The sequence below is a fragment of the Cololabis saira genome, chromosome 11, assembly GCF_033807715.1.
Source record: "Cololabis saira isolate AMF1-May2022 chromosome 11, fColSai1.1, whole genome shotgun sequence".
Lineage (NCBI taxonomy): Eukaryota > Metazoa > Chordata > Actinopteri > Beloniformes > Belonidae > Cololabis > Cololabis saira.
Window position 1 is genome coordinate 27,979,413 of NC_084597.1, and position 130,728 is coordinate 28,110,140.

Sequence of the window (130,728 nt, forward strand, 5' to 3'; positions counted from 1 at the left end):
TGAGATTTGAGGTTTTGTTAGTATCTTAACTGCTGGACATACAGTGGGGCAAAAAAGTCTTGAGTCAGACACCAGTTGTGCAAGTTCTCCTACTTAAACAGATAAGAGAGGCCTGTAATTTTCATCACAGGTATATCTCAACTATGAGAGACAAAATGAAAGAAAAAAATCCAGAAAATCACATTGCCTGATTTTTAAAGAATGTATTTGCAAATTATAGAGGAAAATAAGTATTTGGTCAATAACAAAAGTTCATCTCAATACTTATATTATATTATATTATATTATTATATATTATATACCCTTTGTTGGCAATGACAGAGGTCAAACGTTTTCTGTAAGTCTTCATAAGGTTTTCACACCATGCTGCTGGTATTTTGGCTCATTCCTCCATGCAGATCTCCTCTAGAGCAGTGATGTTTTGGGGCTGTCGTTGGACAACACAGACTTTCAACTCCCTCCAAAGATTTTCTATGGAGTTGAGATCTGGAGACTGGCTAGGCCACTCCAGGACCTTGAAATGTTTCTTACGAAGCCACAGTGTGACTGTTTGAGGTTGTGAACAGGTGTCTTTTATACTGATAACCAGTTAAAACAGGTGCCATTACAGTAATACGGGTAAGGAGTGGAGGACAGAGGAGCCTCTTAAAGAAGAAGTTACAGGTCTGTCAACGCCAGTAATCTTGCTTGTTTGTAGGTGACCAAATACTTATTTTACAGATGGAATTTACCAATTCATTCAGTTCTTTCCCCCCATTCTGTCTCTCATAGTTGAAGTGTACCTATGATGAAAATTACAGGCCTCTCTCATCTTTTTAAGTGGGAGAACTTGCACAATTAGTGGCTGACTAAATACTTGTTTGCCCCACTGAACTTATTGTTCACAACAAATCACATGCAACTGGAATGGCCACTTCTTAAAAAAAATATGGAGTCTTATTTTTTTCAACCTTGATCTTGTTCCAAACCAGTAAAAAAAACCTCCAGACTGAGACATAAAAGACATATTGTCACAACTTAAAAACACCACGTAATATTTAAATGCATCATGATCATAAAGATACCGATTCCTGTCAGTGCTTCATAACACTAGCTTCCATTTATTATCCTTGGACGACAGTCCTGTACTGTATCACTGAAACCCCAAACTAGAAGCGATATATTCCTTTTCCTCCATTCACTGAAACAACATAATTGATTTGACATGTTTCTGTCAAATTGTCATGTAGCACCTCTCTTGTTTCTGCTTCGTTGCTTATCTTTGCCATGCCATTGCAACTGGACTCTGCACACACAGTAACTCCCTCTCTCCAAATGACTGGAATAACACCATTACTCTTGCCATCATCATGTCAAAACGTTTCCAGTGTCAGTCTGTCTCACGTACCATGGATGACCAGACCTACAGCTGTCAAAATTCAGAAAATAAAATAAAAAGTAATACAGTTGGCCTGAAAAGACTCCCCACAACACAATGAAGGGGAAGGCAGGACTTTTTGAAAACTAAGGTGGATTCCAGAGAAGTCATTTGCTGGGAATTTAGGTTTGCCTGGTTAAAAACAACAAACTTTTCTCTCTTTTTTTGTCCGCCTCGAGAGGTGTGAGTAGTATGCCAACACCGTTGCGCTTCCATGGACGTCAAAAGAAAGAAAGTTTGTGTAGGCCTCAGCAACTACGACAATCTCAAGGCCCTGCCCACCGAGACACCTTGACACGCACCTGCCAGAGACAACAAACACTGTGCACGAGACACAGAAAAGGCTGATGGAGAAGGCAGAACAGAAGTGAGTAGAGTGCAGAGCAGCTCTGTGGGTGGCAAAGGAGAAGGATCACTGAATCTGACAGGAGCTATTTGACTAATCCAAAACAACAGCTGTAAGGTAGAGATGAGAAGAAAGGGGGAGGTACAGGCCTTTGGGGTGGAGGGTAGGTGGAGGTAGGAGGATTGTCAGTTGAGGAGAAATATGGGAGACGGGAAGTGGAATACTAAAATGAATTCCGCATGAAAGCCCTGCGGTGGGAGAGAACCTAAACTGCAAATAGAAAATGTTGGACATGACACAAGGAAAAGTGAGGGGCGAGCTAATGTGAGCTCTACTGACTCGGAGGGAAGGAGAAACAAAGGGGAGAGACAGGCAGAAATGGCTTGTTTGAACCCAACCCAGTTGGGTTGGATCCATTAACCTTCTTTCAGGGGGCCGTATCAGCACACACAGCAAAGGCAGGTGAGAATGATTACAGATACATACACACATGCACACACACCATCCCCATGCATACGCCGGCCTTCATTACACATCTGGTTGAATTTTGTTGGGGGAAGCGACAGTTGGGTGGTCCTCACTCCTCTAACACATCTGTCCTGTTAACACTGCAGGCCATCTCCCTTATGGGAAGCATCTCAACATCTTAACATCTTTCTCTCGTACGGTGGAGCAAAAATTCCAACTGTTACTGGCACAAGCATGAGCAGCTAAGAAAGCTGAAACTTTTGCTGCTGGGCATTTGAAAGCAAAAAATTTACCATGCAATATGAAATCTAGTCTCTGAAAAGTTATTTGGATTTTATTAAATGAAAGAAAGTTAGACAAAAATCTGCAGAGCTAAATATTTATCCATATAAAATTGGCTTAGTTGTACTAGCATTTTACCGCATATCTTACAGATACCATCTATCAATTAGCATTAACTATATACTGTATATACAGTAGTGCATTTGTTATTCTCAAGCTGATGTTACTCCCCAACATTTTCTTAATGTTGAAAAAAAATAACCAATAAATCAGTTTTATGAATTACGAGCAACAGCCATATGGTTGGGGATTTGAAAGAGTACTCGCTACAGTCTCAGAAAGATGAGACAGATGTATGTAACATTCAAAGTATTGGATTAATAAGCCCCAGGGCTGAAGAGCTCATTTATGAGCAACCAATTAAATAACAAACTAACAAATTATGAGGATGTTACCTCAAAAGCTAAGTGGATTAGCAGAATTTGAGGTGGCGGTTGTGCGTTTTGATCTTATTTATAAAAATGACCAATCTGACTTTTTCTGTTTATGGTTATGATAGCAGAAAGACTGTACGCTTTAGTTACCCAAATATGTTAAACTGCGGTCGAGGTAGATTTATTTTACTTGGAGATATCACCATGTCTGATCAAAGGTACAAGACAGTTCACAGGTCTGCAGTCGTTATGCTTTTGATGCTTTTAAATCTTGTCTAAAAACAGCTGCATGCATGTGCTTCTTTATCTCTTTCCCACTGTTATTCTTCATTCTTGGGTTGCTTGAATTGATACTAGAGCAGTGAGGCTGGCCATTGGCATGCCAAGGGTGAGCGTTTACTCTTCTGGCTACCAGCTTACCTTGACTGGTACCATGGCCATCCATGTACTGTAACTTCTTGGTTGAGGCTCATGTGGAACTAATATTTGTTGCATTTGTTGACTCCCGTGTTAAAATGTCCAAATTTAGAGCAGAAATAAACATATTTAAAGCCTAGTTCAAAAAAAACATTTAGTCTCAATCATCAGATTTCCCATCTATAACAACTCTGAAGGGGGCAAATTGAGAACATGAGAGTTTTTAGAAAGTAATGAATTTACTTCTAATATGATTGATTAACAGTTGGCTCAGCCAGTGGCAGGCCATTATCACATCCTCATCTGTTATCATGTTAACGAGCTTAGTGAAGCAATCAGCCAAGTCAGCAGTCATTTTTTTTATTTCACAGACAATAACATGTTAAATGCTATATTCGGCTGTAAAACTCTGCAGGCAGCTCTGGAGATATTTTGGCGGGAATCCGCTGAAGGAGATGGCAGCCAAAATGAACCATGATTGATTCACATAAGGGGGGCGTGTTTCTGGTGGCTTCTTGAGTAACATTCAAGCCCCATCGACCCCATACAAAGAAAAATGGGCTTCAAAACTGTTCTTCAGAAACCAATGTGTCATGTGACCTAATCCTTCCATTGATTTTTATAGTCAAATTGTTACTAACCAGCTTGACTGAATGTTGGTTGGCTAGTTTTTCTTGGTTTCTTTTTTTATTCAGTTCCTGATTGTTCGGTTCACTACAGCAACCAACTGTAATATTGGCTCTTACCCCTTGGTCCCACCAGGTACCATGCCAGGGGCCTGTACTACGAAGCAAGTTCAACATACCCAGGATATCTTTTCCTTATCCAGATTCACTAACCCGGACAATTGCAATCACGCTAAGCGGTCACACGACGGTGGTTATCAACTCGGTATATCAACCCAGGTTTCTCCAATCTGGATATGAGCGCGTGCACATAAAAGGGGCGGTGTTTTCAGCGCATGACCAATCGCAAGCATGGAGAAGTCCGCTGTCAGAGCCGCTTATTTCAGTAGCGAAGAGCAAACAATAATTTTACGGAAATATGATGAGTATAGGCATATAATACAGGCAAAAAGCAACACAGTTGCAGCTGCAAAATGCAGGAAAGACAGCTGGCAAAAGATCGCTGACTGTATAAATGCGTAAGTTCATAAGGATATAAACATATATTTGAATATTCTGGGAATCTTAATCTTAAACTGTAAACCATGATCAGCAATATTAAAATAATAAAAGGCTAGCAATATTTCAGTTGATTTGAAATTAATCCAGAATGTATGACATTTTTTTGTTTTTGTGTTTGCATTACAGAAAATCACAATATTCTAATTTTCTGAGACAGTCCTGTATATATTGGTTCTATAACTATTGTTGTTGACCGATAACTTGTGCTGATGCTGTACCAAAGAATTGGGTTTATTTATTTATTTTATTTAATTTTTTATTTTTTCAGGAGGGAGGTATTTAGTATTTTAAAGTGACTTCTCAGAATGTTCGAGGGACGAAATTGAAAATCCCTTTTTTGCTATCCCCTTACAAATGCATCTTCTTTTTGATTTCTTCTTGATTTATTTATTTAATTGGTATTAGTTTTGGATTGACTGTACATCGGATTTTGGGTGATGATTTGTTTTATTTATTCATTGATTGATTTATTTTTTATTTTCTCCTCCACCTCTTTTTTCTTTTTTTCCTTTTTTTTTGGATCGTTCAGTACTCATCAGGGAAAGCAAAGGGGTTTTGGCGGTCCCTGAATACGCGTTCTCTTCAGAGGGATCCTCTCAGGCTCCGCGCACCGAGCTCCACTGGATTCATTTTCCAAGAGAGCTGATTGGTCAGTGGGCGGTGCTTTTATACCCGGCGATCTGTATCTCGAACATAACCTGCTCCGGAGCAGGTTAGCTGTTCAGCATAAGTTACCATGGCGATAAGAAGTGAACCACCGTCGTAGTCCTGAAAACCCAGGGTTAAACCTGAAGTTACCTCGCTAACCCCAAATCCCGCTTCGTAGTACAGGCCCCAGGTGTTGTGAATCATGGGCATTCCAGTCTAGTCTAAGAGTGATCGCACCAGAAGCACCGCAGTACATTTCAGAAGCAACGATCCACTCTGCTGCAACAGAGATACATGCCAAGTTAGTTCTGTTGTTCTGCAACTCCTGAACCAGATAGCTTTACAGGAAGTCAGACCCAATATAAAACATTTCATAGAGGTTTATACTGACTTTCAAAACAAAAACACTGCGAGTGGACTCTGATCGTACACTGAAGTTATTTTTAGCAATAAGGCCCTGAGATTTCAACCTTATGCAAGGTGATGTTCAGTTTAGAAGTAAAAGCAAATTTTATTTGACACAACCCTTTCTATAAGGATACTGGCAGAAAGGAAATGACATTATGAGAAACAGCTACAGGTTCTGTGGGAGAAGATGAGTATCTCATGTCTCTAAAGAAATTCTTACTGTGTGATTCTCAAGTGATATAAATAATAAATAATAATCTCACACATACAGCTAAACAGGTACCATTTAGAACGGCTTTGCTTCTGAAAAACTCCCGTTGAGACCTGAGGTCACACTGAGGATGGGGAAAACCCGGGTACAGCCAGACTGTGGTGCTTTTGCTGTGGGTAAGACCCCAGGAGTTTATGGCTGCTACCGTATGTGGCATAGAGGCAGACAAATTCACATCTTCTCTGAATTTAGTTTAGAAATAAATGTCATTTTCAAATACTCTGCAGGTCTAGGCAGTACACAGACTTTAAACAATATATCTGTGTCTTTTCAGACAAACCAGATCAATTCCATTTATACAAATATAATCTAAAGCTATCCATTTCCCCTGTTAATTGGTGCCAGTTTGTGTCGTGATCTGTGGTTTATATTTTTGCCCTTGTGCCTGTTTGTTTTTCATCTTTTAGCTTTTGTTAGTTCTTTTCTTCCTATTAAGTCTCAGGTTTTAATACTTTTAGTTTTGGTTTTCATGGGCCCATTGTTTACTTGCTTACTTCTGTTCTGTGTTAAGTTAGTATTTGCTTATTTAGGTCATCACAGTTCCTCTGCATCAGTTGTAGTTTTGCTTTCTTGGTCTTCCTGCCCTCACTGGTTTCACCTGTGCGTTGTTTTCCAATTAGTTCCTGGCTGTGTGGGGATATTTTCTAATCTGTGCTCAGTCCATTTAATCATCCAGTCACTACCATTAGTTGTAGCGACGTGTTGGACAAGTCACAGTTATTTGTTCATATAAGCAAGATACTCATTCAGTAAATGTTCATGATGTTAGTAAATAAAATCATATGATAAACATCTTATTTCAAGTAAAAGGGAACTGGGGGAGTTAGCCAGACTAACTCCCCCAGATAATGTGGGTGATGTCGAGTTAATCCCTGCAGGTAAACGTTCGGACTGGACAGGAATTGTAAGAGGGTCCACATCAATAAGATGAAAATGTTTTCAAATGTGATGTTATTCAATTATATCAGTGACTGCTGATTAGCATTGGATTTTATACCAATCAGAACTTAGATTTTTTTTTAATAGTAATGCGCAACATTGTCCCACATCTAAAGAGAATAAGCCAGAGTTTTAGAATAGAATAGAATAGAAAGCCTTTATTATCATTATACTTGTACGATACTGGTACAATGAGATTAGGCAGCAGCTCCGTAAAGTGCACACATGCATGCAAAAAAAAAAAATATGTAAACAAGTCAAGACTGTAAACAGCATCTCCCCCCATATATATATATATATATATATATATATATATATATATATATATATATATATATATATATATATATATATATATATATATATATATATATACACACACACACTATAAGATGAGTGAGTGAGAGAATGATAATGTACATGAATAAGTGGAAGAATATTGCACTTGACTGGATGGGAGGAATATTGCACATGGATGAATTAAGAAATATTGCACATTATGCATGGGGAATATTGCACAGTATGAGGTAGTTTTTACAACCATTCTTTCTAAAAACACCAGCAAAAAAAGGACTTTGGTTACATGACCTGGCGTTTTTAATTTCTGGGCATTATGAAAATGAATTTTCCTACCAATTGGTCATGCCCGAGAAGAAATCTAACATAAAGGAGAAATCTCTAAGATTGTAGGTTAAATATCCTGAAATAACCTAGAAACAGCAAGAGAATGAGAAGAAATAAGTGCAGTAATGTCACAAAAATGGTGACTGTTTTGGCTGTTTTTGGCTGCTGGGATATCTACAGAGTTATTGTGCTAAATAACTAGGTTCCATTCAGGTTTCTGCCATGCGTGGCAGTAGCGAGCAACATAGTCGCCTTGGAACAACATGATGACACAAAGAAGTTGTGTGGCGGCTTGTGGGCGTATTTGAACTTGTTGCTAGTCATGTAGGTACAGCCTAAGCAAGCAGCAGTTTGTATCAACCCAGCTTCAGCTACATGCGACTGTCATCTTTTATTTCTCTGTCGAGTCGACATGTTAAACGGTATATTTTGCTGTAAATTCTGCAGGTATTTGGGCAGAGTTCGGCTGAAGGAGCTGGCAGCAAAACTAACTTTGACTGACATGCGGAGGACATGTTCCCGTCGACTTTTTGAACAACATGGCTGCAGCCGGCACAAAGAAAAACATGCTTCAGAAAACCAATGGGTCACGTGACCTAATGCGTCGTTCATTGTTTTTATAAAGTTATGGTACTGTCCCCAAGTCACCATTTTTGGATAGGTAAACAGAAACAGCGAGGATGGCTGAAGCTCTCAGGAAGAGAACTTTGTCACCACCACAACCAACCGGTACAGAAACACAAATGAATCAATCCCAACTTTGTCCTTCCTGCCCACAGTGGATTGATGCAGCACTGATTTGACTAATTTCAGAATTGTGACCACAAAAAGAAAAGGCATTTTTAAAAAGCTTAACTGGGAGAAATGGCTTGGAAACAGAGATGTTTTGAGAACTGATGGTGAGAAAAGAAGTGTAACTAAGAAAAATGATTGAACTTATCTTCTCATCATCTTATGATGCATTCTCTGCAAGAAATTTAGATTTCTTGGTCATAGATTTTGTGTTTTGATTCTCAGATTTTGGGTTTTGATTTGCAAATACATTTAGGGTTGAATAAATTAGTATGAACTGTATGTTTTGTCACTTCTTACAAGAGTGTAGACCAACTCACTTTGTGCAGTCTAACAGCCCACATCTTGATTGGAGTGTGAAGTATGAATTTAATCTTTGGCTTAACATTATTTATTGCTCCTTTAGGCGTTTTTGTACCAAAGTTATTTAAACTCCATTGAAGTATTTGTAAGCTCAAGAAGCAGACTACACCGCATGCGCGCACTTAGACTCACACACACGTGCACACACTCAGTTTAGTTCTCATACGTGTATCCCGCAAAAGAGTGAAATTTCCTGAAGGTTAAAGCGGCCTATAACAGGAGCTAAGCAGTAAATACTTCTACGATTCTCACCCACAGACTCAACACAAGAATCATCTGGTGTCAGCACGTCAAATACCATTGTCGGTCAAAGTCAAACCTATGCCAGAATGCAAATCCAACCATAATAGATTACATACTACTGAACAGATTATTGCAATCTAATAAGGTGACAGCATGGAGGGAAAAAAACCTTCCAATTCTCCAGTTATTTGGAAAAGTTTACGCTCTTCCTGTGATGACAGAGTTGCAGGATTGATCTTACAATGGATAAAGCAGTTTTGGATGTTTTAAACTCCACACAATACCCATCAACACGTTACATCACCAGATGACAAACTGAGTGGAAAGGTTATATTTACATGATACCTTTGTTTCATCACACAGAATTCTTTTTTTAACCTTTAAAATTTCAGTTTTGTCAGATTAATTTAATGAGCAAAAAAAATACTATTTAGTAATGCAGTGTTTCAGATTACATTTCTAAATGCCTCTGAAACTGTTTCTCATCCAAATTTAAGACAAAGTTCAGTTTAGCATTTTTCTTTGTGTTCAGATTCTTCATAAGAAAATGAAACATGATTTGTGGGTTGACACATTATTCCATCATTTTTTTAAACTTCACTGAAACCAACTGGTGTCAGGTTTATATACTGTGTAATGGGTGTTCTGCTGCAGTAGATCATCTTATTCCAGGCTATATGTTTGAGATGCTCTTCTGCATGAGTCTGGCAATTCTCCTCTGACCTAGACATAGATATTCACACATGTATATATACATATATATATATACACATATATGTACAAAGAAACTGCAGCTCACTGGATAGGCTCCCTTTTTAGATCATGTTTTGTAAACCCTAGAGATGGTTGAAAATCCCAGTAAATTAGCGGTCTATGAAACACTCAGAGCAGCCCATCTGGCATCAAAAACCGCGCCACATTCACTTAAATCCCATTTTCCTCCCCTTGATGGTCAGGTTGAGATTCAGCAGGTCCTTTTGACCATGTCTACATGATTAAATGCATTTAGCTCACGCCATGTAATTGGCTGATCAGATATTTCTGTTAAAGAGCAGTTACAGGGGTACTCAAAAGAAAGTTTGGCACTTGTAAGTTACAGTAAATTATCTCCCAAATCATTTTTCTTCATCCATTTGTTATACATTGTACATTAAATTTGTTTGGTGATTCAATTACCAAGTTAAAATTAATCACGTCAAATGTATGTTTTAAGCTTTACCTCTCATCCCAGCATAAATGTGGAAATCAAACACACGGCTTGACAGGAATCCAGATCCCTCTCCATGCAGAGACAGAGGTCTGTGATCTGCAGCTCTGGGTTCTATATAACCCACAGAGGTTATGTCGGTTCTGCTCAGGGATTTGGCTGTGAAGCCTGGTTCCTGTGGTTTCAGACCAAACCAAAACCAGAAATCTTTTTCCTTATAGAGATTTTTCTAGATGTCTGGCTTCTCTCATGTCACTACTCAGCGTCTTCTCTATCACATTCCAGGAATCACAGGAAAATGGGTATTTTTCTCTTCCTTCGCCGCCATGGCTCTGAAATAGCTGAAGCATCACTTTGATGGGATCAGGCCTTGTTTGGTCATGAATTTGGTTTGGAGCAAACAGACATAAAATGTAAGCTGACAGAGTTAAACCTGTGAAGGTGAGGAGCAGCACTAAAAAAATGAGAAATGTCCGCCATATTTTTTGGTGTCACGGCCAGAATCTTGAAAGTCACGTGACTTGGACGCAAAACGAATAGGCAGAAAAAATGTAACAATGTAACAATTCAAGGACTATTATTGTAACCCCTCTACGTTTTTGCACTTTGAACCAACGTAGGCAGGGTACGTTTTTATGTGAGACTGGGTTGTTATTTACACACATTTTGGAGAGTGCGATATTACCAATGAATGATATTACCATTTTACTAATTATTTTATGCACAAAGTTTGCTAAATGAATCGTGCACAGGCACACAAAGAGTCATCACAGTGGCATAGCTGTTGCCGTACACGTACACGTATGATGTACTCAAAGCAGAAACTTAGAAGTGTTTTTTTTTTTTTTTTTTAATATCTTTTTATTTCACAATCATTTTCACAATTCACATTTTCACATGCATGATTTCTATTATACCCACATTCCTACCCTCCCCATAATTACCCTAGGGAAAAAAAAAAAAAAAAAAAAAACATACATTAAGGGAGAACAAAATTAAATAAATATTTAAAAAAAAATAAATAAAAAACAAATAAAAAAATATATAATGGCAGCAACAGCGATATCAAACTATATATATATATATATATATATATATCCATATATACATACAAACATACATACCTATAAGGCACAAGTTCGAAAAAAAAATAAAGATACTCATTGGTCCCCTTTGGAAAAATTATCCAGTTTTGAGAGTAATGGGAACCAAAATTCTTGAAAAATATGAGCACGGTTGTATTTTTCTAAAGTTAATTTTTCCAATGGTAAAAAAACTGAAATTTGATCAAAAAAAAACTTGAACGTTGGAGGGGAATCATCTTTCCAAAGTAAGAGTATGCATTTCTTAGCGAAGTATGTGATCATAATTAATATCCTGCTTTTTTTCCGGTCTAACTGAAGATCCAGTGTGTCATTTAATAAATACAAATTGGAGCTTAAATCAAAATTAATTGAAGAAGTGGTTTTTGGTTAAAAAGAGGACGGCAGATAACAGCAACAGCTCAGCTCTAATTTCTCATAAGAATGGTCCAGACTGGCAGTTGAGGCCTGGCCTGAATACCCATCTGCGTACCCACATAACATCCCCAACATCAGAATGAGTAGATGGTCACATTAAATGCCATTCAGAACATAACCTGAGACTAAAACACCCAAATGCATCTTCAAGAATAAGGCAGTTACAGGTATTACAGGAAAGATAATGACAGGAACATTATTGTCATATATAAATTGCAGATAGATACCATGTATCTTTCCAGGACTACATTTTTAGAACTAGCAATATCAGGACTGCCGTCTCAAATAAACACGACGATGACCCTTTTTTGTTTTACTTCTCACACCTCACCACGGATGTGAAACCTTTACAGATCCATCTCTATTTTCATGGTCTTGCTCTGTTTTCTTGCTTAGTTTCTTTTTAATTTCAGCTCACTTGTGCTCATTAGTTTGATTAACTGCTTTACATTGGAAGTGCTTTCTCTCAGTGGATCGGTCTGCTCTGTTTCGATTATCTACACCGGCGTCTAACCAACTCTTATGTGTGCATTAATACATTAATACAATTTTACAGTTTTACAGTTTTTGTTAGAGAAAGGAATAACATTACTATTCCTTATAAAGCTCTTCCTGCATTTTTTATATATAGTATATCGTTTTGAGCCTTAAGGAGCACAATTGAACCGAATATTACCTCACAAAAAATCAAATTTTCATAATAATTGTAACTGAGAAGAGCAGTTATAATAATATACAGGTTATATAGTTCCCCCTCAGCAAATGTAGTTTGAATTTTGTGTATTAAAAAAAAAGAAAATAATAATAAATGTCATTAATTTGCATCATTGACCAAAGTACCAACAGATGCTGCTGTGACCTCAGAAACTCCCTGGAAACACAAATTAGTCAAAATAAAGCAGGAAAAGAGGAAACAGCAGCATAGGTAAATGTAGGATATAGGGGACAGACACACACATGCAGACTTACATGCAACTTACACACATGCATCCATATATGTATGTATCCATGTCATATACATTGATTTCTAAATACACTAATACAAGCATGCTAGATCTCATACAATTGTTACATTTACAGGACACACACTCACGGTAAACTGGGTTTTCCTGCAAAGATTCAAGTAAACAATAATTGCATGAAAATGCACAACATCAAAAAGACAAACATGCAATCATATGAGCTATTTGTGTGAAATTGTAATGCCCAAATTTCAATCAGAAAACAGAAACTTCTGATGGAAACAGTTTCAAAATGTCTTGAATGATATTACCTGTAAAGCTGAAGCTGTTTTCCAGTGCCAAGTTAGAAGATAATGGCCGGGTTTCCCAGATCAGTTAAGTAGTTCTTAACAGCGAAAGACTTCTTTCAAACCTTCTTAAGGAGCCTGTGAAAGAAAATCGCGTTTCCCAGAGTCACTCTTAGCTTAAGTATCTCTTTCATTAAGAAGGAAATGAAAGATGCTGCTGACCCAGTCTTTACAACCATCTTAGTGAACAAAGACTCACAGATCCAGCCGCGTCAGGCAAAACAATATTACACCAAGCAATGAGATATTAAAACAATGCACCCCGCACAAGTTTTGATCTATTTTATACTTTAGATTTATATTGTTTAGCATTTATTGGTGACAGCAGAGGGGGAAAAAAAAGAAAAATAAGGAATAACAAGTGTGTTCCTGTATATGCTTTATGCATTATACGCACAAATAAAACGATCATCATGAATATCATTTATTTGATGATTTGGCTGCTATACAGCATGTTCTCGCTGCAAATCAACCGCGTCACCGTGCGCGAAGCAGAACTGTTTTTATGAACGCATTCGTGCGTCAGCACTTCAGTCCCCTGGACGTGCAGTCGGACCGCGCTGTCCAGGCAGTCGGGACACCGATCCTCCTGCGCCGCGCCCGAGCGCATCTATGTGATGACAGGGAATCAGCAGCTGATCAACGGGATCCTTTGATGAATCGTTCCTTACAGTCTCAAATATAATCAATGGTGTCGGTTTATATTAAAGAATCTTTTTGCCCAGAAGAAAAAAGAGCGAAGACAACGACCCATAACTATTTTCTTCTCTTGAAAAAACCCACCTGCGGGATGCAGCAGCATCAGAAGAGCAGTGAAATACGTGCGTGGCGGGGATGATCTATTCTCTGCAATCTGAAGCCCTCTATAATTGTAAAAAGAATTTCACTTATCACGGGTTCTTTTTGGAACATAACCCCTGCGAAAAACCAGGGATTGCTGTAATTCCACGTTGCGATTTGCGAAACTCGCCTTCTCTTGGCTCATGTTTTTGAACGCACACATACGCCCACCACGTTTCCTCCCGGTTTCTGCGTGTGGGGAAAAAAAGCCTCACCGTAGCCAGAAATAACGGAGTAACGCACCGTTTGGATGAAAAAGGGTCATTGAATTATATTTATCATCTTAATTTTTCATTATAACGCACAGGCAGCAGGGAATTAGTGCGTTAGGTAGCAGTGCTGCGTGTGAAAATGCGCTGATAGTGATTGGTGATCGATTTGCCTGGCATCGATTATTTGGTTTCAGAACCGGACAGCTGCTCCAAAGAGCTTCTGAAAGAGCGAAACTAAAGAACGGTGTTAAGAAGTCATCTGGGAAACACCCATATCTTAGGGTTCTCTCTTAGTTCAAACCTTCTTTGAACCTCTCTTAAATCCTTAAGAGAGGTTGGATCTGGGAAACCCGGCCAATAGCTGTGTAGCTTATTACCCTGGAAATTACACAGTGTCAATCTTCAAAAAAAACTAAGGTTTTGAGTATTTCTCTAAAATATATTTGTGAACGCATTTGATGTCTTCACAATAAATGCAAATGCAAGTGTTGCTAATCCGAGCACTTTAAGCAACAGTCTCACCTTCTCTGCTGCAGGTTTGAATGACCTATTAGCCAAATGTGTTTATTCAGTGTTTAGTCACTATTACCCTCAGTATGATCCCTGCACTAAAGGGCTAATGGCTGAGAATTTCCCCCCTAGCCAGACCTTGGTGTAAAATAATTGGTCGCATGTGAGAGCAAGCAACACGCGCTCCATCTTGTTTTCCTAAAGAGGTGATATCATGCGGTCAAACTGCTTGTTCGTCACTGAGATAGCGTGATTGCTTCCGGTAATGAAGCAAGAAAAGGAGAGATGGATGAGAGGGCAAAGCAGTTCTCAGTGAGGAACTGTGGCACTGTATCATACATCAAATCATTTGGCATCATTGTTCAAAAGCCAGCGAGCTCAAATTTGCCCCTTGGAGTGAAGCCAGAGTCAGAACATGATTTGTTTAAAATGCTGTTTCAAGTGCTCTGTCATTACATCGGCCGGAAATTGTCCTTAATCAGAAGCTAAACTATTTAACTTTGCATAAAGTGTATATATCTCCAGTGTTTGTTTTTTCTCCCCCTAAAACATGACTACACTTTTAATTTCTTCTTGTCTTGTTGTTTGTTTGTTCGTTTTTTTTTTTCTTTGATTAATTTATTTCAATATGTTTTTATTATTATCTTTGATCTACAAATGTATTTCCTTCATTTCTACCTCTGAAAGTGTATGACCAGGCAGTTTTTCTGTTGCTTTTTTTCTGTAGGTTTCATATAGGCTGAATTAATTAAAAATTGATTTTAAAAAACAACTTCTTTTTTTACACTACGCGTGTGTGTTTACATGCGGCAGCCTACCTGATAGTCAGTAAATGATAGTTATCACACTAAAATCATGTTTATTTCTATTTATGAAATACCCAAACTTATGTATTCATTGCTGTCCATTCATTTAGAAAATAGCAAGAGAAATACAAGGAATGTTAAAAAAACACTTTCTAGAAAAAAAAATCTATAAAAGATATTTTCATAAACGCTGGAGAATAAATAAAATAAAATAAAATAAAATCTTCAACTGAATAAATGACTGTGGTTGTGTGTTAGCATCTTTGTGAGTTAAAGTGTGTGGGTCCATTTAGCCAGTGTGTACTGTATGTGTGGGCTCATGAATGTAATTATTAGGGTCATGTGACCCATCTATGTGCTAAAGAGTCCTGAAAGCCATTCCAACTCTTTCCTTCTGAGGGGGAATTTTTGCACCGGGAATGGCTGTAACATCTATTATAAATTGTATTTAAAATGTATCAAATACAGCAAAAGTAAATTCATCTATTTGGTACACGGATAGAGTACGTTCATGTATTTACATCATAAGATCATTGTTATTAAATCAGCAACAACCAAGTTCCTTAATGTAATTGCTCTACTTGCATCTATAAATAACTGCTTTACATTTTTACCTGGTTTATGTAAGATGTGCTTGTCTCTTATTTTGTAATTTGATCCATTTTTTCATGTACACCTTGATGTGAAGAAGACAAAAACTACTTCAAGCAGCATTTAAGTATGGTTGTAAGTGAGCTACCACCTGGATTAAAATATACACTTTCTTCTGCCATGTAGATGTAGATTTTATGTCGTTTTACTGTACCGAAGCTGCAGAAAATTTAGATTAAAGGGCTAATTCTTGAATAAATAAATAAAAAATTGAATAGCTTGGAATACAAACAGTCAGTTTTGGATCACTTTAAGCAAGCAATACACACACACACACACACACACACACACACACACACACACACACACACACGCACACACACACACACACACACACACACACACACACACACACACGTACACACACAGCTTCAGGCGATTTAAGTTCAAGGTGAAACATAATAAGTACTCACTTTATTAACGTCAGCTGAACGTCCCCCTCTAAATCCAGCACCTTTAACCTCAACCAAGAACTAGCTACTCACCAGTAGTGCCGAGGTGACTTCAGATTCACCTCAGCAGTACTAAACTATGATCTCTGTGCTCGATTTTTAGATTTTTCTGAGCTTTTCTATCTTGAGGCCAGAGTGAAAAACTGACTTTTTATTTCTTCAAATGTCCTTCCTCTGTTTTTATTAAAGTTTGTTTAACGTTGAAGTTGTGAGATTTCTACGGTGGCACGTCAACAACAGATCAATTGTACTTTTTTTAATGTATTTGTCTTTATCTGTAGTAATATATCCACGGGGTGAGTACCACAGTGGTCGCTCTCCTTCTCTTGCCATCAACCCGCACATTTTTCCCCGCCCTCTGTTTTCCCCTCCCTCTGTTTATCCTTCTGGTGGTGTAGAGGAGGCCCCAGAGCCCAGAGGCCAGTCCAGTTCTCAGGGAAACAGCAATTCTCCACAGCATTGATATCAAAATAGTTTAAAATATGAATTGTCTGATAATTCCCAGTGAGTCGGAGAGGCCCAAACACTTCCAGATTCCCGCTTCCAGCAGAATGTAAACAAAGACGGACAAGCAGAGAGACCGAGTGAACCTGTTGTGTTCTTGTTACCCAACACAGCTCGCTCCGTTCTTCTTGGTTTATTTGGCTCCAACCAAGGTTTCCAAAACACACATTTCTTTTTAACCACTATTTGTATTGCTGTAGCAAAAAAAAGTACACATTTTACAGAGCTAAATCATGATGGGGAAGTGTTTTGTCGGAGCTGGAATGGTGAGATGAAGCAGATATTTTGTCTGTTAGTTCTTCGTGTCTAAAACTGACAAGGTTCTGGGGTTGTATTTTCCTCAGAGACAATTAAAAAATACTTAGTCTTGGTATTCACTTGACCGTATAGGGCGGAAGATGCTGACCACATAATCTTCATGTCCGCATCTAAGTCAGTTGTGAAAATGAAAGCAGACAAATTCATTGACGGTATTTGTGAAGCTGTGTGATGCATCATAACCACACTCGTATCATGACATGTTTAAAGGTTTTATGCAGTCCTCAGATGTGTTTGAATTCAAGCATGATAACTCAGAACAACATTCAGCACAAAATACATGAAAAAGAAAAAAAAGTCTCATTCTAGAGAATCGTGAGAAGAATTGTTGTATCAGAGCAGCACCTGCAACAAAAAATGCATGTTTTACACAACCTGATCTCACAGAAACCTGATCTCACACGTGTATATATCACGACCACGGAACCCATTGACTTTGTATAGTACTATATCCATGGTGCTCCCATTAAAACTCAATAAAACACTGCTAAAACAGCGTTAAAAACGTGTTTTTACAAACTGATAGTAACAAACGGTACCTTGTGCGACAAAAACGCATAATTTAGCTACTATAACAATGAATAATATATAAATAATAATAATGTCATAATCCGTGTATATATCACGACCACGGATCCCATTGACTTTGCATGGTACAATATCCGTGATGCACACACGGAATTATACCACTTTCCGTGTTGGTACCACGGAAAATAGTGGTAAGAGGTCGTGGGCATTTCACGGATTTTTGTGAGATCAGGTTGGTTTTACACATTTCATTGATATTCAAAATTCTCACTTCCTACGTAGATTTATCCGACATGTTTTGGAGTTACAGTTAATTAATACTTTATTTAAGTTTTTAGTCATTTATTACTTGTTATTACATGTCTAATAAAACCTCGGTCAAACGTTTATACGCCAGAGGAAAGTCTATGTTTAAGTAAGGTCTTTCACCAGGGATATGTATTTTATGGGATTTATTAGGATTATCTATCCAACACGGAGTTGTGCATGTGATGTAAATGACCAGATGTTCTCTGTCCACCTCCCAAAGTTAAATATTAGAAAATTGCGGAACAACATCTGTGTTTTCAAACAGGTATTAAATCAGTTTTTTCTTTGTTTTCTTTTTTATAATAGATTTTGTATTTACAAGGTTTAAGTTAACTTGAGGTGTCTTGAGATTTGTTTTTTTCCTTTTCATCTACATCCACGTTGTCATTTGGAGCATATTAAAGTTATTAGAAAAGATTACTTCCTACAGGTCATAAAAGGTGCACAGAACAGCTTATGAACCAGAATGCTGGACTGAAAAATGTTGGGAAACACTTCAGTTTCCTTTCAAAGAAAAAAAAAGAGAAACAGCCAGAGAGTGAAGAAATGATCATGACACTTTAAAAGAAGGTATGTGTATGCTACATACAGTATATAAACTATATTTACAGTGTGTTTTCTAGGCCCTGGTTATTTGTGTGTTCTGGTATGTCCTAAAAGATTTATCATTACTGTGTATTTTTTTAAGCATCCCTGTCCCTGCATGATGCTTGATTTGCATTTAGTTTTTTTTACAAACATAGGACTTATCAGCATTTTGCATTCAGTATTACTGACATCACTGTGCCCTAAACAGTTATGAGGTAAGGAGGAAAAATACAGTTTATTCTAATCTACTCAATCACTGACTAAGCTTTTCATCTCCAAACCTTTGTTACTGATGTATTTTTTTATGCTCAAAGAGTTTTGTTTTATTGGCAAAGAAAGGTTTTCTCACGCTCACAATATATTTTTTTCTTCATTTGTACTATGTATACCTGCTATATTTGAAGCTGTAAGTCTGTCAAATGCATACATTCTCTAATATAAATGTACAGCAAGGTAGAATCAGTAATGTTTTTATTCTCAGTATGGCCAAATACAAATGAAAACTGAAAATAAAAGTTTCATGAGTATGTCTGCTTGTTGAACGTTCGTGGCCTTTGTCTGAATAAGCACTGGAACTTTCCAGAATTTTTTTTTCCTCCTTATTTATTTTTTGTCTGCGTTGTTTTCTCAGGATTGCAATGCATCACTTGACATTACCCAAGCAAGTTGGAGCTGCAGCGCATCAGCTGAAAGCAATTTGGTCCAGAGTGCAGCTGCCAGGCGGATAAGACTTTCCTTCTTTCGTTTACTTTGAAATGTTCCTTTTTTTTTCAACATCCAAAATACACAAGGCAGCCAAATTGCTGACATGTGTGCGAGGGGCGGTGGGACTCCTGCATTCTTTCATGCCCCACTATGCAAAACTCCACATTGTTTATTTAAAGAACACTGAACACTTTAGCACTATTAAGAAACATGTCATATAGTAAACTGAAGGTTTCCTCTCAGGAAAAATCCCTGTCAGTTTATTTTTCTTTTGCATAAAGTTATTTTAGTTTTGTACTCACAAACTGCCTGCATTCACAATTAAGCAACAGAGTAGTAACTGTGCTTGTTTAGCCGAGGATGCTAAAACGCTGAGATTATTCATGTATGAATGAATGAACTGGGAAGATGGGAGGATTTAATCGGCTCTCACCACCACACAGGGACTCAAAAAAAAGACAAGAATGCAAAAAAATGTGGGGTTTTTTGTTGTTGTTGTTTTTTTTATATAATTTCTTGTCTTAGTTGGGAAAACTTTGAACTCAACTAACAAGATGAACACAGTTCCAAAGGACATTACAATTAATTGTCTCAAAGACATGCTTGGGCAAAGGCCTTAGCGAGGATGATATTTCCAGTGGGGGGGGGGCATAAAACATGAATCAATGCAGCCTCAACACCAATGGCAATGAAATTTAGCTCTCCCTGTGGCTTATTACGGCTGCAGACGATTAGGGACCGGCAAGAGTATGCTTTAATGCAAATTGAATTAAAGATGACAAGTGAATACTCTATTATGACACACAATGATCTGAGCAGAAACCAGAGTGCAAGAGAGAGAGGGACACAGAAATGGGGAAAATGGGGCAAACCTGACATTTAAACCAGAGATGACGGCCATAAGATGGCCCATGTGTCACTGCAGACAAGGTGCTGTATGGGAGGAGGAGGACGGGAAGGAAATGAAAGAAGTGTGAGTGATAGCCCACCAGGGCCCCAGAGCGACCCGGCACTGGGAGCAGCTAACTTACCTTGACATGCGTAGGAAACCCAAAACTTTCCAAGCACTGTGTCGCCTCGGACCCACCCAGAAGAGCACTGCCACAAATGAGCAGCCCGAGCCGCTGTGTGTCCTTTTTAACTAGCTCTGTTTACATGAACACACTGTGGAGGAATGCTCCAGTATACCTTGCAGAAACCGCAAGCACAACAGAATTAGAGCAATGTCAACTTCCCAGGGAATTCCATGGGAATAAGATAAGTCTGGCTGCGAGCAGGATTATAACTGCTGCGCGTTGGCTGATGTGTATCTCTGCGTGTCTGAGTGCACACGCGGTGTCTCTCTGTAAGAGCCACTTTGATGCTATGATATTGTCTGCAAACAATCAATAACAAGAGCTGACGAGGGCAAAGTGACTCCAGGGTGGTTGTTGTGTTTTCAATGCAGCAATAGTCACAATGATGTTAAAAGAAAGAAAATTATGGTTTTCAGGAGCAATAATCGGATCATCTATTTTACTTTAAGATCCCATGCAAAACCTTTTTTGGATTTTTTGCTTTTAATGGACTGATGATTTGAATCATCGACTATATTAATGAATGTGTTTACACAGGACTTGATTATTTAATTTATTATTCATTTTTGTTCTAGTATTGATAGACATATGTTAAATGATTTTGAATGATGTAATCTATTGACCATATGAGGGAAGGAAGGGGAGAGGGTGTGCTGTTGTTTTTTATTTTTATTTACTTTTTTTTTTTTTAATTATTATTATTTATTTATTTTGGTGTAATTAATGTTATGAAAAGTTAAAAAGGGGGGGGAAATATTGATAATTATATTGTTATTGTAACTCTTATTTCTTTTTCTTTTAATGCCCTCAATAAAGACTATCTATCTATATCTATACAAAAAAAGATCCCATGCAAAGGAAGACAGACGTGAACAAAATGGTTGAGTCAAACACTCCACAGTCAGCAGAAAAAACTGAGACTTCAGCTTGAGTTGGATTTGACAGCCAGCAGACTTCATCTAACCTGACTCAACGAGTTATGACCAAATAAAATCCTAGAAGTGTAAAAAGTAAATATGACGGGCCATGCATGGCAACACAGCTGCAGCAGTGAGTTATAGGGCCTGCTCACTGAGCGGACGTGCAACATTAAAGTGCAATCTCAGCACAGTAAAACAATCAACTGCCATGAAGAAGTAAGCATTCACAAAGACCGTTAAATCAAGCAGTGCTGAAATTGATCAAATATGTCACAAAACTGCTAACAGTTTTAACCATAATCAACACCGGTAAACAACAGTGCAGGAATAACTGTGATACGACAGACATGACTGTCATAACTTACTGAGGCATGTAAATAAAGCCATCATAAATGTTATTAAAACCTCTTATGCTTCCAAACTGTATACTCTGACATGGAGTATACAGTAACTCCGGTACGAAATATAAAAAATAAAATCACACAAATATGTCAGCCGTACTGTTGTGTATTGGGTTTAAGACCGTCAAAATGGCATATTCACATTTTTTTCTCTCTGTCATGGAAACAGTGGTGTTGCATATTAAGTTGTTTGTCTTATTTTGTACAGTGAAGGGAAAATGAGTGTGCACCCTCTCAGAAAATGATGATAGTAAAACCACAGATGAAAAACCGTGACATATTACACTGTTATTGTTTGCTGGACAAAACAGAAGTCAGAGTGCCGGAAGTAGAGTGATGTACGATAAGTTCATCTTTTTCTGCTTTCATAGGAATTAAAATGGTAAACGGTAATCATCAACCATGTGCTGCGAGTCAAACTCTCTCGATTAACTGGTTGACTTCAACAACCACCTTTTGTAAAAGCAGACATTTTTTGAGTTTTGTGATCTGCAGCATTCAGATGTGTGTTTACACAATGCTAAGGAGCAAGGACATCAGTAATGATCAACATAAGCAATTTGGGAGGGGTTTTAAGCCCATTATCAAACAATTCTGTAGATTCAAGACAGTGATCTGTCTTTTCAGAATTAGGTGTCAACCCAAGAATTCTTTAGAAATATTGCAAAAAATAAAAACATCTGGATCTACATGGCAAACTCTACATGCCACAGTTAGCATCCTAAATGTTAATGTCAATGAAGGCACAGTTACTTTTGCTGCACTGTTTAAAACACAAAAAGTTGAGGCTTGAAGTCTTGGACGGCTTTGCCAAAGCTTCCTCTCTCAAAAAGACTTTGAGAGACTTTGGAATAATGTGCTTTGGACAAATGAGACCAAAGTGGGGATGTTTGGAGATGCTTGACCATAAAGCACAGTATCATGTTTGATGAAAATCAGAAGCTGGGTACCTTGCAGTCACTGAACATGAACTCCTCTGTATCCTAGGCCTCTAACACATTTGTGTCCTCTGCAGTTGATGAAACAGTTTTTTGAGATAAAACTGTATTTTTAAACTTTCACTTTGGTGGGTGTTGGGTGGCTGTAAGTATTTGAGAGGCAAATCTGAGGGCAACTGTCTGGCAGCTAAAGCTCAGATATAATGAGGTCATGCAATGATCCTGAGCACAGAGCAAGTTACAATGAGTGAAAATAAAGATTCACATAGTTGCAATGGTCCAGTCATCAATCCATACCTAACATTTCTTGGCAGGTCATTGAAAGAGCTGTGCAGAGTCAAGAGCCCACAAAACACAATGAAATATCCACTGTTTCATTCATTCATTCATGCATTCATTCATTCATTCATTCATTCATTCATTCATTCATTCATTCATTAATTCATTCATTCATTCATTCATTCATTCATTCATTCATTCATTCATTCATTAATTCATTCATTCATTCATTCATTCATTCATTCATTCATTCATTCATTCATTAATTCATTCATTCATTCATTCATTCATTCATTCATTCATTTAGGTGGCATTCTGGACGGAGACAGAAACAAACACAGTGCTTTTATTGCAATTAGATAGATAGATAGATAGATAGATAGATAGATAGATAGATAGATAGATAGATAGATAGATAGATAGATAGATAGATAGATAGATAGATAGATAGATAGATAGATAGATAGATAGATAGATAGATAGATAGATAGATAGATAGATAGATAGATAGATAGATAGATAGATAGATAGATAGATAGATAGATAGATAGAGTTTGGTCCAAATAGACCTAAGAAAAAGTTTGCTGTATGAATAATATGTTTGTGTCTACATGGGACAATGAGCATATAAACAATCAATAATACCAAGGAAAGAGTGAGTAAATGTGGATGTGGATATATGATTGGTGATGACTTAATTTGTTTAGCTGAGAGGAAGAGTGAGTCGGCGAAGGGTTTTCGGAAAGGAAAAAGGATTGGATGTTGGCACACAGAGAGAGGCAGTCTGAGGCAGACTTGTAAATAGCCGGAGGGACCAAGGGATGGAGGAATGGAGCTATCAGCGGAGAAGTGATGAAGGTCTGGGACCAGGCCAAGATAAACACACACCAGCCCAGAAGGAGCTGCAGAAACACACACACACAGACACTTAGGAACTTCACAGCACATACATTCAAATGCACAAACAGCATAAGGCTGCAAGCACTTTGTATCCATCATACACCCATATATCTATATATACTCCAACATACACACATGCACACACACACACACACACACACCTGCAGAAAAATAAACAGCCAGTTGTGTATGGCTCACTGACCACAACTTCTTGAGTGTTAAGCAGTGTGACAACAGGCCAGGCTATCATTTTGACATCTCTTTTCATCACGTACTACATTAGTCCATTTGCTCAGATACCACAGAATAAACATGAAGAGAAAAGAAATGGTTGGAGTTTTATTTTTAAACATGTGGAATAAACAGTCAAGAGATATCTGAGCCCTCAGGAAAGCCCTGTTGTACCTTGGCAGTTAAAAAAAATGTACTCCAGGAGATAGAAACCCCACCAAAGTGTTGTAATTATCAGAAATTCTTAGAGTCCGAAACGTCATCTGTGTTAAGTAGATTTATGATTGGTGAGAGGACTAGGGTTGCCACCCGTCCCGTAAAATACGGAATTGTCCTTTATTTGAGAAAAAAATGTTGCGTCCCGTATTGAACTAATACGGGACGCGATTTGTACCGTATTTTCATTAACTTTTACACCATATTCTAGTTGAATTATTGAAATAAATTAACCTTTACACCAAATTCTAGTTGAATTATTGAAATAAGTAACTTTTACACCATATTCTAGTTGAATTATTGAAATAAATTTACTTTTACACCATATTCTGGTTGAATTATTGAAATAAATTAACCTTTTACACCATATTCTAGTTGAAATTATTTAAATAAATTAACATTTACACCATATTCTAGTTGAATTATTGAAATAAATTAACTTTTACACCATATTCTAGTTGAATTATTGAAATAAATTAACTTTTACACCATATTCTAGTTGAATTATTGAAATAAATTAACTTTTACACCATATTCTTCACCTGTAGGCTATATTACATCTGGGCTGATGTGGACATACAGAGCATAGGAGGCTATTTCAGTTGCTAGTATGGTTGTCTGTCTGTACAGTCATGCAAGTTCAATGCTATTAAAGCACTTTAAACTTTAAATCAAAGCATTTTGTTTTTTCATATAAAATAAACACATTTTTATTCAGTTTAGAAGTTTAGGGGCTTTTTTTTGGCTCCTGCGCTGCTGAAATCAGGGCGTCCCTTATTTCTATTTCTGAAAGGTGGCAACCCTAGAGAGGACATTTGCGCCCGCTGTTAATGCGCCTGCTTGCCTTTTGCCGGTGCATTTATCCAAGACTGTTTACGCGCGAACAGTGAGTCCCTGCGTGGGTCTCGGCTTCATTAGTGTGCCGTGAGGCGAGGGCCGCCCTGCTCCGTCTTGTTTTCAGCCGCCAAGCACCTTGACCGAAACCTTTTAAATCTCTTAAATGTTATCTTAAGCGTGGCGTTCACGGGCAAAGCGGCAGCACAAAAAGAGCGGCTGTGAAGCGTGCCGGGCTGGAATGCAAAACACAAGTCACGGTCATCACTCCGTCACCACGCTGAACACGCTGTCAGGACCTCTGATCTCTATCTGTGCGTGTGCACAATGTTCAGTTGGGTTTCCTCTAAGTTTGGCACATCATCCCATTTGATGTTTGCATATGTTATTAGTCTGGAGGCAGAGTTACGGAGTAGAAAATTCATCTTGAACAAATAGAGGTTAATATGGACAGCATGTAAAGCGGCTGGTATAATAATAATAATAAAAGTGGTGCAAATTATGATGTGTGAATCACTCTGCTACCTGGACTAAGACGTAAATTAAAAGCGTATGTAATTTAACTTATGGAGCAGCAAACCAAAAAGTCATCCCAGCACCAAATAGCAGACAGTCTATGACCAAAGGGTATTATTCTATAGACTATGGAATACCCTTTGGTCATAAACTGCAATCTAATGGCTATCTAATAGAGCCATTAGATTGCTTTATTGTGAGATTTTCTTAACATCACAAGAGGAAAGTGCAAATATGCATTTTACATTTTATACAATGAGGAAATCACCCTATCTTGATGGAAGGGAAGCTATTCTGATACCACAGGGTGGCCCAAAACATAACTGAGACACTAAATGTTGATTTCCCCTCTTGATTTGTCACCTTTTTTGAGGATAAATCAGTGAAACATTTGGGGGAGGAAATAAGCTTATCCACTAGAAAATTTTAGCTTGATATTTGAACAACCAAAGTGCTCATCCTCTTACTAAAAAAGGGGGATATAACCAACACAGCACACAAAACAGTACAAGTTGTGTAGAAAACCTAAGTACCTGTCATATTCAAACCCGTAAAACCCTATTACATGCACCATTTATACATCTGGCTGCGGTTTCTGTTTGCTATTGAAGTTTCTGTTGTCATCATGTCGACATTTTAAAATCTTGTGGAAACAAGGTTGTGGATGGCTCTGGGTGAGGGGATTTAAAATTATTCAATTTTTGAAAGTTATCTGCAGTTGTGTAGATTTCTGGCTGGCTTTGCTTAAAAAACCCATTATTATTATTATTATTATTATTATTATTATTATTATATTAATTAATAATAATAATAATAACAATAATAATAATAATAATAATAATAATAATAATAATAATAATAATAATAATAATAATAAAATAATAATAATAATAATAATAATAATAATAATAATAATAATAATAATAATAATAATAATAATAACAATAATAACAATAATAATAATTTGTGCTTTAACAGGCATCTCAATTTTGAAAGGATGGAGCATGCAATGTTGCTCCAGGTCTGAAGAGGTGCATATACATCCAGTCTTAATTGGCTAAACTCCAGAGTCACATTAAAATGTTGAGGAAATAAGTATTAAGGAAAAAACCTTCAGTTTTCTTTGATAACTTTGATTCACATGTAAGAGTTCCCCCCATGAAAATTGACTCATCTTCAAATCAATTGAGTTTGACCCCACACACCTTTACCGCTGATATCATCTGTCTCATGTAAAGATGGCTGCAGGCCCTCTTCCAAAAAACACAAAGGTTAAAACCAACAATGTCTCCTGTACGAGTGCACACATGTGCAAGTGTGTGAGTGTTTCCTAAGAGGCTTAATCTTTTGAAGCTCTCAGATTAGTAACCTCCGTTGAGTGCTGGCGTTGGATGCAGTGGTGGTACTTGTGACTTGGTGGGCGTCTGTTTTATGCAGCAACCTGCATGTCACTTCAAAGTCAACCCGTGCAGCATGAGGGAGACGATGGGACACATGAAAGCAACACTTGACGACGTGTACTGTCTAAAAGATCAGAGCCCAATAGGCTGGAAGGACCGCCAGCATAAACAAATCAAATGCGCCCAGGTTTCTGAGTTTGTCCAGCGGAGTGCACCCACATGTTCTGATTCATCAGAGCTCAAGACACAGAAGTGAGGAATTAATAATGCATTAGAAATGTTACATTTTGAACAAACATGCTTACAAGAATAAACAGTTATCCACCGTTAACTTAAAAAAAAAAAAAAGTGATCTTGAACTCCATCTGCGATTTCAAACATGGAAAAGAAAAGTTTCTTCCAGCCATGACCGCTGGGGTTCAACACCACTTCAAACATTCTTTTTTTTATTTTGTCAAACTTGACACTGAACAATAGGAATATTGACAGTCATGTGTAATGAACAGGCCGGGCTGTTTGAGTATTTTAACGCACTGGTCTCCCAGGCGGGCTGTAGCTTTATGAAAGCCCTGTATTGTATTTCTTTCCTGTGCCAGAGCCCGTTTCCTGTGGAGGTGCTGTGTCAAACAACGATGACCCTCTGCTTCCTGCAAGTCGCATGGAGACGGGCCTGACACGAGCCCTGGGGCCTCACCGCCAGCCACCGAACCACCTCAGAGCCCTCGCTCCCATTTGTCCCCTTTCAAGTCCTCCTCCCACCTTGATCACTCCAGATCTCAGCGTATTTATACTTTTACAGTTTCCCCTTAATTTTATACCTTTTCTTTAAAAATGTATTCAATTTTCCTCTTCTTTAATTTCTCCATCTTCACCTCTCTGGCAGCTCTTTCCTTTCTTCCCTTTTTTTCTACCTCGCCGCCTCCCGCCTGTCGGCCCTTTCTCCTTCGTGTTTCCCGCTGTCCACACCTCCTTTCCTCCCTGCATCCCTTCTTCCCTACATCTCTTTGTCCCCCTGTCCAGGTCAGAAGGAGGTCTGTCAGATTTCCTGTGCAAACGACAGATTCAGACCACACCTCGTGAGGGGATTTCTGAAACTACTGTCAGTCACGCCCTGCAGAAAAATAAAAAATGTTTTCTGTCTAAATGCAGGTTTGCTTTTGAAAATCAGTTACAGCACTGCTCTCCTGAACTTAATGTTTATACGGTATATATTTTTTTTTAAATGTGGGAAAAATGTGGAGAACATGCAGCACAGAAAACATGCTCAGGCATTATATCAGTGCTCCATCTAGAATAAGCAAAATCATAACAAGCATGTGTATTTTTACATATTCTGAATAAAATCAAAGTAATAGCCAGCAGAGCTGTCAAACTTCACTCAAAGTAAATTCCTTGTCTTTTTGGGTCCTGAAAAAACAAAGACCCCAGGAGAAAGCAGTCGAGGGTTAAAGACTTGCCTCGTCAAACAATCTAACAGTAATCAAATAACGACTACTACTATTACTAGTATAAACCGTCATGTAAACAAATGATCTCCCTCATAATACTGAAGATCAACTCTGATGTTTGGTGGACTCCTGGTGATAGCATGGGTACGTGTGCATATGTGGCTCACTGGCACAGTCCACCTTGACTTGATTTCACATCTTCCATCCAAGGTCGTGAAAGCATGTCTGCACACAAACACACATGCCGGCAGCAATAACATACTTTGCCGTGAATCTACGCACACTCCCTCTCTGGTCTTCTTCCAGTGCAGGTCAGAGGCAGGAAGTGAGCTGAGAGAAAAGGAGGAAGCAGAAGCAGCTCTTGCTGGCTGCAGGTAGTGACCCTGGGCCTTGACCTCCAACCTCAACCTGCATCAGTCTGACAACACGAACTGACAAAACGCAGATGCACATTTATGGCTCTCAAGCCTCGACATTTGCAAGTTAGGATCTTTGATCCCATCATGAGGCATAATAATAACACAATTCCAGGATTATAATTTATATCTTTATTATCTGATAACATATCAGTGTGTTGCTTTTGTTCACTGTTAACATTTACAGAAGTGGACCGGAAACATGTATGGATTCATGGACTTTGTTCTGACAATCATCAACGTGTCTTTCTTTTAATCAAACTGTTAGACAAACTTGGAGGTACCGCTGTTCAGGCACCCTGAAAAAAACACTGTTCAGACATGAGTTCTGTCCAAATCCAACCAAAACGTGCCAAGGCCGGTGCTTTGAATGCTTACGTTTGCATAAGCATTCAAGATTTAAACTCTTGAGGTGTAGTCGATCTGTCAACACTCACGAGCAGTTTAGCTGTTTTTGGACAGAACCCATGACTTTGGAGGGTGACAATTGTATTTTTCCTTTAGTCAGGAACGGCTTCACCAGTTCCAGAAGAATAGCCTGCTGCCATGCTTGGCAGGCTCCAGTTTGCCCTCCATGATTGGGTTGGGCTCAGGACGAGGTCTAGAATGGTACGGGTTTATTGGGAGCGGCCGCGAAGTCGACACTTTGGTCACCTGTAGAGGGAAAAGAACACAGACTGTAACTTTTGATGTCGCCGTCAAACAAAGGCTCACTGGAAGAGATGTTCATTTCTGAAGTAACTGAGAAGTTTTCTCCAAGTGTGCCACGTTGGTGCCCAAGGTCATTAAATGATTGGTTTAAAAGTTATTTAAAATGTGTTAAAGTACAAGACCAAGATGAAGATTTAAAAACAAAAACTTAAAATATGATTTTTAGAAAATATTAACGGCAGGCACCCGCCAAACTGGGTGACACTCTCTTCTCCACTGAATTCATCATATATTTTCTTCCTATTATCTCAAGAAATGTATTGTATTTTTCATTTATTTTGTGAAATCAAATTGTAAAATGATGCCATAAGAGACTTTTCATGGGAAATCTAAGTCACAGAATAAGGTTTTTGCTTCCTTTGGAGGTTGATTATGACCAATAAAAGATTCTCAGGTGTGTCTTTTTAAATGCAGCATAAAATGTCCAAACCTCTCTTGTCTAGTTTGGAACATTGCTGCCTCAGCCTTCACAGCATTCAACTTTTATGTACCTCACCTGTGGAACAAACTCCCAGAATGCATCAGGGCTGCTGAAAGTCTCAGATGCTTTAAGCCAAGATTGAAAACATTTTTATTTACTGCTGCATTTCAGCAATCCACCATCATGCACTACAAACTTTATTTCTTTCATCTCATTATTTGTATTAATATTTGTATTCCCTGCTCCTACCTAAGTCAATCCTGGGCATTGCTCTCCCTCTGCCAACCCCAGGAGTGCCCTGCTCAAGTCTCCTTCTTAAAATTATTCTTAAATTCTTTTTAACTTATGTCTGTCTTTAATTACTACTTTTAAACTCTTTTACTTTTAATGCATTTTTTTTTAAATCGTATGTTAATGTTCTACACAAATAAACCTGCCTTGCCTTAAAATTAGCAGATAACACAAAGCACCATAAAATGTATCATTTACAAATAACGTTCAGACAAATAGATTGCCTGCATTTTGCACACTTTACATGTTTTTGGATACTAAAAGTGCTTTTACACTACAAGTTACACAGGTCTATACGGTACTTCCATTAGTGATTGTGTCCTCTGTCATACATATGCCCAGAGGATTGTGGGGTTCAGTATTTTGCCCAAGGACTGTGAAAGTCAGTGATCGAACTAACAACGGTCTGACATCTCTAACTCCTGAACTGCATCCCGCCCTCAACGCAATCAGTGCTACTATCAAAGTCCACAATCAGCAAGAATAGAGCTCATCAACAGAGCTGCTCTCATGTTATAAATGCAGGCAGCACCTCTAGAGTCTCACCTTAGATAGATCTCCCAGTTCAGGTCTCTCCCAGCCCAGTTTATCCAGGACGCAGCTGTCAAACCCTTGCTGCTGTTTACGGCAGTGACGCAGTTCTGCCAAGTTGGAATAGTCCAGACAGGTCCAATACTCAGTGAAGGACTCAGCGCAGTTCCCCTTGATTTGTCTGAAAGGCACAGTGCAGGCAGACATCTGAATCAGACTCAAATGTCCTAGAGGTGGCTGGCAGTTGTCAAAAAACACAAGAGAATCAAACCAGGCCCCTGGCGCAATTAAACTTTCTTAAGTCTGTTCTCATTAAAATAATTGCTGGTACTTTTGGTGTGTTTTTTTTTTTTTTCTTTCTAAAGGAACCAAAAACAAGACCTGTTTGATACACACTCACAAGAGCTCCTTATTTAATACGCGGGCATCAGGACAAAGCTTGGTCTTTAACTTTCAGTAAACACAGACGCAGCAGTTAGGAGTGACAAATGCCAGACCAACTCGCCAACGTTTCAACGACACAATGGCTTCACGGGCATCTCAGTCACACTCTAAACATCTTACATGGTCTGCTCTTATTTACAATTTATTATTTTTGTCCAAACAAAGATGTTTGACAAGTTCAGAGGACAGACTAATAACCACTAAAATAGTATGTAAGTCTGTTAAACATTTTCTATGAAAACAATAAAAGCATGAACAGCGTGAACAGCACTGATGATACAAGTAATGCAAGATTACTATTCTAATAAGAACATTTTAAGCAATATGAAATCTTAGTAAAGTTGGAATTATTAAAGTTTTGACCCGAAATCCAAAGTAGCTGTTTTTTCAGTCATAGAAATACAGCTTGAATAGATGAAGCAGAGACTCTGCATCAAAATAATCAAAATACACACACGGTTAGGCCCACATTGAAAAAGTGAGGCTAACCTGACCCACTCTTTTCATTTACTCTGGCCTTCCCTAACTAGTCTTATATATTAAAGTCATTTATTTAAATCTTTTTTTAACCAGAATTTCTTAATTATCTTGTATGCAACAATGTGGGTATATGGTTCAAGCAACTAAAAACTATAAAACTATTAGTAGTCATGTCTGAGCTATCCTGAATTTGGAAGGGGAAAAAAAAAAAAAAAAAAAAAAAAAAAAAACATTTCCTCTCAGTTGGACAAATCATGTTTAACCCCATTATTTTATTTCCTCATACACTCTAGTTCCTAACCTCGATCCCAGAATGTCACCAAGTACCACCAGCTTTTTCTCTTTTGCTCTGACGGCCCTAGTTTTAAATTACTAATCCTTCTACTTGGCCAGACAGTTTTCTGCATTATTCTAACTGGACTCTGCAGCTCGTTTTGAAGGCTTAATAGCAGGACAAAACACAGAGCAGGAAACTTCTGAAATCTTCTCTGTGTACTTAACAACTTCAAACTCTGAAAGAACAGCTGTCCAAAAAACTGTATTTGCAACCTCAGACCACATTTTTAACCCACATGTCCATCATTGAGTAATGTTTTTTTGTTTTTGTTGTTTTTAAAGAAGAAGAAGAAAGCAGCTCTTCACCACAGACCTCTTCTGACCAAAGTTTCAAATGGATTCTCAAAGTCTGCGCTCTGTAGGCTCCAGAGTTCAGCCACATCTTCAATCACTCACTAACCACAAGCACCCTGTTCAATTTAGCAAGGGACACCAGTGTAGCAACCTTCTACCTTCTGCAATAATTCTGTCGAACCAACTATCGCTTTTTAGCAAAATGTTGTGATATATTTTCTCTTCAAGCCAAAAACAAAGGGAGAGATGATATTCTTGTGTTTATGAGCGAGTGCTCATTATTTTACCGTGGCATACTACTCCACCCCATGACCTCAAACACGCAACATGGACTGAAGAAACACATCAGTCCACCGCTGTTTACAAGGGGAGTAGTCTTCTTAACTAATAAAAAACTTGACTGGATATGCAGGTAGATATTTGGGCTACTTCAAGGACAATACATTTTTAAATAGAAAAATCTGATATAGTCTGATCCATTTCTTAACATTTATTTAGTAACAGCCAGTCATTTTACAACATAAATTAAAATGGGCCTTTTCTAGATATGTGGTACTGATAACTAATGGCAAAATATATATTTAGTAATAATAATAATAATAAGTTGATATTTTATTCATCCCCCTGGGGGTTAAAGGCTCACCTCTGTTTCCAACCCTCTATAACCACAAAACCACAATAGAATGTATTTAAAATGTAATGAGGGTATTGGAGCACATGGAGCACAGAAAAAACACACACACATTTCCTATTTCTTCTTAGACTTTGTTTCCTACATATAAAGTCCAGATATAGAAATCAACATCCTGGTTGGTATACCCTACCAAAACTTTAAAAACAGTAAAACAGTCCCTCTTAACTTAACAGTAAGTCTTTAGCAGTAAATCAGGCCATACTTCACCGCTGTGGCTGTGTTTCAGTTAGAGAAACTCTTCAATATTTTCAGGAACCTGTCACACAGCACATTCAGAGTGGGATATTTTTACCAATATTGCACTCTGTTGTGAGTGTAAGCACAAGCCGGTATATTGGAAGATGCTAGTCTTACCGACCGCGCTTCTGTCACTTGGACGATTCTGGCCCACGTGTTGGTATTCAGACATTTAAATTCGTCTTCTCCTCACAAACAGCACTGATACACACCAATATCACTCCCGTTTCTCAGTGGGGCACCTGGCAGACTGGTGAGCTCATATGGTGTTGACGGGGTTTGCAGACTCCACCATCCACCTGCACAGGTGTTGTGATGCTGCAACAACTCTTTGGTCTTCCCCATATGAACGTTGTGTAATCTGCAGTAAAGTCTTACCTGACAAACTTCAAATTGCAAAATCTGGCCATCAACTTGTCTATGAAGCACTTTATTAAATCCATGAGTTCTCATGTTGACAAATTACATCTTTAACATTATAATTGGGTTAATATTTGTATTAAACATTTAAGAGACCTGCTGTTTATATATACTTAAAAGAAAAAATATACTTGTAATTAACACTATATTAGTGACAATGGTGTTGGACATTGTTCCTATTTATAAAAATGTTGAATGCAAAGATATGAATTACCTAAAGAAATTGAGTGCACACTCATTGATCTTCCTCCCTTGTTCCAGACACTTTCTGGGGTCCTTCTCTTCCCAGCGGCAGAGCATGAACTCTTTGTTGGCTTTGTCACATTGGGAGCCATAATGGTGGGCAGCAGCCTTCAGCACTGCAGATGACACATTTACCTGGAAAAAGGACCAGGCAGAAACATGAAAAACAGCTATATTAATAAATAAATTCATTACTATGAAGTAACGTTTCACATTTCAGACACATTCTGATTTATTTATTTTTTTAAGGACCGACTTGCTGATTTGGATTGTTTGAGATTTTTTTGCGAGTTGTTATAATCAACCGTTAATATATAAAAAAACAAATAGTCCTCCAAGCAATGTTTTGTTCACATCATGTAAATTACTGGTAAAATTCAGTACTAGTGTAATGAAACATATGAAGAATAGCACAAACTGCACAGACAGGATGTTCCTAATAGATAGATTATGTCAGAAACACAGAGTTCTGACTGTGCTGTAAATAAGTCAAGTGAAAGACTAAACTCTCACTCATTTCATCCAAGCAAATGTATATAAACTCTACAAGTGAACATTTGACTTAAATATCCTTCTATCCTTTGCACAGTTTTTTTTTTTACAGCAGAACTTTGTTAGATAAATTGATCAATATCAAGCCGAGTGTGTGATTGTTTTATGTGGTGGATCAGAACAAAAATCTGAGTTTTACAGCCAAAACCTTTAAACATAGAGGCTAATTCCTCCAATCTAAAAATAAGGAATATACTATAATTCCATTTCGTTCTGATTCAACGTGTAATTAAACCTGTTGAGTGAAACAAAGCACTTTAATTTTAGATTTCTAGTGACAGAAAATAAAACAACACTGGTTTCTGCTGCAGGTTTGAAAGAAAAGAAAAACACGTTATTTTATTGTATTTTTTTAAATATATATTTACAAACAAAGTTGATATTTCCAATAACATGCATGATTGCTTTCAATTTTCAAAATCATGCTTTTCATTTTCCGCTATGTGATGATGTTTAATGTCTCCTTACTTTTGAATTGTGCTATGTAAATAAACTGTAATTACACTACGAGTTGTCAATTTCCATTCAGAGAAAGAAAATTTCAATTGGACAGAAAATCTGAATAATCCTAGAAGATTAAAATGATAATATCAGAATGCTTTAAAATGTAAAGGTAAGAATACCAGCTCTCTTATCCATTATTTGCTTTATTGTTTTGTCATCTGTCAGTCGATGCCAATCAGGCACAAAGTTAGCGTTGGCTGTCCTCTACAGATCTACAGCCAAGGTTTGCAGGATGATACGGCAGCTGTCTCTCTTCTCTTCTTCTCTTCTCTTGCAGCCCCATTATTTTATGCATAAAGCCAATCTTCGGACTCAGAGTTTCCAGTTTCCAGGAGGCCTGCCATGACTGCCCTTCACCATCAGCCCCATTTGCACTGGTGTTGGCAACATATGCAACAACATGAGGAGGAACGTTATGTTCTGCGATGGGTCCAGATTCTGCCTACAGCAGTTGGATGATAGGGTCAAATTGTGGGGAAGATGCAGAGATAGATATGCGGATTGCTCCAACAATGGAGAGCCGCAGCAGCTCCGGCTCGGAAGCAGTATGGGGGTCCGTGGGGATGGAGGCGTCTCCATCCCGGCGAGAGCGGAGAGCGCCGGTGCGGCTGGCAGAGCGCTGCGGTGCCGTGCAGGCTCTGTTACCACGGCTACGCCGTAGGGTACGCCGTAGCCTACGGCGTAGCCGAGGCTCTAGAGCCTGCAGCGCACCACCAGCCGCTCTCCGCTCTCTACTCTCGCCGGGATGGAGACGCCGGTGGGCAGGATGCACGTCTGGGTGGGCACAGCTGAAATGTTCTCTGTCTGGTTGCGAGATTTGTCAGTAAATGTCTGAAACCCTGCAAAAACTCAAAATCTTAACAAGACTATTTGTCTTATATCCAGTCAATATGTTTTATTTCTAGTGCAAAAAAATCATTACATTTAAAATAAGACAGTCACCTAAAAAGTAACTTGTTCTACTTTTTATTTTTGGTATGATTGAGTTCTTATATTTGTATTTATATTTTTATGTTAATAAAATAATGCTTTAACATGATAATTGTCATATTTTTTTACATCTAATTTTCATTATTTGTAAATTGGTTTATTGGGAAAAAGGAGCAGATTAAATATTCTTCTTTCTGCTCCCTTTCATTCACAATTTAGGAATGTTTGTGTTTATATTAAATTGTTTGTTTTATTTTATCAATTAATGAAATAAAGAATAAATTAATACATTTTTAATCATATTAGAACTCCCAAAATGCTAAATATCTTGTAAAAAGTGTTTGCTTGAGCCAGTTGAAGGCACGGTTTACCTGCACGCGTGTGATCAGGATGGTGCCACCTCTGCCTCAATTAGAGCCAGGAAAAACACTGTATACACACATATATATATATATATATATATACATATTATACACACACACACACACACATTATATATATATATATATATATATATATATATATATATATATATATATATATATATATATATATATGTATATATATATATGTATATATATATATATATATATATGTATATATACACACATACACTGTATGTACATACACACGTGTATACATACATACAACCTGACAATAAATGTACATAAGGGAAATAATGTGCAATATCTTTCACTCACTGCAACGTGCAATTATGTAAATATCCATCTGTAAATATCCGTCTGTTATCTTTTGATATACTAGTATTTCTTATTATTTATCTTTCTTATTATTATTATTATTATTATTATTATTGTATACCAGTTTACTGTTTATAGTGTGTTATTATTATTACTGTGTTATTATTTTTCTATTGATGCCTCTTGTTTTTGCACTATCCCATTTGCTGCTGTAAACTGCAAATTTCCCCTCTGTGGGACTATTAAAGGTTTATCTTATCTTATCTTATGTATATATGTGACAAGGAAATGAAAAAGGACATTTTCTAAAGGAAATCTGCATTTTTTTTAACTTTTGTCTTTAGTTTTGTTGAGTAGTTTTTGTTGAGTTTTTTTTTGTGAGATTTTTCCAAATGTTATATTTAGCACCTTTGACAGAATAAAAAGTTTTTAGAGGTAAATACAACGTGAAATACACTCATATTAAACATCGACAGCTAAAACTAAGACCTTGTATCTCTGAATAGTTCTCTAAAGACACAGGCTGCTGTGGTGACAACGATCACCTGACTCCCAAGGACAAGTCCTGTGTGAGTGTCAACAACACTCCTGACAGTGCAGGCGAATATAAACCAGACAAACCATTCTCAGGAGATTCTTCCCTCTCAAAAGTGTGAAATGTGACAAATGAGGCCCACTCCTGGCCGGACAAAGCCAACTCTAACACAGTTATTGTCATTCATCTATCAGTCGTGAAGAGAGAATACTTGCACTAAGCGATAGATTCTGCGCATGCTTTATCTGAATCATGTAAATCTTGCAACTTTAACACCGAGCCAATTAGCAGGCTAGCCACCTAGCATGTCCTCTTTGAGACAAACGATAGCGACTCACCTCATCCACCTTCAGCTCCTGGGCCGTTGGGATTTCCACCTTCGTGGGCATCGCTGTTTGCTTGCACACTAATGCAAACGCAGAAGATCAAGTATAGCTGTCAAAAGAACATTGAAGGTCCTCGTCAGGTTGCGGACGGAGCGACAATACAGAGAAGGTCAGTGGGCCGGCGCAGGCTGATGACGCAATCACATTCACCGGTGTTGTGCCGCGTTCCATTTGTCCTCGGAAGTGGGGATTTCCTAGTTCCCAGTCGGATTTTTCAACTGGAACGCCCCACGAAGTGGGATTTCCCACTGGGAAAGTGGGAGAGCCTTCACCACCCCCGAGTTCACATTCCAAGATGGCTGCCCCGGTTGTAAACAGTAGAAGAGAGCTCTGTAATAATTCGTAGCACTTCATTCTAGTTTTGGTCACACTAAATCAGTCGTATACAAGTATTGTTCGGCATATATATGCTGCTATAGTGTAATTTACATTTTTCATGTGGTATATGCGAACTACAAACTTGTTTACCTACTTTGTAACTGGAACGCAGATAACTCGGCTGTGACGTCATTCCCAGTTCCGACTTCCGAGGTAAATGGAACGCAGCAACATTCACCGGCGCACCATAAAAAAAATAAAAACAAAAAAAAAAGAAGTTAAAAAGTGATTTAAGTACCCACCCCCTCTCCATTCTTGTTTTATCTTTGTGTTTCATGATCTTTTAATAAACTAATTTCGGTGAATATTATAATTCGCCATAGCTCCATTGCTTGTTATCGCGATGCCATGGCAACGATGCGTTGTCCTGGAGCGCTCTCTTGGGTTAAACCTGAATTATGGTTCCGCGTTAAATCCGCGCACTTTACGGCGTAGGCTCTGCGTTGGTGTAACGCGGAACCATAAATCAGCCTTTATACTCGACCTTAACTTGGACGTTTAGCTTTAGTAAAGACGGTAAGGTGTCACAAAGTCCAGATAATTAATGGCTTTCATTGGAAGCATGTTCAAGGGGAATACAAAACATGGCAGGTAAATGCATACAATTATTTATATTTTTACCATAAAATCAGGAATTGCATAACTAAATTAAGAAAATTGCATTCATTTATGAAGAGTAAAACAAACACACAAAAATAATTTGACCAAGATGAGTGCGACATATTTTCTTTATCCCTCAGGATGGATGGAGAAGTTGAGTACACTTTAGCCACAGGTACTAAGTATGTGGGAGAGATGAAAGACGGGATGTTTCATGGAGAAGGAGTGTTCCTCTTCCCTAATGGAAGCAAATATGAGGCTACCTGGGAAAACGGCACATCTAAACAGGTTAGGAGCCCTGTATGGGTGTCCACATGCATGTCAGTTTGTATGCATCCACATTCTTGACTGTGTGTTTCACATTGGTGACTACATCTGTTCCCTTTAGTAATCACTCACCATTATTGTTGTGGTAATCATGTTTCTCACATTTTCTTCCTCCCTGTAGCAGCTTTGTTCTTTTCTGGTCTGATGTGAGCTATCGCCGGGTTTGTCAGAAAAAAATAAAAACAAAAATAAAACCCATCATCATTCCAGTTATTATAATCATTGCAGTTGTGCTTCATTTTAAATGATAGCAGCTCTGAACCATGACAAACTTGGCTCAGGCTGCTCTGCACCTGCAATCTGTGCCTGCCCAAGAAAAGATCTCTTTTTTAGTTGTAGCACTTTGTATAAAAGGGGGAAAAAAGTCCCACTTTCCTAATTTGGTCTTTAAAATTCAGTATATAAAACAACACGTCACATTTCGCCATGCTGGTATAAAAAAACGATTTTGATTCATTTGTTTTTTACGTAATTGTTTTGTTTTTTTTTGTTTTGTTTTGTTGCGTTTGTGTATGCACAGCGCTCTTAAGGCATTTAAATCAGGCAGGGGCCTGAACTTTGACCGGACCATTACAATACCTTGATTCTTTACTTTTCTAGCTATTCTGTTTTGTTTGTTTCTTGAGGGTTTCTTTTGTGGTTGGTCATCATCATTCTTTTACAGCCAACCTTCAGCTGTCAGAAAGATTACCTCACATTTGACTTTAGAATATTATATTATACTGAGAAATGCATGTATTGTTGAGTCAATGACTGATAGGTTCCTGGGCGCTGCGGCTGAAAAACAAGCTTGAATCATCACAAATTGAAAAAATTGTACCAATACAGTCTATTATATGGTCATAAATCTATGCTCTTGTCTGTTGAAGAAATATGTGGGTTTTTTTTTAAAATCCACTTCTCCAAACCAAAGCAATGCTGCCATGTTCGTTTGAAGGCCGGTATACACTGCATGATATTGGAGAAAATCGTGGCAATATATTTTACCGTAACTTAAAATCGCCCCACACCATTAAACATGGTTCGATGACAGCCACCTCAAGGGGTCTTGCAACCAAAGATTGCTAGATGTAAACTTCTGACATCGTAGGAAGTCTTGTGACTTTGTTTACTGAGTAGCCAATTAAAATGCAAAATTAAATAATGTATTAATCAATGCAGCTAGCCACTTCTGGACACACATAAAAGCTGTGGTTCATTTTCTTGTGTTGCTTATTGTTTATTGTCAGCTCATGCTGATGAATATTCTAAATCTGTCATAGCCTATGATTCAGGAGGTTATATCGTCATATAGTCTGACCATACTGTTCTTGACATCGTACACAAGATTAATAAGATGCAAGTCGTATATTGGGAGATGTAATGTTTGCTGTATAAATTGAGTAGTTTAAAGGAGTCATTAGGGAGAAGAAGCTTTCTTCTGGAAACCCTTCCAGCCTAGGCATAGTTGTGCAGTATTTTCTAACTTTACAGTCATTAACTGTAACATTGAGTTTACTAACCGAGGCCTATCATCGCTAAGTTCTTTGATTTTAAGCATTTGCCTGAGCATTGCAGTGTTTGACATTGGATCAAACTTGCTGGGAAGTTTTTAACTATTATTCCCACTGAAGACCGGCAATTGTCTGAAAAGGTTTTCCAGTCGTTATTCCTTTTTGGTCATTTTTGAACCATGCCAACTTGTTTGGAAATTACACACCAGACTGAAGGGCAGCAACAACTATTTTTGTAAAGATCGTTGCTGATGCCTTTTCTCCACTATATTATTTTAACACGCATTAGGAATGGTCCAGACCAGCAGAATGCCAAAACCTCTGCAATTATAGAGGTGCTCACACTTGCTGGTCATCGGTGAATTTGAATAGCAGCAACGGACTACTGTCAGTTATTTTTGTGTTATGAATGTTAGAAGTAACATTACACCTCTCCTTGTCTGCCAGGTCTGAAGAAGACGAGTAGTGTAATCTGAATCTAGCACACCAACAACATTATTTGTCCTATTAAAGAAAGAAATCACTTTAAGCATTCATCTTCTCTTCTCTATGTAAATTTAACCCCTTAAATATGCACCCTTTAAAATTCATAGATATAAAATCTGATGTGCTGCCGTTACCATGACAGCAAAGTGTATCATTACCACAGAATGAAAGCATTATTATTACAAGTAGAGCCAAAGACAGCCAAAGATAAAGACAATAGAAGGAAATATACATTCTTTTGTGATGGTTGATGCAGTGGAAACTGACATTTGAAAAGCTCAGCAGCAACTTATCTCTCCAGAAACCGTGTCTGAGGTATGCAGGATAACCTCCAGACCTCACGTGCAACAGTCTGGGCTGGAGCTACTATTCTTCAACTGAGTACTCATTTGGAAATGTTGTCCACTATTGAGGTCCAAGCATTATCTTAAATGAAAAGGGAATTGATTTTGATCTAAACTATTTTGAATGGGGTTTATTTTTATTTATTTATTTATTTTTATTTATTTTTTGTTTTGTTTAAATGCTTTGAACAATCATTACAAAGTATCAAAGTTGGAGATATTGGTGACTGAATAAGCTCTGTCTTTTCATTGTGCTTCCTTACAAGGGGTTATTTACCTTTGCTGATGGTCTGCAGTACCAGGAGAAGAACTGGGACTACTGCAACAATAATGATAGGCGCTTCTACAGTGAGAGATGCAATGGACTCCGACCTGCAGGTTTGAATTCATTGGATGAGTTTACAGTCTCCCATCAAACTCCCATACAAACACATATACTAATTATCTGGGTAAAGGAGCCCGCTTTCGCATCCAGACTCTTATACTATGTAACCATGCTGCTGTAATATGCAGAATATGGCTGGCATTGTCTTGCTGAAATAAGACATGTGGATTGCAGACATACAGTGCATCCATGATTCAACTTTTGATATATCAGAGCACAAGACAGATTCGCCCACTTTAAATGGCCCTGTGTCCAAAGAAGGCTGCACCATTTCTGGATACCATTTTACTTGGCATGATAAAACCTCCATATTGGATGCAAAGTGTCTGAAAGAATGGATCTTATTAATTGAGACGTATCCCACCAGCTGTTTATATTCATATTAATCTTGTAATAGTGCCACTTGAGTCAGGGTCTATTCTCATCACGGGCCTGACAAATAACCAGGTGGAAACCATTGAAATTAGCTGATCTGTCTTTTACTACATTACGAACACTGAAGCCATTCTGCTGTTGCAGGAGAATCTCAAATGACTGATCTACATCCACCGCCAATCATTCCTAAAGGGTGTTACGATTGTGCAGACGGTTTCTACAACCCCACTACCAGAGGCGTCACTACCTACAGTGGAAGATTCCTCAGGAGTGTAGGTGAGACAGAAAACGTGTGTTTTATCACCATTGTAGTCCTGTCCACTAAAGATCAAGGGTTGGTTTGTAGAAGAAGAATCTTCATTCATGCATTATTCTCTCTTTTCTTTTTATCTACATGTTGAGGTGAACAAATTTAGGTATTTATTTACAGCCACACAAAGTAAGGTGATTGCACTTTTAAATCAGAATAACAATATGCTTTCATTCTTTCAGCTTGTACATTTTTCATCCTCTAACTTGATACCAAATTGGCTCCATCTGAGTGTTGAGTAATATCCAGGCACTGGGGCCTGTTGTGCCAAGGTAAATTAGAAAGATAAAAGTAAAGAGCAAACACAATTTTCTATTTCATTATATGCACACAAAGGGGTATGTCCAGTGAAACACCTTTCAGGGATGGATTGGTTTACTGAATGTTAAATGCATTTATTTAGTAACTTAATAAAGCAGTGAAATCTGTTTCTATAATTGAACGTAACTAGAAACATTGACAATTCCAGCAATAAATTTGCAGATGATTTAACCTCTGTTTTGAATTTGCAGCACATGCCAGCTTTAATATGTCTGCAGAGACATATTAGAGCATACATTTTTTCACCTCTGGTTGAGATAAAATTAGTTTTTACATGACATTTGCACAAAAAAAGTGAAAGAAATAGACAAAGAAGAAATCGAACCCAGTTGTATAATTTCATTGGGAACATCATGGTGTCATGAGATGAGCTGTCGCGAGATGGTTTTATATTAATAGTTTTATCTGCTCATGTTCTTGCCTACAAATTGGATGAATGAATGGTGCCCTGAGATATATGAAGTCTAGATTCCGGTGATGGAAGAGCAGGGGTGAGCAGGGGTGTTTACAGACTTTGGGGAATGGCAATGGTCCTGATCAAAACTGGGGGTGAACACACACACAACATTAGGAGAGATATGGGATTTAGTTCAAAAACAGAATTTACATCAGGCTTTACAGAACCTTGTTTACATAAATGTGGCAATGAATGTGGCTCAGGCAGAACCTTTCTTTTTTTAATTACTTTGAAAACATTCAAAATATGTGGCCAAATGGGAAGGTTTTAAAACTAAAGCTGTGAAATGACTATTTTTTGTTGGAGATGGCTGTTGGAAGTCATCTTACAGTTTTGCTTCTCTAGGCATTTTGTTTTTACTTGTCAAAAATGAACAATGGGAAGCACATTTTGAATGAGAGTCCATTATAGCACTCTTTATTTGAAGTGAATGCAGTCTGCCAGGTGTCCAGAAAGATATCCCCAAATTATGACATACCCTGCTCACCAATTCTCCAACCAATGCTCGAAGATGTTAGAGAATATCTGGGACCATGACCTGATAGGGCAGTGGTTCCCTGGCTTTTTTCCCTCCAGCCCCTCACTTGTATTTACACAAAGGCTACGCAATCTTCATCACGCATGCATATCTTTTGTGGAAATGGAATGAGATATTGGGTGCTATGGTTGTCACAACCTGTTCTGGGGTTTTGTTTTTTAATTTTTCAACAGTGCTGAAGTCTCCAACAGCTACCCAGTGTTGAATGGGAGAATATTTATTAAAACTGCATATTTGATCAGCCACCATATCCTTTTACCATCTATTTTTTATTTGATATTGAGTCAGCGTGAAGATGTGCAAACATCTGAGGTGTTCCACGTCCTTGAGGCTGGAAGTGAATAGGTCATTTAATAAGTATTAAAACAAGGCTTAACTTTTTCCCAAATCATGTCAATGTCCCTAAAATTTGTACACAAATTGGTGCTGCCATATCCTGCCAGTGGACTGTTTGTGGAGGTTGTTGAGGTTTCCTACTGATATTTTTCCAGCAATTTTACAATACTGAGGTGTCACCAGGTAATGTTAATGGTTCCAACACTTTAGTCCAGATTGTAAAACATACAGTCTGGAACTTGGCTCCAGACTGTAGACTCTGTGGTCCTGATGTCTTTTTACTAGACGTGCACTTATCTTAACTACATGCAAGGAAATGTGCAATCTTGTAGAATTCATGAAACAATCATTTTAAGTGCAGGAAGAATTTGACCAATACCCTTCTGGTCCTTTTTCCATTGTCAGTTCCAACAAAGTTCACCCTCAGTGTCTTGATTCTCATCTAATGATTCTATATTTGGATTTATTTTTCAATGCAAGCTTGACTTTTTTTTTTTTTTTTGTACTTCTTGAGTGTTTTCCTATTTATGTTGCAAATGCAAACATACGTCAAGATATGATTCCTGGCAAAGGTTTATCTGTGACTCACAAGCTGCCTAAGGTAAAAGCTTTCTTTTGGGCAGGATGGTTGTATTCAGATGAAGTATTTGCAATATGAAGCAGATTAGTTCCACAAGCACACAAATCCCGTTTACATATGTGTAAAGACAAAAGGAAATAGAGAAGATCCTCATCCTTTCCAAATTACATCAGTATGTTTAAGAACACTAAAATATCTTGTTTCCTTCCTTGATGGGAGCCGTTCATCACCATTATAGCTCTGGTAGTGATCACTGGAGCGATGGAGAGATAGACATGCAGGAATAAAGCAAAAGAAGGCCAGAACATTTTTTTATTTATTTTGAAAGTTGAAAAAAAAAGGAAAAGTGTGTACTTTCCAACAATACTCAGACAATCTGTTTTCTTTTGGAGAAATATGGATTTAAACAGGAAGTGTCTAATTGATATATGCCTTTTTCCTTTGGCAGTGCTCATGTGCAGGGATGTGCTCTGTATGTGGCCAGTGCTACACATCACACACATTTACCCTTGTGCGTGCTCCCTTTTGTGTTGGAATATAGTTCTCTAAAGAAATGCTCCTGTATCCTGTACGGATTTATTTTTCTACCCTGGGAGCTGAAGGCATATTTGTCAGAGTGGGTGTGAAGACTGAATTTATTGCTTGGTGGCTTCCGTCCAGGAAGAAGTCTGCAATGATCATGGGACACAGGGAAGACCCACCCTCCCAGTGCGGACGTTTGCTGCAGCAAGAAAAAGGAAGGAGATCCCCATGTAGCTGTGGGACAAAAGAAAAAAAATGAGCCGGTTAGGTTTGCATTTACAAAAGCTAGGCACGTTCTGTAAAGCACAAATGTCTTACAGTTCACCCCCTAAAAATCCACGATGTGGATTGAAAATCAGTTTTTGGCTGTAATAGACCTCTTGCAAAGTCCTGCCCTGCTTAGTTACTGTTGCTAACCTGCTAACAAACAGCCCATTTGGAAATGGTGCCAAGAAGCAAAACAATAGAATCTGTTGCTGATATCCCCCAAGTGGTTATAGATTATTTTGGGAGTAGAAGTGATTTCTTGTCAACACCTGGGAGTAAGGCAGGGTTGTCAAGAATACTGCACAATGTAGAGATGTGGCATCATATCTGAAATGGAAAGTGCTGTGAGTGGATTCAAAGCACTTCCAAGGTTTCAAAAGTAAGTCATGACAACTGAAATCATTCTGTCTGCACTCGCTCTCACTCACACACCAGTCCAGGCATTTCATTTGTTTATGGCAGATCTGATTTTGATCAAAGAAAAAAAGAAGGGTTATGTCAAAGGCACAAGCTCTGAGAGTAAATCAAATTTGCAAAAAGAATGCTCAGATATTATGACTTTATACACCCGGAAAACTATATACAAAGCAACTCTAAGGGAGATGATGACTGAAAGAAACATGGATGTATGACAATAAGTAACTGAAGCCAGTCTGAAACAGGGAGAGGAAGTAAAACTACACAGGTAATAAAGAAATAAAACCTTTGGAAATAAAATATTAAGTTACTAAATAAGGTGCATGATGTAAACATTTTAAAAGAAAAAAAGGGAAATACAGAGCATTGAAAAATAAAGTAAGGTCTACACAGAGATAAAGACACAAATAACTGCCAACATAGATTCCCTGTGTGTCAAAAATGCGAGGCACACAGAGAGAGAGCTTAACTAGGGTAACAATATGGCATTATATCTTCATTGCAAAATATTATGTACTGCTGTATTAGGGATGAAAATGTGGTTTATTAAAACGTTGAAGTTTCCTAAACAAAATAAATTTTTCAACTTCAACATATATTTCATAAAACCCTTACAGTTAATCTGTCAGATAAGAATCCTTTACCAAGGAAATTAAATACATATATTTTAACCCAACATAGCAGAGTCAATTCCAATCTAAATGACAGTAGCATGTAAGAATAAAAATGTTTTAATATAAAACACATAAGTTACTAAGATTGCTTTTTAGTGTCAGGACAAAACTAGCTTGTAATAAATGGAGTCTGAGACCAGACTAATTAAGAAAGATGAGGAAATGTCTGAAACACCAACAGTCGATTATATTTCAAAAAGTGTAATCTTCTGTTATGAACTGCTAAGTCAAGTCAGTTATTATTTATGTCTGTCCAGTGAAGTTTAAAGTATCACTCAAGAGCTCTGCCCTCTTGTCCAAATATGACACCTTTCAGCTTCAAAAAGATAAGATGTTAAAGGCCAAATGCTGAATTTGAGACTTCAAAATGAAAGTTCACAAAACAAGGAAGGCCATCACATCAAAAAGCACGATCAGCAGCAACGATCTGTATCATATGGTCACCTCCTGAAATACACTGAGGATGAAGAGACATGAAAGTGTGTCACTAAAAAGGTGTGTTTAAACAATGAAGTATTGCAAGACACACCTTCAAGTATTCTGTCATTAAATTGACTTTTTTTCTTGATTCTCTTTTTAATCACAGCAATATATCATAAGATATTGATTGTGAGTCTTACATCTCTTCATCTTATCTCTTACCAGTTAGTTTGAAAGGATGAAAACATGATGCAATCCTTTTCAAGCAGGAAGTTAGCCTCCTCGGGGATAGAAGTAATAGAAGCACAGGTGAAAAAGTCTGACGAATATGCTTGTTTTGCTGATGATGAAGGGAAGATAAGTAAAATCCAAAGTATTTTGCATGATCTGAATACAGCAGCGCTAGATTATACATTTTTTCTCTTGGAAAACGCACAGTAACTGGAGTTGTGATCTAGCTTTGTTTATAACAAATGCGGTTGCATCTTGCCCCGGCACAATCATCCCAGTTTAATTAAAGTCGACTCTACAACATGAGGAAATTACAATCTTTTAATCGGAAATACAAATCACATAATCAGCAAACCAACGGAAAAAAACAAGCTCAAGCAGCTATTTTTATACACTTTCCCGTTATCTTCTACAGACGTATAATCTTGCTGTTGCTGATAAAGATTGTTAATTTAAATTTGCAGCTTCACCATGGAAGATTTTTAAAAGATTAATTAAACAAGAATGAGGGAAAATATGCATAATTCAAATCTGTACGATCAATCTACCAGAACTGACAGCCTGAACATGTTCTGCGATGGCAAACAAACATCTCCCCAGTGAGACGGCTCTGTAGCCGTGCTTGGCAACCGGCAGCTCCAGAAGGGGCCGTGTGTTGCCAGATTATTTGTAGCGCTTTCCTGTTTCTGGAATAGCCACGTCCAATTGAAACTGTGCTCAGAAAGGGCTCCGCACTGAAAACATTCCACTGCCAAGGAAAACACCTCTGGTGACCGGGCCACGGCCCGTTTCCTTTGTCCCCATCCACTCGGGGTGTTTCACAGACAGATACAATCAGGTTGGCCTCTGGGGAAGGGAACATAGATTCCTCAGGCTGGCGTTAATGAAACTCTCCCCTCTTAAACATCTTTGAGACTAATTTTCACAGTGAAACAAGATCCAAGTGTTAATCCCGTGATCTGTGGCCGATGCATTCATAAGTTGAAAGATCTGAATCAGATATGCAAAACCACAGGCCGATGTGTTGACAGTGAGTCGGACACAGATGACTTATACATGTATGTCTGAATGTTGACATTTTGTTCAGATCCACCACACTGCCTCCACTTTGAAACCACAAAATGTGCATATTTTCGCACATAATGGCCCAGATTATGTCAACGAAAGCTAAAACTCACTGTCAATGGAGCAGTTTCAGGGTAGCATCTCAGAGTCAAAAGGTTCCATCTATTTCACCAACACATTCAACATAACTCCAACATCACTCATGCAAATTCTTTTTCCCCTTTTGTTAATTGAGCCAGTGTTTGTGTCTTTGTGTATGTATGTGTGTGTGTGTTAAATCACTGCCATCAAGCTGGAAGGAAACACTTTTGCCTGTGAGTGTATTTTGAGGATGAAGATAAACACACTTTAACAAGGTGCCATTATCGCTTCCACACACTCTCACTCCTGTGAGCACTGAGCTGAGATCGTAAATGTTGTTAGTGCAGATAGATTTCAACCTGAAAACTGTAAACACAGTGCTCTGTGTGTATTCTACGCTACACATTTAACCTAAGAGAGCCAAAGGCTGAGTGTGATTTTACTGTTTAGTTAACACCACGATATATCAGTCCTAATACCGTGTTAATTATATGACTCACTGAAACTGGTACACCTAAATCCTACAAAAAAATGCCTGCTCTCCTCACACTGCTGGACAAAACCTAAATAAACTAGCCACCTGTGCCCTGGGATAACTTAAGGTGTAATTATATGTGACTTAAGAGATAAATGCAGCTATACAATCTGAAGAGGGCAGAATTACAGCAAATATGAAAATGTCTTATCATTAAACTGCGGGCTGTGGTTAATTGAGGTCAGTCTCTGTGCACCAAGACGATACGTGGCCTTTGGTAATTACCTGTCCCACTTACAGTAGCTGGTGAAAATGTTGCCATGGCAGCTGACGCGTGCGGCCGATACCACGTTCATTTGACCCCCAGTCAGTGCAGGTAAGAGAGGACAGACAGACAGAAGAAGAGAGGAAGGGGGGTGTTGCACACTTGAAGTGGCTGTTAGTGTGGGACGCTGGCAATTACACACAATCAGTGGCAGAGCCTCAGACCTGCTCCTCTGTACAATGGGGCCCCGCGTGCATGGCAGGACCTGGAGGGTGAACCCCACGAGCCGCTCAAGTGTGTGCAGCTGCGCGCGCTCCAGAGAAAGCTCACTTCCCCTGCAATTAGCTAGTCATTTCAGTTTTTTAACAAGAAAAAACTGGTTTATTATCAGCTCCTCTAGCGGTCGTTTCGGTTTTAAAAGAGATTGCCGTCCATTTTTAGCGGTCATTATTTGTTGGTGTGAAGTGGCTCTGGGAAGCTTGTTTTTCTACTAATTGTCAGGCTTGTCTTGCTTTAACAAATTTACCAGTCTTGAATGGCACTTAAGTCATGCAGCCCCACACACAAAATGACCTGTTGTCTAATTATGCAGCCTATACTGGTTATTTGACATTTTATTTAAACGTCTTAAGTGACTTCAACAAAATGAGCGCAGACTCTTTGTGCAGCTTTTACACTTGAAACCACGGTCTGCTTGCAGTCAGGGTTTTGTCTCTAACCCTGTTACTAAAACATCTACATTTCCCTTCAAATGTTTCTGACAGATGACTCCCAACATGAGTGGATTGTACAGACTTGTCGGAAGGCTTGGGATGAGGTTCCTGGCGTTGATCCAGAGAAATACCCTGCAACCACATCTGAGGAGAGCAGCAACATCCACAGATAAGAGCTTGAGTGGAACTTAACTTGGAACTGCGCTTTTGAACGATTTGTGTATAATACAATAATAAAAGTGAGCTAAATGAACTGTCTGGTTTCTCTATGGTTTAGTGTAAGGCATCAACCTAAACCAAATTAACAAATTTGGTTATTTTAAAAATTATTCTTGAAGCCCATTTTCACATTTTGTGTGTGTGTGTGTGTGTGTGTGTGTGTGTGTGTGTGTGTGTGTGTGTGTGTGTGTGTGTGTGTGTGTGTGTGTGTGTGTGTGTGTGTGTGTGTGCATGCGTGAGGTTTTTAAGTTGGGGGTGTTAAAACATTTGAACCAGTTCATTTTTGGTTGAAATAGTGAAAAACATCCTAACTTACAATATTACAGATCTGTGTCAATCATTGAGGTTAATTTGTCTGTGATTGAACAGACAACCAGAACCAACTCTGCTTTCTTTTCCTTTTTTTTAAGCTTTGTCAGACCACAAACATGCATTTGCTATAACAAAATATAACTGATTGAAATACATAAATCTGCAATGCAAAACACACCAATTCTGTTTGTTCTTACAGACATTTAGTGGTTGCTCTGACAGATTTCTTGCAGTTTTTATTCCAGCTAAGACGATGTTTTCCTTTGCTTACACACTATGACATTCAACATTATTAAAGATATTAACCCGCAGAAATATGAATTGCAGCACTCAAGTACATGCTATATTTATGCAGCAGCAGGTCATCAATAAGGAGCTCGGTGTGTGTTTTTTTTCTATATATACATAGCCTACTGCATGATATTTCTGACGTGCAGGTTGCAGCGATAGGATCCTGCACTCTTTATTGTATTTTTCATAACCTCTTTTTTTGTTTTTTCCTTTCAATCACTAACTTTGAACTAAAATTTTAACATAAATAAAAAACTTAACCTATTAAAAAAGAAACACACACACACACAGAATTATGCATCCAGTTAACCACCAGAAAACTAAAGTGCACTCACTAAAGAACGAAATATGTGCCAAACCAAGACACAAGAAGTTACGATACAAAATAAAGGAATTACAGACGGCTTTGCAGTAACTTAATATTCATGGATTTTATTTTGTATTTTTACATTTGAAATTTCTTAAAATTTAAGCCTGATTTAAACATCACACCAATTTTTTCCTATGCAGTTTATGCCTCATTGTGATTTAAATTAAAGCTTAATCTATGCTTTGAGAATCATCACCAGAAATTAGCCCAAAACATGATTCATCATCCCCAGAAATGCCTAAACAACAAATTAAAAAACAGACAAAAATATCACACTCAGTTTTATTCCATTTTATGACACAAAACATTAATGATGTACATTCTATCAAATAAACCTTTTGTTTCTTTTTGTTTGTTTGTTTGTTTCTTGTCAAAACAAAATCATTTCAGAGGGAAAAGTGCTTTACAGGGATTTACCATCTCAATAAATACAAGGACATTGAGGTCTTTTTGGATCCTGTTCTTCACACAATGGCCATGGCACAAAATACAGACACACATTCGCTACTCCTGGCAATACACACTCACGTACACACAGTCACACACATCTTACTATGTACAAACTCAGCCTTTTTATTGTCCATATTGTACCAATGCCCCCTTTCCCTCGTTGTGTGAACACACACACACACACACACACACACACACACACACACACACACACACACACACACACACACACACACACACACACACACACACACACACACAGAGGCTGAACAAGCAACTGTATAAATTATAAGTTAGTGACAATATGAAAAAATAAGTCAAATATCCAATTTTGCAGGAATATGTAATATGATTTTTTGCTCGTCAGATCTGCCTCTGAAAGATTGTAACTCGTGCCTCTAACGACAAAGCCACAAAGCCACAATTCAGCAAAACAAAGGTCACAATCTGGCTGATTTTACTTCGGTATAAAAACAAAAGTCCAACTTCTAAAGCAGAGTCTGAGGCCCTGATCTGTGATATTCTACCAAGATTTATGAAGATTTCATATCCCTACAATTTCTTTAACACCTTCAATTTTAAGAACATTCAAATAATTGTTTAAAGATCTTAGTATTCTCTACTAATGAAAAAGGTAAGGCACGATGTATATTACACCTCATTTGAGTGAAAAAAAGACCAAAAATGTAATTGGAATATTTTGTGTTTAGTTTTTTTTAGCCAATAGTCATTCGGCATTTTGTTAACATCTGGATTTCCTTCATGGTTGCTTACAAAGAGAAGTAAGAGGAGTCTTACCTCTAATGTGGTCTACTGTGTGTGCCTTGTCCTTCAGGCCACAATGACATTCCCCCCCCATAAATTTATCTTCAGCGGTTATGAAGTTTCAGTCCTACTTCCTTTATCAGGTTCATCCCTTGAAAAGGTTTCTCATCTTCAGATAGACAGGGGCTGAATGCAATGGAGTATGCTGTACAAAATGGATCCCTCAGTTGGTGTATAATAAAGTCTGTCACTTTCTGCCAATGATAAAGGTCCGACAGTCACGTTTGGCAGACGGGCTGCAGGTGGGATATTCCTGTCCTCGGAAAGAAGAGAACATCGGGACAGAGGTGTCTTAGTTTTTTTCTTCTTTCAGTTTCTTTTTCTTTTTACGAGTGGGCATGGCTCCTGTAAAATTAGTCTTTTGTCCATTCTGACTCCTGCAAGATCTTTCAACGAGATGTCCGTTGATGGTGGTAAAGATCCGGAGGTTACAGGTCATGGTGGAGAGCTAACGGCTGAGTGGGAGCTGCGGCAGCGTCATGGCTTGGTGGGGGAGACTCTGAGAGGTCAAGACGGAAAAGGGATGACCTAGGAAACATTAAAAAAAAGGAACATTTTGTCTTAGAAAAATCATAAATATTAAAGAGGTTGAAACTTTTTCATTACACAAGAGTAAAACATAACTCACTGTCAATGTAACCATGAAGGGCCACCATACGCGCTCTCTCAGGACTGCCGAAGGGGGCGTAATGCAGTTCATCAGGCAGTGATGAGGGTATCCTGGACTGAGGGTGACCCTGTGGAGCCCCACTGTGCTGGGGGGTGTGCTTTTTATGTCTTGCTCTGCAGTTTTGAAACCATACCTGTGAAGATGCAACGTTACCAAACATCATGCAGCTAGACTCAGGACACAGAATCTGGTTAAAGAAAACGTTAATCAGGAAATGTAAACATCTACTTAACACTTCCCACGGGTCTAAAACTGGGAAGCTGCACCGACCTGTATAACTCTCCTGCTGAGGCCCGTCATGTCGGCTAGCTTCTGTAGCGTTTGGGCGTCTGGATTGTTGTCTTGAGCAAACTGCGCCTGCATGATCTGCATATTGAGGCAACAATGCCAAAAATCAGTCACTGTCAAAGACAATCGATTGATGAAAGCACAAGTGTACTGGGTCAAGTTTAAACTATGCAGGAATGATATTAGAGTGAGACAGATGTGTCTCACCTGTAGCTGCTCTGCAGTGAAAGATGTCCGCGCCCTTTTGGCTGGTTTGGGTTGACCGTCCTGTTCTGTTGGAACAGCTCCTTCCAACGTGATGCCGTTGCCTAAAAAACACAGATGTGGTTGATGCAAATCAGACAATTGTCATTAAACTACAGTGCTTTTTATTATTGTACTTCTTTTCTTATCATCTTATTCTTAATTTTTTCAATCTTATTTGTTATTTACTGTCTAATTATGTCTTGCTGCTTTTAATGTCAATGTAAAGCACTTTGAATTACCTTGTGTTGAATTGTGCTATATTAATAAATTTGCCTTGCCTTGCCTTATAATGTACATTCACTTTATACTGGACTGCGGTTTAGAGGCACTTAGCTTGATGAATTTATGAATTTATGGAAAAAGTTTATATTTTTGAAGTAGCCTACTAAGCAGTTTGTACAATTACTAAGTAAATATTGGAATCCACTGAAAAAAAAACTGTTGTTGGCTAATATGCTGATGATAATTAAAGCCCTTGTGATGGTGTTTATTATTACATTTTCAAACAACCCAAATATTAAGTGCAATAAATGAAGACACACAGAGCTGATTAAGTAAGAGCTGCAGCTCCAGAACAAAATGAGCTACAACAGTAAAAACCTACTTTTGCATCAGTAACCTTAATATTAACCTAATGATAAAAATATAAGCCACAATAACACAATGCTTGAGCAAAAACATCTGACCTTCTGCCACTCACCGCTCTCGGCTGCCCGTTTGAGGTTCTCCACCATGGTGTCGTAGTGGATCCGACACAAGACTTTGTCCTCCACCAGACCGAACTCCTCTCCTGTGGACAGCTGCCTCTTACACGAGTAGCACGCAAAGCAGGCCAAGTGGTACGCATTTCCCCTTGCGCGTCGCACCCAGTCGCTGGCGTAAATCTGCCGTCCGCAGCGGGCACACTTAGTACCAAACCTACTGTGAGGGAGAGAAGAGGAGAATACCAGGGGCCGAGGAGGAGAAGTGGAACAGAATGAGAAGCGTGAGATGGAAGCAACAAATGCAGAAGATTTATTTTATCTCTTTCTTTACAAGACAGTTAGTACAGTTGTAATTTTTTTTTTTTTTTTAAAGTAACTTCTCACTGATATAGTGAGATGAGGATGGTAGTGTGTGTTTTTGAACTTCTGGCATATCTCAAAGGCTTTAAGGAAGAAACCTTGGAAGAGGATTTGGTATTCAGAAAAGACCCCAGATTGCGGCTGCAAGCTGAGCCTTGAATGCAAACAAACCAACACCTGCAATTTCCTAGCTGATCCATGAAGGCCCCCCCCCACCCCTCTCCCCCTACACACACACACACACACACACACACACACGTACGTTCACACGCAGGGAATAGACCTATGCTCACACAATTCAGGGAGGTTCTATACACGGTGGAAGACGAGGAAAGACTCAGATGACATAATTCTAGATCGCCACGCTGTAACTGATAGCAACAATGAGGTCATCTGCATATAAACCCAAACCTCCTGACTTACTGTTCGGGGTGGGTTGTTGGCGGGGTTGCGGGGAGAGTTGATGAGATATAAATGGCCTGCAAAGTTACAGAAAGAGAAAGGCTGCAGAGGTGAGGTAGTGAACACTAACTTACTACGTTGACAAATGAAGAAATCTGAATGTACAAATGTTTTAAAATGCTGGGATACTATGAGGTAAAACACATTGCTGTAGATTTAAATGCAACATGTTCCTCAGAAAGTGTAAATGTACTGAGTCTTGTGAAACAACTTAAAACTGAATATCATAACGATGTTAGTCAAACAGAAGTAAAGTAGACGTGTGGTGCTTTATGATCTATTTGAAGTTTTCCAGAGTATCAGAGGTTAAAACATGATGGATTGACTTAGAGAAGCTGCAGCGACTGTGTCATTAATACGTTTGGACGACAGCTGAGCTCCCTGACGCAGGCAAATAAGCTTGCAACAGGCTTGGACGCCGAATACGAGTGGGATCAACTAATTGTTGCATCTGAGCTTTTTATTGGATTTGTTAAAATGAGGATAAATGCTGAATATTACTGCATGTATCCTTTAATTGCGATACTGAGCAGCAGGCATTGTACAATATCCAAATAAACCGCCACGTCTTTACAACTGCAATATAATACAAATTACTGGTTTTACACAAGAATGAAAAGAGATTAAGCTCCACATTTAAAGAGCACATTACAGGTTTTAATGGGTGTTAAATACTGGTGTGAGATGGTTAGAGTCAGGTTAAGAGCCATTGTCGGGGTCAGCAGCTGCCAAGTCTGTGGAAGGAGCAAAGATCTTTAAGCAGCTTGAAAGAAAGTGCTGGGGGAAGGGGCGTAAAAAGGCACCTTATAATGGGCTCTCGGGCCAGATTCATGCTTTATTTTACCTCAAATTGAAGACATATTCACCAGCAGGCACTTGGGCCAACACACCATGCATCTTGCTCTTTGTTTCTATTACTCCGCCTTAGTTAAGACGAAGCACAAACACAGGCCATAGTGAATGAGATGTCAGTGGGACTGGTGACGGGGAGGGAGCAGCAACGTAGACACCGACAGAGGAGGAAAGTGCCTGAGGCAGAGGGCTGGAGTGCTGAGGGAAGCAGCAATGTGAAGAACATCAGCGACAGAAAGAGAGAGAGGGAGCAGGAGGACGGGGGTGCATTGCCAAGTGAGTGGGTTTGGCAGCGTATCAGTGCACTCAAGTCCACTCTGTCTAGGATGAAAGCATACTACAATCCGGGATTCTCACAAGCTCATAACCCTCATCATGTGTCCCACCAGTATTCTACTGAGGATCCTGTCTGATTCCTGCATGTTCCTACCTTGTTTTCTATCAAAACAGTTCAAGAAACTAAATATAAAGCCACAACAAACATAAGAAGATTTTAAACTAGCCGGATTGGAAGAACTTTAGCCGGCCCAGCACCTACTCATGTGCCAATAAAGCTGCACCAGAGATGACCCTGCGGTTTACTGTACAGCATGTAACAACCCTTTCATATCGTTACAGAGGACTCCAGCCCGTTTTTCTACAGTAAAGAGGGAAACATTGTGGAACATTGCGACTAATCCGGCATGACAGGCTGTCAGTTTCAAGCTCCAAGACAGAACCCAGAAAAGCTGCAAATCATCCCATGTTTTAACCTCCTCCTCCTCTATCTGCACATCCTCCCTCCTTCTTGCCTTTTGTCTGTATGTACCAAAAACCTGATGTTTATGTTGGAACCACGTCAATCCTCACAGTCCTTGTATCAGCCCTCCACCACAAAACTCGCTTTTCCCTCAGAACTCAGAATTTTCTTCCCGTCTTCGGCTTAATTTTTTTCTTCTTTTTTTTTTTTCAAGAGTAATTCACCTGCTGCAGAAAGAGGGCCTTGAGGGGGCACATGTTTTTTGTATTATTTCTGATGTGCCACGAGGATTCATTAATCTCTATTAGATTTGTCCTAAGAGAGGCCTTGCCTGTCTGTGTGGTTTTACTGCACAAGGCTCACGATAGGCCTGTAGTACAGGAATCTAATGTGGGGAATGGAGGAGAAAAGACCTATGTACTTTGCAGATTTTAACCGATTAATAGTATTTACCAGGTTTGCTCAGATTAACTGTGTAAACAAAGAATGGTTCACATATTCATTCAGTGATTCGAGACAGCATGCAGTGTGCTTTGTTTTTATGCGTAAATGCACAAACTCTTTTTCACTTGCTTCTTAATCAAGCTTAAACCACTCTGTCTGTGCCTGCTGCTTGCCTTTGTTGCTATGGAAACCCAATTAGATCAGCAAGGGTGGGAGGTAGGTTGATGAATAATTATGATTTAAAAAACAACAAAATCCAACATGCATAAAGAGCCGCGTGCACATGTACACACACGCCTCGCCCACAGAGTTCAGTACCTACATGGACTCTGGTTACAGTGTCAGTATACCAGGGAGCCCCTGATTAGTGCACCAGTACAACTTCCTGTGTGGCCCGGCGCTCGCGGACATGGATGAGGTTTCCGAGGAGCAAGGCGAAGGGGGCGAGGGGGGAGGAGGCTGATAAAGAAATGGCTTGCGTGTGTGTGTGTGTTTGTGAGATCAAACCCCTGAGGCCTGACATGGCTTTGAGAGGCACAGCGGGGGCTCAATCCTGACCCCCCCCCTTTCCTCCCTACACACACGCACATATACGCGCACCACCACCCCGACTGCTGACATGCTCCCCGCCCCACTCCTGCACACACATACACATGTACACGGAGGGAAACCCACTCTGATTTCCTGCTATTACGCCCCATTAAAGCAGCTGTCAGTCCAAAGCCAGATGAGAGGCTGACACAGATGAGGAAATATCTCCAGAGGTCTGAAAGCGGCCCAAAGGCTCTGGACTCGCAGCGGTGTTTAGCCTAGTTTAAATCTGGTTGAAACCCAGAGAGCAGTTTATATTTACAGAACTGTGCAAGCAGCAGTCCTGGAGCCAAGCTTCACCGTTATTGCAACATTTTTATATCATTTCCCACTCTCATAAAGCCACAAATCAAACCCTTTCAAATCTCTTCATGAACATGTATCTATCTATTAATTTATTTTAAAGTGATTGAATCCATATTAGTTAAAGGGTACACCTCTCAATTTTCATTATTTCAATCCACAGTACCGGTAGGTTACTTCAGTTTTCCTTTAGCTTTGAATTGAATCTAACTCTGCTTATCATATTCACCAATAGAGACAAAACTGAAGTTGATGACAATCCATGTTGTAATAATATTCTGCATTATGATACTTGCTAAAGCTTTTAAACTAATACATTTGAGCCTTTGCATCTAACCAAAGTACATGATAATTAAAGCCATTCCTTCCATCAGAAAGTCAGAAATACAACTAGAGCAAAAATGATCAAACTAGTTAACCAGTAGAATTTGTCTGGCCATGTAGCAGCTTAATTCACAGTTATTTAAAAACAAACTGCACTCTCAGCTCTATTGTCGATGTAGAGAAATACATTTATTACTACAAGTTTAAATGCCTCAGAGCTACATCTATGGCTGAATTAACCTTCTCGAGGCTCCTCTCAAGTTTGACTGCACTGCAAACAACCATGTAGTTATTTCATCAGGCACAAGAAAACAGTCAGAATAAAAACTAATCGTGTTTACTCTGATAATCTTTTGGTCTTTTCCCAAGTACATTCTCTCATCTCTGTCATCGGCCTGTCACAGGTGAATGTTTCTATTTTCTGTTACACTGATTGTTGATCATACAGCAAAAGTTGTTTTGATTATGATAAGTGTGGTCTTTGGGGAACAGTGGCAAGCATTCTGACCCGTTAAATACAAAAAAATTAAGTGCAAAAAAAATGAAGTCTCAGAGTTACCTAGTGACGGAGCAAAGCAACATTATACAGTTGAACGTCACGACAAACTGCAGAATTCTGAACCAAAACAGCTGAATTTAACCACTGAATGACAGCCTCCTCCTTTTCATAATCATTTTTTAACTATAATGCTCTGACAGACATTAAGTCCACTGTGTGTGTGAGTCCATGTTTCCCAATCCTGACTGCAATTTTTGGCAAAAGAGGTGAATTCTGAGCGAACAATTAAATGGAGAATGGGTCAAGAAGAATATTATCGTGATCTGGCGAAGGTAAACACAAGTCTCCATTTGGTGAAAAAAAATATAACGAAATGACTGGCAGCTGCTAGACATGCATAAATAAATAAAGTTTCAGTGTGCGGCTGTGTCTGTATGAGTGGGTGTGTGTTGAGAACAATTTCATGTTTGTATAGTCATGCTACTGTGCATTTAAATATTTCATATTCATTTTTTTGGAAGGGTTATGTTTCACATTATATGTGATTTTAAATAAATAGTGCCCTTATATGTCTTGCAAGAGTTTGAGAGTTTTTCTTTTCTTTTGTTTTTATTTTGGGGTTCAGTTTAGATAGGAGTCACATTCAGATCAGAAGCTCATTGACCAGGCTTTCGGGGCGGTCTAATTGCTGGTCTGGAGGCCTGAGGGTGTGGGGTGGAGAACAACTAATTGCAGGTGATTATAAACCTCAGAGCAGTGGCATGGTGTCAGGTTTTGATCAGACAAACACCAAAGTTACCTCACAGTTCCATTCGCGCGTGTACACATATACACACACACACACACACACACACACACACACACACACACACACACACTGTTAAACTCAAATGGGCACGTGTGTCCATACACCACCCTTAAGCTACTGGATGTAATTTCCTTATGCTGATGTGAACCCTATTTAACCTCAGGTACTACAAACATAAATACATTCACAGTTTCATATCTTCTAATCACTTTTTATGCTTCACAGATATTGGCATTGAATGCACAATTAAGTACAAAAGACTTGGCCTTGTGTGTGCTTTCAATGTGTGCAAAATAAAAGAAAATGAGAGTAAAAGCATCACATAGGCTAAATCTTGTAGGTGAATATGATTTATTTTTAGTGTATATGAAATCAAGAAAGATTAAACTTGTCCAGAATAACAATAATAATAGTATTATTAATGGGACCCTAGTTTTGCAATGACATCTTTAGTTATCATCATTACTGCATTACTATTTTATGATGAATGCAATTACGTTTGAGTCTGTGAAAATAAACATAAAATACAATAGAAAAGAATAGAACAGAACAGTGGATTTTTCCTAACACATAACTCTTTATTTCCCTTTAGGAACCGTCTAAACTAAGGGATAACTACACACTCAAACTGGCATTTTGAGTAATTTCCGTGTGTCTCACTTGTCCCTCTCGAGGTGATAAAACGGTTTCCTCTGTGGCACGTGGAGCTTTAACGGTGAGTTAATGAGTTAAAGACTATAAGTACTGAGTCTACAGCGCCGGGAAACGCCTTACTTATTGTGTCTAAACAGGAACAAGTCCAGATGGCTGACATGGTGCACGGACATTTAGATGTGAGACTAACTTTAACGTGTATTTAAAAAAAAAGTGTATAGATGGTCCACAAAAGTGCAAAACAGAAAGCAGAAAGCCCCTTTCCCCTCCCCTCTAAAGGCGGTTCACGCAGCGCTTTTCCTTTAGAAGCCTCTGGAAATGTTGTGTTTTGGATAGCCATAACAAAACTGCGAGTCTTTCAGCTCTTCAGGCTTTTATTTTGACACACACTTTCAGCTTTTGAAAAGGCTTTCAGTAAAACATCAAGTTACCCACATCCCTCTCAAAGGGTATAGCTGTGCGCTTTTGGTGCACTTGTGTGCGTAAGAGAAAAAAAACACATAGAGGAAGAAAAGAGGGTGGACGTTGTACGTTGAAAACACGACCATAAACTTACCCTACCTGAAATAATCCATTTTACAGAAGATCTCTTTGTTTTTGATGTAGCAGCTGCTGTGCTGACGCAGTGACGTCCTGCACACCGAGCACTCCAGACAGCGCACGTGCCAGATCAGGTTGTTCACCTGCAGAGAGACGTCAGCCGTGTCAAACACATAATACAACACTACCTTAAAGACTTACGGGCTCTACTGTAAGTCATTACCGTGCCTACTACGCCTAGTAACAACTACCATACTGTGAAATTAATCATCAGTTAATTCCACTTAAAAACTAGATAAATCTTGAATTATCGCGAGAACAATCAATGTAACAGAGTCTAACGGATTTGTTTTATTTGTTTGTTCGTTTCACTTGAGGTACGCTCAAGATGTCCTTTGAACATGATTCAAAATATAATACAATTAATGAAGCGTTTGGAGGCATTTAGGTATATTAGCATTGACCTTCCAGATCATTACATGCATAGTCTAATCTAGTGAATGCTACATTATTTTGTATTTCCACAAATCATTTTCCCCCTTACAGCTAAAATAATTTTAGTAATAAGAAGATGTTTTTTTATTAATACCATGGATCTTAATCATTTTATAATGTAATTAAAGGAAGCATAAAAAGCCTTTTTCTTTTATGCTTATTACGAACCTGCATTAAAAACGGCCCATCAATATCATAGCATATTGCCTGCGCCATAATTAACATTTTATGATATATAGCAAAAAGGATTTAATTTCTTAAATTGTATTTTTTGTTTTGTTTTATTTCAATAACAATAAGGATGATAAGTTGATTATATATAAATTATTTTTTTCAGGCACATAAAATGTATTAATTTAGCTTGATTTACAGATTAAAACATAAAATATTTAATAAAATATAACGAGCCTCCACCAATAGCTCCCTTTATACAAATATACAGAGATTTATTAAATTGTATTTATTTAGATCACTTAGTCTTATGATTTAAGATATATGTAATAGGTCTTTATTCATATTTCTTTTACCATTTTTTAATATTGTTTACTGTAACTATAGGACTAATAATAGTAGTAATTTAATTACAGTATGTACGGGGGAGAAAGATGGCTAACTGCGTCTCTAACACGTTAATTTCAAAAAACGTGAAAGTCCTGAGATATAAGATATATCAGTATGGGACATCTCTTTTTTATTTTTACTTTTTAAAAATGCTTATCAAATACGTATAATTTGTGTGTAAATTATTTGAATATGAGTTCAGAGCAATATATGCTCTCATAAATACAATTATTTAAATACTGACCTAATTGTACTTCCCAATTTAATCTAAAAAATAGAATAAAAAAATATTTTCTTCAGGCAAAAACATCTCCCTGGATATAGAAATATGGAGTCGCAGTTTTTCATGTTCTAAGAACTTAAATAGCCTTATCTGTGTTGCAGCCTGATAACAAAGTGTGGTCAGATAATGGAGCGGTGATCTTCACACTTCCTGAAAAACAGACACATTTGCGCGCGGGTAAAGAGTGTTTTGATTGGAAGCACGCGAGCGCACGCGACAGGACAGGGCATTCGGCAGCAAATCTGGAAAAGCGTAAAAAACAAAACAACCCTGATGAGTCTGCGGACTTCTCCCAAAGTCACAGACACATTTTGTTGCACTTTTTAAAATATCCCATGGAGATAACGAGATTTGCACACGAGTCGCTTTTTTAGTTTACAACTAGATTATAATAACTATAGATAATAATATAATTGGATATTTTATTTAACTTGTTTTTTTTTTGTCTTTGGAGTATTGTTGTGATTTTCTTATTTTTGTTTTTAAAGAAATATGTATTAACATCTCATCGTTCATAATGGTGTATTAAGTCGTGCAGACTTTCTTTGATTCCAGCACCTCTGAGTAAACATGCAGCAGGCCTTTCTAATCCGACTGAAGACCGTATAGTCAACACCGCGTCCTGATCCTGTTCACTATGCAGACAAGCTGCTGCCTAACGATCTCAGATAAAACATAAAACATAAAAATGTTAACACCTGTGATGAAGAAAGTTAGTTCTTCTCCAGCCATTTGGCCTCTCACCTTGAGCAAGTATCTGTCCAGGATCTCCAGCCCGCAGCTGGCGCACACGTTCTTCCCCGTGGACGGCACCGAGCTGGAGGTGGAGGTGGGCGAGCACACGGACGGGGTGGACGGGGTGCTGGGGGACGAGTGGGTGTCCTCCCGCTCCATGTTGGACCGCTGGGACTCTCCGTCGGAGTGAGACTGCAAGAGGGCACCAGCACAGCTCAGCACAGAGACCAACCCCATTTTATCACCATGCCATTACGCACGGGATTCTCGCATTTAAAATCATCTTTGACACTAAAACCGCACTGCACGGTTGCCCACGGGCCACTAATGTGTGCAGGATGGATATAGGATGAAGGGGCAGAAAAAGCTCTCACCATCGGTGTGTGTTTAGAGTCCAGGGCGCAGCGCGGGGCTCCCGGTGGGCTCTGATGCTCGGCACAGGTCACCTACAAGAAAAAACGATCTGTAAACTACAGGTCTTCATTAGTTTCCGAAGGATCCTCGGGAGACATTTGCAGAATGCTGTTCTAGGTTTCTCCTGGGCTATATAAAGTCCTCATGAGAATAAACCCCACTTAAAACTATGTAAAGGGCCCCTGCAACAAAAGGCACATTTTAATTGAGCTATTTCAATCTGGATTGATTTTTCTCTGCCCTTAACCCGTGCTTTTCAGAATAACAGTATTTTCTTCGCAATCCAGGACACCAGCGTGGAGGTGTGTGTGTATGTGTCAGTGTGTGTGTGTGTGTGTGTGTGTGTGTGTGTGTGGAAGGGGGAGAGAAAAACTACCTGCAATTACAAATAGCTTGAAACGCTACGGATAAGAGGGACGCAGAGTGTCAATTTCAACCGTCAATCAGAGAAAGGCAAGGGGTCACCCAAAGAATTGCAAATTTGATTTTTAATGGCTGTAATTAAAATCTAATTCTCTTCAGGCGAATTGGCAGAGTCGGTGAGAGCCTGGTGGACCGCAAATCACGCCATTCAGAACACGCTCTTCACCGCGGCTGCAGCGCGCAGTTGATCTCAGTAACAAGCCCTGATTCCTGTCACATCACAGGGACAACACAACACTCACACACGGTGCTGTAGGTCGCAAATAAAAATGAGGAAAATGTATTGTTTGAATGCATATCAATAAAGCTTTGTAATAGCTTCACAGTTTTAAATGAAAATAGATGAATTAAATAAAAAATAAAAAAACAAAGGCCTAAAACAGTGCGCAATTCCAGTCCGAACATTTTACGCACTAAAGACAACGATTTCCGTACCTGCTTGGTGGCAATTCCTTCGGACAGAATCTTATTTCCCTCTGAAAGAGGGGACAAAACTTCATTTTTCCAGTACATGAACCCCCAGGAGTTTCACGGCGTGCTGGATCTTCGGACTCGGTGCCTGGAATCAGGGGACGAGTCTGCGCTGCATGGGCGTCAAATCTTTTACCATCCGTACCATGTATGGTCTCAGGTGTAGCCTAACTGGTACACAGTTTGGGGATTTTTTTTTTTAACACCCAGAAGAGGCTTCTCTCCTTTAAATGCTGCAGGGCGCGACGATCTGTGGAGCAAAACAGAAATGAAGTCGGTTGCTGCGCTTCAGAGAGCTCTATTTGAACGAGAAAAACTTCTTCCTTTCCCCCCTCTTCCTTCTCAAGTTTTGACTAAGAGTCTGAATGCAGGAAGTTAATCAAACTGAGGGGTTGGCACTTTTGTCTTTCTTTTAAATACTCCAAGGCTTCGGGAGAGAGTGCCGGGCTGCAGGAGCGACCAGAGCGCAACACGCACAGAAGCGGAGTGTCTCTGCAGAGATGGAGGTAGTGAAAGTTTCCGCGGCGCTCTGGCCTGCCTTAATAGTTAAAGAAGGGGGAGGGCGAGTAAAGAGTTTTGCGTGAGAAGGGTGGACGCAGTTTGGAAGAGTTAGACAGAAACTTACTCAAGCTCTGCAGCTGCATGTTTGATATGCGAGACATTTACACCAGAAGCCAGAGGATACAAGAGAAAGTAAACAATTGTTGCCTTGATTACTGGCAATTGTTTGCTACCTGAAATATAAAGTCAGTCTTCGTTTTTGCGCGCATGTATACCGTACATTTTTTTTATATATATATATATATATATATATATATATATATATATATATATATATATATATATATAGGCCTACATATGTTTATGTGTGTAAAATATGTATATTTTACATTGACGTTCAAAAGGATAAACGAATATGAAAAATAAGGATAAAAAACGAATACAAATTATTTGTCCGCTTTCATTTAAATAGAAAATGTAATCCAATCAATTTCAAATGTGATTGTACCACCACAATCTTGCTTAATGAATAATTATAATTAACATTTTTAACGTTTCGAAATCCCTTGCGACCTGTAGAAATTGATGTAGGATATTCCGAATTGGTAGGGGAAAAAAACATACAAGTTAACTTTTTTTTAACATTATTATTTTTAAATTAGGGATAATTTGCTAACCCATATTGATTTATATAAAATTGGTGTTTCAAATAGCCTGCCCCCAGAACCATTGAGCATAAGTAGTTGAATAGATGGGAATGCGCAGATGTCTTTAGAGAAAGTCAAGCCAGATAATTAGATAAGGAATATTATGCTGATAAATGCATATATAATCACAGAAAACATTCCACAATTAAGTGTAAATCTATACTTCAGAAATCATTCAACTAAAATAGTTCAAAATCTATTTCCATCTCCCAAAAACAGTCATGATATTGGATGCCTTTTATTGAAATCAAATAAATACAAACATTGACATGGAAAGCTTTTGCAGATATAAAGACCTCTGAACTCATGTGGATGACTTTGCAACAAATAAAAGCGACGAAGAGCAGACTGAAATCAAGAGGTAGGATTTGGTTTTATCAGTGCTCTTATCCATCCTTAATAAATCAACTGGTGTCCATCCCTGCAAAGGAGGTCTAAGTTAAAGCTGCTGGGTGCTTGGGGGTGGGGGTGAGCTACACTGAAATCAATAACCCAGAAAACGCTACAGGAACACAGATAAAAAAGGAAATACTGCAATATTTTTTTTTTACAGGATTTTTAATACACTTCACGCAATTTTGAATTTAATATTTGTGTCAAGAGAGAAGCAGTTGAAAATTGAGCATCAGTGTGTCATTTCTAAAACATGTGTTTTTTGTAAAAAATACACACACACACACACACACACACACACACACACACACACACACACACACACACACACACACACACACACACACACACACACACACACACACACACACACACACACACACACACACACACACACACACACACACACACACACACACACACACACACACACACACACACACACACACCTTTTATGTGCATTAGTAGTCTAATGGCCTAAATTATTGTCTCTCATGAGTAACAAGGTTTATTTTTTAACTCAGAGTGAATCTGTTCATTTTAACCAGAACACAGACAATTGAAAGTCATGAAACACAATGAAGAAGTTATTATTCCATTTTAATGAACACATTTTTAAAAACAAAAATATATATACACATATATATATATATTTTTATTTTTATTACATAAAAAATGGACTGGAGGAAAAAAATAATTCAACCAGTAAAAGACCCTCTCATTTTCGCTCTCACAGGCGCACACACACACACACACACACGCACACGCACACGTGCGCACGCACGCACGCACACACACACGGCTCATTACTTTAATTCTACTAATACACCCTGAAAGTAAGCCGATCTGAAAATGAGCAAGCAGGTCAAAAACAACACAATCCGCATTTACACTTCTGAACAACCTGCAGTTGTGTTAATAATGATTTATATCTGCATCAATAACCTGTACAAGTTACAAAGACAACTGACAAGTGAACCAACCTTGAAAACAGTCAGGTGCGAGTCATATATCCAACTCATTAACTCATATTATACCACGGTCTGTGTGAAGACTCAATTCTGATTGGCTGGCAGGTGTAGGTTAAAAGTGATAACCTACACCTAGAAAACAAGTTTGGTCAAATTGCCTGATAACGGAGATTCAGAGAAGAAGAGCCGGCTACCGCAGGACGGTAAAGAGCAGAAGTCCGGCAAATCTTAATATATATATATATCATATATGTAGCTTAATAAAACGATTTAGGAAACTATCTGTGGACTTTGATTCTTTGAAACAAATATAGTTACTGTTTGTTACTGTACCATAGGCGAGCGGAGCTGAGCGGACTAGAATATCTCCCGTTACTAAGTCGTATCTCTGGTCCGTCCTAGTTACTGGAGAAGTCAACACTGTGTCCATTGCATAAGGACCTTATGGGACGGTAGTGATTGTTCCAGGTATTAGTCAGACCCTCAGGTGTTACCAAGGAAACTGAGTTATGGCTTGTTAAAAAACTTTGTAACTTACCAGGTTACAACGGCTGCAGACGAGAGATTAAATAGTCCACTCAGCCGCTCAGCTGTGGCTTGTTATAAAACTAATGATTTCTTGTTATTGTTATTGTTATGAATCTTTATTTCGGCTTGTACACACTACTTCAACTGAAAACACATTAAAGCATGAATAACTGATTTAATATTTATTTTTTGGTAAGTGACTGTGGTTTAAACGGGATAATGCCCCTTCGAGGTGTAGATTATCATAAATATATGGACTTCGCCGAGGCAAACTGTTCACGCCCCTCGTCGTCCATATATTTATGATAATGTACACCTCGTCGGGCATTACCCCTTACATAATGTAGCCTGAAATAAAAATAAAAAAAACCTTCAGCACTTTTCTAGGAACACCATTTCAGTCCTGGTGTTGTTCACATGTGTCAACTTCGCAACAGTCTTTTCATTGACAGGGTGTGTATAGTCTAAGGTCAGAGTAAAGAACATCCACGTGTTGGGCTGCTGGGTGGCACAGTGCTTTAAGCAAGCGGCCCATGTACTGAGGCTACAGTCCTTCTGCAGCGGTCGCAGGTTCCAGTCCCTGCCTGCGGCCCGTTGCTGCATGTCACGCCCATTCTCTCTCCCTCACCCCTTGAATAAAAGGCCACTAGAGCCACAAAAAAATCTAAAAAAAAGAAAAAAAGAAGAAGTTCCACGTGGAGGTGGGGGCTGAGGGGTAGCAGATGGAGGCAGGGACAACTCCAGAACAGGACGGAGGATGGGTCATCTCCTAAACCTGCGGAAGGGCCTGCTCTGGTTACTGTGGTGTGATTTAGAGTAGGGTTCCCAGCGCTTCCTCTCGGGTGGTTTGTTGTAAACGTAGGCCGACGGGCCCGAGTAGCTGTCTTCTGGATTCTCATCCATCATCTGGAGCTTCGCCTCGATTGCGCGGATCTTTGCACTTGTGCTGAAGGTTAAAAAAAAACAAAAACAGATAGGATAAGGGACAAACTGAGTGAAGAGGGGGAAAAGTGAGGTTTTAACAGTTCTACAGGTGAAATAGGTGACAACAATCCTGAAACAGAAGCAAGAAATGGATGTTTGTGCTGCATGAAAAGAGGAAGTGTCTAAATGTGTGTCTTTTAATTTTGTTGTACATAGTTATAATGACAATAAAGATCTATCTATCTATCTATCTATCTATCTATCTATCTATCTATCTATCTATCTATCTATCTATCTATCTATAAAGCACGAGAGAATCAGAATCAGAAAAAGCTTTATTGCCAGGTCAGACATAAATCAGACGAGAGAACTTGACTCCGGTTTACACCGATGGCACCATTAATACGGACGCCATGAAAGAGGGAAAGAAGAGTAGCGCCAGAGAGTCAAAAAAGGGGCCTTCTCTCTTGTGATGTGTAGAGAAGATGAGATAACAACAGACAAAGTGCAACTGTGGCTAATATACTTGCTGTCTGACCCTGCGTTTGGGTCCGTTCGCATTCACAACCAACTGCAACCTCGCTACGTACGCGAGGAGAGTGTGTCATACTCAAGATAACCGGTTTGGGGCAGTATGCAGAGCAAGAGTTGGAAAAGTAATAAAATATTTAGTGGTAGCAGCAGTAGTAGCACATTATAACAACGAAAAATAAACAAGTAAACAACATGACAACGTTGGACTCATGATAAACTGAATGGGTGGTGGTGGTGGTGGGGGGTAAAACACCACCATCTCCTCTGTAGTAACTTTAGGACCAGGCGTGAGGACAGTATGATGTGCTTTCAAGTGTTTGCAGGGCTGCAGTCAACAGGTGTAAGCAACAGCCAAACCTGAAGGCAGTATTAATAACCTGGAAAGTTTCTCACTGGACACGCTGATCTCCATGAAAACATGCAGTCTCCACTGCAGAAGCTTTTATAGATAATTTTACAAACAACTGATACCTTAACTGCTCTTGTATTTAAAAGATTAAAGACATCTAGTTCACACCTTCACTATGATTTCAGTGGCCTTTTTTTTTTTTTTTGGTTGGGGAAAAAAAATAAGACGCATGATGCAGTGTAGTTTTTTTTTTTTTACATAAAAAATGGACTGGAGGAAAAAAATAATTCAACCAGTAAAAGACCCCCTCCTTTTCGCTCTCTCAGGCAGGCACACACACACACACACGTTTTTTTTTTAATTGAATTAAAAGGACACTGGGAGTCCAGTCAAAATAGGTTTACCGTCTGACATACAACAAAACCAACAGAAAGTTCCCATGCTGATCTACATTAATGACAAAAATGTGCTATTTACATTTTAAATCAATTACATTAAGTAATGCTAATGTTTTCAGGCAGAGTGGATGTAAAAACTTCAAGTCAAATATCATAGTTTACTGTTTATTTTAACCTGTTAACCCCTAGGGATTTTGAAGGTGAATTTCGCCTGAACAAGCCTATCAAAATTAAATCAACAATATCTCCACAATTCTAAGGACAATATCCATAATCTTGGTCTCAATGGATAGCTAAGACCTCACAGCATACATTTCCAGTGTCAGAAAAAGTGTGAATGTTCACATGCCTGAGCAAATTGTGATAAACCAATGAAAAGAAATAGACACTTTTATCCTTGTCTGATTTTTTTTAGTTTGCACAGTGGAAAACACCATGATAGCAATGCATATAATTTTAAAGACACCACTGCCTGGATTTAGCAACTCCTTGACAACAACTGTACCAAGTTACATGAGAATAGCTTAAATCACATAGATTTTATAAAGGTTTTAGTGTGAATAGTACCAGGCGGACTCTCTATTTGGGCACTTGGAAACCTCTACTGTGCCAAAATGTGCCAAATGTGTTTTTACCTCTTTGAAGGGCATATGGGTATAAAATACTTTGATGATTTGATGATACATGATTTCGTTAATGTAAAATCTCCATCCAAACATCACTGCACTCTGTGCGGGTCTCTCTGTGCGTCTCTCCCCATGCCCTGTGCAACTGTGCGTCACTGATCCAAGATGGCTGCTGCGCTCCAGCGTTTACCCTCAACGGTAGAGGCCTGATGGATGAAGTCTCGTTCAAGTGTAATATCTGGTTTGAAAGCTGGCGACATGTTAAATGTCAACAAAGTTTACGTAAATTCCCAAAAGCCACGAAAAGTCAACAAAATGGCCGCGAGCGGCAGGATATGAAATGACGGCAGATAAAGCGGTTTCACTACTATGAAGGATTAAACCATGAACTTTGGTCAAAGAATGATGTGGATAGACTGAAAATGACAACGAAATGGTAAGGAAATAAAATATACTGCTTTTGGTGGGAATATATTTGGGATTTGCTGATGTACTGTGTGACGAACACGCAATCTGATGTGCGGGCTGTGAAATGTGAATTTTGGCTTTCGGTTTGTTTTGAGATCGGCATGAAGTGGTCGGCCCAGAAAAAGTGATATTGATCTTGCGTTCTGTAGCGTTTTGTTGCGGGTGTTGCTCGTGTTGGGGCGCCATCATTGTTGCATATGTATTTTGAAGTTGTTATAAATCAAATACTTTCTTGACAAAATGTATTTGGAGTTTTGACATATTGGCTTCAGGGCTATTTGTTTGAGAAAAAGTTGAAAGAAAATAACCTGACAACTCTTGAGTAACTTCTTCACACATGAACTGGTGCATGCAGCTGCTGGACCCGGTACCGGGTCTGTCGGGCGGAAAGAGACAAGGGTGTACGTGCTCTGACTTAAGTCTCCGGTGTAAAGACTTTTGGCACAACTTCGTGCACGGAAAGAAGAAACGTCTCACCCTCAAGATTTAGAGCTCGTATAGCTTTATCACCTTGTGAATTAAATATATGACAATCAAATTAGTGGATTTGTAGCAAAGGTTTATATTTGTTAGACAGAAAGTTAAAAACAGTGTAAAACACATAAAGTCTCCACAGTGTGTTAGTCTGAGGTCAAGGTTTGGGCTGATCATCTCAGAGCAACTGGGATGACGACAACTCAACCAGGGCTGACTGTTTTGGTGCCTTCAGCTCCGTTACAGTTAATACATTTTGACATTGTAAAAACAAAAAAGGCAACACGTTATCCATGAATCAGTGACTTTACTTTAAAAGCACTCCCCTGGTATATGTCCTTCAAAGAGCCGGGGCAAAGTTAAATGCATCAAAAACTAAGATTGATTGGACTTTCTTTTTTTTTTTTTTTAAACAAATAAAAACCTTTTCTACACAGACACAAACCTGAACCTCACAAGTTGACATAGCTTAATTTACAACTACAATTTCTCCAAGTAGTTGTAGACTTTAATTTTCAAGCTCAAAATCTTATTGACTCTAGTGAGAGTCCATCAGGGTCTGCAGTAGTTGCATCAAATATTACAAGAATTTGTGCTTTTCTAAACTGTAGACTGTGGTCCATTACAGTACATTTATGGCGCTTATTCACTAGTACCTACTCAGCGCGCCCTGACTCGCCACGCCTCGTACCGCCTCCACCCGCTTTGTCCTCGTTTGTTTTTCGACACCCAGGTGAGAAGTGGGCGGGTTGGGGTGAAGCTGCTGTGACCCCTTTGTTTGTGTCGGCGCTGATGAGAAATCAGCTGGAGCTGCGAGCGGCTGAGAGTAAAACAGAGCGCCTGTGGATCTGATCGTTCCTTATCGCCCGTCTACATCCCTTTTTTAATTCTCTTTTATGAACATCTGCACCTCAGAGTTGGATCACCAAACAGACGTTTGCGCTGTATAATAAAATCGCCTGCGAGCCGTGAGTCGTTCTCGCGCTGACTCCTCGCTTCCTGATTCAAACGTCTGACGGCCCCGCCCCCCGACCAATCGATGGCGTGGAGGGTGATGACGTCAGATCCAGGGCCGACTCAGCACGCTCAGAACCTCGGCAGAATAGGTACAGAAAAAGTACCTACTCGGCCAGCCTCTACCCGTCTCGGCCCGTAGTGGAGAAGCGCAAGACGGGGGCGTGGCGAGTAGAAGCGCGCAGAGTAGCTACTAGTGGAAAAGGGCCATTAGAGCCATTTAGCCTCTTACCACTTGTTAACATCCGTAACTCCGTGCGGCTAAGCGTTTTTAGGTATATTGTATGTCATTTAGAGACCAATTTTAAGAAGCTTAGGGTTTTGAAAAGGAAGATGGAGGTTTTGCTGATGATGGAGTTACAGGCCACAAAGCAAAACGTATTTTTCTCAGATTTAGTTGTTGCAGGGTGGACAAACTTGAGAGAATGCTAAAATAAGAAAGACGATGTCATGTTGTGTGTGTCTGTGTGTATGATGCCAACCTGAGGTGGTTGGTTGTTATGGGCCCTGCCTCTGCTGAACCGCTGCACGATGGTTCCAGGCTCGGAGGCATCGTCTTGTCATTACGGAAACCTTCAAACCTCTGTAAACAAAATACAGTGGGCAGGAAAAAAAAAAAAAAAAAAAAAAAGAAGAGGCACAGATGGAGGAAGACAAACAAAAGGAGTAAAATGACAACCATGGCAAGAAACAACAGAGACATGAGGACAGTAACAAAAGACACATGATAAAAAGAAGTAGGCATAGTTAGAATCTGTCCTGTTTATAATTTAAAACCACAGAACCACAATGAAGCAAATGATTAAAAATAAGAAGGAATCATATGAGCCTACAAGATTTAAACTCCAGCCCCCTTTTACTAATGTAAACTTCATAAAACTGCTGTATTGATCTTGTCTGTTTGGTCTAACAGATAGCAACCAAGCAGGACTGTGTGTCTAGCTCATGATCACACCCCCTGGCATGAGGAAGGATAAAGTGGGAACAGCTGACGAGCAACAAGCAACATCTGCTCTCATTCCTTTCAAAACCACCTTCCAAACATCTCCACCAGCCAACACTGAATTCTTGTAACCTGTGGAGAAAAAAGAATAAAAGAAAACAAAAAAACAAAAATAAAGCAGAGGTCATATGACAAATAATATAAACTCCACTGGTTGGTACAGCAGCTTCCAATACCAGAAATACAATTCTTGAAAATGACCTGACAAAGTTGTAATGAGCACAACAGGATCATTATAAGTTACCAAAATAAACACACATGTTTTTAAATATCGTCTCATGACATAAATAACACGTATAGCCAAGAATAAGTGTTAAACAATGACCACTGCACTGGCCAGGACCCTTCCCTTCCACCTATTCCTAACGGCATGTGGCAGGAATGCATCGGGATCTGCACAGAGCCAGTAAGGCCATACACATTCTGTAAACAATCCGAAGCCTGGGTAATGGGAAAGTTGAGACAAAATGCTTCGACTTGTTTGGTTAAACCCCTCAGTTATAACAATCTTTCATCAATTATTTATTATTATACAGGAGAAAAGTCAACCCAATAAATTAGTGCCGTAAATATACCATCTTTACGCTTCCATTAGTGCAATCTGACAGATGTGCAAGAAATGTTTTTTTGAGTGTAAGTAGAAGTTGGAAAAGAAATAAAATGAAATAAACTGGAATGAGGATTAGTTTTAGACAAATAATATATTTGAGCAATTTTTTTTTTTTTTTTGCTTCAAAGAGGAAAAAAATATTTTCAATAAAAAAAAAGTCACTTCAATAAAAAAAAGTGTGTGAATGCAAAAAAAATATTTGAGACCCAAAAAAATTACATTTGAACACTTTTTTTTAGATTGAAAATATTCTGTTCGATTTTTTTTTTTTTCTATTTGAGCAATTTTAAAATCTGCATCTAATCAATTTGATGCCTAAAAGGTCTAAATTATTTCACAGCAAATCATGCTGGTTTAATAGTGGCATGTAGGTCATTTTATAGGTTTTTCTTCAAGATAATGGGAACATTTTAGGAGCAGATGATTCAGAGTTCATGCTTAGTGGTGGAAGTGATGAATCACACCAGTCTGACCGTTTCCGAGAAAAAACATTACTCGTTTTTACATGTAAATATATATATAGAACTAGGAAGTATGTAATTACAATTTAATATGGATGCAATTTGTTTTATCATGACAATTATTTGTTTAATATGATCATTTGAGTGTTAACTATTGTCTCATATACTGACTACATGTATTTGAAACAATTTAGAGGAATGATCAAAGAAGATCTATAAATGCGGGTTGAACAATAAACTACACAATAAACTCAGCCAATTATCAGATTATCACGCACAGCAGTCTCCTTGTTATTGGGAAAACAAGTGAAACATGCGACACTGCTCCTTATGTCAATTACATGAGCAGTTTGCCGTCAGACCGGTGTTGAATGTTTACACAGACTAACCTTTCGAAGAACGTCTAACTTTCCAGCAGAACAGTACAGTTCTGCTTCTAACCCTCAAACCCGAAGATATTTAATTTGTTAGGTGGGAAATGAGGGGAAAAAAAGCAAAGCGAGGGGAAGCTGAAAAAAAAACCCCAAGCTATTTTGGTCACAGTATAGTTTGGGTTATAGATTAGACAGAAAATAGTGCATTCGGCTTCGTGCAGTTTGTTTGACACCTTAAAACATGACTCTATGCTATATGGGCCCTAAACAAAGTTGCGGCCTCTAAGATGTCATCACTAGTGGCTTGTGGAGTCTTCAGCATGGTGCATTTGGACAGCAGTGTGTAGTACAAATAAACAAAAATGTTATTGGCCTTTTTTTTCCTCCATTACTTGGCATCAATGACAAAATTGGTCATTGTGCTAGTTTGGGCTCCAGAAAAGGTTGTGGCAGTGTTTTATTTTCTCATTCCCGCTCTGTACTTGCTACTATTACCTATATCACTAATATTGATTACCGTGTTCTCCACTTGAATCATTCAACCACATTCTCTCTGTTTCTTTTTGTTATTTATGCATTTATTTTTTCCCCTCAGTCTGCATAACATGTCCATATATGGCTACTCTGATGTATGAAGATCAGTATTTGGCCTTCACAAAAAAAAAACCATCATATCAAAATACCCTTCCCTACTACCCCTTGCAATATAGGGAATATGTAAGCATTCAGTGGTGCTTGCCACTTTGTGTAACTTATTGGTGATGGATGTTGAAAGATGTTTCAGAGATTACAGAATAAAAACATGTTCACACAGGTTCCCGGGTTAGCCCAGTTAAGTTCAGTATCAGGTGATTTAGCCCTTCAGTGAGGCCTCGGCTCTTACGTGGCTCATATTTGGCCAATTATTGGATCACGAGCCTGCAGGTTGATCTGGAACTAAACGACTGGAGACATTAGATGAGAATGGAGAAATGATTCAGATGGTGCAGCGATGTATAGTGCAATTATGATCATGATCACGCAGTTTGTCAAAGAGCATTTTAAGAAAAACTGCACTAATCATGCCAAGATAAGTTTCAAATAAAGATCAAAATGCAGGAACTCAGAATGCAGAATTCCTATCACTATTGTTTAAATCCATTGTCAGTGTCTCACTGCCACCAGCAAGAAACGCACCAAAAAGAAGCCAGAGAAAACTTTTCTCATGCTTCAAGGGATGCAGATGACGTAATGTGTTTACAAAGACTCGCAGAGAAAGAAAGATGCGTCTAGAGTTAATTCAGGGCTTCTGTGTCCGCTTGTGCGTGGAGCTTGCGTAATGTAAACTTCAACATTCACACTAGTCTGCCGGGTCCCTCTGCAGCAAACCGTATTCAGCTACAAAATTTGGTATTGCACAGACAGAGCACACTGATCATGCACCGTTATCAAGACAATAATAGAAACACCTCACAAAGAAAACAAGGTGCCTCAACAACAACAAAAGACATGATGCTTGTTTTTGAATCAATCTGTTATTCACACCTCTTTGTACAGAACACACGTCCATGCACGGGAAGTGTCAGACCAGCTGATTTAAAAAGGTAATATGAATAAAACGGCACTCATGCCTGTAAAGTCCCAATTAGCCTTTTTCTGATACAGATACCAGATGGAGGGTGTGGGGGGGGGGGGGGGGGGGGTTATTGTGTGCTGTGTGGGTGTCAATACGAGGATGTTCGTTAAAATGACCTGATGTGTTTTTAACCATGAGGGTGAGTTTTTATATGTTGGTGTTGATTTTATAATGTAAAGCATTTTGCGCTACTGTGTATGAAAAGTGCTATATAAATAAAGTTTGATTTCATTTAATTCCTGGATTTCTATATTTATTCTTTACTTTATTCATGTTAATTTAAAAACATTTTTAGTTTGTTAATAAAAAAAAATTTTAAAAGAAAAAAAAAAAAAAGGTATATATATATATATATATATATATATATATATATATATATATATATATATATATATATATATACCTTTAAAAAAAAAACTAGTATTGGGTCAGTACTCGGTATCGGCTGATGACACCCAGAGCCAAAGTATCGGAATCAGTTTGGGAATTTTTTTTTTCCCCCCCAAAGGTGGATTAAATATAAATAATTAAATCTACCGGTATATCTTGTTGTTCCTCAGACCTCAATTTAAACAACAGACCATTGTCCAGCTGGTTGTATCCACAAATGTTTTGATAAACAGCAAACCAGTACATATTTCAACTAACTTTGAGTGGAAATGCTGTCGTCACATATACTTCTTGAACATTATGCGTTTTACCACCTTGTACAGTATGAAACCCTCCATGTTGTCACACTTCTTGAGCATTTTTTTTTTTTTTTTTAATTTTGGTTCCAGGTGGGAACCAATTGTTTTTGTTCCCATCCAACTCTTTGTTGAAAAGAAGTGTATATTTATCAATATTTGTGAGAGTATCAGCTGCTTTTTTGGTTGGGATGATAAATTGAGCACCATTCCAGAGAATCTGTGAGCAGATTTATCTAACAGTGTTGTCGAAGAGGCTCCTGCATTGACCTTCACCTCCCTCTACTATTTCTTTTGTGTGCAGGGCGTGATTCATCTCTATACAGGATATCCCTTCACTGTTGGTCAGTAGGCTGTCTATTGTTAAGAGAGAAGCATAAGCTGTGCTGGGATCTCTATGCTCTCTGTAACCATCTTCTGCAGCAGTGATGTCAAATTAAGAAAACTGATGGAAACACACAATTACCATCTTTTACCAGATGAACCTCATTAAAACTTTACCTTCATAACTGTCCTCTGACATACATTTTATTGTTTGTTATTTTTTTGCTTTTTCTCTCTAAACCCCTCAGTCATTTATTCATTTTAAATGAGCATTTGCATATGCAGTTCAGGCATCTTCTCCATGTTCTGACCGTGAGCTTTTAACTTTTAATTGTTTGCTCCTTTGGGATTGAGGTTGACACTTACCCTCACCTGAGCGTGTGCCCAGCGCACGACGAGTTTCTTGGATAAAGCTAGCTTCCCATTCAAGCACTGGATCGCCCTCTCCGCCTCCTGCAGACAGTTGCACAAACACAGAGATTATACCAGGAAGATGCAAAGAGAAAAAAACAAAGGCGCATATTTTTTTAAATTATGACAAAAAAATGTAAAAAAAAACAATAATTCAGCCTGAGTGATTGCATCCGAGTCATTAAATCATTAGTCCCTCACAACGGAGATGACGAGTTGGCAGTCTGCTCGGAAAGGACCGTATCTTAGGCGTTCGTGTCTCTGTGGGAAAATGTAGTTTTGTCTAATCAAATATGTAAGTGGCTTTTATGCTAAATTATAATAATGAAAGTTCTTTATCTAACTGCGTCTGCATTCAAATGTGTGCGAGTGTGTAAGATAAACACTCACTTCCTCTGTATAATCCTGTTGGGAGGGCTCCATATCCCACTGATAGACACTAGCTGTGAAACTAGATGCTTATCATGATGCTCAGGCACACTTCAAAATAAATAGTGCCTGCTGAACCTGTGAAGCTTGGTGCACTGCTTTTAAGTCCATTTTTTCTTTTAAAGAAATGTGGTCTACTTCAGTCGAACACAATGAGCTCCTGACTGGGTGTGGATGTCCCATAAATCGACTTCATTTGATAAAATATACAACATCTGACAGCAATAATGTATGAAAGGAACACTTTTTCATGCTGCACAAACTTTCAAAGGTTGCTTTCACACCTTAGTTCATTTGCTCTGGTCCAAATAACTTGATGAGATTGTAAACTTTGCCTCTGGTTCTGTTTTTTTTCACACGGAGAGGACCGGGACGACCGCACCGGAGTTTGCCAGATCATTCAGAACGACAACACCACTTTTTTTTTTTTTTTTTTTTGGGGTGGGGGTGGCCTGGTTATTTGTGATTATCGTCTTCACACCAGTCAAAATGAACTGTAGCAGTTGTGAAAATAAACTCAGGTTAGTTTTAAATGGATTAAACCTTTTAGATGGATAAAAGTACAATTCTTACATTAACTCACATTAACTGCACGGCCACTGAATGAGGACGGTTTAGAGTTTGTATTATCAACAACAACAAAAAGTGTTTGGATGTATTTTCTACGTTTAAGGTTTAACTCAGAGTACACCGAAGGGGAAAAAAGGCATGTGTGTATTTTCATGTACCTCTCTGGTGCTGAAGTTAACGAAGCAGTAGCCCCGTGGTTGTCCTTCCAGAGGCCCAGACTTATGAAACAGGAAGTCAAACTGTTTAACTTTGCCAAACTTTTCCAACAACTTTATCAAATGAAACCTGTCGAGAGAAATCACATAAAGACCAAAACGTTATAATTCAAAGACAAAGAAGAAAAAAAAAAGACTTTTTTTGTTCCACATGTAGTTCCCTCAGCAGGTTAAATCTTATTATTAATTTCCTTGATCGTAGATAAGTACTATTATCGAACAACCCTGGGAAGTGAGCACATAGATCAGCTCCACAGACACTTTGCCTCCGCTCAGTGTGTGAGATTGTCAGGTGGGGCTAATGAGAATGACAGCTTTCTCTCCTTGACACCTTTTTAGCAGCAGGCCAGCTGCTGTGGCAGGCCACTGACAGTAAATCTCTTATTGAGACAATGCTGAGGATACAGTAGCAGGACAATGAGGGAATAAAACAGAGGAAGCCTTAAATCCCCCCTGAGCGACGAGCTCTGCACAAACAACCTCCATCGACTATGTTGAACTGCTGGGGACTGTTGCAATACAAATGACGATAGCTATGTGGTCACTGAAGAGCTATGTAGAGTGTGTGTGTGTGTGTGTGTGTGTGTGTGTGTGTGTGTGTGTGTGTGTGTGAGAGAGAGAGAGAGAATGACCGTTAGCAGTCATGGGAAAAATATGTTTCACTGATGGTCCAGAAAAAAGCAATGAGTTCAGGGTCACTTGGACGTAATATTCCCTGCTATGTTTCTGTGAATGGCCTGGGGGCTGGCTGAGACAAAAAGAAAGGTACACATACTTCTTTTGTCTGATATTTATATTTTTAGAAAATACCTCAGTTCTTACAACAAGCAGGTCTGGTTTGCTGGGAATGCTCCTCAATAAAAGGTGGTGCTGCAATATGTGCAACTTTGGAGTTGCTGGTGAATTCACAAAGATGGTACAATTACATCAAGGTGTGAGAATAAAAAAGTAGACTGCTTGTTTAAGTGAAACTTTAAGATGATCAGGGAAAGTTTGACCTTGTTTGGGTACTAAAAGGTATAACATATTTAATCAAGTTCTTCTTCAGGGTTTATACAGCAATCCTTATGTTAAATTTAATACAAATTTAATACCTTTTTCACTACCTTCAGATTTAAAAAAAAAACTGTCACAACATTAAGTGTTAATCACGGCTCTTTTAACATTAATACAGATTTTGAACTACAGAACACTATACAGAACAGATTTATAGACTCATTGATGTTGACCAGATGTTTCACATTTATTTCACTTTGTGAATGACATAAAATAGACTGATTAAAATGTAAAAAGTAAAAAATAATACCAATTTAAAAAAAATAATACCTCTGACAGTGAATTTAACACTTTTAATGGCCTTAAATTTGGCAATTTTCGTTTATCACTTTTTAATACTTTTTAAAACCCCGCGGAAACCATGTTCTTATTCCCTCAGACAGTCATACATATAAGGTGAGGGGGTTCTGGGTAGTTTTTCTGGAGATACATTTGGCAGATGTTTCCATTACCAGGAACAAATCTTCAAAAGTTTCCCTTTATGGGGCAAAATTGTTCCTGTATTAGGAGAGGTACTCAGATTGGCCTACAGGAACTACATGGCAGGGGACTGATCAGGATTTCTACATTACTTTCAGCACTTTCACGAAAACATAAATCATGTGACCACAATGAATTTGAACAATTTGGACCCAATTTGGCTGTGAGTCCATTTGATGAGGTTAAACATTATAAAAAAAACAAAGCTATAGAAGAATCGATGACCGGCTCAGGCCTTGTTGGTGCATTAAGCCAGTGAAGAGGTCCAGTAGGGGTTATGCTTTTAATTTCAATCGCTACCACCCCAGTGATTATTAAAATAAAGTAAACAAAACCACAAGTAGCCTCCCTTATGTTTAATAATGTCTTCTTCTCTTTCTTCATTCGCTGCATTCAGCTTTTTTGTCTGCTTTTGTGCAGCCGTCTGTTTGTTAAAAGCTAAAAAAGCCCATCAAGTGTTCAACTGTATAGTTTGTTCAGTCTATGGTTCTCGTGTGGCACTTCAATAATAGAGACAGGTCAGCTGTAGTTGTTAAAGAGGGGGTCTGGCCTGTTAGAGGTTCCTGTCTGCCGGTTTTACACTGAACCCCTGCTAATGGCAACACACCTATACTTTATATACATATTGTGGAAAATATTCTGGAGCAAAAATAAAAATTTGATGTCACGAGAGATTCAAGTATGAACCCACAATCCTACGATTGGGACACAATTTCCAGAGCCACCGAAGGAGTCTGCAAATGTTGGTAGGCATCATCTCATCAAGTTCTACCCATCATGAACTGCTGCAAGTGCATCCTACTTTAAAGTATTGCTAAGGAAATTATGTACTTCTTAGCTTAGCGGATCTCTCTAAGTCACTTTTAGGACGCTGTTCAAGATTTACTCGTTTGGTCTCTCTCTAGTTTCTCTTCTGTCATAATTTTTCTTTAGTATGTTACTTGCCTTTGCCATGGCTTTAACAGTAGCTCTGATAGAGCCTTATCCTTGCTGATGTGTGACGTAGTGCTGTAAAACAATCCAAAGTTTATCACAAGAGATAACCAGGACAATCCAAAGTTACTATGGATGTTTTTTTTGCCAGCAGGAGGATGAGTCCTAAAATAAAAAAATATTTCTTCAAATGTAACTAAAGGAAACTGTACACATATTTAGACAATCATAAGACTCACTAATAACATTAACTACACATTCATATGAGGGGATTAACCAGTTAATGACATAACCTTTATGGGCCGCACAGATTTTGGCAAACATATGGCTTTTATGTTGTGATAAGTCCAATTTATTTCCATCAAAAATAGCATTTTAACCCATAAAAGAGAGAGAACAAAACAATATTAAAAATGGACGAACAGAACAGAACCAACAGGCACTTTCTGTGTTTTTGTTTCACTGGTGTAACTTCAGACCTCACAGTGATGCCAAATTTGTTTTATTGTATAACTGTTCAAGGGGGATGTATGCTAGAGTCTTTTATTGTTTAGACTCTTGTTATTTTTAAAGCCTCAGGCGGTTTGTGTCACAATAAAAATGACGTGACTGGGCAAACGTGTGCAAACGTGTGAATGGGATCCAGCGCTGGACACTCGGGCTGCAGCAGAGATTTAAGCAACAGGTTTCACAAATGTCTTCCACCTCGCTACGACTCCCCAGAGGGAGAGCAGGCGAGAATTTCTGCCTTTCCCAGACAACACCCATCGAGCCTCCCCTGAGGAAGTGACTCATCCTGGAGTAGCCTCGCACTTGAAAAGCCTCTAAATAGTCAATCAAATTAATTTCAATAAATGATTTTCTCTTGCTCATGAAATTTGAGGAAAATGTTTGCATTGGATTTTGGTGTGGCAGAGTAAACTTGGGCTGAATGTTTCTCAGTGCTTTAAATATCATCTCTGGTTTTGCTACACAACTACCTACTTTTGCATATGTGTATTTTTTAGGCAGATTAAATGGCAGACACTCCAAGAACATTTATGGACCACAATGGGCTGCTTCTCCTGGGGGCTATAAAAACCACCGGAGGAAGAGAGGGGGTAGGAGAGTGAGGAAAAGGGAGGGAAAGGTGGGCAAAGGGAGAGTAAAGTTCAGAGAGGGGATGTTGACAGCACGGTGAAAGGTGGATGAGGATGAGGAGGAGGATAAGCTAGAGAGAAAAGAGGAGGTGAGAAGCCAGGTGAGACAGATACAAGAGCTTGGAAGCAGAGAAGAGGAAGGAAGGAAGCAAAACGAGGGGATGCGTGAGTCCAGTCTTAGAACAGATAAGACAAGAGGTTCGGTCGGGAAAAGTGCAGGTCAGAAGCAAAGGAATTTTGAAGAGGAGGGGTTAAGTTCTGACTTTCTGGCAATGCAGCTATCTGTTGTGTCTTCATATTTTCACGAAACCCAAGGACAGCAGTGTGAGTAAGTTCATGGTTGACATCAGATTTAAACTCGTTAATACGGTCCACGACAAACTCCAGGTCCACAACTTTACAGCGAGATCCAGAGAGGGAACAAAGAGGTGGAAGGTGATGGATTACTACCAAACAGACAAACGTATAAAAACATGTATGTGTGCTGAAAGCACGAGTTACACCTGCTTTGCTTCTGCTCCGTGAGATGTGCCAGGAAAGATGAAAAAAAAAAAAAAACCTGACCAGACACTGTATTCAACTCAGCTCCAAGAAATGCATTGCAATAATAAAAAGAAATCATGTGGGACTGATTGTTGAGCCTTTGTAAGGACTTATATCATATTTTCCTGCAAACTTGAAGGAAGTAAAGTATTTTTTCCTCAAGAAGTTGCTACCTGTACAAAATAAGAAACAAAAAAAAAATCATTTTCTGATTACCTTTTTTGTGTTTTTTTTTTTTATTCAAGCCCATCCTTGAAGGAAACAAAAAAAGGCCTGAACAGCAGCATTTTATCTTTCTTCCAGCAACAAAGCTTGTAATTAATCATTACTATGCACAAGCCAAAAATAATACGTCTGACAGACACCACATTACACAAACTGGAAGTGCCTCATTCTTACATCATCACATCTTAATCGATCTGATAATTCGCCCAGACCAACCAAAGCAGAGCCTGACCTCTCCGAAATATCTGACATTTTATGAAATGTAGCTATTTCATACAAGACCACAACATTGGAAACATCTGCCCACAACCGTCCTGCCAGAACAAGAGGGGACGATTACAGGCCTCTGTGGATTGCGCTTGATTTGCTGCATTCGAACAGATTTACAAATGGGGAGATTGGCGGTTGGGTCAACTTCTTGGGTTCTCAGCTGTGTACCATAATAAGCAGTTATTGCACTGTGATCCAGCATATTGCTCTGCATGGGGGTGGGCACAATAATGTTTTTGGTCTTGTAGTGGAGTGTACTTGGTCTGCAAAAAGGTTTAGGTGGGGTTGTACATGTCAAAGTAAACTCTGCATTGATGCTAGGACCAAGTTTTCCCAGTGGAAGATCATTACCCTTGAAACTGTACAAATTGGAACGGGGAATTGAAAATATGCCTGGTCAGATAAGATTTTCACAAAAACCCTCACATATCACAAAAACTGTTTTCATACTTGCATTCGTTGAATGTTCTGGCTAATTGAAAAAGAAATATTTTGCCAAACTGCAATGGGAACATCTTCATCACGTGTAAATATCACATGAAGGACCAAAAAGAGTCCCTTTTGTTTTTCTGTAGTAACTGGATGTGGCAAATAGAACAAGAGGAGCTCTTACCTCACATAACTCGTCAGAAGTTGTGTGAGTCATCATCAAGGTTAAAATCCCATGAAATCCCATGAGACCATGGACAGAAATCCCTCAGAGGTGTCAGGCTTCACATAAAAGAGACTTGGCTCGCAAAAGTTTATTGCAGATCTCCAAGTCTTTTTTTTTTTTAATGAGTAAAAATGATGTTTGCAGTGAATTCCAAATGAAAAAGGTTCTGGACATACTTTACCATTATTCTTAGACTTCTTACTAGCAAATAAAAACAACTTTATTGCATAACAAGCATGTTCATGTAAAATGTAAGTTTAATTTATTTATATCCGAGTCAGGTTTCATTATGTAAATTTCAATAGACATAAAATAGAACATGATTTCTGTTATTAAAATAAAACCTAAAAAGAAGATTTATTCACTACTGATTTCATATTTTAAAATCGAAGTAGGGCTTTAGTTATTTGCCTTTAGTTAATCAGATTTTTTGCGTTTCAGGTGCACGTTCCTCCTCAGCTTAGGGTTTGGCTCAGCAGGACAAACAGAGAGTCCTGCATGGGCTATTCTGGAGCTAATTAATCTTCCCAATCAGCAACAGAGGCCACGGGCATTTCTCTTGTTTTCTCTCCATACTGTGAGGTGGTGGACTATTTAAGGAAAAGCAGAGCAGGGTAAGGGGAAGGAAACTCCTGTCTAGACGCCCACCAGAACTGTGGTCCGTACATTCTCCAGCAGCCCCTACAGGCGGACAAACACACCCCCTCCAACCTGGAACCCCCCGCCAAAAAAGATTCTCCCACAACATACATAGGGATGATCTTATCAATCAGATGGTCAACACCACAACAGAAAGGTGTTTGACACACACACACACACACACACACACACACACACACACACACACACACACACACACACACACACACACACACACACACACACACACACACACACACACACACACACACACACACACACACACACACACACACACACACACACACACACACACACACACACACACACACAGGTTGACATACGGAGAGTAAACAGGGCAGGTGAGTGAGGAATGATGGCTGCTCCTTACCAGAGCAGGTCTCCGCGCCTCACTGCCTCTCTTTCACACACCCTGCCCTGTCTGCTCTATCTCAGCCGATGTCACACGCACACACGGTTAATTAATCATATATGCACACACAATATGTTGCTGTGTGGTAGAACCAAGTTCCAGACAAAAGCATGGGGTTTATAACACGGACTAAATTGTAGCATCTGGAAAAATCAGTACTGAATGATGCTTTTCATTTATTTTGTTTTTAAATCACCTGTTATGTTTAATATCTCACGTGTGTTGAGTAACCTTTGCAGTTGAGTAATTATATTTTTTCACCTCTGCTTTGTTATTTAAGATGTATTTCTGTAAAAATGTAAAAATCCCGGGCCGCTGGGTGGCACAGTGCTTTAAGCAAGCAGCCCATGTACTGAGGCTACAGTCCTCCTGCAGCGGTCGCAGGTTCCAGTCTCAGCCTCCGGCCTTTTGCTGCATGTCATCCCCATTCTCTCTCTCTACCCCCTTCCTGTCTGCAACTTGAATAAAGGCCACTAGAGCCACAAAATATCTTAAAAAATAATAATAACAAAGTTACAATCTGGCAAGAAATCCAGAGTTATTGTTAAGATGTTAAAGCAATCAAGACTTGTTCTGAACTCTGTTCAAAAGTTGAAGAGAAAAGACAAACCCGGCAGACGCCTGGGGTGGATTTACTCACTCTGTGATTTTGGGATCGATGTTGCCGATCCACAAGCGGTTTCCGTCATGTGCCACGCTCTCTGAAATAATGGAGGCATTTTCCACAGTCTCTGCTGCAGATGTCATGTGTACTCTGTGGAAAGCAGGATGAAATTACTTTAGTAGAAGTTAGTAGGTTGCCTTTATGTCAATGCACACAAATTTGCTGGAAGTTAGTGAACACATAGATGATGTATGTCATGATGATGTATGTCCTTTTTGAGCCTTGTGGCCCATAGAGCCGGTGTTTATCTCCGGTTTCTGTAGCGCAAACGAACAGGTGGTAACCACCCCAGGATAGGACGCTAGTCTATCGCTGGATACTTCCCCTAGCAAAGCTAGGAACTCATTCACACACCTGGGTGAAGTGAGGGAAGCCGAGAGTAAAGCATCTTTCCCAAGGATGCACAAAGTGACGCCAGTGCCAGGGTTCGAACTCACGACATTCGGATCATGAACCTGAAGCCCCAACCACTTGGTAGTAATATGTTGACTGAGTGGAAAATAATGCAGCATTACAGAGTACTACAAATGTCCTCCATCTGAGGACTGTGTCGTCATTGACCAATCAGAAACTCAGAAACGGAGGGAACTGAGCAGAGATTTGGCTACCAGTCTCACCATCAACATTCAATGCTCCCATTATCCTGAATTTGTCAGAATGACTTTTCAAACCATGAAATGGTTCAACAGTGCAGCTCAGCAGCAACAGGTAGTGCTTGTAACACATAGGCAGTTGTCATAACAACTTGCCACAAAAGTGCACTGGCTGATCCTAAATTCTTCAATAAAATGCATGTAAAATATGATGTAGAGCACTGGAAAAATCAACTGTAATTTCAAAGTCTATTTAAATTAGACAGAATATTAATCCTTATCTGCAATTCATATTGATTGATTTTAAGTGCCTGAACAAATGTGATTGTGTGATCGTAGGTCAAAAACATTTGTTATAGTAAGCAAATGTCCAATACATATTTAATTCAATATACTACTTGAATAAATGGCTTCTGTAGTATGTCTGCACATTGTACAGCAATAACATGTACAATAAGTCTACAATGAGTGACAGTGAAGTGTGCCCAATAAAGACAAATATTTTCCTTTCTTTTTTCCCACAGAGATTTCCACTGTAATATTAAAACTGTGTAATGCCAGGTTATGTCCAGTACCATCTTTGCAGTATTGTTAAATTAAACCAAAAGATCCACTGCCTCAGCTCTACACGTGCATTTGTTTTCTTTAAATATCACACACTGTTTGTCAGACTGAGTGAGTGAGTGATTGGGAACACCTGGGCCCTGTATCATGTTTATTCAACTCCTGCGTACCTCCATCTTTGTTTGCCATGGCTTTTGAGCTGGGTCATGACGTGTGTTTTTCGCTTTTTGGATTTGTGCGTCTTTGGTTTAGTGGATGACGTTTCCTTTGTGCTTGGAGATGCGTTTGTGCTGGTGGTGGTGCACAGTTCTATTGTCTGTTTTTTTTAAATGTTTTGGGTGTGCTGGTGGGTTTTTGCCTGCTGTGTGCGGGCCAATCTGTGATGTTGATGTCTGTCCTGTGCGCACTCTTTGTGCACCCACCCTTTGTTGCCTCTGTCCGGCTAAGTGACGTTACCCCTTTGGGTTTCGTTTCGTCAGGTTTTTTGTTTTGATAGTGTTGCGGTGACTTGGTTAGAGCGCCTTGGCTTGGGAGCACATCCGTGACTCGGGTGGAGACGCCAGTTCCTGGTTGCTTTGCATCGCCATCGGGCTTTGCCGCTTAAAATTCCCACCGCTGTCACTGCGTGAAGACTAGGCTGAGTTTAGTTAGTTAGGGAGTGTTGGTGTTAGTTAGTGGGGCATATATCATTTGTTTGGTTTGTGCACAGCGATCAGCGCTACACTTCTCTTTGTGTTTTGTGCATTGCATTATGCCAGGTTTGGAGGAGTTTGTCTCGTCAGCTCTCCATCGGAGATCTGTTGGATCTCGGTACGAAAGATCAACTGCTCAGAATAGCGGAGCATTATGAGACTGACATTGGTGATAAACGCCTGAAGGATATGGTGAAGGCTAATTTGTTTGAGAATCGTGTCTTGATTGAGAATCCTCCCGCTCCTTCTGGTGTTTTGTTGCCTCCTTCGCTGGTCCCAGGTTTGTCTTTCGAGCAGCAGCAGGAGTTACCTTTACTGCAGTTTGAACATGATGAATTCAGATTACAGGTGGAAGTGGAGAAGCAGTTGGCTGCTGAGAGGATGCATCAGCAGACGGAGCAGGCCTGTTTGGACCTGGAGCAGAGTCGGCTGATGGGGCTGTGTCTCCCGTTTCTGATCAGTCTGTCGATACTTTTGATGTGTTGGGTAACTTGAGGATGTTGCCTGAGGAGAATTCAGAGTAATTTTTGTGCTGTTTGAACATGTGGCTTTGACGGGTTGGGCTTGGGAGGTTTTTTCTGCATTGACAGTGAGGACTACTTAATGGTTAAATCAGTGGTTTTGAGGGCTTATGAATTGGTTCCGGAGGCCAGGTTTAGGACCTGGAGGAAAAGTGAGAAGCAGAGTCATCTCGAGTCATTTCTCAGTGGCGTACGCCCTCGGGAGTGAGGGACTTTCATGGACTGTGTTCTCCTTTCCAAACAAACTTTTCTGGGCCATTCACTGTTGTGAAGCGGGTGTCTGACCAGAATTATATTGTTTCTAGGCCAGAGCGCAAGAAAAAGATGCAACTTTGTCATGTTAATTTGTTAAAACTATATTATGGGCGCGGATACCAGGCCTGCTCACAGTAGCAACATGTGCAATATCTGTCTACCTCATAAACATCCTACCTTTTTTGCACTGTTTTTCTTTCCTTCTTTCCTGTAGTGCACTACTTTTTATTTTTCATTCCAATGTATATGCTGTTTTTTGTAATTATATATTTTTGTGTGTGTTGAGTGTACTGCTGCTGCACGAAGCGAATTTCCCCATTGAGGGAGAAATAAAGGACAATCTGATCTGATCTGATCGTTGCCATCCTGTACAGCTGATTTTACCTATTTATTTTTGTACCCGCTTTTAAACATATTTTTAAAATCATTGTATTTATTACGCACTTAATGGGGGACTTAATTTTTATCTCTTTGTTCTCTCGTATTTTATCTATGCTATGGTTTACAGCATCTAAGTCCAGCAGTACCTGTGATTGCCCAATGTATGTTGCTTTATATGGATTGTTTGGTTTGTTTCTGTACTGTCCTGTTGTATATGTTACCTGTACACGCACTGATGCTGATGCTTTTACACAAATGAAGTTCCTAAAGGATAAATAAAGCTATTTATTATTACTGTAGTCTGAGACCAGACGGCATGATCACATCGTTTGCCATTTCATTAAATCTGAAGTGATAAAAGGGGGAATTTCCTCTGAACTTCTTCCATAAAGTTAAAGCACACAAATGTGATTAAAACAGCATAGATGAAGCAAGCGATGGGAAATTAGGTTGAAAGTGCACATTTTCCATGTGTATTCAGTTTATGTATAAAGTTTACAATTTTCAATTGAGTTAGATATTAAATTACACTAAGCTGTTTTAGAACTTTTTTGACACTTTAAAACGGTGTCATTAATACTCTTTCCTGCTAAAACCTTTAAAACACAAGAACACTAAGAGAATGGTGCAGGGTTTTTCTCGTGTGACTGCTTATTTCAGACTGTGTAATGTTAAACCAGCCTTTGTCCAGGCAGTAACATGTTTAAACTGTGTATTTTAAACCAGCAGTGGATCTTAGCATATAGCTGTCTGCTGTTTCTTTACCTCGTTATATCAAACTTCGTCTTCAAGCGACTCCCACGACGTAACGCGGACTGGATCCCAACTCCCAGGAAGAATCAGTCAAAAAATCATTGTAATGACTTCGTAGGGAAGCTTTTCTGTTGTAAAAACCCGATGATTTGTCGAGTTTGAGGGAGGAATCGCCTCGCTTTCCGTTCACAACAAAGACGCAGAATGATGTTGTGGCCTGTGTGACCGTCTTGCGGATGTACCCGGTTTTGCTGTCCGGCGCCTCCCGCCGGGGTTTCCTCTCAAACACCTCAACCGACCTCAACCCGTTTAGGCGCCTAACCCCGCTCACCTCGCGCAGCCTGTGCCATATTTCAAGCCTACACCGCCGTAGAATCGGGCGCCCGCTTATGACGGCATCGTGTGGATTTCCGACGTTAACATGCATTGATCATCTGAGCTTTAGTAAGTTTGGCCTTTTTTAACATTTTGGCGAAATGTACAGTTGTGTGTTGCATTTGTTCAGGTATTTACGGTAAAAGACAAAAAAACAACAGTTAAACTACGACTTTGTTGACATGTTGGGGAAGCGTGGAGGTGTCCGTGAACGCCCCTTTAAGGCTCCGACCTTCACGTTGTTTTAGTTTTACGCCATAAATTCATATGTAATAACTGTTTTTATTCCGATACAATACGTCAGTATCCTCTAACATGTATTTTAAAATACACAAGTGCACGCTTGAATAACAAAAAATAACAATAACGAATTGTGATGACAAAAATACTGTTTTTATATAACTAATTTCGCTCAAATGAATGCACCGAGGTCCAGTAAGTAAGTGCGTTTATAGTCCTGTGACCAGGAGTGCAGATCCGATGTCAGGATTGGGGGGGGCACCAACGTGATTTTAATTTTTTGCCAATATGCAACTCATACCACCCAATTGGTAAAGGCTCGCCAAAGAATACTGCACATGGAATCATTTATTGTGCTTACCTTTCTTGTTTATTTGTCCTAAACAGCCAACAGTGTGTGTCACTGCTTACTTAACTGTTATATTCGTAAATCATAATTTTAAGGGTTTTGGGCATGTAGTGTCTACTAGGGATGGGCGGTATGGACTAAAAAATGTATCACGATAATTTCTGGCATTTATCCCGATAACGATAAAAATGACGATAAAAAAATACCAATTCAACTCCACCTTTGTAACTATAAATCTATCGCCACATTCAGTCTTTGGAGCCCCAAAAACACTGCTCTAAAAGAATACTAAATGCTACTAAACTACACCAATTAAATGGAATTGATAAAAACTAATTAAATGAGTTACACCTGTACTGCAAAACTGTAATGACTCAGATCTGCCATGTTTGTTACACAAACACGTATCAACGGGAATTTATCCTTCTTTCTTTCTTTCTTTCTTTCTTTCTTTCTTTCTTTCTTTCTTTCTTTCTTTCTTTCTTTCTTGCTCATATCCTTCCTTCCTTCCTTCCTTCCTTCCTTCCTTCCTTCCTTCCTTCCTTCCTTCCTTCCTTCCTTCCTTCCTTCCTTCCTTCCTTCCTTCCTGTACGTTGTGCGTCGATTTAACGCTGTCTTCGATTTACACAAAAACGTCATCAACGGGAATTTATCATTTTTACCGCGAGATGACAAATTCTTACCGTGGGGAATTTTTTTGACGGTATATCGTGAACAGTAAAATATCGCCCATTCCTAGTGTCTACTCATCTCAAATTCTTCTCACCATCTTCCTTTTTTCCTATGGGACTACTTTATGCACGATCAATTGATATATGGAGCTTAAACAAGTTGTTAAACTAACTGATCATGTTTTAACACAGTTATGGTGGTAAACAGTTCTAAAAAAAAAAGGACCCATTGCTTTCATTCTGTACACCTCAAAACGCACTGTGGATGTATTATTTTTTTAGAAATATATTTTTAATAAATATTCTACATATTCAACCTTTAACTCTGAAAATACATTTGTTCAATTTTGAATAATTTAGGGTATTTTTATTGGGGGGGACAAATCATGTTTTTCAGAAATTGGGGGGGACCTGTCCCCGCCGTCCCCCCCGGGATCTGCACCCATGCCTGTGACTCTTGTAATTGGTGGAGCTTAGAATGTCAAATATTCTGCTATGATGTAACTTGAGCTTCACAACGTGGAAACATTTGATTATTCACTGTTGTTTGTGGAGGCAGAGCCATGCAGAACATGATCAGATACTGCTGCTGCTGCTGCTGGTGGAAGCAACAGAGGTGTGTCTGCAGCTGCTGTGAAGTCTGCAGGATATGAGTCCACAGTATCCCACCGAACACCTGGGCTTCATTTGTTATGCATCACTTCTTCTTTTCTTATTTTTTTTAAGGTTTCAGTGGCACTAGTGGCCTTTATTGAGAAAGTAGGTAGACAGGAAACGGGTGTGGTGGGGGGCATTGCAGTACAGAGCGACAGGCCGGGACTCGAACCTGCCCTGCCTGCACGAGGACTACAGCCTCTACCTGCTTGACTTCCTCTTTAAAGAAATCTTTCACCATCCCACATCTCTGCCTATGTGGACTGCCACAGTGGTGTATCGAAGTGGCTTGTCAGGAAACCTGCCAGCTGTGAATATCTGTCATGGTTTTGTTTTGGAGGCGGTGGCCCAAAGCCTGGCCAAAAAGCTGTAAATAAAACATGTTTCAATTCTGGTAAAATATTTGAATGAATTAATAAAATAATGTGCTATACTTCAGGGCTCTCAGATCCTCAGTATTTCGTACAACATGCTGTACTAGTTTTAATGATATGAGGACTTTACACTCCACAGATTGACATGTATTACACATAATGGCTACTAATACTACTGCTGTCATTTAGCAGACGCTTTTATCTAAAGCGAGTTACATCTGAGAGAACAACACAAGCAAGAAATCACATAGGAGGGTCCAGCTGGATCAGTGCTGGTCTGACTGCTGAGAGTCCAGTTGGACACAGGTGCTGCCATGCTAGTGCTAGAATTCATTTATTTTTTATTCCCATCCCGCCCAACACAACAGTCCCTTTATACAAGAAAGCTACATCTTAAAAGACGCCATCATGCGATCATCTTGTCATAAGTGCATGTATCTTGCTCAGTGCTGAGTCCTGCAAAGAGCTGGATATTCTAACCAATTCTGATGAGCAGATAAGTTTAGCACTTTTTTGGGATCTGAATGCATTTTGGACAAAAAATGCATCAGTACTAGGGCTGTTCGATTTTGCCCAAAAATAAAATCTCGATTTTTTTTTCTCTCAAAATCCGATTTTCGATTACGATTACGATTATTTTGTGAATTGACAAAAGGCAAAGAAATGATTTCAAATATGCTGTTTTTTTATTGAACATTTGCCCCATTGGGCTTTAAGTGCAAACTTTGCTCTTATTAAACCAAAAATGACTGAATAAAGTGCAAAACTCTGTAAAATAAGTTGAAAAAAAGTTTTAAAAAATATAATAAAATATAAAGTTTTATCTCCTCTGAAAAAAAAAATCAGCAAATCAGCACTTGCAAACATACAGTTAGTTATATTTCCAATTAAATAAAACAAGACATTTTCTAATTAAACTAAACTGGGTCTTTGCATGCTAAATAATAATGCAACCCATGAAGGAGGTAGAGGTGTGTAATGGGGCACTTGTCGCAGGTATTGAGAGGTATTTCCATCAATCATTAATATGGTATCAATCATTAATATGTGTGCAGACAAGGTTAAAAAAATTTTTAATCGATTTTTACGATTTTCATGTTTTAACATCGTTCTAATTACATAATCGCGATTACGATTTAAAATCGATTAATCGAACAGCCCTAATCAGTACATATGTTTATATTTAAATAAAAAGAGCATTTATCCACTTTCTACACCCACTTCATTTTGTTCCAAGATGCGCAGACAGTGGAGGCAACTCCAGCTGTCATGAGGTGAAAGGCAGGTTACGCCCTGGACTGGTTACTGGTCCATTACGGACACAAACAAGACAAGCAACCATGCACACTCAATTAACTTGTTAACCTGCATGTTTTTTGACCAAGGGAGAAAGTGGGAGTAAGGAAAACAAAAAAAAACACAGGCACGAGCAGAACAAGCAAATTCGACACAGAAAGGCGTTTAGCTTTGATTCAAACCTGGAACCTTCCTGCTGTGAGTCAACAGTAATAATTGCCACTTCACAGTGTTATACCCTTATTTTCTTTCATTATATGAAAGGTTTCCTCTTGACATACAACATTTCTGGAGAAATGTGTTTTTACTTGGAGAGTTTAGACTATTATTCATAAATTTAAAGGAGACTTTAAGACTGATGCATATGAGCAACTTGTTTGAAACGTTGCCCACAATTTTGACTTCAAATCTTCGTGTTTTCAAACTGTGTACCTGTGAGAAATAGCTTTTGATTTGGGAAATGGCTGAAGTAAGCTTTGCAATTTGTTAACTTAAAGCTGAAAGTTGTGGTATGTTCCTCCTCACAGGTAATGGCTGTAAATATTTGTCTGACAAAAGAGGACATCAGGCAGGCAGCAGCGTACCACTGTTGATCAGTGCTGTTCAAAGCTACCGCCTGAGTGCGTATTTGCGTCTGTGTGGGATTAAATATCTCACAGTTTGCCTTTGCTTGTGTATGTGTGCACAGTAAGGGTCAGTCTTCATACTCGAGCCATTTTCAAGGTGGGGGGCATTGTAGACAGGACGGGACTCGAACCTGCGCTGTCCGCACGAGGACTGTAGCCTTTACAAATGGCGCCTGCTCAACCCACTGAGCTATCCAGGGCCCCATGATTGTGGGGCTTTAATTGATATTTAATTGTTTTAACAGATAAGTGGGTATTGCAACTTTGCCCCAAACGAATACAGCCTCAAAATATGCTGTGGTACCGGTTGTGTTTGGCTTTGAAACGTAATTTGTGATGTTAAAATGGTACAAAGGGACTCAGAGCTGAGCAATTAATAATCAAAACATTCTGAATCAGTAACTGAGATAATCTTGCACATACAGTATATAGTTTTTCTTTTTCTTTTTTTCCTATCTCTAATTCTCATATGTCTTTCCCCACTCTGTGTTCCTAACAGGTGCTTTAAGAACATGCTGGATTTACACTGAAAATTAAATGTAATTTGCAATTAAAACATGAGAAGTTTTAATTGCAAGTGGTATGTGTTTTGGTCTCAATTGTTACAACATTTTAAATAATTTTGGCCAACATTAAAGTCATCTTTATTTAAAACAATAATCCAATCAGTTGGAAAATGTTTTATTTATCAAACTTCAAATAAAAATGTAGAAATTTCCTTAAAGGAGCTGTATGTAAGAGCAATAATAAAACGAATCATAAAATGACCCCGATTTGATCAATTGGAAAGGCCATTGATTTGAGTATCATTTGTTCTGTGGTTTTTCTGTTCCAGAACAACGTCTTCTCCTCATCAATAGCTAACACCTGAAAGCCAGAGGCTTTTCTTGTTTGTTTTGGGGTGAAAACTAGAAATCAGTCTTCACCCATCTTAACAACTCAAAAAACTCGTCAGGATATTCTAACCACTTCCTGTTAGCCTTTTGGTTGCCTAGCAACTAGCACCCTACAGGCATGTTGTGCCTGTGCGCCAATCTCATGCAAGCATAGTGCATGCTGTGTCCTATCTGAAACGCCTGTTTGCAGACTGTTTGAGAGTGTGAAAATACAGTCTGAAATCAGTGACAACCCAAGTGCTTCTGGTGCGCCACAAGCACTCTTCTCTGTGGTGATGTCATCAGGTCTCAAAAGAAGTTAATGATGGAAAAAAAAACAAGAAACTAGATGCTAGCACTGAAATCATGTGCCTCCTCCTTTCTGAGTAAAAAAAAAAAAAAAAAAGGGATGGCGCTGAGTTTCTGTGTCCCCTGTAAGTTTTTATTATTGAATCAGAAATGCAAAATGACCAAAATGTTGGTCTTAGAAAAGATAAACAAAAAACGTTGCAGCTGATTTATTATTATTATTATTATTATTATTATTATTATTATTATTATTATTATTATTATTATTATTATTATTATTATTATTATTATTATTATTTAATTTATTTTAACCTGAAAAGAAAATGCTAAGATCGAACAAGCTAATTTTATCATTACTGATTGTGACTCAAGAGTCGACCAGGATGGGACCCCAAAGCATTTAGGTGGTTTTTGTCATTATCAGAGCTGGGAGACCTCAAGATTGGAACAAAACCCTCTAAAAGTAATCAATGACTGCTTCAAAATTGAAATTGGCATTTTAATATGGATAATAGAAATATAGTTGGTTGAATATTAAAGTTTAAACACAAGGGAGAAAAACACTTATTACCATCAAACCCAAGACTGGGGGACAAAAGACTGTGAAAAGTGTAAAGCTGTGGACTGTGGAACCTACGTGGAGGAAAAATAGTGACCTACGAAGTCAGGGAGTTGATAGAAACAGTGTAAAAATAAACAAGAACAGGGATACATATTTATGAGAAAACCTTTGTAGGGTACTGCTTCATATCTGATCCAACACTTTCATCAGTCCCAGTTTAATCTAACCAATGTTACCTTTCTGTCTTTATTTGCTTCTTGTACAAATTGCGTTGTTGCTATCAAATTTTATATATGTTTAAATTGTCTAAATTTACTGAAGATGGACCACAATGACACTGAATAAATGTCTTTATACATGTATCTGTTAAATAAATGTTAAGCAGTTTATCAAAATATAATTTTAACTTTAGTTTTGTTCATTTTTATTGTATCGTATAAATCTTCCCAAGTTGTCTGGAAATGAGCGTTGCACAGCATACAGAACCAATCAGAATTTATTCAGAGGGAAGAACTCATGGCTCTCCAGTCATTTAATAGCAGATGTAGGCCTACCTCCTACTGGCTGATGTGAGGTACTACCTTATTTTCGTTAATATTACCAGTGTAGCTGCAGACTGATTCTGGATGGTTTAAATTTGTGCACCAAACTTTTGGCATTTCCCCAATTATTTTCATTCACAGTTACAAAGATATGAACAAAAAGTACAACCTCTTTCAGTTCTGAGCGTATAAATTTGAGACATAGTAGAAAAAAGTAACCCTTACCAGTAATACATACCTTATACCTTATCCAAACCATCTATAATAACATTTGAAGTCATAATTTTCCGTATAATCTTTTCAGGCTCTCACGTCATCATGGAGGACTTCTACTTCTTCTTTACAACGTTGCTTCATATGAATTAAGTTTGCAGGCATTTGTTTGTGCATGACTCTCAGCCCCATCATAGCGGTTCAGTTGGGTTGGGTGACCTATTAATCAAGTGCATCTGATTTGCGGCATCTCATTGCTCCCAAGCCTCTTGATTTCTACAGAAGCAGTAGGATGTACTTAGTTTTTCCATTCAGTTTGTGGATTTAAAAAAGAAAAGTTTTTTTTTTTTTTTAAATAATATGGTGCAGGATGCTACGTGTCACTTTTTATCTGAGGTTATGTTTGAAATCATTTTGAAATCATTTTAAAACCTAGTTAAGACTAAATTATTCTTTGTATGTCAAATACCTTTCTTTTTCACATGACTGTGGTATTCCTTTTTGCTCTGTAGACAATAATGGCGTTGAATCGTCTGAGCCTGCTGCGACCTCTTCTGTGTCAATTCCCGGTGCGATGTTTCTGGACCCCTCTCATGGTTACCCCCAGGGTCGGTGTTGGACCACATCTGGTCCCTGGCACCACACAGTACCCTGCTCCCTCTGCGGCTGCTGCTTGTACCAGACTCTACGCCACCAAGAAGGCAAAAGGTCAGAGAGGAAAGTACATGGAACTGTTATGACTCCAGAGATCTGAGATGGTGGAGTACATGTTATTTCTCTAAGATATGAAACTCATTTTTTCCCTTTTCTCCTTCTCTTGCTCTTCCAAGCCAAGGCAAAAGGCCAGTCAGCTAAGGTGAATATTAATTCAGCTCTGGTGGAAGACATCATCAGTCTGGATGAAGTGAAGGAGGACATGACCGCTGTTCTCACTGCACTTAAAGATGACTTCACACGCAGCCTCAGCATCCGAACCTCGGCAGGTAGTCAGGCTTCTGTCACTTTCTTGGACTAATATTCTGTCTGTCTGTGTCTCCTTTCTTTTATTCTCCAATGAAGAGGTAAGTTTGCAAATGGTGACATGGAAGATCAACAACGGCCTATTCTGAAAGAAGTGAAAAGTGTTTGGTTTGCCAGAATCAGCCCCTGGATGCTGTCCAAGTATAATGTTAGAGAGGCAAAAACCACCAACGAGCTTTTAAGAGTGAAAGTGATGAACAGGCTGAAGGCAGAGACGTCATATCAACAAACGCTGTGGAGGTGCAGTGACATTCTTTGGAAAATATCTCCAGGAAAGATGTAAACGTTTCATCAAAATATGAAATGTTTTGAGTTAGCTTGACTAGTTCACCAGTTGCTAGGACTAGTTCACTGTCCATTGAGCAGCAGTCTCCAAAGAGTTGAGAGGGACAATAAGACTGAAATAAGTAATCTAACTAGTGCAGGGGTCAGCAACCCGCGGCTCTAGAGCCGCATGCGGCTCTTTAGCGCTGCCCTAGTGGCTCCTGGGGCTTTTTCAAAAATGTTTGACCTTTTTTTTCCTTTTTTTCCTTTTTTTTTCTCTTTTTTTCCTTTTTTCTCTTCTTTTTTCTTTTTTATTCTTTTTTTCCTTTTTTTTCTTTTTTCTTCCTTTTTCTTTTTCTTTTTAATCTCGACATTTCGACTTTCATCTCGATATTTCGACTTTTTTCTCAACTTTTCGACTTTTTTCCCGACATTTTGACTTTTTTCTTGAAATTTTGACAACAGCTGGAGCTTTTTCAAAAATGTTTTACCTTTTTTTCATTCTTTTTTTTCTTTTTTTCCTTTTTTTCTCTTCTTTTTTCTTTTTTTATTCTTTTTTTCCTTTTTTTCTCTTTTTTCTTCCTTTTTCTTTTCCTTTTTTAATCTCGACATTTCGACTTTTATCTCGATATTTCGACTTTTTTCTTGACATTTCGCCTTTCGCCATTTGCCTTCATTCTAAGGCTTATACAAGAATTTTCATTTTTTGCGGCTCCAGACATATTAGTTTTTTGTGTTTTTGGTCCAATATGGCTCTTTCAACATTTTGGGTTGCGGACCCCTGAACTAGTGCATCATCTCCTTGCTAGTTAGTTTGATTAGCAACATGAATGAGTATTTTTTTTAAAATACAAAACAAAAAAAACATTCCTTCAGAACTGAAAACAGTGAGAGGTTCTCATCTCTGTGAAAGTTAAGCTCAGGATTTGGGGAACTCATTGCCTGCTTTAACTAATATCATTAAAACAATTCAGATAAATATCTTTGAACAGATGGAAATGCTCAAAAACGTCATTGATTAGGCATTCTTCGAGCTGTCAGGTAGGACTACATAAAAATGTTTTAAAAGATTTCAGAAACGGGTCTGCTCACTTCCCAAACACCCACAGAGTGTTTGTATCTTTAGAAACTGAATCTGCTGGATCACATAGCCTGAAGAACAAAACTGGACATCAGCTACACCGTTTATGCTAAAGTCCAACTCTGAACAGATTGCTCTGTTATTCATGGGCACTTACTACATTCATGAGTCTTTTTTTCATATCAGCAACTTTGTGATAAACACCTTTTCTCTATTTTCACCCACCCCACCAATTGCTTGAAGGCTCAACATGAGGAGATCCCCATGTGACATTACCTTGACCCAGCTTTGACCTCTGCTTCCCCGACTACATCCAGGCCGTAACCCTTTGTCTCTGGGTTCTAACAAATTGGAGAAGGGCTAAGGGAGTCAGAGGTGGGGAGCGTAATAGAAGCTCCCAAAGGAGGAGGCTGCTGCCAGAATAAGACTTCAAACTGAAATAGTTTTTCAGGTTTTTTCCTCGCTAGATATGAGAACACTTTCTGATCAGCATTCTTTGCAGCCATTTCCCATTTCTAACAAAAATGCAGACGATAGCAGGACCTCAAACTTTTTTTTTTTTTTTAATGATTACACCTCCACTGCTCTAGCTTTCTTTTTAGACTTCAAATCTTTTCCCCTCTCTCTTCATCAATCATACAGTTTGAGCCATTCTATTTTCAGCCTTTCCCTCCATGGCATTGTCTCAAAATTTGCTTAATCTTACAATTCCCTGCACTACAGGGTTACATTTGTACACAGGGCATTCCCTTTTTAAATGTCTCCATCTCTGCATTCCCCCATACCCATCTCTTTCATCCTCTGTTCATTCATCCATCCATCCCTCCAGTCTGAAATCTGCCCTGTCTTCTCCTTCAATCGGTCTATCACTGATCTTCCTCTCATCTTTTTAGCTCTGCAGTAATCCATGGAATCAGCAGGACTTTGAGTTTGCAGCAGTGGAGATAGTGGAATTAAATTACCTCAGTTGTGTGTGTGTGTGTGTGTGTGTGTGTTTCTGTTTCATGCCAATGTATGTGTTTGTTCCATGAACTTCTCATCTGGCTGTTATTAAACCCATGAGATATTGTCTGCCTGGATATGACTATGTGTTGCAATTAAAACATAGTCATGTTTGCATGTGTTTTGGTGCGTCAGCAGTCAAACATGGAAGAAGAAGTTGGACAGATAGATGCAGGAGGGTGGGGAAGCAGTGAAGTGTCCACCATACTGTGCTCACACAGGGATAATATGGTTTGGAAACTAGCTCTGCTTCCAACTAAACAACCATTGTTTGATTGAAAAGTTGGGACCGTGTCCCCTGTTCTCATGTCTGGAGCCAACATCGCCAGACACTTGGCTTGGGAAACTGGGAAACAACCAGTGTACACAGGTTAAAATATGGCTGCTTCTGAAGATCTTTCAGTTATTTATTCCTTATTTTTCCCTTTATGTCACACTGGGCAAGAAATGTTGGCTTGTGAGGTCATTTTGGCTCTGATACAACATCATACTCACAGATTTCTGGACGGTACCTCTGCAGCCTGTCTCTGACAGATCTGACATGTGGCAGGGAACATGCACGATCTATAACTGCTCAGTGAAAGACTAGGTAGATAAAAATGAAAACTACAGTGGGGAGAACAAGTATTTGATACACTGCCGATTTTGCAGGTTTTCCCACTTGAAAAGCATGTAGAAGTCTGTATTTCAAGGTCCTGGAGTGGCCTAGCCAGTCTCCAGACCTGAACCCAATAAAAAATCTTTGGAGGGAGCTGAAAGTCCGTATTGACCAGCGACAGCCCCGAAACCTGAAGGATCTGGAGAAGATCTGTATGGAGGAGTGGGCCAAAATCCCTGCTGCAGTGTGTGCAAACCTGGTCAAGAACTACAGGAAACGTCTGATCTCTGTAATTGCAAACAAAGGTTTCTGTACCAAATATTAAGTTCTGTTTTTCTGATGTATCAAATACTTATGTCATGCAATAAAATGCAAATTAATTACTTAAAAATCATACAATGTGATTTTCTGGATTTTTTTTTTAGATTCTGTCACTCACAGTTGAAGAGTACCTATGATAAAAAATTACAGACTTCTACATGCTTTTCAAGTGGGAAAACCTGCAAAATCAGCAGTGTATCAAATACTTGTTCTCCCCACTGTATATATTTGCTGAACTGTTTAACATTTAATTGACGGACACATGTAGAAAGGAAAATATTTTCAGTATCTTTGCGGTGCGTCTTCATTATGTTTAGACAATTTAAACATATCTAGAATTTGATGGCAACAACACAATTTTGTACGAGAAGCAAATAATGACGGAAACAAAACAAGATTCATTTGCGGTTCAGTTTTTAGTATGCCACACAGTTTTAGCCTATTTATTCATGCTTGAAGCTGTTGAGGGTACTTAAAAATCTGTTTCAATTTGAACTATTACGATATGTTCAACTGACTGAATGTACTGAGAGAAAAAAAATGTTAATTAAAAACATTGACAGTGTTTAACAGTGCAGCTGATGAATAAACGTGGGGGACAGATGTTCCCCAAAACTGTGGACTGTGGAACCTACATGGGGGAAGAATAGTCACTTACAGAGTATAGTAATAAAAGAGGCTTAAATCCACAACTACTAAGCTGTTGCACATATCCTGTTGCAGAATGCGCATTATTGTGTTCAGTGAGAGATGTGAGCACTTTACCAAAGAGACTGATCACAAAACATAATCCCTTCATAATCTACATGTAATGTGTTATTATATGTGTCAGTTAGCATTTGGAAATTTACTCTTCTCATTTTTTACCTTTTTTAGGAAAAACGTTTAGAATCTAGAAAGCCAGTTTTCAAACTTAAGACCTTTTAACATGTCAAGATTATTTTTTTCTTTACCTCTTTCTTTATCTCAGATTTTACTCAAGAGTTTGTAGTACAGTATATGTAACAAGATATAAACAGTCAGCATTTTAAGGTAATGCTATTCAGTTCCATTAATCTGAGGAAATGAGGAAAAAATGGTACAGAATGAAGGTTTCCAGCATAGCACCCTAAAGTCTGTGTCCAAAGTGCGTCAACGTCCAGGTATAGTGTATAAATTGTGACCGTAGGTGAAACCACACATATATTTAAAGTAAATCTCATAAATACTAAACTCTAGGCAACGTTCCAATACGTGATAAATGTTTCCTCAGTTACTCTCATCTGCCCATCTTTGCAGATGCCCTAAGCTGCTTCCTCAGCTCATTTTTTACGCTCAGGTAATGCACCGTCACAAATAAAGGTATGGATGGCCAGCGTGCAGGCTGAAAGTTGTAAAAATGGACCTCTAAACCCAAAGCAGGGATGATTAGATAGTATGGGGCGCTTGTGTCTGTGTTATTACATCAATCTTTTTATTTCTAATGCCTTGCATCTGCATTTAATCTCTGATTGGTGCGTCTTTTCTTACCCTTGAAATCGGATGATAGATTGATCTCAAAGAGAAAATTACACCACTGGCTCACCTCCCCTTCACCTCGCTTTTCCACACAAAGCACCAAGCACAGCCCCCACGGGGGTAGGAGACGGGAGGGAGTGATGTAAGGCAGAGGTGGAGAAGAAGGAAACAACTGCGTCTGAGGTTAGCCAGATGGAGGAAAAGGATGGATTGATGGAGCGAGGGAGGTAAAGATGAGGAGAGGAGAGAGAGGGACAGAAGTCAGCTTGTGTTGGCAAACTTGCTTTTGTTTCTCTCACTGTTGACACTGAGGAGATACAATAGCTCATGGAAACTTTTAACAGTCTGACAGTGTTTTCTCCATTTTTTTTTTTTTCATTTCAACATCTGTAATTTGTGGCCGCTGCTGCACATTCCTCCATTTGCTAGTCTGAGTGACTAAATGATTGACTCTCTTTTCATTCTGCATGAAAACAGTTTTATCAGACCAGTGATGCTACTGTATTCATTAAATTAGGAGCACATACAATCAATAAATGTCTAATTGTCAAACATGAATTGTGAAAAACTGTGCATGCAAATTGTGGATGAATTTTATTGAAAACCTAATGACAAGAGGCAGAAGACGACAAACATTGCTCAATGCTACAAATGTTTAGTGAAATATTCATAAAAATGCAGGGGAAAAAGCCGTTATACTATATACGTCCTGGTAGCTGAGTATATCAGCGCTACCAGGAGGTACATAAAGAAATAATCACATCCGCTGATCTGTTTTTGTTTAGGGGCTCTGGATCACATTGTGGTGACGACTCAAGATGGGAAATTCCCCCTCAACCAGCTGGGTCAAATCTCCATGAAGTCACCTCAGCTCATTATGGTCAACATGAGCAGCTTCCCTGAAGTAAGACTTATCGCATACACTCCCACATACACACACTACAACATGCAAACGAACACACCAGGACAGTTTTTTCTACTGGTATCTGTTTGTCTCATATGAACAAGCAGGGGATAGCTTAGCTTTGTAAAAATAATCCAAAGCACAGGCAGACAGATGATCCATGCAGGAGGAGAAGTGAGCCAGAGGAGAACTGCAATCCCACATCACTCTGACTGAAAGAAACCTGACCTGCTTTGCTCTGTACCCTGCGACTCAGATACTAATTGATTGATCACTCAAGGAGTCCTTTGTTCTGGGGTGAAAGATGGCCACGATGTGAATGTGTGCACAGCCGTGTGGTCATGTCTACATGTGAGTTGTCACAGATAGGAAATGACCTCATTTTACCCCTAGGTTAGAAAGAAATTGATTATTTTTCTTTTACTTTTTTCTTTGTTTGTTTTTAATCCATTTTCTGCCCCTCGTTTTCTTCTTAAAAGTGTTTGAGGCCGCAGTGGTGGCCAGACTTTCTGGTGGTCTGGAAAATCTAAATCTGCTCCTTTTATGCATTTAAGACAATATTATGCAATCATATATCCAGAGAGTATGAGAATATTGATTTTCTTTTGTGTCTGTTCTCTTTGAAGTCATTTGCTATTGAGCCCAAAAATGAGCAGCACATTGATTTCACAATGTTTTTCATATCTGCTCCGCTTTCCATCAGCAGCCGTTTGCCAAGTTCAAGTTCAAATGTTTCATATCCACGATCTTTGTTGCACTGCACACTTGAAACAAAACCACTTAAGATTAAGGCTCATTTGACAGTGAAAAATCTTTCATCTGAAAGGATTTTAAGTTAATCGTAAATAGCGAGAGGTCAGTGCTCTTACAAACGCCAAAATCACATCCATTTAACATGCATGTATCAAGTTTGGACTCCTAGTTTAATCATATTTCAAAAATGTTTACACATAATCATGAAGTTAACTTAGATCTAAGATACTGAAACATGCTGTAGACTTCAACTTGATCCGAATTCTGAAGAAAAAGAACTGTGAAAGAAGCCACCTGACTGCTCGTTGACAATGAATATAGATTGTGTCTCAGACCTGCTATTTTTTATGTGGCACTGCAACATGGGACAGAATACAACAAACCTTCAGAAAACATAACAATAAAACTGAAGCTCAATGAGATTACAGAAAATGTAACAACAGCAAAAACCCATTTGTTGAAAAAAATGTTACTTTTCAAAATGTAATGTTTTCTGGTTTTTAATGTTTGTTTTCCTCCCGTTTAGCTCCTCAGGGCTTCTCTTTCTTGAAGTGATGACTGGGAACTCTAAAACAGTTGTTTCCAAAGAGCACTTTTGTTCATTGCGTTCAGTAGCCAAGCAGTATTACTAGAAGTAGACGATGCCTCTAATTATACATACAGTTGGTGCTTTAATATAATTTTATCTGACGTTGTACAAAATAAATTCACCCCTCGTACAGTTGTCATGGTTGTGAAAGGCCTCCCATCAGACAGGTTTTGCTTTGAATTCAAACCCAAACAGACCTTATATTTATGACATCACTGGTATATGTGTACAATTTAGCGCAAACATATGCCTTTCTTGTCCATTCATGTCTACATTTGGCCCCACACCTGTATGTCTTCTGCAACCAAATTCATTATCTGACGCCCATCCCTGTCTATTACGCTCCAATACTTTCCCTGTCTCACACCGCTAGACACACGTCTTGATCAGATAGTGTTTTTTCAAATTCCCTTCCTCCGGCTCCACATCTCAATGGTCGCATAGTCCAAAGCTGCTACACCTTCTTCTCCTCACACTGCGCCTCATAGTCATACATTTGCGCTCATCTTTATCAGCGATAGCTGTTTTTGGTACCTCTTTGTGTGTGTGTGTGTGTGTGTGTGTGTGTGTGTGTGTGTGTGTGTGTGTGTGTGTGTGTGTGTGTGTGTGTGTGTGTGTGTGTGTGTGTGTGTGTGTGTGTGTGTGTGTGTGTGTGTGTGTGTGTGTGTGTGTGTGTGTGTGTGCCCCTCTGGGGCCATCTGCCTCGTGAGAAAAACACACACACACTCTGTCGTTTTCTCTCCCTCAGCTTAAAGTTCTATACAGATCATTCTGAAGTAGAAAGGTTTCCAATGTTAGATTCCAACCAAATGATTATATATATATAAAAACACCAATACCTCTACATGTCCCACAACCACATTTAGTCCATTCACTGCAGTTACTGAATTGTCTTGGAGACGTTATGGCTTGGGTGGTCGCTGTTTTTTTGTTTGTTTGTTGTTGTAATTCAAGAAAAAACAAGCCCTTTTCCACCAATCCAGTTCCAGGGCTGGTTCTGGGCCAGTGCTGAGTTTGGTACTGGGCTTTCTGTTTCCACTGACAAAGAACTGGGCCAGAAAAAGCGGTTCCAAGGAGCACCAACTCTTTGCTGGTCTAGAGGAAAGAACCACTTACGTAAACAGAGGGGGTGGAGTTATTAACACCAATGGCAATAGCAAGACATTTTCAAATAAGCAACAAATTAATATGGATGCAGCAAAGCAGCAGTGGTCTGTGGAAGAGACATCCTGTCTTTTAATCAATATGGTCCACGGAGGGTGCTATGCGGATCAAGTCCGTATTAGAGCAAATACGTTGTTGTTTCAACTTTCCTGCCAATGCAAATGCAGCGATGTAACTGACGTTTGCAGTGACATAATGATGCGGCTCCTCTTAGCACCTGAACTATGAAAAAACAAACAGATTCTCAGCTGGTTAGCAAATTGAACGAGTTGTGAACCAGAACCAGCACCAGCACTGGCTCAAATCCAGTCCTGGAAACAGTTTGGTGGAAAAGGGGCATTGGAGACTCACTGTCTGACCAAAGTTACAGTGGATGGCGTGAACTTGGCTTCCAGCATTAATTATTGAACCTCTAACCAGGATTTGTCTGTGAATTCACTTAATAAACATGTCTCAGCGCTTTCTTCTTCATCAACTTAACATCACCAAAAAGAGGAGCTTTCATGAAGCAGTTCCATTTCATCCAGATGCCCAAACAATTACCTGAATATCTTTGAAATTCCACCGAGGTTCTGCAGCTGGAGTACTGACGGGTACCATCCGTGGAGATGACCCCCCTGTTGTCCACCATAGTGGCTCCCCATGAAATTCAAAATCCTTCTTTATCACATGCAAAGCAATCAGTGGCCAAGTTTTTGTCTTATCGAAGAGAGATTGTTCCCTTTAACCTCCCAAGTAGCGTTTGCTCTCAGACTGCAGGCCTGTTTTTTAAACTTTTAAACCTCCAGAACTGGAATTGGAGGCAGAGCTTTTAGTTTTCAGGCTCGTCTCCAGTGGAGCCAGCTGCCAGTTTGGTTACAGGACACAGACACCCTCTTTGGTTTTAAGACTGAGTTAAAACCATGTGTCAGTGAAAGAGCTTATACTTAACTTGCTGATCGTTTAGTGCAGCACTTGCTTTTAATATATGTTACGGCCCCCAAGATGGGGACCGTTCCCCCCAAGATGGGGGGGCGTGTTGACAAATATGTTACGTGTAAAAGCAGGTGAAATGCGAACTACTCAAGACGCGATGCGTCTTCGTTTTCCTCCAGATTGCGTCTGCGGTAGCAGCGGGAGGCAGGTCTCCTTCACCGCTCCTTCATGGTATTTTTTGTTTTGTTTTTTTTGAGGAACTGAAAAACATTTTTTCAAGCGTGTTAATACACCTTCCTCTTTCCGATGTTATTGCGTCCCGTGAGGGCTGTGGTTGTCCCCGTTTGTTCACCAAGTGGAGCCCATCCATCCATCCATTTTCTATGCCCATTTAATCGTGTGCACGGTCACAGGGGTCTGCTGAAGCCTTTCCCAGCTCAGTATAGACGAGAGGCAGTACACCCTGGACCAGGCCCGGTTCTACGAGGGTGCATAAGCATGCATTGCACCCTCAGTTCATGTGTTTGCATGCTCAGTTGAAAAGACGAAAAAAAAACTGACAAGTGCGCGCGCGTTAAGCCTGATTTATGGTTCTGCGTTAAATCGGCGCAGAGCCTACGGCGTAGGCTGCGGCGTAGGCTCTGCGTCGATTTAACGCGGAACCATAAATCAGCCTTCAGTGTACGTCACTCATCTGCAATTTTCACCTGTTTCAAGTAAATTTTCACTTGAAATAAGTAGAAAAATCTGCCAGTAGGACAAGATTTATCTTCTCATTACAAGCAAAAAAAATCTTGTTCCACTGGCAGATTTTTCTACTTATTGTAAGTGAAAATCTACTTGAAACAGGTGAAAATTGTTGTTTTTTTCCAGTGATGAGTCTTGTTTTAAGTGTAATGAGATTTTTTTTGACTAAAAATGATCCATTTTAACTAGAAATAAGACAAATGTTCTTGTTGAGATTTTGAATTTTTGCAGTGTAGATTGTCTGATGGGTGAGGTAGCCCAGACTAAATGTAGCATTTTCTTTGTTCTGCAGCAATATTGCTGCAATAAAGCATTTGAAATACACTTTAAATATTCTTGTTTTGCTAGTATCATTCCGCTTGAAATTATGGGAAAATGCATAATTTAGTGTTGAATAACGCGCCAGGCATGTGCACCCCCTCTGATCTGAGATGCAGCCCTAGTCATCATTTTCTAGAACCGGCCCTGCCCTGGACAGGTCGCCAGTCTATCGTAGGGCTCAAGTCGAGCCACGTCATGCAAATCTAAGTATTTATCAATACCTTCAATCTAGAAATCTACTTTTCTGTCTGAATTGGATGAAATCGCTGTCCATTGAGTCATTTTTTTCCTCCTTTTCTAACCACCACAGACCACACACACACGCACACACACTGTGACAGATATACCGTTGCTCACACGCGCTACTCTGTCAGGTCCACAGCTACCCATGTTCCTCACAGCAGTCCTCGGTACCAAGCGCTAATAGGCTTATAATGATGCCTATCCATTATCAGGCAATGCAGAGCCTCTGCAAATGTTTTCTTTTTTGTTCTTTTCATTCATTAACACGAGGCTGGGAAGACCATGTGGAGCTAAATACATCTTGAATCTTCGGGACCATTTGAAGTTGTGTGTTTTTTTTTTTTCTCTAAAGAATAAGAGTGTGCATGCATTTCTTTCTTTCTTTTTTTTAAGCATCCAAACACAGTTTAAGTCGGGTCATCTTAAATGCATGAAGCAACTCTTTCTGCATTCCCCTCTGTTGGCCTGTTAGCTTTGAACCAGGCTGTGAGCGTTTGATGTGAAACTTCAGTGTAATTCCTCTTCCTCTCCAGCATATTAACCAGAACCTGCGCAGCCTTTTCAGAGAAATTCCACTCGGGCCTTTGTAACCACTGCAATGGTCATCGGAGAGAGGAAATGGTGATGAATTTGATGCTGAGAACAATCAAACATAGGTATTGGATGAATCTATCACTCTGCTCTCAAAGAGAGCAACTAGAGGCCTGCTTTCCGGATGATTTTAACAAAGGAAAAGAAACCTCAGGAATTAATTTAATGCATACAAATAAATTCCTTTAATCTTGCTGCCATTTCTTCCTCCCAGTGGAAAAGGCCAGAAGGAGCTGTCGAGAAAGAGCAGGATATAAAAGGAGGACGTTTTTCCGGCTTTTCTTTCTTTGCATTAGACTTTTGCGCACTCCGTAGAGCCTCTAAGGGAATTGTCATGTCATGGTGGAAAAATTAGTTTGACGAGTGTGACTTTGGTTTAAGATATTCAAAGGTTTTGGCCTCTTTTTATGATCTGTGTGCATGGCCCAACTGTAGCTGCCTGGTTCTCCTGCAGCATTTGCTTCACTTTCACACATGCAAATCCCATTTTTATAGTTACCACTGAGTTTCAAGCACTCTTCTATTCTTGCTGCTTATTAACCTTTTTTACTTTTTACAATACTTCAAATGCTTTTACATTCTTGTTTACTGAGCTTGGGCTTTCTGTTGTTCTTTCCTGTGTTGTGTTACATAAATGCACCACAGCTGCCTCCTCTGCCAACATCCACACCAGTCCTCTTCCATAACTCCCAATACTCATCTGATCATCTCCACCTGATTATTTCACTCCTTTGTCAATATTTATGATTGACTGAGGAGAGCCGACACTTTTCAAGTACATATTTTGACTGATGTCTCGGTAGGGGGGGGGGGGGGGGGGGTTAACCAATCAGAAAGAAAAATAAACCAACGCGACAAGTAAGGAGTTGCATTACAGACAAATCAGAATACATATGTGATCATTGCGAAACGGCTTTGAGTTTATAAAGTAATTCATAAAATACAAGCCACCTGTTCATCTTTGCATCATTGCATCACTAAAGCATGTATTTATTAATAAAAGATTGACAAGGTTTCTTTCCAGCCCTTAAAAAAAAAAGGTTCAGCAACATTTTTTTTTCTTTTAATGATAAGAATGGATTCGGTCACTACTCTAACACCACTCCGCCCACACACACACACATTATGATAATAAATCTTTTTAATTATTGATTTTGAAGCCCACAGGGCAGTGGAGATGGCATCAACTGCATACAAGTGTTCACGCTTTAATACCATTACATAACCATCAACCTGGTGGCTTGAATCATCTAAAGTTGCCAAGTCCCGTCTGCCTCTCCTGAAGCCTGAAGCTCACAATCAATGTTATCATATACGAATTAGGATAATAATAACAATATTATTAAAGTAATTACCATTCCCTATCTTTATATTTTTCTTTAGATTAACACAAACACTTTGAAACACGTTTGTGTGTGTGTTCGTTCATGTATCAAACACAAGGACAAATGCACTCTGCTGCAGAGTTGTCGGGGTCGGCACTCTGCCCTGCAACCTCTCAGTCCGGTCCCACGAGGCCTCGCGCTGACAGTGGCCCAGGGCATTTCCATGTTACATGGAATTCCCCTGACACACACACACACACACACACACACACACACACACACGCACACGCACACACCTTAATGATTTCCAGCTGGATCTTAGGCACTACCTGCAGTTATGGTGGTGCTTTTCAACTCACACTGTGTGTGTGTGTGTGTGTGTGTGTGTGTGTGTGTGTGTGTGTGTGTGTGTGTGTGTGTGTGTGTGTGTGTGTGTGTGTGTGTGTGTGTGTGTGTGTGTGTGTGTGTGTGTGTGTGTGTGTGTGTGTGTGTGTGTGTGTGTGTGTGTGTGTGTGTGTGTGTGTGTGTGCGCGCCCCCCCAGGCTACAGCAGCGGCCACCCGTGCCCTGAGAGAGAGCAGTATGAACTTAAACCCAGAGGTGAACGGGACGATCATCAAGGTGCCTGTTCCCAAGTGAGTCTCTTTCTGACACAAAAATACGCCCAAGGTCAAAAATGCTTTCCTCCGTTTAGCACTTTCCCCTTTTTCCATCTTTCTTTTTAATTGTGTTTTCCTTCTGTCATTCCTCTGTTTTTCCCACTCCCTCTATTTCAAATGGATATAAACTTTTGTGGGAACGAAGGCGTTTTAGTAAATGTATTCTTTTTTCTAAATTAAAGTACAGCATTTTAATACGTCACCGATAAATCAATAAAATAATCAACTAATAATGAAAATGACCGTGGCAAAACATCACTGGAAGACTCGCCTGCCTTTGATGGTTTTATGTTTCAGCGCATTAATAAATTGACTGGTCTGTATGCTCTTGCAGTAACTGACAGGTTTATTGACTTTTCCTTGTAGATGTATAGAGACCCTCAGTGTGTTGATGTGGGGGTCGGGTCAGCCTCTCTTTTTCTCCATTCTGGCCAGACCTCTCTCGCCCTGTCTCTTTCTCCTTCAGCCAAATCAAACAATCTCACACAAAACAATCTGTCACTCTCTCAACATGCTGCTCCATGTATATAAAAAGTAGGTTTTTACATATACACCAAGTGCATATGAGTCTACATGCTCGTATGCCATCTCGCGTGAGTCCCTGTATGTCTGTGTGCGCACGTGTTGAGCAGCAGGTGTTAGTCTGGCAGAGGAGGGACATAAAAGTCAGACTGCTTTTCCCCTGCAATCAGTCTCGGCACACTCCGAGCTTCATTTGCATTTCCAAAGAGAAGGCGCTCCTTGATTGGCACCGGAGTCAGTAATTAGGCTTTATTGTTTGCAGTAAATAGAAGTTGCACTTGGATTGTTTGCAAATAGTCCTTACGGAAAAAAACAAGGCAAAAAAAAAAAGTCAATTAAGGGCAAAAAGGAGAGTGAACTAGGGAGTAGGACTTTCCTGAGTGATTAACCAACCCAAAGTTGTTGGGATGATGGAGGGTTTCATTTTTGTTTTAGGCTTCAAGTGATTGATGTGTTGTGTGAGTTGGGAGCTAAAATGATTAAATTCAATGCTATCAAGCACTCTGCATCCTCATTTGCACAACTTAGGGCATCATTTTGTTTTTCTATATCTATGTGATTCTGTTTCAGGTGTGTTTTCAATTACCTGACTTCCTGCATTCAGTGAACTTACAAAGTAGATGGTATTTTAAAAGTGCATTTGATATAAATATTATCATAATATTTACCAGCTAGTATTCATCATATAATAGTTATTATCTTGAGCCTTAATACAACAACACTTGGACCTCACAAGATGACCTTAGGATGCTTCCCACCACTTGAATTCACAGATAAGGCTATTTTTATTTTCTTCTTGGAGGAGGTGCATGTTTTCTGCTGCCCCTGTAAGACTTCTTAATAAGATGTGACAACTAGTTCATCTCATGTCTGATTCAGTTTTTTCTTTTTGGAGTCTTGTTTAGTATAATCCTCTCACCTGTTGTGACATTTCTTTCTCGCCCCATACAGAGTGACACGGGAACATAGAGACAACCTCGCCAAGTTGGCCAAACAGTTCGGCAACAAGGCCAAAGACTCACTGCGGAAAGTACGGGCTAATGCTGTCACACGGGTGAAAAAGGCAAAGGAGGGGCACTCGGAGGACACGTTGCGACTCGTAGAGAAACAGGTGTGATGCCCGAGAAATGGAAAGAAAGTTTGACATTGATCTCCGTGCTCAGATGAGAAAATCTATATTCTCCTCCAACCAATGTTTACTAGTTATATTACGTCTCTCTTCGATCACATTACATTGTTCGTTACAAGACAAAACACTTGTCAGTTCAAATGTGTTTTTGTATTTTGCTTTTGTCCTAGATTCAGCAGATGGCAGACGGCTTTGCAGCCGACATCGACAAACAGCTCGCAGCCAAGACCAAGGAGCTGTTGGGCTGACAGCGGTGATAAAGAACAAACAAGCAGGCCTCCTATCGGATGTTTCAGCATCGGCTAGAGGACTTGTACAACAGCAGTAATATGTTTTTCAACACAGTAACTGGAGACACGTCTTGGTGTTGTTATACATGTACGGGTTCTTCTGACAGAAGCTGGGCCTTTTGTTCCCGAACATATCTTTGGTACTCGTCGCTGCTCTGGGGCATCTGTGCGCAGCTGTATAAGTGCATGGACAGAAATCGGAAACACAGAAACAACGACGACAGACAGCCTGTCACCTCCCTCTTCCCTTGTTACTCTTCCCGTCTTCAAACAAACACAGAGCCAGGGACGAATGGACTTTTAATGGGATTTGTGGGCCTCCTCCTAATCAAACCCCTTGCCACAAAGACTGTCTGTTTATACAAAGCAAGCGCACCCGTCCAAATGTAAACTAGCTGCGGGTTTTTTCTTTGTGGCAGCAGCAAGACAGTCTGATCCACAGGCGCAGGAGCTGACTGAACAGATACCTTTTAGCATGTTGGCAAACATTTGTTTCACATTGATTGCAAGTCTGTTAAAAATGCTCATGAGAGGGGGGAAAAAAGGCCTTTAATTTCTGTCCATGTCTAGGATTTATAACATGGCTACTCTATTTTAAACACAATAAAATCAGGAAAGTAACGTTATTGATGATGCCCATTAAAGAAACACTGCTTTGAAGCATGTGCGTCATCTTGTTCTCTCTTGTTTTCTTTTCATTTTCTCCACTTTTGTTTTGAAGTCCCCCACACCCGCCCCTCCTCCATTAGTCGGAGTGATAATGGACTTTTCCTGTGCACAGACCTCTGGTCCCTGGTTGCTGGCACCACAAATGTCCATTAGGAAAAATAGTCTTTTAATGTTGTGCACTTGGCCTCCTTTTGTCTTTAAATAGCTGCACTTTTAAAGCTGCAATTTAACAGGAATAACACTGCGAGCAGTTGTTGACGTCAAGTGAATAACAAGAAATGTTTGAAAGAGCAACCTGCCCGGTGATGTGCACATGTCCACAGTTTATCTGTCTAATATTTACACCAGCTAGAGGCTTTTGTGCCATAATGTGGTCGGTGTCATCGTCTTAATCATGATTTCGTTTGTTAATTCCGCTACTGGTCACAGGCAGCCCACAAGCCAGACGAGCTTTATTTTTAAAACCACATTGTGATTCGATGATTACAGCTCTTAAACTTTAAAACTACTAATTTCTTTTTTTTTTCTTTTTTTAATTTATGAATAGATTTCGCGATGATCCCCTGCCATCTTGGTTGCTGGTAGCCTTGATGTGCCGCACGCTGCAGAAAGCGACTTAAATGCATTTCCACAAGTGCTTGCTCTGTCTACCGAAGGCTAAGGTTTTGCTTTAATGGTCTAAACAGACTGGAGTCGTTGGATAAACAAGAGTTTAGCTGAGGAGTGGCTGGGCTGGGACAGAGGAGGGTGGGGTGGAAATGGCAGGTTTTTGTGGTGATTCTGGGTCCATATGTCAGCAATTTGAGGGCATTGTGTATCTTGGCTGAAAACAGAGGCTTCATGATCGATGGAGGGGTGAAAATCTCCCAAGTCCCTGGCGCAGAACACAGGCAAGCACGAAGGAAATTGCTTTCAGCTGATAGTTTCATTTCAGTTGACATTTATCAAGTGAATTACCCCTGTTCCTTTCAAATGTTTACTACTACTACTAGCACCGCCTCTTTGACTTACGTGCGTGTGTGAAACGGCATTAGTCTGCCAGCGAGAAAGCAGTCGAGGTTTGTCTTTGTGGACGTTCTGGTGTGTCCTTTGGCGGCGACTCTCAAAAATATACAAGAATAAATTAGTTCAGTAAACGTTTGATTTTATAGTCCAGGCTTTTTTTCACTCCTGGTGCATTGAAGGAAAGATAACAAGCGTTACACACTTACCTCGAGGATCTCTGTGAAAAAAATTCATTTTTACTAACATTGGTGTTATATAGTTGCACCATGAAAATGACTTGCTGTGAATTTGTTTTTTTTATAACGAGGCTGAACAGCTATTTATAACACATTATTTAATGTCAAGATCACAAGTTGATTATTTTGTTGAACCAATATACCACATCTCATTTTGTAATGATAATGGCCCAATTTCTTTTGTTATTTCTGAAACCTCTAGCTCTAGTTTTTGTAAGACAATACGAATTGAACCGTTCAAATGGTATAATTACTCATGATCACACCTGATTTCAGCCCTCATAAACATTATCAGGACTCTGGGGGAAATTTCATGTCAAAACTATAAGTCAAGACATAAATGTGAATTCACGTTTGCAGTAGTTAGATTATTAGAGCAGACTATTATGTAGGAGTGAGTATAGACAGGTTTACCATCTTTTACGGTAGCTCAATTAGAAATATAAATTAACATCTTACCACAGCAAAACAGATTTAAAAAAAAAAATTCAAGATGCGGATTTATTTACTTTTTTTATTTATTTATTTATTTATTTATTTGCACAGTGATAACACAATAATTTTTTTTTATCATACAAGGACAAATAATTTGTGCAGGAGAGGAAAAGAAGCCCGAAGGGCTTATAAAAAATCCTCCCCTCAATACAAAATCACCAAAACAAATCAGTCAATAGCAAAAGAATAGAAAGGAAAAAGAAAAGGTAAAAGAAACAAAGAAAAAAACAATAAGTACACAAACAAAAATATCCATGAAATGGCAATTTAATTTCAGTAAGAATAGCCTGTTAATTTTCATCTCTAAATAAAATACAAAATTAACAGGCTATTCTTACTTGTGATCTTCATTAATTGGAATTAAAAGAGAAGTCCAGGTCTGCCTGTTGTATCCAAAATACAGTAATATCACAAATAGATTAAGCTCCATTAAAGTGTAATTTGTGAATGAACATGTTCAGTCGTTCTCTAGATGAGATGCAGACCAGGAGTTATTTTATTGGTACGATGCATGGATATCAGGGCAAATGTTGTCAATGTTTATCATCATATGTTACAGAACGACATTCATTTATTCACTGCAAGGTCGGCCCGTTGTGTTCTCTGAGGCTGCTGTTCAGTGGAGGGCATGTCGTACAGAAGTGCTGCCAACAGACTCGAGCTGCAGGGCTCCTCCAGTAATCTTCAGCAGTGTCCACTTGCTTCGTTCAGCTGTTCCTTCATTAACTGCCCCAGTCCTTGATTGTGACAAAAATAGGGAGTTGTCGTAGTTTATGGTTTTGTGGGCAGGAGTACTTAACCCAGTCACGCTGTTGAGGACAAACTAGTTAATACAATGATTTACTCTACCATATGAGGTTTAAGATATGTTGTTGCTTTCTGACTGGACTTCAAAACCTGTAGTTGCTCTTTGCTCATTTTGTTACTTAATTTTTTATTGACATCTATAGTTAAACTTGAAGTGTTTTAAAAAAGAAAACGTACTGTATGTAGTGCAATGTAAAACCACTGAGCATTTGTAAGAAATGACCACAAGATCACTTAAATGTGAATTTTTATACGTTGCCTCTAAAGATTTAGGTAAAAACAAAAGCAATGGAGCTTCACTGCCTTCCAAAAACTTCAGTCATCAGTTACTAGCTCATGTCCATTCACTCAGAATCCATTCATTCAAAATCTGACTCACCGTTTTCACAACCACAAGTTGCATCTGTTCTTAATGGCTTAAAGTAAGATATGTTTTTTTTTAACACTGATAAAAAAAACAGATGTTTATAAATGTTAAAAGCTCATTTATCAGTAAAGGTAGACAGCAGTTTTTAAAGTATTTTTTTAAACATATACTTATAGTTTAGCTACTGCTTCTGTTAGTTCTTCTGATTGAAAGGCTTTATTTATTAGAAGATTTTATGATTTTATTTATTTCATCTATTTATATCATAATCACACCATAGAAATAATTTAAAGTTGACTTTGCCTATCTGAACCTAACTATATACCCACCCACCAGCAGATGACACTGCTCTTGCTTTTCACTATGCAGTGACCAGCTGTAATATTGGAGTCATTTAGCCAGACATCATGAAACAGAGTTGTCATCAAGTAGAGGGGGAAAAAAAGAAATGATACAAGTTCCATTCATATAAGAATGAGAAAGGTGGTCACAATCACTTCATGTTGTTTAGTGGCTCGCAGGTGAAGGAACATCTTGCTTGCTTTCTTAGCTCTGGTGTTCCTTCCCTCATGACATCACACCTAAATTGACCATGTACCAGCCACATGGTTAACTTAATCATGTTAAAGTGATCATTTGACAATTTGATCAATTGACAAAATTGAGTCACCAAACTTCGAGTTCCCCCCTGTACTCAAGTCTGAGCACTGGGTCTTCTCTGACCCAATAGTGAAGGAATCGCACAGTTGAAGCAGCTACGACCCGATTGGCCTCATCCTTTCGCAGAGAGCATGCGCAATCTCTGATGTCACGTCAAAAACTATTATTTGTAGTTTAAAGTGTTGCAAATTCACATTACAAATCATGTTTTAATAGCAGAAAAAAAGACCGCATTTCCCACGTCTGCCCAGCCAATTCCTTGTCCAATCACGACGTTGTCTAATCTTTTTTCATTTATCGCCACACAGAATGGCACAAATTGCTAAAGGCTGATTTATGGTTCCGCGTTAGACCAACGCAGAGCCTACGGCGTAGGGTACGCGGCGATCCGCACCGTACGGTTACGCCTTCGATGTAACGCGGAACCATAATTCAGGCTTAAGGCAGCGCGTTTGTTTTTGCTGAGCATCTTCGGTGTCTCCCACTTCGGGGTTCCTCCTCTTCCACTTCTTTTTGATGTTGCATTTCCAGTACACAGAAGTCCGACGTGAGGATTATGAACGTATAGTGTGAGCAGACGGGTCGCATCAGAGTATCGGGTCGTACAGTGTGAGACCATAAATCGTGGGCTGCAAACTTTTGAACTCAGCGATGTAGTCGTGCAGTGTGAGATGGGGCTGACTCAAACGATTTAAAATATTGCACAGTGTATGCCCAGCTTTAGGCTACTAGAAATGTGGAGATTCCGACTTCCGAATACAAACTAAACATATTTCTAGCTTGTGCTAAACACGTAGCTCAGTTACGTATAAGTTGAAACAATGTTTTAGCTCAGAGCTCTCCAGCGTTGATAGATGATTTTGCACACAATATGTATTGTAACACACAAAAATAGATATTATGCATATTTGAATACTTTTTTAACCTTTTTTTTTTGTTGCAAGAATGACCTTAAAGTGCGTCCAAACAGGAGGTCTAGTGTGAACACCCGGTCCATAGAGCAGAACAGCCAAAGTATTCAGTCACAACATTGCGTTTCAGGCAACATCATTCAAAGGCCAATACGGAATTGTAGTTATACACTTAAGAGTCATAGACTTGAAAAATACAATATTATATATAGAAAAATGCAAGCCATTATGTACAGCTAACAAACTCATTTATATTCATGTTGAAAATCTTCAAGATCCTCTTCATCTAAGTGTCTCAATTCTTCATCGTTATTCTGTCCGTCTCCATTCAGAGCTGCATTATTCATATCTTTCAAGAGTCTTGTGACAATGGTGTGATACCTGTTTGCAGGACAGACCTACTTTATACTGTATAACCACTGTATGTCTTCAGAAGCGGGAGGAGGAAGAGTGCGCATGTGCGGTGTCAGCTCTCCTCTTGTTGAGGAGCATTTGATTATACTGTGAGCTGCGTCTCCCCGCAGCAGCTAAACCACTAAGGAGGCCGTGCGTTTGGGTGACGCCAGAGCTGACCACTTCAGCATCGATAGAATTGGTTTGATCCCACAAACGCACCTCTCTCATCCCCCTCCATCTCCCTTTCTCTCGCCTCTTACCAGCTCTGGAGAGTGAAGAGCATCAGAGTGCGAGAAGCTACGCTGAATATCTTATCAAGGATCCAATCAGCATTTGAAAATGAAACGCACTCCTCTTGCAATGTGATGATGGTGGGGGGGGGTAATCTTTGCATATGTAAATTGACCTTAAAATTTAAATCGATTCGCTCATGAAAGTAGGCTATCTGATCCCGCCTGGGATGCGGCAAAAGGCTCGAGGGAGAAGATTATGCACCGATTAGCCTATGAATATTTTTACATTTAGTTGGGGTAGGTAGTCTAGTCTAGTGGCTACAGAGGAGGGTTTGGGTCTGGAGGACCCGGGATAGGGTTGCCACCCGTCCCGTAAAATACGGAATTGTCCTTTATTTGAGAAAAAAATGTTGCGTCCCGTATTGAACTAATACGGGCCGCAATTTGTCCCCTATATTCATTAACGCCCCATACACACGTCTTACACACACATCAATACTACATTTAACAATAATGAACAAAATAAAACACAGAAAACATTAAGGCCAGCAAAATCTTTGATTGTGTAAATGAACTTTTACACCATGTTCTAGTTGAATTATTGAAATAAATGAACTTTTACACCATGTTCTAGTTGAATTATTGAAATAAATTTACTTTTACACCATATTCTAGTTGAATTATTGAAATAAATTAACTTTTACACCATATTCTAGTTGAATTATTGAAATAAATGAACTTTTACACTATATTCTTCACCTGTAGCTATATTATACATCTGGGCTGATGTGGACATACGTAGCATAGAAGGATATTTCAGTTACTAGTACGGTTGTCTGTCTATACAGTCATGCAAGTTCAATGCTATTAAAGCACTTTAAACTTTAAATCAAAGCGTTTTGTTTTTTTCATATAAAATAAACAGATTTTTATGCAGTTTAGAAGTTTTGGGGCTTTTTTTTGGCGCCTGTGCTGCTGAAATCGGGGCGTCCCTTATTTCTATTTCTGAAAGGTGGCAACCCTAACCCGGGATGGCCAACCAAGATGAACCCTGATGGCCCTTGAGCAAGATCTTAACCCTAATGACAGTAGTCGTAGTAGTAGTAGTAGTAGTAGTAGTAGTAGTAGTAGTAGTAGTCACTAGCAGTAGTAGTTGGTTGAGCTGCAGCTAAAGCAGTGGTGCAGGTTGTGCCTCTAGTCCAGGTGGGCGCTCTCGCTGCCTCTACCGGGGAAATGTCGGGCGTTTGGGGAGGAAGCTGGATATCCTAATAATCAAGTCAGTTAATAGCAGGCAATGAGAGTGTTTCCTTCCGGAGCTGTTGGCACGTCAGTCATCCACGGAATTGCTCCTGTCTGGTCTGCGAGCCATTTTCAACCCAGAGGGACGTGCGCCAAGCACCCCCACCCACCGGGACCGCACTTAGGAGCGCGCCGGTCCCCTGCGAGGGCCACACACCCACGAGGAGGCTCCCCGGCCGCAGCGCAGGGACCGAGCAGACTCTCCAACACACACGCACTTGTCCTCAAATCTGAACAAAGCGTTCCTCAGTCTAAAGTGGTTAAACTGTCATTTTAAATCGCCTGGACATCGTGATTACCAGCATGGGAGGAATTATATATTTAGCTTTATGTCCGTCGCCATTTCCTCCCCCGCCCTGATCTGAAGTGACTAGCCCAGTAGTGCCCTCGATGTTACTATCTCCGAGGAGCTTAAACCTTCTCCCAGGAGACGAGAGTAATCAAGGTTCTGCCAGCAGGAGAGAGGAGGGAGAGAGGAGTGGAGGTGGACGAGAGGTTTGGGGGGGGGGGGGGGGGGGGGGGGGCTGTTGTCAAAGACTGGAATGACAATGGACTCCGTTTGAGTCAATTTACGAATACATTTGCATGTCTAAATCCAGCACCAGAAAGCAATGTTAAGACAAGACATCTGGGTAAACAGTTCCGAAATCGATATCCTTATGTTGTTAATATTTTTTTTTCATGCTTAAATTGCTGATCTCTAGCAGATCTTCAACAGATGCTTCTCCAGAACCAGATCTTTTTGTAGTCATTGCTGGAACCAATGAGAAAATGTATCTCGTAACAGGCCTACTGCAATGCAGTGCATTTTAAACATGTACCGGTATAAAAATCTTCATTTTCATTTGCCATCAAAGCCAAAGACAGTAAAAAAGAAAAAAAAGGACAGCAGGTGCGATTTTCTGAAACAAATCAGCAGACTTCCACGCTGCTAAGAATAAAACAAATGTACCGTGGCCTTTAGGTTAACAAAAACACACAAAAAAGGTTTAATGAAATTTAAGAGGGAAACAGTACTTCACAAAACAAAATTTGCTTATACTATGTTTTTCTGAAATGCTCTGTCATATTTTGTGGAAATGTTTTGTGATTCTTAAAAAAAAACAAACTGAATGCCATCCAAGAAAATTCTTGTACAATTACATGAACTGAAGAGGGATTTTTTTTTTAACTCAGGGTCAATAGTCATTTTTTTTGCATAGTGCCATAATTTCAAGTAAAATGTAAATATTTTTTGTCGTGAAATTTCCAATAGTTTGTAAATAAAAACAAATAACAAGGTTTGGTCCAACTGAATGCACAAAAAACAAAACATAGACGTACACATGCATAGAATGTTTTGATAATATTACAGGTCTCCATTTGGTCACTGATAACAAAATGTGAATATGTTGTTTATTTTTTCTCTTTCTACCATCCACTGGTAAGAAGCATTTGCCCCTTAGGGAATCCCTACACATGCTCGGCCTCTCATCCATCCTGAAAAAACTCATTCATCCTCGACAACATCAGTGCTTGGTTGTAAATAAAAGTGACCGTCGGGAAAGCAGATGAATGCAGACACCGGACCGGACAGGAAGCCTGTTAATCTGCAATCCAATCCAGCTCTAGTCTAGTGAAACCCGGCTCAGCTCGGCTGAGCGAGGCCTGCGAGGAAGGAAGTGAAGGGCTCAGGAAGCGGTGTTCAGAGCTTTCACCAGTCATATCCATCACAGGCCTCTGTCTCCAGACCTGGGCAAGAAACGTGGAAGGTCATTAGAGGGGCTAGGCTGCAGGCTTCAGCGCTGCACTTTAACTAAACATCTTTTCCATAAAATAAATGCTTCCAGGTTACCGCGGGTGCCGGAAAAACCCAGGTCGCCTCGCTTTTGCTGCCACTCATCTGATCCCAATTACCAAAGAGACCAGGTCGATGTCAGTCGAGGGTACGCGGAGATAGAGTGGAGTTGTTAGACTCCAGCGAGAAGCAGAATGAACTGCACGACCCAAGGGTGCATCTTTCAGATTTAAATCAACATCACACAAAACACCCCACTCAGCTCCCAGTAACTGTACGAGTATGTGTACTTTAGAGGAAGAAAAAAAATTGAAATTCAATGCAAACAATAATAAATAGAGGTCTTATGTGAGAGTAGTAAAAGTATGAACCCTCAGGGGCATCAGACCCGAGACTTACCTGCTTTGTAAATCTAACCACAAAACTACTTCCACCTTTTTACTTACGCTTTTTAAATCTATTTGTTTCCAGCTCCTGGCAGGCTCAGAACGAGCTGTAAAACTTGGTTTAAATCATGTTATGGGGAACAATATACATTTTGTCTAGTCTTATCTAATTCTATTGCATCAAGTAGTTTTCTGTGCTTAGTACTTTAATCATTTTGTCATAATAACATAGTTGCACCATACACTGTTTTGTCAGTATCAAACTATTTAATCTGCTTCCATGTCGTGTCATGTTTTATGCACATTTACATCAAAGCCTGTTATTGCAACATAATCTCTTTACAGTTAACCATATTTTTTATAATTTGCTTTGTCATGTAAGTTTCACTTTCTGTAGTCCTCTTTTAGAGGCTGTGCTGGTGTGCAGATGCTACGAGGTAACACAGTGCAGACCCCAGGCGTGCTCTCTTGGACATGGAGCGTGTCTTTGCAGTTGTGACAGCTTACTGATATTTTTTTTTCTTTGCTTTTCACTGTCTTGCACGGTTACGTCGCATAATTATATCAGCTTTGATAGCCTTGACTTCATAGTTAATTCTGTTGTAAAAAAAAAAAAAAAAAGGGCTACATTTAAAATGGAAGCCTTTGAATTCACTCCATTGTATCAAATATACGACTGTTACCTGATCTGGAAAGAGCGGAAGAGACAGTCACTGTGATGCATGTGTGCTTGTGCATGCGTATGTGTGTTATTGTGCAGGCGCAGTGTGCATTTACTTCCATACATTATTGAATAATTGTTTCCTGATGCTCCTCTCCTCCCTGGAATATTAATTACCAATTGATGAAACTTTGTTGGTCTGAAAGGTTGACGTTGAAGGAGGAAATGGGGGCCGTGCGAGATCATGCTGTTTGAAAAGGGTGTGTGTGTGTGTGTGTGTGTGTGTGTGTGTGTGTGTGTGTGTGTGTGTGTGTGTGTGTGTGTGTGTGTGTGTGTGTGTGTGTGTGTGTGTGTGTGTGTGTGTGTGTGTGTGTGTGTGTGTGTGTGTGGTTTGGGGGTATAGGGTACAGGATAAAGCACCGGCGGCAATGTTGGGGAGTTTAGTTTCAGGCAGATCCACTTTGTCTTGGGTTGAACTGATAAACTGATAAGAGTTTTGAGGGCAGCTTGGTAGGAGTCACATAGATTTATTAAATCTTGAAAGCAAAAATGACAATGAAATAAAATTGTTGCAAAATGTGCAGTTTGTGTGCTTATACTTTGGGAGGCAAGTCCCACAGGTTTTCAATTGTTTGTTTGTTTGTGTCTGTCTAAGTGAGGTGCTCAATATACATATCCCACAGCTTGATTTGTAATTATATGTAATTATACACCAGATATGACATGAACCTGTGAAAAAAACCAAGGACTTCCATAATGAAGACATTAACCGTGAAATTCATGCAGATGTAGTATAGGCGTGTTTTACATGAATATTTCACTTGTAATCTTTTTTCACGAGTTTAGATGTGATAGCTTTCATATCGTAAAATGTCAAAAATCTAAGTCTGCATTAAAGGGGGGATAGTGCCATCTAGTGGAAAAGGGTAGGCAGGACAGGATTCTGATCTGTGATCTGACCTAAAATGTTTTAAAACATTAAATTCAAGAAAAAAAATGCATACCGAATTAGGGCGATTTTCCTGCGTTATCATTTATTGTGTGGCTGCACTAGTTCAGCTGAAAGCAAAGATGATACTTTTCTATTATTTATACAGATTTAAAACAACTTACTGAAAATAGAAGCCCTTGTTTTATCTTTGCAATAAAATTAACAATACATTTTCCCTTAGTGATCCTACAATGGGGAAATTCTTTCTCTGCATTTAACCCATTTTCTAGTCAAACTAGCAATCCAGAGGCTTGAACCTGGATCCTCCAGACTCCAGCCCTCCTCTGTAACCACTAGGCTACCATTCCCCCTAATTTGTGATAAATCGAAATATGTTACTATATATACTGTATGTGTCAAGAGTGACTGTAAATCACCATGTACACCCTCTCCCTTTCAACAGGATTGTAATGTTTTTAAACTTCAGCAGATTTCTTTTTTCTTTTTTTGTAATGGGTCAAATAATTCCCTGTTCTTTTTCCAAATAATGCTGACTGATTAAAAAAAGGCTTTCGGAGAGAATTGTAACACAATAACCACCAGTTCACATGAACAAAGTGGGCCCAGGCGGTGGACTTGGGCATAAGTCAGTACACAGCCCTTTATCCAAATATTTACTGTGCAATGCAACAAAAAAAAATCTGAGTTATTAGAACAATGCAAAAGTAGAATCTGCTGTGTAGGTGACTATAAAAGGATGATGATTATATTTCCAAGCAAGAAAAGATGGATGGATGGATGGATGGATGGATGGATGGATGGATGGATGGATGGATGGATGGTCCCTTAACAAATAAATACTGTAATGATGTCAATTTTATGTTTGGGTTTTGCTCCACTGGTTTCTGTTTGTAATATTTCTTTGCCATAACTTTAGCGACCCGTTTTTTGAATGTGTGCAGGAGGAAGAATTTAGCAATGATAAGATATGATTACTAACCCACAAACAGCAACTGTACCAGAAAAATGCATTTTTTTTTAAATTTATGCTGGTCTGCAAAATCTTGCTCAAAACTTTGGTTACTGTGAATAGTTGAGGAAGCAAAACATGTGATCATTTCCTAATGAGCTGATACAGATTTCTGCACATTTTTAGCATTGCTTCTTACTTTTAATAGTACAAAATTTGCCAAAGACTCAAGCCAAACTCCTTTGAAAAATATCACCAGAATCTTTCAGTTCCTGTTATTATTATTTATGCCATGCAAGTCCTGCTATCATTAAAGTTAAGTATGTTGCCCAGATGAACACAAAGATGTTTATACTCCTCCACCACCTCCACTTCTTCTCAGTGATGATTAATCGTGGCTCTTCTAAAATCCACAATCACTTCCTTTATCTTGTTTGCATACAACATAAGATAATTGTTCCCACACAAAACAGGTCACCAGTTCTCTGTACTCAGTCTCGTGTCCATCATTGATGCACAGCACAACTGTAGAGTCATATGAGTACTTATGCAGATGACAGGACTCTGAAAAGTATTAGCAAGTCTGAGGTGTCTGGCATAAAGAGGAGTGGTGAGAGTACAGTCCCCTGTGGTGCTCCTGTGCTGCTGACCACCTGGTCAGACACACAACCATTCAGTCTCACAAACTGTGGTCTGTTTGCCAGGTAGTCAGTAAACCAGGAGGTTTCTTAAGTAGTAATGCAGGTTGAATGGTGTTGAATGCGCTGGAGAAAACAACAAACACGATCCCAACAGAGCTGCCTGCTTTGTCCAGATGGCCGAGTTTGCTGAAGCAGGTACAGTATATGATGGCAACTTCATGTCAAACCCCAAAATGATAAGCAGACTGCAGTGGGTCCTGGAAGGGGCTTTTTTGCTTATTCATGTGGTTGAAGAGGTGCTACAGAATCCCACATGCAGTAGCTGCACTGTAGGAAATGTTCGTAAAAATTACAGTGAAAAACTGTAAAATAGCAACACTAAAAGACCGTAAAATCCAAAATAGTACATCACTGTAGTAGATACATTATATTGCCCTAAATCAAGAAAGAGTACATAACTATACTTTTTACTGTAATAATATGTAGAAATCACACAATTTTACTGTAAAAATATAATTTTTTGGTAAAAAAAAAAGGAAAATACCGTAATATCACAAGCATGTAATTACCCTAAAATTAACGGTATTATTCTGTCTAAATTACAGATTTAGCTGATGTTTACATTTAAATTTACAGTATAAAACTGTTCAACATTATGCAAAAACATACTGTAATTTCTACATAAACAGATTTACAATATACCGGTAACTGTTTTTCATAGTAATTTACCGTAAACATAACAGTTCTCAACTATGAAATTTATGGTTGCCTGAAAAGCGTACCGTAATGTCATATACATTGTTAACGTGTTTTTACGGTGAAATTCTGGCAACCACAGCTGCCAGTATTTTACCTTAAATTTCACAGGTTTTTTTTTACAGTGTGGTCTGAACAGGCTTTTAAGACTCTGAGGGGTGACACCATCCGTCCAGACCTGTACCCTTGTCCCTGTTCACTCTCTCCAGTTGCCTTCACCTGACTGCCAGAGACAGACAGGCAGGAGGGGGAGATGCAGGGGTGGGGGGGCAGTATCTCCTGATGTGGTAGGAGACAATGATAGAACAGCAGTAAAGATCCATGAATGAGGTGGAAGATGAGAAGACTGAGGTGTGAGGGGGAAGCTGTGGGTCAAAGGAGGATGCAAGGTGTGTTTGGCGTAGAGCAGGAGAGGAGGCTGCTGAGCTTCTTTCTGGACTGAACCTGTTGAAGAATGTTTTCCGTTCATTGGCTCTGTCCAGACTTCCATCTATCTGGTTCTCCTTCTGCTTGAAGCCTGTGATCATCTTCATCCCTGACCACACTTCTCTTGTTCTGCTGGAGATTGTTCTCCAGCTTCCTCCTGCACATCTTCTTGTTGTCTATAATCTTGATTTTCAGTTGTTTTTGTAATGACCTCAATAATTCTCTGTCTCTCTCCCTGAAGGCTCTTTTTTAAGTCGAGGAGCTTTCAGGTACAGGGAACAGGTTAAATCCGGACTCATCAAACCACATCACCTTCTTCAATTGCTCCAGAGTCCAAACATTATGCTTACTAACAAGTTAAAGCCTTTTTCCCCCCATGTAGCCTCACTGATGAGTGGATTTCTTAAGGCTACACAGCGAGTCTCAATCCCTTGATTTTCCCTTCACATTGTGTGTGTGTCAATTCTCTTACCTTTCCTGTTAAACATAGCAGTAAGTTCTCATGTTGTTTATTTTATTGATGCATGCCCTTCTGACACGGATTAACTTATTTTCCACGACCACGTGGATGTGGATGTGGATGTGGATGTGTCCTCTGACATGGTTGCTAAAGGTTAAATAACTTGCTGCCAGCTAAAATGTAATGATCCATGTATTAGCTATCCAATGATGGCCTCTTAACCGTTTGCTCACTTAAATCAAGGTGGTCTTTTTTTGGGGGGGGACATGCAGGGTTACCGTTAATCTAACATTAATGTTACCAAAGGCTGTTATTCTGCAACCCCTAAAAAAGCCCAAGCAAACAAAAAAAACAGCTACGTATTAATGATTAAGTGAAGGATGAACTGAAAGCTCAAACATTTTTTCCTGTCTCTATCTTTGTGTTTTGCCACTAATGTTTGTTTGTTTCCTCTCTTTAGTTTCCCTCACCTGCTCACCTTGTTCACCTAACACCTACACTTGTGTCTAACTCGCTCCCCGTGTGTGTGTGAAGTCTGTGTGCCTCCCCCTCCTTCCTCCTGTGTTTGTTTGTCTACCTTCTCGGTGCACCCGATACCCACGTTGTCATTCCATTGAATAGGCGCATTATCAATGATATCATGCCATATCTTTAGGCCAGTAGGCCACCTACTGGCCTACCAGTATGTTCGGTAGATTGATATCACCCATTTTTAAGGCTGACATAATGTTATTGTATGTGCTGTCATGTGACCGGTCATAGGTCCAAACATGGCCGACATTATGATTGTATTCTTTATGATTTATTCTTATTGACGGAAATATATGAACCATGTGCTTGTTTTACTTCCTTTGAGTAATAAAACCACCAATTCTCTTGCATGGCCCCGTTATTAAAATATATGACAGGCCCGGGTCCCGCTCCGCTCCCCCCGCGCTGGTCCCGCGTCCCGGGTCCCGGGTCCCGGGTCCCGGGTCCCGGCTCCCGGCTCCCGGGTCCCGGGTCCCGGCTCCCGGCTCCCGGGTCCCGCTCCGCCCCCCCCGCGCTGGACCGGGTCCCGCGTCCCGGATCCCGGGTCCCGGTCCGCCCCCCTCCGCGCTGGTCCCGCGTCCCGCGTCCCCCCCCGCTGGTACCGGGTTGGGTACCGGAATTATCTGATCTGCACCAAACTAATGTCTGTCTGATCAGGGGATGCCCCCAAACAACATATACAAAATTCAGACTCCTAGCTAAAGGCGTTAGTGAACTATGCAAAAAAAGACACAAAATAGGCCCTGTTCCATTGGTCAGGAGGCTCTCAGAGCTATAGGTTTCTACACCCTCCTAACCAGCCAGAACGTTTTAGAGGAAACACTGTTGCAGAAGTCATAGAAATCTGATTTTGTTTATGTTGTTTGGGGGCATCCCCTGATCAGACAGACGTTAGTTTGGTGCAGATCAGACCTGTACTTTTCGATGGGCGGGGCTTTGAAACGTCACCTTTTCCAACATTCGAACGGACACCGTTGCCACAATATTTGACCAAACCAAGTAAAACTTGACCTGTGGCCTCCATATGGGGCTTAAATTGGGCTTGCCAAGTCTCAACTCTGTAAACCCTCTGCAATGCCAGCTAGCTCTGTGGAAGTCGTACAGCCACGGGACCAAAAGATCCTAGCAAAGAGCCTTCTGCATTGCAACATAGTCAAAAATCAGTTTCCCAGCTCAAAGCGTTAGTGAATTATTCAAAAAACACACAAAAAAGGCCCGAAAAAGGCACCACACACGGTGACCTTTGGCACTTCCGAAGGTCGCATGGGTCTGGACCTCGGCACAGTGGATGAGAGTCACCTCCTGATACAGAGTCTAGAATTTCAGCTTCCTAGCTCAAAGCGTTAGTGAACTATGCAAAAAAAGACACGAAATAGTCTTAGCAGGCCGAAAAGCAACAGACGCGGTGACCTTTGACACTTCCGAAGGTCACACAGATCTGAAAATCTGCACAGTGGATGAAAGTCACCTCCTGATACAGAGTCTAGAATTCCAGCTTCCTAGCTCAAAGCGTTGGTGAACTATGCAAAAAAAAGACACAAAATAGTCTTAGCAGGCCGAAAAGCAACAGACGCGGTGACCTTTGACACTTCCGAAGGTCACACAGATCTGAATATCCGCACAGTGGATGAGAGTCACCTCCTGATACAGAGTCTAGAATTTCAGCTTCCTAGCTCAAAGCGTTAGTGAACTATGCAAAAAAAGACACGAAATAGTCTTAGCAGGCCGAAAAGCAACAGACGCGGTGACCTTTGACACTTCCGAAGGTCACACAGATCTGAAAATCCGCACAGTGGATGAAAGTCACCTCCTGATACAGAGTCTAGAATTTCAGCTTCCTAGCTCAAAGCGTTAGTGAACTATGCAAAAAAAGACACGAAATAGTCTTAGCACGCCGAAAAGCAACAGGCGCGGTGACCTTTGACACTTCCAAAGGTCACACAGATCTGAAAATCCGCACAGTGGATGAAAGTCACCTCTTGATACAGTTTCTAGAATTTCAGCTTCCTAGCTCAAAGCGTTAGTGAACTGTTCAAAAATAGACACGAAATAGGCCTCATAACAATACATAACAAACCTCCTGTGTCTACTGAGCATTAATAACATCTCATAATCGAAGAAGAACTAATTAAAACGGATGTCCTTAACATGAACCTATTGTATTATTGAATTATCAAGGACACTTTCGTGTTTTTGTGTTTAGAAATGTTAAAATAGTTATATATAAATTAAAGCTGCAAGCAGCGATGAACGGGACCTCGCGCTTGCAATTTGACTTGACTGATGATGATGATGATGATGATGGTGATGGTGATGATGGTGGTAGCGATGATGACGATGATGGTGATGATGATGATGATGAAGATGATGGTGATGATGATGATGATGATGATGAGGATGAATGTGATGATGATGATGAAGATGATGATGATGAAGGTGATGGTGGTGATGATGATGATGAAGATGATGGTGATGGAGGTGATGATGATGATGATGATGAAGGTGATGATGATGATGATGATGATGATGATGATGATGATGATGATGATGATGGTGGTGATGATGATGAAGGTGATGAAGGCGATGAAGGCGATGAAGGTGATGATAAAGATGATGATGATGATGATGATGATGATGATGATGATGATCACATATTGGCCAATCAGCTACTAGTATCACTTCCGCCGTAGGCTCTGCGTTGGTGTAACGCGGAACCATAAATCAGCCTGGAAGTTACACGTGTCATTTGTTGATGTTTTTTCCAGGATTCTGATTGGCTGGCATGATGCTCTCAGCGTAAAACAACTCTTTTTTTTCTCACAATCGAAGGGAAAAACATGAAAATTGGTGTGCAGGAAATTAACCCACTAATGTTGTGCAATTAACAAGGATACAGTGCTGCTTCTGCCTTAAGAAATGTTGCAGATATCATTGTGAAAATCGCCTTTAACGTCAAAACGGACAGTTCAACAGTGTGTGTGTGTGTGTTTTTTTTCTCTCGCACCGGAGCCACTCATCGTCTGCGCTCCGGGACCTCCCACTTTACAAATTAAGCCCTGGGCCTGGCATATATTTTAATAACGGGGCCATGCAAGATAATTGGTGGTTTTATTACTCAAAGGAAGTAAAACAAGCACATGGTTCATACATTTCCGTCAATAAGATCCATTAAATGAGAGTAAAATAACCGAAATATATTTCTTGCTATGAATATGATAAAATCTGCTTTTCATGGCGAAACTATCTTAAAATATTGCAATTTAGACCGAGAATCAAAGAAATGGCAGCAATTTTATTTTTCCTCCACAGCCGAAAACTTGAAAGTCACGTGACAGAAACGAAACCTAACGAAACCTATTAAAATGAATGGGCCACGGAACGCGTTCACATCTCACGTTTTAGGAGGGCAAATCGTAACATTGGCCACGTTTTGCAATGTGGACCAACGTAGCCTGTACCACGTTTTCCTGTGAGACTGGGTTGAATAATTTGTTTCTTTCATCTATTTAATTGTACTGTAACCGTTTGCAAAAAATAAAATAAAATAAAATAAAATAACATCTTTCAATTCAAGGTCTGCTCAGAGGATTTAAGCCCATATAAGCTTATTGGCTTGAGGTCCATATTAACTACATAAAATATTTAGGCCTTCTATATAGAAAAAACAATGTCAAATTCTTGCTGGAAATGTTAAGAAAATGCATTTAATTTCCGCGAAAAAGGTTTAACTGTCG

General features: G+C 39.3%; 5 protein-coding genes across 9 annotated transcripts; 2 read left to right on the plus strand and 3 right to left on the minus strand.

Moving 5' to 3' along the window:
- Window positions 1-28,990: 28,990 nt before the first annotated feature.
- On the minus strand, window positions 28,991-37,716 carry ndufa8 (NADH:ubiquinone oxidoreductase subunit A8). The gene is made up of 4 exons (XM_061734276.1): window positions 37,536-37,716; window positions 33,947-34,110; window positions 30,843-31,008; window positions 28,991-29,527 (listed from the first exon to the last, which is right to left on the minus strand). The coding sequence occupies exons 1-4, from the start codon at window positions 37,584-37,586 to the stop codon at window positions 29,390-29,392; spliced, it is 519 nt and encodes a 172-aa protein (XP_061590260.1). The 5' UTR covers window positions 37,587-37,716; the 3' UTR covers window positions 28,991-29,389.
- Window positions 37,717-38,419: 703 nt separating this feature from the next.
- Window positions 38,420-49,882, plus strand: morn5 (MORN repeat containing 5). The gene is made up of 5 exons (XM_061733405.1): window positions 38,420-38,552; window positions 38,702-38,849; window positions 41,478-41,589; window positions 42,116-42,247; window positions 49,695-49,882. The coding sequence occupies exons 1-5, from the start codon at window positions 38,506-38,508 to the stop codon at window positions 49,814-49,816; spliced, it is 561 nt and encodes a 186-aa protein (XP_061589389.1). The 5' UTR covers window positions 38,420-38,505; the 3' UTR covers window positions 49,817-49,882.
- Window positions 49,883-50,881: 999 nt separating this feature from the next.
- Window positions 50,882-64,463, minus strand: lhx6a (LIM homeobox 6a). 4 transcript variants are annotated; one of them, XM_061733407.1, is made up of 9 exons: window positions 63,941-64,463; window positions 63,043-63,114; window positions 62,678-62,860; window positions 60,616-60,737; window positions 54,015-54,232; window positions 53,276-53,376; window positions 53,051-53,146; window positions 52,739-52,913; window positions 50,882-52,638 (listed from the first exon to the last, which is right to left on the minus strand). In XM_061733407.1, the coding sequence occupies exons 1-9, from the start codon at window positions 64,016-64,018 to the stop codon at window positions 52,559-52,561; spliced, it is 1,125 nt and encodes a 374-aa protein (XP_061589391.1). In that variant the 5' UTR covers window positions 64,019-64,463; the 3' UTR covers window positions 50,882-52,558. The 4 variants fall into 4 exon arrangements, with proteins under 4 accessions (XP_061589391.1, XP_061589390.1, XP_061589392.1 ...); XM_061733406.1 differs by having other exon boundaries at window positions 54,015-54,235; XM_061733408.1 differs by lacking the exon at window positions 63,043-63,114 and having other exon boundaries at window positions 54,015-54,235.
- A 1,833-nt stretch (window positions 64,464-66,296) lies between these two features.
- On the minus strand, window positions 66,297-89,556 carry rbm18 (RNA binding motif protein 18). Of its 2 annotated transcripts, none has more exons than XM_061734281.1 (6): window positions 89,370-89,556; window positions 85,575-85,688; window positions 78,505-78,631; window positions 77,309-77,389; window positions 72,346-72,446; window positions 66,297-68,022 (listed from the first exon to the last, which is right to left on the minus strand). In XM_061734281.1, exons 2-6 carry the CDS (start codon window positions 85,679-85,681, stop codon window positions 67,839-67,841), a joined length of 600 nt encoding a protein of 199 aa, XP_061590265.1. In that variant the 5' UTR covers window positions 85,682-85,688; window positions 89,370-89,556; the 3' UTR covers window positions 66,297-67,838. The 2 variants fall into 2 exon arrangements, with proteins under 2 accessions (XP_061590265.1, XP_061590264.1); XM_061734280.1 differs by having other exon boundaries at window positions 77,303-77,389.
- Window positions 89,557-89,721: 165 nt separating this feature from the next.
- Window positions 89,722-113,034, plus strand: mrrf (mitochondrial ribosome recycling factor). The gene is made up of 7 exons (XM_061733410.1): window positions 89,722-89,801; window positions 96,956-97,151; window positions 97,274-97,426; window positions 103,012-103,130; window positions 110,321-110,412; window positions 111,910-112,069; window positions 112,258-113,034. The coding sequence occupies exons 2-7, from the start codon at window positions 96,962-96,964 to the stop codon at window positions 112,333-112,335; spliced, it is 792 nt and encodes a 263-aa protein (XP_061589394.1). The 5' UTR covers window positions 89,722-89,801; window positions 96,956-96,961; the 3' UTR covers window positions 112,336-113,034.
- Window positions 113,035-130,728: the final 17,694 nt, after the last annotated feature.

Coding starts and splice junctions, on each gene's coding strand:
- ndufa8 (XM_061734276.1), bottom strand. CDS start 37,586: ATGCCCACGAAGGTGGAAATCCCAACGGCCCAGGAGCTGAAGGTGGAT. Junction 34,111..37,535: donor AGGAGCTGAAGGTGGATGAG/GTGAGTCGCTAT, acceptor TCCTTTTTCCAG/GTAAATGTGTCATCTGCAGT. Junction 31,009..33,946: donor TGTGCACTCAATTTCTTTAG/GTAATTCATATC, acceptor TGTGCCTTTCAG/ACAAATCAAGGGGAACTGCG.
- morn5 (XM_061733405.1), top strand. CDS start 38,506: ATGGCTTTCATTGGAAGCATGTTCAAGGGGAATACAAAACATGGCAG. Junction 38,553..38,701: donor GGGAATACAAAACATGGCAG/GTAAATGCATAC, acceptor TTTATCCCTCAG/GATGGATGGAGAAGTTGAGT. Junction 41,590..42,115: donor CAATGGACTCCGACCTGCAG/GTTTGAATTCAT, acceptor CTGCTGTTGCAG/GAGAATCTCAAATGACTGAT.
- lhx6a (XM_061733406.1), bottom strand. CDS start 64,018: ATGTACTGGAAAAATGAAGTTTTGTCCCCTCTTTCAGAGGGAAATAAG. Junction 63,115..63,940: donor AAGGAATTGCCACCAAGCAG/GTACGGAAATCG, acceptor TTTTTCTTGTAG/GTGACCTGTGCCGAGCATCA. Junction 52,639..52,738: donor CCTTCATGGTTACATTGACA/GTGAGTTATGTT, acceptor AATGTTTCCTAG/GTCATCCCTTTTCCGTCTTG.
- rbm18 (XM_061734280.1), bottom strand. CDS start 85,681: ATGACATCTGCAGCAGAGACTGTGGAAAATGCCTCCATTATTTCAGAG. Junction 72,447..77,302: donor GGGCACACGCTCAGGTGAGG/GTAAGTGTCAAC, acceptor TTTTGTTTACAG/AGGTTTGAAGGTTTCCGTAA. Junction 68,023..72,345: donor ATAACAACCAACCACCTCAG/GTTGGCATCATA, acceptor TTTAACCTTCAG/CACAAGTGCAAAGATCCGCG.
- mrrf (XM_061733410.1), top strand. CDS start 96,962: ATGGCGTTGAATCGTCTGAGCCTGCTGCGACCTCTTCTGTGTCAATTC. Junction 97,427..103,011: donor CAGCATCCGAACCTCGGCAG/GTAGTCAGGCTT, acceptor GTTTTTGTTTAG/GGGCTCTGGATCACATTGTG. Junction 103,131..110,320: donor ACATGAGCAGCTTCCCTGAA/GTAAGACTTATC, acceptor GCGCCCCCCCAG/GCTACAGCAGCGGCCACCCG.